This window comes from Nerophis ophidion, linkage group LG10 (genome assembly GCF_033978795.1).
Source record: "Nerophis ophidion isolate RoL-2023_Sa linkage group LG10, RoL_Noph_v1.0, whole genome shotgun sequence".
NCBI lineage: Eukaryota > Metazoa > Chordata > Actinopteri > Syngnathiformes > Syngnathidae > Nerophis > Nerophis ophidion.
The window spans coordinates 1,482,275-1,626,453 of record NC_084620.1 but is presented as its reverse complement, the minus strand read 5'-3'; the positions used below and the strand labels follow the sequence as shown (position 1 = coordinate 1,626,453).

Genomic DNA, 144,179 nt, shown 5'->3' with positions numbered 1-144,179 from the left:
CTGTGGAAGAAGGGGGAAAAAGCTCAGCCTGGCCCCAACGGCTGCCTTCGCTTCGCCTCGTCGAGAAATGCGGCTTCCCTCAGACACACTGGCGGTCACCACACCCGTGGCCACACCCCTCCGACTTTCAGGTACCATATAATCTCACTAAAACACTAGTAACACAATTATCAGATAAGGAATTTTCCAGAATTATCCTAGTAAATGTGTCTAATAACATTTGAATCGCTCCCACTGCCTTCGCCTTTTTTTTTTCTAGTTCTTCATTCTAACTTTCCTCATCCACGAATCTTTCATTCCGCTCAAATTAATGGGGAAATGGTTGCTTTTTCGGTCCGAATCGCTCTCGCTGCTGGTGGCCATGATTGTAAACAATGTGAGGATGTGAGGAGCTCCACAACCCGTGACGTCACGCGCACATCGTCTGCTACTTCCGGTGCAGGCAAGGCTTTTTTATTAGCGACCAAAAGTTGCGAACTTTATCGTGGATGTTCTCTACTAAATCCTTTCAGCAAAAATATGGCAATATCGCGAAATGATCAAGTATGACACATAGAATGGACCTGCTATCCCCGTTTAAATAAGAACATCTCATTTCAGTAGGCCTTTAAATTGCGTTTAGTGTCGCTAATAAAGGCCTACTGAAATTAGATGTTCTTATTTAAACGGGGATAGCAGGTCCATTCTATGTGTCATACTTGATCATTTTGCGATATTGCCATATTTTTGCTGAAAGGATTTAGTAGAGAACATCCACGATAAAGTTCGCAACTTTTGGTCGCTAATAAAAAAGCCTTGCCTGTACCAGAAGTAGCAGACGATGTGCATGTGACGTCACGGGTTGTAGGTCTTCTCACATCCTGACATTGTTTACTAGGGCTGCAAATCCTTGGGTGTCCCACGGTTCAATTCAATATTGATTCTTGGAGTCGCGATTCGATTCAATATCGATTTTTTTTTCGATTCAACGCGATTCTCGATTCAAAAACGAAATTTTTCCGATTCAAAACGATTCAAAAGATATTTGATGTTCAAACATATATATATATATATATATATATGAAGAGTTCATACGCAAAAACCGATAAACGCCATTTTGATCAAGTTTAGCCCACCCTCGGTAATATATAGTCCGCCACTTCTATTGTGCTACACCAAAATCAATTTGTTTGCAAATGCGGACAAATGCCGCTTTTAACGTCATTTAGTTCAGCGATTTATTGCAACGGCCGATAAGCGCCATGGATCATCTACCACAAAAGCCGATATATCCGTTCGCCCAACCAGCGCTGCAGTACGGGATCACGTGACAAACAAAATGGCGGCGCGCACGGACTCACTCAGTGTTGTTATCCACGCATGAATCATTTGGAAGATTCTCCTGTGAACAAAACTGTCAAGCCAGCGAAAAAAACTGACGTGTTGAAGTTATTTGATGTTGGCGCTAGCACGCGTGTCCGTGAGTTTTACACCGCTGCGTTAAACGATGTTGTCGAGCATGGAGCTAATGTCGATAGCGATGATGCGTCAGCTGTTATCTGCACAGGAGTGTTTTTGAGAGGCAAACCAGCTTGAGCATTTGTGCTTGTTTTATTAAAAAAACATTGTCTTCATTGCAACACTGTTTTTTTTTGTTTTTTCATTTTGTGCTGAAAAGCACAAGGTAAATATGTGAGGTCACAGTTCCAAAAAAGCATGTCCGGTTAGCAAGTACGAAAAAACAATGTTCGCAGGGACAGCTAGATTTATACGTACCAAGGGATCCAAACTGTTAAATAATGAAGTAAAGAAATGTGAACAGTTGTAACGTTGAAATGTGGCTTTCGATAAATTTCACGTTCTGTTTTTCTCTCTATCTTTATCTTGAATATTATGCGAAATAACGACCGCAAAGAAAACGATTTTGGAGATATCTGTTTTTGCGACATATCATAATTTGGATATATCTGCTTTTGACGTAAAACCACATCAAACAAACTTGAAAGCCATTCATTACATCAGCATTTCTTAAAAGTTTAGGCTTTCATGACTTGCGTATGTTGATATTAAATAAACCATTGCACGCTTGTACATGTACCGACAACACCAGCAGGCAGAAAATCGTTAATATACAGAATCGGTCAAAATGGATTTATCTGCTTTTGCATTTGAACTCTTCATATATATATATATATATATATATATATATATATATATATATATATATATATATATATATATATATATATATATATATATATATATATATATATATATATACTAAGAGAAATCTATATATTTTTTAAGTTGTGGTGTTTTCCTATATCATTTTCGTTTTTGATTAAAATAGAAAATCTGAAAATTAAAAACAATTAATAAAAAAACAATCTATATGTCATAGAATTTGTGGTATTTTCCTATCATTTTCCCCCACTTCTTCCACGCACAAGCCAACAAATCCCTGCGTGTTTGTCATTTCCCCGTCATCTCCGCCGCGTTCATTTCACTCCCGCATTGACGACTGCAAATGAATGAATTTCTCCCGGCGTGACTCCGCTGGAAAAGACGGATTGAGGCGGAAATGAGAAGCGAAGGAAGGAATTTCCAGCAGGAGACGCGGGAAGAAGATTATTCTCAGGATGTTGATGGAGCGTGAAGCGGCGATGATGTCGGATACGAGAAGGGTTGACCCCCCCCTTTCTCTTTAAAGTGATTCAAAGAGAGGAACCCTTCAAAGTATGCTCCTAAACTGCATTTACCTGCACATTCATTGACATGTTAAATTATATTTGTGTTATTAAAAAAGTAAGAACCAGATTACGTGATGGCATAATACAAGTCATATAGGATGTCCATGTAACACAGTGGTTCTCAACCTTTTTTCAGTGAACATTTTTTTTAATTCAAGTACCCCCTAATCAGAGCAAAGCACTTTTGGTTGAAAAAAAAAAGAGATAAAGAAGTAAAATATAGCACTATATCATCAGTTTCTGATTTATTAAATTGTAAATTTGTAGTGGTCTTTCTTGAACTATTTGGGAAAAAAAGATATAAAAATAACTAAAAACTTGTTGAAAAATAAACAAGTGATTCAATTATAAATAAAGATTTCTACACATAGAAGTAATCATCAACTTAAACTGTCCTCTTTGGGGATTGTAATAGAGATCCATCTGGATTCATCAACTTCATTCTAAACATTTCTTCACAAAAAAAAGAAATCTTTAACATCAATATTTATGGAACATGTCCACAAAAAATCTAGCTGTCAACACTGAATATTGCATTGTTGCATTTCTTTTCAGTTTATGAACTTATATACTGAGGTAAAGTCTAAGTTCATTATGTTTTTGAAACTGCACATTTTTTTCCTCAGAATTTTTCACTAATTTTTCATGATTATTTGTGAAACGAATGAGTAAAACAATAGCAGGGGTTAAAATATGGAACTGTTTAAAGGATGAAATAAAACACAGCACCAACATAAACCAGTTTAAAAAGCTTTTTAAATCATGTATCATTAGTAAATATAAGAAAGAAGAGCAAACATTGTTTTAGAAAGACAATAATATATAATATGTATATAGATACAATTTATGATTTCATAATTATACATATAGGTTATATTAAAATGTATATATTACCACTTTATATGGAATTTAATTAAATTGTGTACATGTATAATATGTATGTATATATATATATATATATAGGTGTGGGAAAAAATCACAAGACTACTTCATCTCTACAGAACTGTTTCATGAGGGGTTCCCTCAATCATCAGGAGATTTTAATGGAAGCATTCACATACAATGGTTTATATAGAGCACAGAGTGGGTGGGTACAGGCAGGCGTAGGGGCGTGGTGATTGGCTCATGTGTTACCTAGGAGGTGTTTCCGTCTGTGGCGGCATGTTGAAATGATTTCACTGCGCTTGTTGAGGGATGATAGATCTGGATGATATATAATAAACAGTTTCTCTTTTAAGCATAGGTTGCATCTTTTATTACCACTGTTGTAAGGTGTGCTGGATGCAAGAATTTGCCATGTTATTGAATATTCAACATTATTGTATTTGAGGTTCAAAACGTGTTTGCTGAGTTCTGTAGAATTCCGCAAAGTCTGGTTTCTAAAGGAGGCGTTGTGATTATTCCATCTTGTTTTGAACGCTCCTTCGGTTAATCCTACGTACGTGTCGGATGTGTTAATGTCCTTGCGTGTCACCTTTGCTTGGTAAACGACTGATGTCTGTAAGCACCTTCCGTTGAGAGGGCAATCATATATATATATATATATATGTAGATGTATATATATATATATGTATGTATGTATATATAAGTGTACAAATGTATATGTTTGATTTAAATGTTAAACTGTGTATATGAGACGTGTGCTACATATATGTTGCTTATATATTGTTTGAAAAAAAAAAAGTAATATAAGTGAAGCATGTTTTAGATTTTATATATTTTGAACCTTGTTCTTGTTGTGATGGAGTAGGTTTGTATAAGCGTTGCTTCAACCTACACCCTTTCGGCTCAATCATTGCTCAAATGAGTGTTTTTTTTTTTGTTTGTTGGTTTTTTTTTTTTCTTTTTTCTTGTTGTTGTTCTTTGTTTTATGTGAAGATTGCCGAAATGTACATTTTCAGAATGTGCTTGTTCTATTTTGGCAAAAAAAAAACATCAATCTGAAGTTGTTGTGGTTGTATTTTTAAGTTATATTGGCGTGATTTTAACCGTCTGACTCACATGCATTTTCTTCCATGCGGCCGCTGAGCTCAAATGAGTTTGGAAACCCTGATTTAAACTTACATTCATATATTGTTGACGTACTATTCAATAAATATATTTATAAAGGATTTTTGAATTGTTGCTATTTTTGGAATATTCTTTTTTTTTTAATCTCACGTACCCCTTGGCATACCTTCAAGTACCCCCAGGGGTACGCGTACCCCCATTTGAGAACCACTGATGTAGTGGAATTGAAAGTGCGCCCTCCTGTGGTCACTGCTACCAATACTTTTTGTATTTGTTACATAATGCAAGGATCCCCAACCTCTCGTGCGGGAACCGGCACTGGTCCGTGACACGTATTCTACCGGGCCGCGCAGAGACATCAAATAATTAATAACCGACTGCATTTCCTCTTACTTAACTTTCGGCATTCCCGCCAGACACACCTATTAGTTTGTTCATAGATGTATTATACAACTCCTCATACGAAGTCCCCATTTTCTATATTTGTTACATCCGGTATAGCTCGGTTGGTAGAGTGGCCGTGCCAGCAACTTGAGGGTTGCAGGTTCGATTCCCGCGTCCGCCATCCTAGTCACTGCCGTTGTGTCCTTGAGCAAGACACTTTACCCACCTGCTCCCAGTGCCACCCACACTGGTTTAAATGTAACTTAGATATTGGGTTTCACTACGTAAAGTGCTTTGAGTCACTTGAGAAAAGTGCTATGTAAATATAATTCACTTCACTTTCTTACATGGGACGATGCATATTAATAAACATATAAAAATCTAAAGGTGCCAAAACCTAGGTTCCGTCTGCAATCCGCGGCAGTTTGATGATCTAAGATCAGGAACAAAGTGACCATTGTCATGATCCGTGGTCCGGATCATCCATCCATCCAATTTCCACCGCTTGTCCCTTTTGGGGTCGCTGGCGCCAATCTCAGCTGCATTCGTGCGGAAGGCGGTGTACACCCTGGACAAGTCGCCACCTCATCGCAGGGCCAACACAAATAGACAGACAACATTCACACTCACATTCACACACTAGGGACCATTTAGTGTTGCCAATCAACCTATACCCAGGTGCATGTCTTTGGAGGTGGGAGGAAGCCGGGGAACTCGTACGGAACTCACGCAGTCAAGGGGAGAACATGCAACGTCTACAGGGAAAGATCCCAAGCCCGGGATTGAACCCAGGACTGCTCAGGACCTTCGTATTGTGAGGTAGATGCACTAACGCTTCTTACACCCTGCTGCCGGTCCAAATCATGTTTTTGTATTTTCTGTTAGTGTGGGACTGCCTTAATTCCTGTTTGTGAGACCAAAGTTTGTATTGGTTGCCATGGTCAGTCATTGTGTTCACCTGTCACTGATTAGTGCTCGCCCGCTCACCTGCTCCCCGAGCACTAATCAGAGGCAGTATTTAAGCTTGTCTTTGCCAGTCAGTCGACTGCTGTCATTGTTCGTTTCATGTTCTTTTCCTGCCACAGTAAGTCTTGCTTATTTTTATGCGATTCCAAAGTTAATGCTATTTGTTTCATGCCATAGTTTAGTGAGGTTTTCATGTCCATAGTTTCATGTTTCATGTCCTAAGTTGTTTTCCCTTACCTTCTCGTGCGAACGGCGCGCTTTCCTTTTGTTTTGTTCCCTGTCATTTCTGCTTTGTAGGATTAATTGATTATTAAATATGTTCCTACCTCTGCGATGAGTTGGCGACTTGTCCAGGGTATACACCGCCTTCCGCCCGATTGTAGCTGAGATAGGCACCGGCGCCCCCCGCAACCCCGAAGGGAATAAGCAGTAGAAAATGGATCGATGGATGTTCCTACCTGCTATCCTTGTCCAGAGAAGTCCGTTTGCATCCCAGGAGAACAAACTTAGTAGAATCAGAATCAGAATAGTTTCTATTGCAATTGTTTGAGAATGTATTTTATGTTGCAATCGTGCAACATAAAATACATATAACACAGATTAGGTAATAAAATGAGCTCTAACTGTAAATTGTAGTTAAACTGTATAAAGCAGATAGAAAATTGCTAAATTGTTGCATATAATAATTGTGCTGAAGGGATGGTCTCCTGCTGGCCCCACTATGGACTGGACACTTACTATTATGAATTGATTAACGTGGACCCCGACTTAAACAAGTTGAAAAACTTATTGGGGTGTTACCATTTAGTGGTCAATTGTACGGAATATGTACTGTACTGTGCAATCTACTAATAAAAGTATCAATCAATCAATCAAAGATCCACTATCGACTAGACTCTCACAATATTATGCTAGGTCCACTATGGACTGGACTCTCACACTATTATGTTAGATCCACTATGGACTAGACTCTCACAATATTATGCTAGATCCACTCGATGACCATTGCACCCACATCTGCGGTCCCCTCCAAGGTTTCTAATTGTCATCCCATTAGGTTGAGTTTTTTTCTTGCCCTGATGTCGGATCTGAGCCGAGGATGTCGTTGTGGCTTGTGCAGCCCTTTGAGACACTCGTGATTTAAGGCTATATAAGTAAACATTGATTGATTGATTGATTGATTGATTGATTGATTGATCAATTGATTGATTGATTGAAAATACACATCTTCTGTGGCCTAGTAAGTTAATATGCTGGTATTATTGCACATACTCCTATTATACAAGTAGTTAGCAATAGCAGATGTATTTATGTATGGAAAATTGGACCAGAAAAAGCTAACATTAGTGTAAGTACGCATAAAACATTGCAAAAAATATGAATGTATAACTTTCAGAATCGAAATAATAACCCACAGAAATCTATTAGAACTGATGTCAAGTATTTCAAGCTTTTTTATGTATCCATGCTCTTGTTCTGGAATGTGATGTATCACATACAAGCCATCAGATACTACAAGAGTTGGGAAATTGTGTTAGATGTAAATTTAAACGAAATACAATGATTTGCAAATACTTTTCAACCCATATTCAATTGAATGCACTACAAAAACAAGATAGTTGATCTTCAAACTCATAAACGTTATTTTTTTTGCAAATAATAATTAAATTTGAATTTCATGAATGCAACACGTGCCAAAGTAGTTGGGAAAGGGCATGTTCACCACTGTGTTACATAACATTTTCTTTTAACAACACTCAATAAACGTTTGGGAACTGAGGAAACTAATTGTCAAGCTTTGAAAGTGGAATTATTTCCCATTCTTGCTTGATGTACAGCTTAAGTTGTTCAACAGTCCGGGGTCTTGTTGTCGTATTTTAGGCTTCATAATGCGCCACACATTTTCAATGGGGGACAGGTCTGGACTGCAGGCGGGCCAAGAAAGTACCCGCACTCTTTTACTATGAATCCACGCTGTTGTAACACGTGGCTTGGGATTGTTTTGCTGAAATAAGCAGGGGCGTCCATGATAACGTTGCTTGGATGACAACATATGTTGCTCCAAAACCTGTATGGACCATTCAGCATTACTCGTTCCTTCACAGATGTGTAAGTTACCCATGCCTTGGGCACTAATACACCCCCATACCATCACAGATGGTGGCTTTTGAACATTGCACCTATAACAATCCGGATGGTTAGATTCCTCTTTGTTCTGGAGGACACCACGTCCACAGTTTCAAAATATAATTTGAAATGTGTACTCGTCGGACCACAGAACACTTTTCCACTTTGCATCAGTCCATCTTAGTTGAGCTCGGGCCCAGCGAAGCAGCTGGCGTTCCTGGGTGTTGTTGATGAAGTGGTTTCGCTTTGCTTAGTAGAGCTTTAACTTGCACTTAGAGATGTAGCGACCAACTGTAGTTACTGACAGTGGTTTTATGAAGTGTTCCTGAGCCCATGTGGTGATATCCTTTACACACTGATGTCGGTTTTTGATGCAGTACCGCCTGATGGATCAAAAGTCCTTAATATCATCGCTTACGTGCAGTGATTTCTCTAGATTCTCTGAACCTTTTGATGATTTTACGGACCGTAGATGGTAAAATCCCTAAATTCCTTGCAATAGCTCGTTGAGAAATGTTGTTCTAAAACTGTTTGACAATTTGCTTACAAAGTGGTGACCCTGGCCCCATCCTTGTTTGTGTATTACTTTGCATTTCATGGAAGCTGCTTTTATACCGGGCTTCACGGTGGCAGAAGGGTTAGTGCGTCTGCCTCACAATACGAAGGTCCTGCAGTCCTGGGTTCAAATCCAGGCTCGGGATCTTTCTGTGTGGAGTTTGCATGTTCTCCCTGTGAATGCGTGGGTTCCCTCCGGGTACTCCGGCTTCCTCCCACTTCCAAAGACATGCACCTGGGGATAGGTTGATTGGCAACAGTAAATTGGCCCTAGTGTGTGAATGTGAGTGTGAATGTTGTCTGTCTATCTGTGTTGGCCCTGCGATGAGGTGGCGACTTGTCCAGGGTGTACCCCGCCTTCCGCCCGATTGTAGCTGAGATAGGCGCCAGCGGCCACCGCGACCCCAAAAAAGGGAATAAGCGGTAGAAAATGGATGGATGGATGCTTTTATACCCAATCATGGCACCCAACTGTTCCCAATTAGCCTGCACACCTGTGGGATGTTCCAAATAAGTGTTTGATGAGCATTCCTCAACTTAATTAGTATTTATTACCACCTTTCCCAACTTCTTTGTCTCGTGTTGCTGGCATCAAATTCTAAAGTTTATCAGTTTGAACATCAAATATGTTGTCGTTGTAGCATCATCCATCATCATCATCATCATCATCTTCCGCTTATCCGAGGTCGGGTCGCGGGGGCAACAGCCTAAGCAGGGAAACCCAGACTTCCCTCTCCCCAGCCACTTCGTCTAGCTCTTCCCGGGGGATCCCGAGGCGTTCCCAGGCCAGCCGGGAGACATAGTCTTCCCAACGTGTCCTGGGTCTTCCCCGTGGCCTCCTACCGGTTGGATGTGCCCTAAACACCTCCCTAGGGAGGCGTTCGGGTGGCATCCTGACCAGATGCCCGAACCACCTCATCTGGCTCCTCTCGATGTGAAGGAGCAGCGGCTTTACTTTGAGTTCCTCCCGGATGGCAGAGCTTCTCACCCTATCTCTAAGGGAGAGACCCAAACTCATTTCGGCCGCTTGTACCCGTGATCTTATTCTTTCGGTCATGACCCAAAGCTCATGACCATAGGTGAGGATGGGAACGTAGATCGACCGGTAAATTGAGAGCTTTGCCTTCCGGCTCAGCTCCTTCTTCACCACAACGGATCGGTACAACGTCCGCATTACTGAAGACGCCGCATATTCAACTGAATATGGGTTGAAAATTATTTGCAAATCATTGTATTCTGTTTATATTTACATCTAACACAATTTCCCCACTCATATGGAAATGGGGTTTGTAAAGCCCCCAAAAAAGCATACTTTCATGTATTCATTTTTCATGCACTTATTTTCTATCTTTATCAGCCACACATGGAAGGCCAGTTTGGGGAGAAAAAAATGGCTACATTAAACCGGTCCCTGGTGCAAAAAAAAGTTTGGGGACCCCTGCCGTAATGCACGAAATATGTGATTTTCTTCTGGCCTGCCTTTTGAATTGCGTGTCCTCCTGCATGTGTCTTGTAGTGCACCCCTCCATCCGCTAGATGGTAGCATTTCTCAACATGACGTTCATCACCTGCTGGATTTCCTCTCACTGAGTTGATGTGTTTTGGTTCACGAAGTAATTGTTTTAAACTCATAAGCAAAACGGAAACCTCTCAAGTGCCGGCTAGCGACAAGCAATATGATTAACATATTCAAGTAATACCTTTCCAACGTTATTATATTTGTAAATATATATTTTATGGAGTCTTAGCTCTCATTAAATTCCACGGGCAGGTGGACCTAATCAAGCTAATCGTCAGCACGCTGAAGGTAAGACTTTCTACTGCCAGTAAACAAGTCAAATAAATCCATCTTGATGTGTATTCTGATATTAATTACAGCAGTGCTTCTCAAAATTTTTTCACCAAGTACCAACTCAGAAAAACAACTTTGCTCGCTGAGGACCACCATGATGCCCGACATTATAATACACTACCGTAGTACAAAACCCTTTCATCCATCCATTTACTACTGCTTGTCCCTTTTGGGGTCGCTGGAGCCTATCTCAGCTGCATTTGGACGGAAGGGGGCGTACACCCTGGACAAGTCGCCCACTTATCACAGGGCCAACACAGATAGACAGACAACATTCACACTCACATTCACACACTAGGGCCAATTTAGTGTTGCCATTCAACCTATCCCCAGGTGCATGTCTTTGGCACTAACCCCTGTTCCACTGTGGTTCCCCAGTACAAAACCCAAAACCAGTGAAGTTGGCACGTTGTGTAAATCGTAAATCAATCAATCAATCAATCAATGTTTACTTATATAGCCCTAAATCACTAGTGTCTCAAAGGGCTGCACAAACCACTACGACATCCTCGGGCAAGGAAAACTCACACCCAGTGGGACGTCGGTGACAATGATGACTATGAGAACCTTGGAGAGGAGGAAAGCAATGGATGTCGAGCGGGTCTAACATGATACTGTGAAAGTGCAATCCACAATGGATCCAACACAGTCGCGAGAGTCCAGTCCAAAGCGGATCCAACACAGCAGCGAGAGTCCCGTTCACAGCGGAGCCAGCAGGAAACCATCCCAAGCGGAGGCGGATCAGCAGCGCAGAGATGTCCCCAGCCGATACACAGGCGAGCAGTACATGGCCACCGGATCGGACCGGACCCCCTCCACAAGGGAGAGTGGGACATAGAAGAAAAAGAAAAGAAATGGCAGATCAACTGGTCTAAAAAGGGAGTTTATTTAAAGGCTAGAGTATACAAATGAGTTTTAAGGTGAGACTTAAATGCTTCTACTGAGGTGGCATCAGGTGGTAAATAAAAACAGAATCCATCCATCCATCCATTTTCTACCGCTTATTCCCTTTCGGGGTTGCGGGGGGCGCTGGCGCCTATCTCAATGATTTGCAAATCCTTTCCAACTCCTATTCAATTGAATAGACTGCAAACACAAGTTATTTAATGTTTGAACTGAGAAACTTCATTTTGGGGGGGCAAATAATCATTAACTTAGACTTTAATGCCATCCATCTTGTTCCGCTTATCCGAGGTCAGGTCGTGGGGGCAGCAGCCTAAGCAGGGAAGCCCAGACGCTTCTCTCCCAAGCCACTTCGTCTAGCTCTTCCCGGGGGATCCCGAGGCGTTCCCAGGCCAGCCGGGAGACAGTCTTCCCAACGTGTCCTGGGTCTTCTCCGTGGCCTCCTACCGGTCGGACGTGCCCTAAACACATCCCTAGGGAGGCGTTCGGGTGGCATCCTGACCAGATGCCTGAACCACCTCATCTGGCTCCTCTCGATGTGGAGGAGCAGCGGCTTCACTTTGAGCTCCTCCCAGATGGCAGAGCTTCTCACCCTATCTCTAAGGGAGAACCCCGCCACCCGGCGGAGGAAACTCATTTCGGCCGCTTGTACCCGTGATCTTATCCTTTCGGTCATGACCCAAAGCTCATGACCATAGGTGAGGATGGGAACGTAGAGCGACCGGTAAATAGAGAGCTTTGCCTTCCGGCTCAGCTCCTTCTTCACCACAACGGATCGATACAGCGTCCGCATTACTGAAGAAAAAATAACAATCGGGATGGTCATTTTCCATCTTGGTTCCGGAGGTCAAACCGTCCACATTTTCCAAAAACAATTTGAAATGTGGACTCGTCAGATCACAGAACACTTATACAATTTGCATTAGTCCAGCAAAGCCGGCTTTGTTTCTGGGTGTTGTTGATAAATGGCTTTGGCATTGTATGGTAGAGTTTTAACTTGCACTAGCAACCAACTGTAGTTACTGACAGTGGTTTTCTGAAGTGTTCCAGAGCCCATGTGGTGAAATCCTTTACACACTGATGTCGGTTTTTGATGCAGTACTGCCTGAGGTCGTCAGGGGCATCCAATGTTACGTGCAATAATTTCTCCAGATTCTCTGAACCTTTTGATGATTTTACAGACCTCAGATGGTGAAATCTTTAAATTCCTTGCAATAGCTCGTTGAGAAATGTTGTTCTTAAACTGTTCGACAATTTGCTCACACATTTGTTCACAAAGTGCTTACCCTCGCCCCATCCTTGTTTGTGAATGACTGAGCATTTCATGGAAGCTGCTTGTATACCCAATCATGGCACCCACATGTCCCCAATTAGTCTGTTCACCTTTGGGATTTTCCAAATAAGTGTTTGATGAGCATTCCTCAACTATTCAGTTGAATATAGGTTGAAAATGATTTGCAAATCATTGTATTCTGTTTTTATTTATGATTTACACAACTTACCAACTTCACTGGATTTGGAGTTTGTATGTTGGAGTATTCATGAACAACAAAGCATGGGTTTTATTTTACAAGTCTATTTACTATTTTGGTTATTGCAACAATACACACAGTTTGAACAGTAACGCTGTGTTGAAATGTTTAATTAAGTGATCCTTTGGCATTCCACTTGCTCGAGCCTGCATACCACTAAAGGTACACGTACCACAGTTTGGGAATTGCTGAATTAGACCAATTCCAGAACACTCTTGGAATCTTGGCGTCCTTCCGGGTAATGTGCGCAAATGAAACAAAACCAAAAAGGTTTTGTTCCTGTTGTTTTCCTATTATTTTTGAATGAAAAAACTGGCAAGTATGTAAGAAGGGCGTGACCCAGAAGCTTCCAGATGTGCTGAAAATCTGGAGTGATTTACACAGCACTGCCGCGAAAGCTGACAGAGGTCAATGTGTCTCCCAAGCCAGTGGAAAGAAGATGAGGGCTTTAAAAAAAAAAAACAGTAAAAATATTCAAGTTATGATTCATCACAAATGACAGATTGGACACAAATCTTTCTGATTTTATTATTCTAGATGCCAACAACCGATTATTGATTAAAAACCTCAAAACTGTTTTGGGTCTGATTTGCTAAGTTCTTTTGATGTTAACATTTCACTTTGTATTTACATATATAATTTAAAAATCCACAATTATTTGTATATACAATTTGTAAAATATGTGTTTAATAAAAAATAAACAAAATTAAATTGTAGTGATAGTAATTAAACAAAGTTGTTTTGAAAAATGTTGATTAAAATGTACATTATAACTAACATTCACAATGTTAATTTGTTGTTCTTTGAACATACTGATCAGTAAAATAAAGACAATATTTTGCACAACATAAAATATAATTGATTTTACTTGTTGTGATTTTTAAAATCCATCCATCCATTCATTTTCTACCGCTTATTCCCTTTGGGGTAACAGGGGCCTTGAAAAGTGAGTAGAATAATACAAAGGTGGAAAAAAACAAGACTTTAAAAAGCATTAAAGACAAAAGACTCCGCCCATTTCTTTAATAAGTTCGCTTTTTTTGTCTTTTGTTTTCATCATCCTGACATCGTCCTCGAGGACCTTTCTCTTTGCATCAACATTGTCTCTGCAGTCAACGAACAGCTGAAAAGCTAAGTTTATTAGCAATTACCTTTAAATTAGCCACACCTGCTCAATCCTAGCAGCACATACGACATCACGCTGCTAAAATTGATCCAAGATGAGTAAATGTTGTAATTTTGAGGCTAAGGGGTGTTTTCTATGACATTTGAAATGAAACTAAACTTGTATAAGCTAAGCTAGTGCATTTAGCCTGCTAAGATGACCAACTAGCTAACTTTTTAGAGTGGCAGAGATGACAGACTTGCCCAGCAGAGGACTGAAGAAAAAGAAAGGTCTGAATTCAAAACCCCAGTTACTTTTCTGAAGCCAGAACAAACAACCCCGACCAAGTCAGCTTCCACTTTAATCAGAAACATCGATAATAACGTGCTTCATCCTGCTCCTCTGGGTGAAGCGCCCCCAGATGGCCAAGTGTCTCCATTGCCAGCAGCTCAGATCCCCTCTGAGCCCCTCGCACAGCCTTTGTTCCACACCAAGAGCTTGGACGACGTAGAGATCTGCGACCATTTCCTGCTGGAGTTCTCCAAGGGGAGGTTGTGTGCACAGCATCACACGGCCTTGTCCTTCCACTGGCAACTGGGGTGCCGCAAGACGTGGAGCTGGGTGGATGCACGGTCTTCTTCTTAGGTTGTCTTGGAGTGCTTGTAATTCAACGTGAACCAGGACATTGTTTTCCTGTACAAGGAGTGAGTAGACGGGGCAGGCAGGGGTTTGGGGTGCTAACCCACCTCTGCTCGGTCTCATCTGGACCCTGCTTTACAGGCATAAGATCCACTGTGTGCACTTGGACACCATGGAAATAGTCAACTCGTCCAAGTACAGCAGCATCAGACGCCCGAGCAACTCGAAAAGTCATGCTACACGAGAGGGAGTTCCTCAGACCTCGTCTCCCCCAAATTCAAGACTAATGGGAAAAAATGCATTCTACTATTTTGCCACCACACAGTGGAATGCATTACCAAAAGACCTTAAAATTCAAACTTCCCTATTATATTTTAAAACTGCCATAAAATCATGGCTCAGCTCAACCTCTACCTGATCTGAACCAAAATTGATCCCCAGCAACTCTTCGAAGCATCAAACAGGTTTATATGTTGTTATAGTGTATATTTTCTCATTTTGTTTTGCACACTCACACTCTGTGTATATGTATATAATTTATCCTTTCTTTTTTTTTTTTTACCTATTTTTGTATATACATGTTACAAGTTATATATTTATTATTGAATGTATCAATAACACGTGGGACGGCATGGTGTAGTGCAGGGGTCGGGAACCTTTTTGGCTGAGTGAGCCATGCAAGCCAAATATTTTTAAAAGTATTTCCGTGAGAGCCATATAATTATTTTTTAACACTGAATACAACTATATACGTGCATTTTTAAGAAAGACCAACATTTTTAGAGTATAATAAGTCTCTTATTATTTTTAATAACATTGTTATTCTGAGGCTAACTAAAAATAAATAAAGTACTTCTTACCATTAATGCGACTTCTTGAACAGGTGTGGTAGAAACCGGATGGATGGATTAAATGCATGAGAATGTTTTATATTTGGAACATTATTTTCAACACTGTGATTACCAGCAAAATTATTCATTACTTATCGTGTTAAGCAATGTCAGCTAAGATTTATCTTAGAGCCAGGTGCAGTCATCAAAAGAGCCACATCTGGCTCTAGAGCCATAGGTTCCCTACCCTTGGCGTAGTGGGTAATGCACCCGATTGGAAACAAGCCTGTTGGTTTTTGTGCCTTCCATTTGACTTTTTAAAGCTTTACATGGATTCAGTTCTTTAATATGTCAATAAACCTCTCAATCAATGTGTACTTCACCACCAGGTAGCACGTCTACTGGAAGGACGACAGTAATTGGAAAGTGTACAGCCAGGTCTATTTGTCTTTGCCTGGCGTCACAAAAATATATCTCAGGCATGGATTTGGGCACTCTAGTTTGTGAATGTGTTGCAGAACCAATCTAAAATCCTCCTCTGGGAGGTGAGCCAAAATGAGTTCTATTGTCCTTTAATCATCAATCCCAAGAAGTACATGGTGGACTTTACCAACATGATCCAGATCAGCACCGGCTTCCCGAGGAAAGCCGCTGCCCGACACTTACCGCTCGCCCGAGTCTATGCACCCTTACTTGAAGTTAGTAACTGAGCCTAGTCTATAAAATCCGCTACACCTCCTTGATACCGAAGTACATGTCAAACTACTTCCTTAACGTAAATGACCGCCATAACCACAACACCAGGGGGAGCTCCACAAACCACGTTAAACCCAGATTTCGATCTAACAAAGGTCTTAACTCATTCTCTTTCTATACCACATCAATGTGGAATGCACTCCCAACAGGTATAAAAGTAAGTGCATCTCTATATTCCTTCAAAACCGCTCTAAAACAACACCTCCAGGCAACTTCAACACTTTACTAATACCCTCCTCCATTCACATCCCATCTCCCCGGATTATAAACAACTCAAATGTACTTCTAATGTATATACTTGTTCTTATGCTATGTGAACTCACTATGTTCTCTGCTGGCTGTACATATCCTACTAAATAAGACCTACACTGTTTCAATGTCCACATTTCTCTGTTGATGCAATTGTTGATGACCGAAGTACTGATATCAACCAAAGGTCCTCATCCCACCCCCCGGATTGTAAATAATGTAAATAATTCAATGTGCATACTATGATGATTAACTTGTGTGATGACTGTATTATGCTGATAGTATATATTTGTACCATGAATTGATTAACGTGGACCCCGACTTAAACAAGTTGAAAAACTTATTGGGGTGTTACCATTTAGTGGTCAATTGTACGGAATATGTACTGTACTGTGCAATCTACTAATAAAAGTATCAATCAATCAATCAAAAACCCGCTTGATTAAGTAACTTAATACTTTTCTTTGTTTCCTCCAGGACGGGAGTCCCAACAAGGCACGCCCAGCCTTTCCAGAGTTTCCATGAGCCCAACTTTAATGTGGACCCTCTGGAGGACTTCAACTCCTAGTACCCTCCAATGTTGTCCCCAGACTCAGCAGGAAATGAGCCTGGTGAATGTTCCGGCCTGTTCACGGGCTTTCATGACAGTCCAGAAAGTGTTCTATGAGAGTCTACCTGAGACTAAGGTGGACATTTTCAGCATCTTTAGTTTAGACCCTCTGAAGGACTTCAACTCCTGGTACCCTGCAATGTGGTCCCTAGACGAAGCAGGAAATGAGCCTGGTGAATGTTCCGGCCTGTTCACGGGCTTCCATGACAGTCCAGAAAGTCTTCTATGAGAGTCTACCTGAGACTAAGGTGGATATTGTCAGCATACATACAGTATGGTCCAGAATGTCCTGCACTGGGACAAGTACCAAAGGTCAGACTGTACTTTTAGTACTTAAGCTTGGTTCAGTTTGGTATGAAATGTCGGATCAGTTCCATGGTGAACTAAGCACCAGATGTTCTAAAGATGGGGATTTTTTTTGCAATTGCAGGCACAAGGTGTACCTGCAGAAAGGAACTTTTGGAGCACCATCTCTTCCGCAGCACTAGCGAGAATGCCGCCGATGACATCTGCCACAACAACTTTGACCCGCAATTGGCCATCGGCGGTCGCGGCTCCTACTTTGCCACATGGGCCATAAAGTACCACCTGTACAAGATATTGAGGGGGCATGATCGGGTTCGCCCCATGTTCCTAGCCAAAGTCCTGGTGGGGATGGAGACTTATTCCGACGTGTTTATCACCTTCGACAGCTGTCAGACCTTCCGCAACTTCCTCATCAGGTATCAAAAGTTGTCCAACTCGAAACAGTCCATGTTGGCAGAGAATGTTTCTTTTGTCGTCCACAAAGAACATAACGCATTTAAATGTACCAGACGTTCTCTTTCGAGACTTACCAGAGAAAGAAAAAGGTACTCTACTTGGATGAGGCGTTCATTGACCTCTTTGGATTTAATATATAGATCTTTGAAATGTTTCTCCTTGAACCACATTGTGTTTTTTAGGATTTATATGTAATATAATAAATGATAAAATTAACTGAAAAACCTCATGTAAAAAACATACAACATAAAGTAGCAAGAAACACGTCAATAATGAATAAAGCAAAATATGTTCTGGACCAAAAATCACTTCATATTCTTTAGTGCTCGCTAGTGTTACCATATCTGAGTTATGTGTAGAAATATGGGGAAATAACTACACATGTGCGCTTCATTCACTAACAGTGTTACAAAAAAGATAAATTAGAATGATTCATAATGTTGGGTATAGAGAACATTCCACTTAATTTATTGAATCAAAAATATTGAAATTCAACAATTTGGTGCATTTGCAAACAGATAAAATTATATACAAAGCCAATTATAACCTGCTACCCAAGAATGTACCACAATTCTTCTTAACAAAAGAGGAGAAATGTAAGCTTAGAGGAAAATCTAATTTAAAACATTTGTATGCACGTACAACACTTAAGACCTTTAGTATATCTGTTGTATGTGGAATTAAATTATGGAATGGGTTAAGCATTTACATCAAACAAAGCAATAACATGATTCAGTTTAAGAAACAGGTCAAACTACAAGTGTTCACAAAGTACAAAGAAGAATAAAGACGATAAACATCTTGAACTTTTTTTTTTTGTTCAAATGTATAGTGGTTATTTATGTATTTGATATTTGTTTAATTATATATTGTATATGAATTTATCTACGGTATTTTTCGGACTACAAGTCGCAGTTTTTTTCATGGAGGGTGCGACTTATACTCAGGAGCGACTTAGGTGTGAAATTATTAACACATTACCGTAAAATATCCAATAATATTATTTAGCTCATTCACGTAAGAGACTAGACGTATACGATTTCATGGGATTTAGCAATTAAGAGTGACAGATTGTTTGGTAAACGTATAGCATGTTCTATATGTTATAGTTATTTGAATGACTCTTACCATAATATGTTAGGTTAACATAGCAGTTGGTTATTTATGCCTCATATAACGTACACTTATTCAGCCTGTTGTCCACTATTCTTTATTTATTTTAAATTGCCTTTCAAATGTCTATTCTTGGTGTTGGATTTTATCAAATAAATTTGCCCAAAAAATGCGACTTATACTGCAGTGCGACTTATATGTTTTTTTCCTCCTTTATTATGCATTTTTGGCAGGTGCGACTTATACTCCGGAGGGACTTATACTCCGAAAAATACGGTACTCATTTATTTTTTCAGTTTTCTGTTACTACCAGAAAAAAGAAATGGGATAAATCTGTTATGATATGAAAAGGGATAGGGCTAAATAATCTCTGCTTCTTCTCACTATTTTTTGGATGTGCTGCAATGAAACAACTATAAATATTTGATGCATTACATAGTGTCGTAAAATAAACTGAACGTAAATGAAAGAAACCTTTTATTCGCAGCCGGCACTTCTTGAGAAAAGTTTTGGTTTTTAATGAATGTAATTATCGACTATATTAAATTTGGTTTTCAAAATGTCCTGTTGTTGTTTTGGTCTAGTCTAGCGACTCATTTTAAAGTCATTACGATGCTGAGTTTAATTTATGTACGGTACATAACAGCAATGTCTGGGTTTTTGTGCACCCCACTTTTCGTTTGATTTGGTTTCTTACTTTGTGAAAGTTTTCCCCAGTTTTTGTCTCGGTTACTATACGGCCACACGCTGCGTTACAATCTAGTCCCTTGGTGCACCTAATGGATGAATGCCACGCGTTGGCGACTCAGACTCTTCGGTTTTTCTAATTTAGGAGGACTGCAAAAAATTGTGTTTTGCGTTTAGGGCGTGGCAGCCTTCATATCTGTAGACAGAATATTCCCCAGACTGACATGACAAGTGACAGCAGAGTTACATAAAAGCTCATCGCAATTGTATCAATCAATCAATGTTTATTTATTTAGCCCTAAATCACAAGTGCCTCAAAGGGCTGCACAAACCACAACGACATCCTCGGTAGGGCCCACATAAGGGCAAGGAAAAACTCACTCCAGTGGGATGTCGACCAGGATGACTGTGAGAAACCTTGGAGAGGACCACATATGGGGGGACCGAAAGCAATGGATGTCGAGCGGATCTAACATGATATTGTGAAAGTCCAATCCATAGTGGATCTGACGTAACTGTGAAAATCAAGTCCAAAGTGGATCCAATATAGTAGCGAGAGTCCCATCCAAAGTGGAGCCAGCAGGTAACCATCCCAAGCGGAGGTGGATCAGCAGCGCAGAGATGTCCCCATAATTTAGTTTCCAGAAGAAGTGCACACAAAGTCTGACGCGCTTTTCTTAACTTTTATTTTCCAACCTACGCTGATACAGCACAATTCCAACGCATATAGTCGTTTGTCTTTCCTCGTCTCTTATTTCCTTAACAGAACCTTCCTCCTTATTCTCCAATCACCTTCCAGGCGTGGTACATTTATGACCATTGGAACTCTGAACATCACCCACACACAAACACAACATCAACCCCAGCAAGTCGTCACACTATCACCTCCTTTCAGAATCCCTCGTCCCCAAGAAAGACAACAAAATCTTGACGGTCGCCGCCTTAAGCTATGACTGGCAATATCCACTACGTTGGAGGCGGCTACATTTTTCTTTGTTGGCAACGGCTATTTTTTTCTACTTTGGCAGTAGCTATTTCTTCTTTGTTGCCAGCAGCTATTTCTTCAATGTATATGGTGGCTCTATCTTTTTCGTTGGCTATTTCTCCCTCGTTGGCGGTGGCAATATCTTCTGTGTTGAGGGGTGGCTATTTCTTCTTCGTTGGCAGCGGCTATTTCTTCTATGTTCGCATAGAAGAAAAAAACCCCAAAGCATGATGTTTCCACCCCCATGCTTCACAGTAGGTATGGTGTTCTTGGGATGCAACTCAGTATTCTTCTTCCTCCAAACACGATGAGTTGAGTTTATCCCAAAATGGATGATACAGCAGAGGATTGGGAGAATGTCATGTCGTCAGATGAAACCAAAATAGAACTTTTTGGTATAAACTCAACTGGTCGTGTTTGGAGGAAGAAGAATACTGAGTTGCATCCAAAGAACACCATACCTACTGTGAAGCATGGGGGTGGAAACATCATGCTTTGGGGCTGTTTTTCTGCTAAGGGGACAGGACGATTGATCCGTGTTAAGGAAAGAATGAATGGGGCCATGTATCGTGAGATTTTGAGCCAAAACCTCCTTCCATCAGTGAGAGCTTTGAATGGTTGACCAAATACTTATTTTTCATCATAATTTACAAAAAAATTCTTTAAAAATCCTACAATGTAAATTCCTGGATTTTTTTTCACATTCTGTCTCTCACAGTTGAAGTGTACCTATGATGAAAATTACAGACCTCGGTCATCATTTTAAGTGGGAGAACTTGCACAATCGCTGGCTGAGTACTTTTTTGCCCCACTGTATATCTTCTACGTTCTAAGAGGCTATTTCTCTTTTGTTGGTGGCAGCTATTTGATCTACGTTGGCGGCGACTATTTCATATATGTTGAATGCGGCTATTTCTTCTACATTAGCGACGGCTATTTATTCTACATTGGCGTTGGCTTTATCTTCTTCGTTGATGGCGGCTATTTATTCCTTGATCGCGGCTATTGCTTCTACATTGAAGTCTGCTATATCTTCTTTGTTGGCAACGGCTACATCTTATTTGTTGGCAACAGCTTTTTCTATCCATTCTTCATTTGTGGCAGCTATTTCTAAAAAAAGAAATGCGTGCTTCTGTTGTATAACTTGGAACCACTGTAAAGACATCAGCAGATCCCTGAATTGGCATTTTAACCTTGCTGGCAAATGTGGAACACTGGTAAAACCTCCTTTGCCGACACTTGAGCGTTTGAATAAACATGAAAGTTTTAATTCCTCCTAAACAGCAGCTGTCAGAATCCTAAAAACAGATGGATTTGTTTTTGTGACATTTCTACTATCACAGTTTTGGGATGCAACTGCCAGAAAACGCACCTGTTGCGATAGCTGAGTTTGAGCAAGTTGATGGTATTAGCATATGCTTATCCGACTGTTGTGAAGACAGGCATGATTCACAGGACTTGTGGGACGCTGGGAACAAGGGACTATAATTAGATTACAGCTCGCGGGATGAAGTCCAACTGCAGGTGGGCTTTGACACTCAAAACATGTTGACATCATGTCTCTTGTTTATCACTAGAATTTGACTTTTCCCTATTAAGCTTCTTTCCAGCTGTTTTTATGAGGACAAAAAGAGAGAATATTTGTGTGTTTCTGTTTTGAAGTAGGATCGCAGCTTTCTAGTGAGCTTGTCGAGGCAAACAAAGACACGCAATGACTCGCCATCCATTGGGTTAAGTTTTTTCTTGCCCTAATGTGGGAAAAGAGATGTGGTTGTGGTTTGTGCAGCCCTTTGAGGCATTTGTGATGGAGAGCTATGTAAATAAACTTGGATTGAGTGATTTTCAGGTAGCGATTAAATAATACTGTAAATGCATGCTTCAATACTAAAGGATACAGTCCCACAAGTTTATGTAAAATTAGTATTAATACACATTTCAGAAGTTCAAAATATTTTTACTGAATTTTTTTTTTTTTTTTGTTCCGTTGACGAATAAAAACAAACATTAAATGCTACGTAACAAATAGCACAGCTAACATGTGTGTCCTCTTTCAACAGATTGAGGCTGAATCAGCAGCGCAGCGCCCCTGCTGGCTGCAACCAAGTATTGAACTTCAATGCTTAATCAAGTGCTTCAAAACACCTCCCTTTTTGTCGTCCTGATAACAAAGAACAAATGTGAACCCAGGTAAAGTGGCGTACAGCTGGTTCCTTGCAAAACTGCATACAGTTGAATCCAGCATCCCAAATGAAGGTAAAATGACACCTGATGAGCTTCAATTGTTTGTAATCTTGTCATATCAACAAATCAGCGTCCATCATTAGCTTGACAAGGCTGCAGGCACAATCTGTCAGAAGGTAAGACACAAATTGAGCATAAAAGAAAGCCGACAACAACGTCATCTAGCCTTCAGCGGCGTTTTTACGAGGGTGCAGATGTAGATGTAGTCAGCGTAGAGCGACTTTGCAGATGCACAAGCTGGACACGCACTCTCCTTCCCCGTGCTAAATAAACGCCACTCCAGTGTCCCATTAAGTTAGCAGGTGGGATCTTTGCTCGCACTTACTGGGATTCCATTCGGAACTCGAGCAGCATCCCCACACATCAAATGCCAGGGTGGACGCGTGGTGGACCTCGGCGTCTGGCTTTCATTTGCGTATCGTCATCAGACGGAAGCGGAGCCAATCGTGTTAGTGCGATGACTGCCGACTAATCCGCATACATTTGATTTAGTTTGTTTTGGGTGCCAGCGAATTCATTTACATTTAATTTTTTATTCTTCTGTGTGGAGAGACGCTAATCTAATCAGGACTGCAAGATTGACTTATTATATTTTAGCAAGCACTCGGGAAGGAATTTGACTTTCAAACACACATTTTGCTGAGTCATTAATTCTAATCAGCGGTGGACACAAGTCAGAGTGAAACGTCGCATGCTAACTAGGGACACACAATTGTGAATTCCCGATAGATTAAATAGTTTGAAAGTGGTTCACGTTGCGGTACATAAACCCAATTTGGAGTTTGTACAAAAGGTGCCTGCCTCGCAGACCTTAGGGACACGAGTCTACAGGTTAATTTGAACCGAATCAATGAGAAAATCCGATGGGAGTACCTTGCTAGTATTCCTGAGGGCCACTCATCTAATTAGCTCCATTCTTTCCAGTGCAGTGCAGAGACCACCCAATGCTAATTAAAGATGCTGTTTTTATATGTACTCATTTACTTAGTGTGGTTATTGATCGCAACCTGAAGATATCAGGACTTGATGTTTTAGTGGTCCGCAGGGGGTCAACCAGCAAGAGTGATCAAGTTAATTGGAAGACTGTGAAACACTTAATTAATTAAGGAAATGGAGATAAACTAGGAGGACAAAAAGTCCTCTTCTAGCTTTGTGGATTTCCATCAATAAACTTAGTGCTCTTTTGAATGCAGGAGTTTGGTTTCAGCCCATGTTGAGACTTTAAGTACTGTTTGAATGTAATCAAAAAAAAAAAGCGTGACTGGTGTTCTGTAACAAACATCTTGAATGCCAATGAATCCAAGTCCGAATCCAAAGTTTTGAACATTTATAAAAAAGGACTGGTACTACATTTTTTAAACTAAGGTCGAGTTTTGTCTGCATTTGGTTTTTCCCAAGTTTGATGTTGATCACACATGTTTATCTTTCTTGCGACAACCTGATTATTTTGCGTAATGAGCCTCTTCCTTGAATCAAATCTGTCCTACGTGAACTCCTCTACTCTTGTATTATGAGATCTTAGAGTGTTTGATTGCAAACTGTTTATTCCCCTTTCACTCATGCATCTGCTAACAATAAAGCCAAACTTCGGTTGATATTCCGCGTCAAATGTTGGATCTTGATTGGTCCTGACAGATGACCTGGGAATACTTGCAGAGACAAAGCAAGGGAGCATTCTAATAAAAGCCAGCAGTGGTTTCAGCTCGCAAAGTGGTAGCTTTAGTGTCATTTACTCCTTCTAATTACGGGGCTATTGATGACATGTCCATATGTCACTCTGTACCTGATTGAGCCGGGTTTTAGAGGCACTCACATGGAATAAATAACTGAGGCAATTAGTCGCGTTAATAAAGCATGTCCCCTCCAGGACTACTTTTCTGACTGAAGTGGAAATATATACTGTTATGCAGGTCTTTGATAATCAAAGGGCTCACTCTTGACCCCAAAAAGACAAATTTTAGAACAACACCGAGCTACCAACCAGTTAGAGCAGGTATGCCCAAAGTGGGACCCGCGGGTCAAGTTTGGTTTTCGTCATTTTGTTCAGCCCGCCAAATGGTGGCTACCAAATGTTCATTCTGAACTCTGTCAAGCTGCACAATCTTTAATGGAATCTTTTGATTTCACTGTAAAAATGAGCTGGCAGTTCAGCTGCCGTAAAATCATCTGTGGTACCATTTTTCCCATTTACATTAATGCACTGCAAAATCAGGTAACTTTTTACAGCAAAAAAAACCAAAACTAGCAGCTCAGTCACAATTGTCATGTGATAACAACAGTGGTGCAATTTTTCAAATTTACAGTAACTTGGTGTAAAAAAAAATCACTAACTTCTATGGTAAAATTCTGGTGACTAAGCTACCTTTATTTTTTTTTACGTAAAATATATTAAAAAAAAATTTACAGGCTAACTAATTGGGTTTGAATTTGAGACCCCTGCTCTACGGTAAAGTTTTGATATTTTCACACTCGAGGGAAAATAATAATCTTGGTCATCATGCTTCGCCGGTGTACTATAATATTACAGTACTATAATACTTTAGCATCCTCCATATGTGTAGTCTGTCTGGGTGAAGTTTGAAAGCGATCAGATTAACTATATATGTGGAAGTGGTTACAGAACAAAACCTGGAAATAACGAAAAATCTGCAGAAAATGACCTTTTTGAATGTTTTTAGGTTAAGAATGTACATGCAAGATGCAGAGTTGCATAATAACTGAAGTAGGCACAAAACTTACATTAATGTATGGTGTTATGGCAGTGCTCGGGAACCTTTTTAACTGAGAGAGCCATGAAAGCCAAATACTTCAAAATGTATTTCGGTGAGAGCCATATAGTATTTTTTAACACTGAATATCACTAAATGCGTGCATTTTTAAGTAAGACCAACATTTTTAGAGTATAAGTCTCTTGTTCTTTTGAATAACATTGTTATTCTAAAGTTAACCAATAAAAAATATTATACCTCTTACAATTAATCCGACATCTTGGACAGGTGCGATAAACAGATGGTGAGATTAAAATGCATGAGAATGTATTAAAATTTGAACTTTATTTTTAACACTGTGATTACCAGCGGAGTTATTCATTACTTATCGTGTTAAGCAATGTCAGCTAAGATTTATCTGAGAGCCAGATGCAGTCATCAAAATAGCCGCATCTGGCTCTACAACCATAGGTTCCCTACCCCTGTGTTATGAGGCTAAATTCCTCACCGGTAGTGCTGTTGCATGGTAAAAAAAAACAAAAAAACTGCTTGTTCCTGCGGACCATCAGCACTTTTTTATTTTGGCAGGCAAAACGTTCGGGCAAACCAGAATTAGACTCATATACTCCACCCAAGCCTTGCCAAGAAAGGATAACAATAATTGACTGATATTTGGAAAACATCCAAGGACATGTTTGGAGCACAAAAGTATTGTCTTTACAATTTGGTTCAAGAGGGGACAAACCGACACAATGGAGAACAACAGTGACAACAACTATTACAAAGGACATGACAATAACCACATTACCTGTAAGTTCTAGTTTAGCTTGGTTGAAGAGGGCACAAATGGACACCATGGACAACAACATTATTGATAACAAAGGACAGCGCAAGAATAACATTACCTGTTAGTTCTTTATTTAGCTTGGTTTAAGAGGGGACAGACACAATGGAGAACACTGACAACAACATAATTACCGTTATCTACCTTTTTTTTACTTACATTATAGTGTATATTTATGTAGTATTTACAACATTATTATATTCATTCCCCTGTCAATTTGTAATTTCCTTTACCTAATTTGTAACTATGTAAATCCTGTAAGATTTATTTTATTCTTTAGTTGTCCCATTCTATTGCTGTTTTGCTATGCTATTGCTTCTGTATAATTGGTATTGTCGAGTAAGGCCGCACGGTGGTATTGACATGTAGGCCACACAGTCAGGAGATTGGGGAAATCTGGGCCCTCCGGATTCCTCCCCACGTTCCATAAATATTCATGTTAGTTAATGAATTAATTGAAGAATCCAAATCTTTAAAAGGTTTGAATGAGTGTCAATGGTTGTTTGTCAATAAGTGCCCTGCGATCAGCTTGGCGACAAGTCTAGGGTGTACCCCGCACATCTCACCCCAAATCAGCTGGGACTGAGGTTAAGCAGTTTAGAAAATGGATGGATGAATGGATTGTACAGTGGTTCTCAAACGTTTTTCACCAAGTGCCATCTCAGAGAACACTTAACTCTCCAAGTACTGTACCAGTCATAGTGGCCAACATTAAAATACAATAGCGTATTTAGAAAAGGGCGGACGTAAGTGGAGAATAGGTCGTAGACGCAGTATTGTATCGAGACTTAGTTAAAAGTACTTACCAACATAAATACCTCCAAAAAGTGCCGTATCGGCATCGGAACCTGTCTATATTTAATTGATTATTTGGCGTATCACTAGATGGAGCCTGCTTACCATTAGTATGGGAATATCTGGTCTGGTATATTTTATTTATTATTTATTCCTCTTTTTCAGTGCTCTTGAGAGTGTTTTAGTTATCCTTGCCTCTTGTGATTGAGCGATTGTGTCAAACAGTTTCTCTTGGGGATCAATAAAGTTTGTCTAAGTTTAAGTTTGACAGAACTGTACAACAACAACATTACACGCTCAAGCTCTGTTTAGCTTGGTTTAAGAGGGGACAGACAGACACAACGGCATCAGTTAAACAGGACAGGACAGCCATAACATCACCTGCCAGTTCTTTGTTTAACTTGGTTTAAGAGATGATAGCCAGCAGGCACAAGACTTTGATCCAACGTTGATTATACATACATGTCCTTTTAAAACAGACTTTAAAAAATGTGCAAAATAGTTGTATTTGTAAACTGAGACAACACTGATGTCCAACGTTGGATCCACATTATTGGTTGAAATATGACAATTTCAATGGTCAAATCAATGTCGCTACCTGACTTTGAACAAACGTTGTCAAATAGTATGTTGTTTCAACATTGTATTTGTGTTGTCGAGTATTGACTAGGGAATGACCCAAAATTCAATGGTCAAATCAACATCAGAACCCAACATTGATGAAACGTTGTCAAAAAGCATGTTGTTTCAACGTTATGTTTGAGTTGCTCAACGTCAGGACCTAATTCAATAAGTTCTCAATGTTGTTTTAATGTCTTGTGCCTGCTAGGTTGAGACACAATTGAGAATAGTGGCATCATCAGTTAAAGAGAACAGCAATAACAACACAACCTGCTAGTTCTCTGTTTAACAGGTTTTAAGAAGGGACATACAGACACAACAGAGAATAAAAGTATCAATAGTTAGACAGGACGGGACAGCAATAACATTACTTGTTAATTCTCTGTACAGCTGGGTTTAAGAGGGGGTGTCAATACATTAAACTACCAAAAAAAAGTTTAAATGTACCTAAAAACTGTGCCTTTATTGTGGACAAGCTCTTAAAGGCCTACTGAATGAAAGCCACTACTAGCGACCACGCAGTCTGATAGTTTATATATCAATGATGAAATATTAACATTGCAACACATGCTAATACAGCCGGTTTAGTTTACTAAATTACAATTTTAAATTTCCCGCGGAATTTCCTGTTGAAAATGTCGCGGAATGATGACGCGTATGATGACGCGTGTTTGTGACGTTATTGGTTGGAGGGAACATTTTAACCCAGCACCACTTACGGCTAAAAGTTGTCTCTTTTCATCGCGCAATTACACAGTATTTTGGACATCTGTGTTGCTGAATCTTTTGCCATTTGTTCAATTAATAATGGAGACGTCAAATAAGAATGCTGTTGGTGGTAAGCGGTGGATTGCAGCTGCCTTTAGCACCAAAACACAGCCGGTGTTTCTGTGTTTGTTATGAAGCTTTAACACAGAGCGGTCAAGCGAACATGTTTCTCTACGTCAACCAGCAAGTTTTCGGATTGGGAAAATTGTGATATCAAGTCAGCTCTTACCGGAGACTTGAGTGGATTACGCAACCTCATCCTGCAGCTCAAAAAGGCTGCTGTGATTTTGGCTCCTCGGCTTCTCTCGGAGACACTGGCGTTCACCAGTGTCTCTTATAGTATGACTATAATCTCACTAAAATACTATTAACACAATAAGCAGATACGGGATTTTCCAGAATTATCCTAGTAAATGTGTCTAATTACATCTGAAACTTTCCCACTGCCGCCGCCTGGAGCCGTAGCCCTTTTTTTGTTTTTTTTTGTTTGTGCTTCACTCTAACTTTCATCCTCACTCAAATTAATGGGGAAATCGTCACTTTTTTGGTCCGAATTGCTCTTACTGCTGGTGGCTCACATTATAAACAATGTGAGGATGTGAGGAGCCCTCACACCGGTGCCGTCACGCGCACATCGTCTGCTACTTCCGATACAGGCAAGGCTTTTTTATTAGCGACCAAAAGTTGCAAACTTTATCGTCGATGTTCTCTACTAAATCCTTTCAGCAAAATGGTAAATGGGTTATACTTGTATAGCGCTTTTCTACCTTCAAGGTACTCAAAGCGCTTTGACACTATTTCCACATTCACCCATACACACACACATTCACACACTGATGGCGGGAGCTGCCATGCAAGACCCTAACCACGAACCATCAGGAGCAAGGGTGAAGTGTCTTGCTCAAGGACACAACAAGTGTGACGAGGTTGGTAGAAGGTGGGGATTGAACCAGGAACCCTCAGGTTGCTGGCCCGGCCACTCTCCCAACCGCGCCACGCGGCAATATCGCAAAATGATCAAATATGACACATAGAATGGACCTGCTATCCCCGTTTAAATAAGAAAATCTCATTTCGGTAGGCCTTTAAGTGGCAGTTGGAGTCACTGACAAGGCTAGTCCAAGCCTTTCATGACCAATCAAGGCTAATCGAATCGGTGCGCGATTGGAGATTATTTCCCTGGTGGCCTTTCACCTCATAAAGCCACAGGAAGTTCTCTCAAACACTGTTTGTGCATCACCAGTTTTTGTTGTGGAATCGTATATTTTCTACAAAATTCCGGAATGTGACCTACTTGCTGAAACATAATTTGTACCCCCTCCCTCATCCGCAGGTGAGTGACTCTGGTGGATGTTTCGCAGAAGTTTGAACTTCAGGGACCCAATAATTTGAGGAGGGAACTGGAGGTTCTGACTTTCTCATCAAGCAGTACCGCTCCGTGGGGAACTCGCCGGCGTGTCAAAAAGAGGGGGTTTCGAAAGTCACCTCCCAGTGGGTACACATGGGAACTGACATCATGCATCTGTCTGATGCCAAGGTCGGGAAAGGGATACGACTTGACCCTTGCCCCGGAGTGAAAGTCAGCCATTCGTCATGCGTCTCTAGATCACAGCATTCATCTTCTCGGCACATGTGTTGGTAATGCAGGTTGTGTGTGTTTGTGGGGGGGTAGTCATTATGGAGAGTTCTTCCAAGCCCTGGCCCTAAACAACTGGCGTCATTGGAGCAAAGTGTCCCATTAGCCCACCTCCTTGTGTTTAAAGAATCCAGGAAGAAGTCGTCTTCGGGAACCGTCGCTCGTTTACATTATCCAAGATGGATGATGGTGTCGCCCCTCGCCTGCACTTTCCTCAGTGCTCTCAAACTTCCAGGGTCTCTCGTTTCGACTCATTGTGGCAACTCGTCCGGGAGGTCAACTGGTGATTGACATATGAGACAGATGACACGCAGGTGACATTTGAGCTTCAATTAAGGCTTGTGGTCGTTCTGAAAGGATCGACTCGGAGCGTGGAAGGCCCAACTATAGAAAACTGGGACAACATTATTTCTGCTTGATAGGAGCTCCTTTCATTGGAGAAAAGTGCAGGAACTATGGAACAACAAGCGGTAACGGCAAACAACATTCACAGGAATGCCATTAAAAGCCTACTGAAAGCCACTACTACCGACCACGCAGTCTGATAGTTTATATATCAATAATGAAATATTAACATTGCAACACATGCCAATACGGCCTTTTTAGTTTACTAAATTGCAATTTTAAATTTCCCGTGAAGTGTCCTGTTGAAGATGTTGCGGTATGATGACGCGTGCGTTTGACGTCACCGGTTGTAGCGGACATTTTTATTCCAGCCCGATCCAAGCTATAAGTAGTCTGCTTTAATCGCATAATTACACAGTATTCTGGACATCTGTGTTGCTGAATCTTTTGCAATTTGTTAAATTAATAATGGATAAGTCAAAGAAGAAAGATGGAGGTGGGAAGCGGTGTATTGCAGCTGCCTTTAGCAACACAAACACAGCCGGTGTTTCCTTGTTCAAAATTCCCGAAGGTGAAGCTTTACTATGGAACAGAGGGTTCAAGCCAACATGGTTCCCGACCACATGTCAACCGGCAGGTTTTGGTGAGAAATTTGTGGTAATAAGTCGGCTCTTACCGTAGTTAGGAGCGGAGCTTCCTTCCTCCTGCAGCTGCGGACGATTACCTCCTCCCAGCGGAGACACTGGCGGTCACCATACCTCCGTTTTTCAGGTACCATATAATCTCACTAAAACACTAGTAACACAATAAGCAGATAAGGTATTTTCCAGAATTATCCTAGTAAATGTGTCTAATAACATCTGAATCGCTCTCACTGCCCTCGCCTTTTTTTTTTTCTTCACTCTCACTATCCTCATCCACAAATCTTTCATCCTCGCTCAAGTTAATGGGGAACTTGTCGCTTTCTTGGTCCGAATCGCTCTAGCTGCTGGTGGCTATGATTGTAAACAATGTGAGGAGCTCTACAACCAGTGACGTCACGCGCACATCGTCTGCTACTTCCGGTAAAGGCAGGACTTTTTTATTAGCGACCAAAAGTTGCGAACTTTATCGTCAATGTTCTCTACTAAATCCTTTCAGCAAAAATATGGCAATATCGCGAAATGATCAAGTATGACACATAAAATGGACCGGCTATCCCCGTTTAAATAAGAAAATCTCATTTCAGTAGGCCTTTAAGTCCAGAATTAAGTCCAAAATGAGGAGAATAGTTAAAAGGTGGCATCGGTGGAATGTTTTTGTTGCTCTGGGCGCTTTTCGTGATCTCCTGCACATCAGTCAGTAATGGCGTCTGTTGTCAAAGTAATTAGAGTAGATCTTATCAACCTTTGACTGTGGCCCTTAGATCAGCCACGCTGCTTATTGGACAGTTTATCGTGAGGTGAAAGCAACATTGTTTTTTTTGTTTTTTTCATTTGACTTGAGTACTGTAGCAGAACATGAAAGATGGTGATGTACCTCAAAGACAAGTTGATGAAGTGCAGGTCCACGGTGAGGATGATGAAGCCTGAACAGGAATGTGGAAAGATGCTCTACAAGTCGATCTTTGTCTTGTCTGTCAGGACAATAGCATATTTAGAGGTTAGCGTCTGCTGTCTGCCGCTGACTCAATAGCAGCCTTTCACTGGATCTAATAATTCAATTTTTTTCTTCCTTCGTTCTATGTCTGCTGAATGGTCGCCATTGTGCGTCGTCACGCCTGGGTTTGCAGTATCTACAGTATCAGCATGACCATCCTATAAAGCTGTGATGCCTTTATGGATGGTTGTTGACCTGTGTAGTTAGCATGCCTGTGACCAATGTGCAACATGCACATCACTAATGAAGAGCAGGTTGGTCCGCAAAGTGGACTGGACTGACCCCTCATCATTAGTCCAAACTCGTTCCGGTCCAGCTGCAGCAGTCAAATTGTCAAGGTTGGAAGCTTCCCATAGGGAATGAATGGGAAGACACTGTATGGAAATTAACATGAATAAAGTGTGATAGTAAATGTTAAGTTACCTTAAAATTACGTTTCTGACAAGTTGAGCTGTGCAAGTGTAAATGTGATATACTTGCTTAAGGACTTATAACATCCAGATGACTTACTCTCTGCATGAAGGTTTGGGGGTGGCATGCATTGGTGCAGTGTGAACAGGAATGTTACCCTAGTTCATTTTCATATATCCTTTGATGACTTGATTTATTGACTATTGGCCCAGATTAACCTTGCAATCCTAAAAAAAGTTTTAATATGTAAAATAATCGACAAATACGTAAGAGCTGGCTCGTTAGCTAGTGTTTTACTCTTTCATATCATCAGCGTGGCGCTGTGGAAGAGTGGCCGCGCGCAACCCGAGGGTCCCTGGTTCAATCCCCACCTAGTACCAACCTCGTCATGTCCGTTGTGTCCTGAGCAAGACACTTTACCGTTGCTCCTGATGGGTGCTGGTTAACGCCTTGCATGGCAGCTCCCTCCATCAGTGTGTGAATGTGTGTGTGAATGGGTAAATGTGGAAGTAGTGTCAAAGCGCTTTGAGTACCTTGAAGGTAGAAAAGCGCTATACAAGTACAACCTATTTATTATTTATTTATTTACATTTAACTAACAAGTTGCCTATGTATTCTGTGCTCCTGAAAATTAATCCGGCAGTCATTCCCCATCATATCAATTAGATTTTAAGCAATCGGTAGATAACTACCTGGAACGCCCCCTTCCCATCGCCGGACTCGATATGACGCCCCCTCTTGGTGTGACGTCGTCTGCGGAACTAGAGCCCATTTCTGTGTTTAGACAGTGTGGATGAAGGCATATAAAATATTTTCATCACTTGCAGTAAGAAGGGGAATCATGTGACTGCATGGCCCATTTTGTCATGATTTACCTGACATGAAACGTGACAAATTGGGAGACGTGCACTATCCACTTTAGCCTCCAGATGGGAGTAGAGTGTTGACTATCTTGGTGTGTTTTGTGGCAATTTCAACATTGACCACATGGTCAGTTGCTTTATAGAGTGGCGCTTTTCATCACTTTTGAAAATGATGACGCAAGATCCACCCAGAAATGGGACCATATGAATCCCATCTATACTATAATTGCATTTTGTTTTTATCAAGTCTGAAATATAGAAGAAACCCAATTTTCTGACTTCCCTGCTCTTCGATGGACGCCATAGCTGGAGTTTTCTCATGTTCTTTCAGCATTTCCTCCATCATCTTGATTAGAACATCAGTAGAAGAGGTAGCAAAATAGAATACTAGCGACTCGCCGTTTTTTTCTCTGTCTGACTTTCCTGAAGTCAACAACCATCTCTTTGGTCTTTTTGACATGGATGCGAAGGTTGTTGCTTTTGCACCAATCCACCAGATGTTCTACTTCCTCTCTGTACTCGAACTTATCGTTTTCTGTGATGCGTCCCACTAATGTTGGGGTTTTAGGTGTGCAGTCAAGGGTCAGTATTGGGCAAAGAATGTGCACAGTGACATCGATGGAGGTCCTGATCTGGTCCATGTCCAGCTTCTCGAAGCATTCAATGACTATCGGTTTGAAGGCCACTGGCTGATAGTGGGCAAAGAATGAGCCTCAGCACACATCCCTGGGGGTGCCAGTGCTGAGGGTGATGGAAGAGGAGACAGTAGCTGCGTTTAATTGCAAAATAAAAGAGATATTTTTATAAATGTCGACAAAAGTGCATTGGCGACTACGTAAAGTCTCATCCTGCGACATTCCACTTTGAGGAAAGTAATGCAGCCACCGCTGTTGGCGTGATGTCAACAGAAGACGAAGGCAGCGGGTGAAAGAAGGAACTCGCGAGACAGTCCGGTGCAACGGAGTCGCCTTGCTCGACCCCGGCCAACAGACCGGAAGCGAGACCGAGACGACCAGTCTGCCCTGGTTGTCCTGCATGGGCGCCGGCCTTCTAAACGCGAAAAAAGTGTTTTCATCATGCTTTTGCGAAAAACTTCAATGTCGGAACATCAACAGAGGTTTTTGGAAAATGGGTGTTTCCATTACCAGTTTCTTTTTGCGATATTTAGGTTTAGCCCATTTCTCGGGGTAATGGAAACGCAACTAGTGTTGTGGATCCTGACAGTCTTTGTCAAGAAGTCCAGGACACAGATTTCCGGTGGAAACTCAGCCCTACCATGCGCAGCCTCTTCACCAGGGTCTGTGGGACGATGGTGTTGCAGGTGGAAGTGAAGTCCAGGAAAAGCAGGTGGACATAGGAGTTTGTGCTCTCCTAGGGAGTGAGGGTTGTATGGACCTCTGATGAGATGGTGTCATCGGTGGACCGGTTCTTCTTGTAGGCGTACAGGTGAGGGTCCACAGTGACATCGATGGAGGTCCTAATCTGGTCCATGTCCAGCTTCTCGAAGCATTCAATGACACTCTGTTTGTAGGCAACTGGCTGATAGTCATTCAGACCTATGTTACTGTAGAATTATTTTGTACAAGAATTATGGATGTGGTTTTCAAGCAGTTTGGAACAGAAGATAGGTCAAGCGAGGTGTTAAAAAATGTCTGTTAGTCCCTCAGTCAGTTGATCGGGACAGTCCCTCAGTCCCCGCCTTGGGATGTCGTCTGGGCCTGTGGCTTTGCGGGGGATAATCTTTTGCTGGGTCAAGCTACTTGGAAATTTGGTTATCGATTAATTTGTCTAATTAATCAAGTAATCGGATAAAATACTTTATAGCTTCAATCTGTAATTTAGGGAAAATAGTTTTTTTTTAAATCTGCTTTTCATAATCTTATTTTGTTTCGCTAACAAATGCTAATCGTCAACATAAGAATTACACTAAACATGTGTGCGGTAATAATTAGGGGGAACTCCCCACCCTTCGCCGTGACATACACCTCCGCTCTCATGTGCGTTCCATTGCACTAGCTGTGCGGAAACTTTATTCAAAGTTCCGGGCACTTCATGCAGTCCGGAATTTGTAAATTTGCATTAGTTACGCTCAATAAACGATTAATCGACGCAACATAAAATAAATCAAACCTTTTTTCCAAATTGATTAATCTTTGGATTAATCTGGATCGGTTTGCAGCCGAGTGTGAAGCGACCGGAATGAGAATCAGCACCTCCAAGTCCGAGTCCATGGTTCTCGCCCGGAAAAGGGTGGAGTGCCATCTCCGGGTTGGGGAGGAGACCCTGCCCCAAGTGGAGGAGTTCAAGTACCTAGGAGTCTTGTTCACGAGTGGGGGAAGAGTGGATCGTGAGATCGACAGGCGGATTGGTGCGGCGTCTTGAGTAATGCGGACGTTGTACCGATCCTTTGTGGTGAAGAAGGAGCTGAGCCGGAAGGCAAAGCTCTCAATTTACCGGTCGATCTACGTTCCCACCCTCACCTATGGTCATGAGCTTTGGGTCATGACCGAAAGGATAAGATCACGGGTACAAGCGGCCGAAATGAGTTTCCTCCGCCGTGTGGCGGGGCTCTCCCTTAGAGATAGGGTGAGAAGCTCTGCCATCCGGGAGGAACTCAAAGTAAAGCCGCTGCTCCTCCACATGGAGAGGAGCCAGATGAGGTGGTTCGGGCATCTGGTCAGGATGCCACCCGAACGCCTCCCTAGGGAGGTGTTTAGGGCACGTCCAACCGGTAGGAGGCCACGGGGAAGACCCAGGACACATTGGGAAGACTATGTCTCCCGGCTGGCCTGGGAACGCCTCGGGATCCCCTGGGAACGCCTCGGGATCCCCCGGGAAGAGCTAGACGAAGTGGCTGGGGAGAGGGAAGTCTGGGTTTCCCTGCTTAGGCTGTTCCCCCCGCGACCCGACCTCGGATAAGTGGAAGAAGATGGATGGATGGATGGATTAATCTTTGCAGCCATGCTTGGGGTTGGAAAATGTGTCTTCCACGTTTGCAGGCAGAGTTGGACACCTACAGTTGTCCAAAATGACAAAATCAGAGGCAAGTAAGGACTGCCTCTGATTAATATATTCATTGATTACTTATCCATCACTGTTAAAAAATGGACCTCTTTCCTATCGAACATACCACATCTTTAATCAGTTCCACCTCGTATTGAAATGCTACACGATGTCACACTTGGATGGCGCCCGTTAAGGTAATTAAGTGTTGTCATGGTAACCTCTATCGTTCTAGTGATTCCAACTCTGGCAGCCACGCCCTATTTTTTAAACACCCCCTCCCTCTTCTTTGACCACATTACAATCCAACAAACCCCACCATCATGACTACCATGCGTGACCTCCACCATCATGACTACCATGCGTGACCTCTGTGCCCTCCGCCCCATAATCGGCCTGCGTGTAAAGTTTGCTGTCTTGTTATTAGGAGGAGGGAGGAGACGGCGAGGGGAGGGTGTCCTGTTACGCCCTCCCCTCGCCGTCTCTTCCCGCTCTCCTCCCTCCTTCCTCCTAGTCTGTCAACTCCGGCTCGGAAGGTGGATCAGCTCTTGTTGGAGTCCCAGGAGTTGGGTTAGGTAGAAAGAACGCTTTGGTTCTGTACCTGGAGTCTTCATCCAAGAGGGAGGGGACGCTCCTGAAAGGTGAGGATATTTCTAGATCAGTCTGACAAGAGGAGCATCCTACTAGTCTCCCTCATTCCCTCTACTTGTCCTTTTGCATGCATCATTTGTCTTGTATGCTGTAACTTCGCTTCAAGTTTCTGATGAGGCATATCGCCGGAATGTTTGCATTCTTCCACTGTGAACATCTGCTGCTGTCAGTGTGTGTGAAAGTGTGTGTCAGTGTCAGGGTGTGGTTGAGCAACGTGTTTACCATTTAAACTCACCATGCGTACACTTAACTATTTTTATTACTGCATGGCCCAGTTGTGAGATGTCAACTCTTAGTTTCTGGACAAGCGTCTTGGAAAATTCCTCAAGAGGAGGCTTGGAAATGGCCAATAAACACAATTATCCCGACACTCACCAAGCAGCTTTGTGCACACGCTTGATTGCTTGTCACACATACGCCTCACCGGCTCCAGAATTGCTGGATTTTGTGTCGGTAAAAGGTGAATTATTTGGCCGCGGGGGGTCTGCAGGTTCAAGAAGGTGGATGTCAGGGGGATGATTCACGTAGCTGTCAGGTTTACTGGCCGAGAATCTCACAGGACAACCACGCAGATGTTCGGGAAGTGTGTCGTCTTCTTTAGAAAACTGGAAAAGAGTGATAATGAGAGTGAGGATTTGGAACTAAATGCTTCCCAATAGGTTTCAAACTCCCTTCAAGGATTAAGGACCCAGGGTGTAACTTTATTAGCAAAGTTGGAACCGTATTTAGTCCCTGAAAGCCTCATGCAGAAAATCTTTAATAATAACAATAATTTGTAAATATTTATTGGTATTTTCCAAGGTTGTGATTTAGGTTGAAGTTAAAGGCTGAGGGGTGGAAGGTGTGACAACGTTAGCATTGTGGGAACCATTTTTCATTCATGAACAACTTGCTGACATCATTAATAAAACTGATAACTATTAAAGAACCCGGATAGCGTAATCTAACGCCAAGCCCTTCCTCCCAAAATAAAGAATCCTTTGAAAAAAATCCTGAATCCAAATGGAGATCCTGATCACCCCCAACATCTAATCACTGCAGGTTCCTTATCTAATTTCTGACATCTTCTAAAAGTTCCGTTAAAATCTACACTCACCTCCCAGGGGGTGATAGAGCGTAATTGGTCAAAAGCAGAGAATAATTTCGCCACGTCTACTATGTGTGTGACAATCATTGGTACTTTAACTTTTTAACTTAACGATTTTTCTATAGCAGAATTGAATAAGTAGAGCAAACCCTCCTGTCATTCATCCACAGTCATTGTCTCTGTGGGTGGAGGCGGGGGCCTCTATAGCATGGCATTTCCTTAAAGTTCAATGAAATCCGCCTTTAACGTTTTGAGACATGTTGCTAACTAACAGATGCAAAAAATTTTGTACATATATAAGTGGAATTTTCGGTGAGTTTTAATTTAAGTTGAAATAAACATTAGGTGTTGTTTTATAACGGTCTCTGAATGCTTCACTATGTTACCAAAAAATCACATAATTAAACAAAAATAAACACAAACAAAAATAATGACATGAAAATATAGCAATAACCTCCTCAGAACTAGCGTTCTCTGCTGTCGATGTTTTATTCTCAGTTTCATTTTTCCTTTTGGGGGGAAAAACATTCAAAATTGCTGTCAAGAAAAAAATTGCAAATAAAAGTTAAGGCATACAGTTCTAAAATGTGTTTGTACATATATATATATATATATATATGTATATATGTATATGTCTCCACACACACACACACACACACACAGTGGGGCAAACAAGTATTTAGTCAGCCACCGATTGTGCAAGTTCTCCCACTTAAAATGATGACAGAGGTCTGTAATTTTCATCATAGGTACACTTCAACTGTGAGAGACAGATTGTGAAAAAAAAATCCAGGAATTCACATTGTAGGAATTTTAAACAATTTATTTGTAAATTATAGTGGAAAATAAGTATTTGGTCAACCATTCAAAGCTCTCACTGATGGAAGGAGGTTTTGGCTCAAAATCTCACGATACATGGCCCCATTCATTCTTTCCTTAACACGGATCAATCGTCCTGTCCCCTTAGCAGAAAAAACAGCCCCAAAGTATGTGTGTACTTATGGTGTTCTTGGGATGCAACTCAGTATTCTTCTTCTTACAAACACGACGGGTTGAGTTTATACCAAAACATTTATTTTTTGGTTTCATCTGACCACATGACATTCTCCCAATCCTCTGCTGTATCATCCATGTATCCATTTTGGTATAAACTCAACTCGTCGTGTTTGGAGGAAGAAGAATACTGAGTTGCATCCCAAGAACACCACACCTACTGTGAAGCATGGGGGTGGAAACATCATGCTTTGGGGCTGTTTTTCTGCTAAGGGGACAGGACGATTGATCCGTGTCAAGGAAAGAATGAATGGGGCCATGTATCGTGAGATTTTGAGCCAAAACCTCCTTCTATCATTGAGAGCTTTGAATGGTTGACCAAATACTTATTTTCCACCATAATTTTCAAATAAATTGTTTAAAATTCCTACAATGTGAAATCCTGGATTTTTTTTCATATTCTGTCTCTCACAGTTGAAGTGTACCTATGATGAAAATTACAGACCTCAGTCATCATTTTAAGTGGGAGAACTTGCACAATCGGTGGCTGACTAAATACTTTTCTGCCCCACTGTATGTATATATATATGTATATATATAGCTCTCTTGCTACAACATATAAATCAATCAAGTCTTTAAGTCATACATTTCAAAGAGATTTTGTTTGAGCTTTGTGTAGTGGCATAGAAACTGCATTGATGTGCAGGTTGACCATAGTTTACAGTTTAGCATTATCAAGAAGAACGCGAATAGAGGGGCGTGGGAGTGGGAACAGTCAGATGTCTGATGGGTGTTATGTTGATGTTGCAGTGATGCAATGTTCAGAGCACAATTATTGAGGTGGTATATACTGATATCATCAGTATGGTAAAATGAAACTGTCTTAAGATGGTAGACACCCGGCTCACGTTCCCTATTAGTGGGTGAACAATCCAATGCTTGGTGAATTCTGCTTCACAATGATAGGACAAGCCATCAAAGGAAATGTATAGGTTGATATTTAAAATGTATTTTTCTGTTGTTGGACATTTGGGAGAAACTTTTGTAGCATTTCTGTATGGTTGTTCGTGATGGTTCGCCTAAATCTGCCTATAATCGAAATGTGGCAAATTTCATGCGTTATTAAACAGTTTTCTTTGCGGTTTTTTTTATGACAGCGGGGAGCTAATGAGTGTCAAAGTTCAAAAGCGGGACGCCCTATGATTGCATCAACATGCCTCAATGACCCCCAAGTGGTCTGTCTCATGGCTACGCACCACTTGGAGTCAAGGGGCCACACCCTGAGGACAAGGGCGTCCACTTCACAAGATTTTCCGAATGTGTCTTAGGGAGTTTGTGATCATTTGTGAAGTCAAAGGTTGACTGGTGTTGGACCGTTTCCTCCATTTTGGTTCAACCCAAAGGTGTTTTTCCACACCTAACTTATCCAAGCATACTTATGGACTGGAGTCATGTTTCGGTTGAAGTACAAAACTACGATTTAAAGCCTCCAGCCAAACCCTGACCGACGGACTGGTTAATTGATTGACAAAAGAGGCGTGTTTTGGTGTTTTTCCTGCGCACGAGGCCCTAAAAGTTTCATCACCTTCATGTATTTCAGCCATCAATGTTTCATTGCACATCCATAAGCCATGAGAGCAGAGATCCACCTGCTTGTAAAAACATATTTTATTGCTTCTGGCGTAAAGAGGCTTTTGCCTGACAGGAATTTACTTCCCCACAGGCTACCTGCCACCTATCAATAATGGAGCACCGCCTCTTGTCCTGTTACCAAGCTGAGGATGAATGTTTTTTAGTTCATCCATATTTAGGGCTAATGCTTGTGCAAGCAAACTGATCATTCAATGTCAAATATGTCACCATTTTGTACTATGATCCCGTTACATGGTCTGACATTTAAAAGGTAAGACCGCCGCACCACTAGGGGGCACTTGACTTGAAGCTTTTGTTTCTTAACTTTGTCGCTTCTAAGTGAAAAACACACGTACTTTACGTTTTGGTTAAAAAGACTTGCGTTCTTAAAATTGACGATGTTATAAAATGTCAAGCGCACCCTTTCGGTGTGGAAAGTAGTTCTCTAAAATTACAGTAAATGTTTATATTGAAAATAATAACATCCATTTCCAAAGAAATGTGTTTGATATAAATGTTAAAATTGTTTTTCAAGTTTTTTCCTGGTTTACTCGTGTAAATTGGAGTTGTTTCTTAGCCATTGCCTAGCGGGCCGCAGTGTAACTCAGTTGAAATACACTTTTCCACCACATGTGGCAGTACTCAAACAGAAGTCTGGAGCTTAAGTCATGGAAATGTTTCTTAGCGCAAGAAATATGACTAAAGTGGTGAAGCTGAATTTTCATTTGCACTTTAATTGTATTGACAGTTTAAGAAACATATTCGTTATTAATTTACTGTAATTATTTCAGCACAACATAATGGTTTATTTATTTTGTGTCATTTATTTATGAGTCCCTTCTTATGCAGAATATTTAATTTGTACTTATTTTTCTAATCAGGCTGACCTAGGCCTAAGGTAATAATTATTTTTTTGATTAACAAATGGACTTGTCCAGGGTGTACGCCGCCTTCCGCCTGATTGTAGCTGAGATAGGCTCCAGCGACCCCAAAGGAAAAAAGCGGTAGTAAATGGATGGATGGAAATGGCTTCATATCATTTGGCAATGTTTATCCTGTTAAACTGTAAATAGGTTAGATATAATTGTTGAATACAATTGAAATTAAGATTACTAATTTAATGTTAATATTTGAGTGGGCCCCAGGCCCCTTTTGTAAAGGAAAATTTGGGCCCTGAGGTCAAAAAGGTTATGAACCCCTGGCCTACATGATATGCTGCATCCCATTAGTTGTATTAATACACAATAAACTGAACATGAAAGAGTGGTAACGTGGGTATATGTGCTGGCATCCCACGGCCATAATAAACCAAAGAAGTTGCACGATGTGACAGGAAATCATCAACAGGATTGCGCCACATCTGCATTACCAATTTCCCACTAAACTCTGTAAAGGGCATGACTTCAGGCAAAAATTACTGAGCTTCCCGGTCCGATGGCACTAGCGCTAAAATTTTGCGACTTCCGTTCCCTACTCGATTGTAGCTCACCAAAGTACCTCCTGAAATAATCGACAACCACGCTTTAAGAGATTTAATTACTTTTATTCATTCACAATGTTCATTATCCAAATTTAAAGTTGCCCATTTCATTTTAGCTTTGACTCCGGCTGACATATTGGTACTGTCAATAAATAGACTTGCTTCTCACAAAAATAATTGAAGTGCGACATTTAAAAACATTTTTTTATAACTTGTAGTCCATACTTGCCAACCTTGAGACCTCCGATTTCGGGGGGTGGGGGGCGTGGTTAAGAAGAGAGTATCTTTACAGCCAATTCACTAACTTGAGTATTTCATATATATTTCATATATATATATATGAAATACCTTACTTTCAGTAAATTCTAGCTGTATATATTTTTTTTATTATATATATATAAATAAAAGATAGTTGAATTTCAGACGACACCTATCAAATACACAGTAATAAAAACACAGTTGTTCTACTAACTGTACTGTGCTTGCTGGTTACTAAAAAAAAAAAAAAACAACACTTACCTTTCATTATTTGAGTAACGTCACTTCCGAGTTTCCAGAAGATGGCGCCAGTATGTGCTTTGCCCTGCCGTCTCTCGCTGTCAGCTCTGTTCTTTTTTGTGTTGTTTGCGTCTATTTTCGTCTCTGTCAGCTCACTGCTTGTGTATGACCGGATTGACCGCCAAACACTGTTGGATCTTTGCCCCTTTCCCACAGATATGATCAACTTCAACGTTGGTTTTTCGACGTCCCAGTTAGCTTTTTCACCTGGCCGGATTCCTGCCTTCCTTTCCCGCCTCGTGGCTCCTCTCCCCCGCCACCTGCGGGCTGTGTGTCGGGCCCCACCTGGATTAGCTGCGCTCTTGGACGTGCTGACCCCAGCCAGGTCCGGTCTTGTGAACGCAAGATCTTTGACAAACTAAACGTTTATCCTGAAGGATTTCTTCACTTCCTCTGTGTAACGGAAACATGGCTGAGAGTCTGTAAATCCGCCCCTCTTAATGAACTTCTGCCTCCGCAGGGTTCCTACTTTAATTCTCCGTGGTCGTCCGGCCGAAAAGGAGGAGGATTAGCAGTCGTTTTTAAAAATGACTTTATATGCTTCGAACTGTGCATGTTTGAGCTGGAGGGTGCGTGGCCTCCAGCTCCAGCTGAATTTCAGGAGATTTTCGGGAGAAATTTCTTCCGGGAGGTATTCGGGAGAGATGCTGAATTTCGTAAGTCTACCGGAAAATCCGGGAGGGTTGGCAAGTATGTTGTAGTCGTAAAAATTGTTTAAGCACGAGAGAATGTCATATTTGCAGCACGGATCGAGCAACTGAGTAAATTGAGCAGTGTCATTGATCAAGTATGTAAGATAGAACTACACTTTGACCTGACGCTAACTCCGTGGTTTCCTTTGCCACACCAGGCGGTGCTGACCGGTTTTTGGCAGTCATGGGCCGGCCAGGTGGACCGGCCAACCCACTCCAGGTGTCGACCATGTTGCCGATCCTTTTGGTTGTGTTTCTGCTCTCCGGTGGAGTCTCCAGCCTTCCTCAGCCCCTGCCAAGAGTCTTCCTCTCCTTCGACGGTAAGTAGAAGATGTTTAAGCATGTTTTTTTTTGTGCTAATGAGTGTTTACTGCTGGATGCTTGTGTGAGTATTGATTATGGCCTGGGGTTCTTTCATTGGTTGAGTACACAAGTGTCCTTTGGGGGACTCCTCATGACTGATCCTAACCAGACATTAAAAGTTACTTTTACATCGTCACACACAGAAGGTGAGAGCTGAGCATAGAGACAGCACATGTTCTATTACATGTTCGTCTTTCCTCCATACTTTTGGTTATCATTTTATAGGAGACATAATATGATTTTTATTCTACGTCTAAAACATTTCATTGATGTCAACAACATGTAATGTTGGTGCTTTTGAAAGGCGGGTCTCATTAGAACCAAGTGAGCCCCCTCCTTCACCTTGTCAGCCACATTGTAGTTTTAGCGGTATACTTCTTTGTTATAATGAAGCTCTAATAAAAATAAACTGCTTCTTCTAGCTCCTTTTCAAACATGTTGAAAAGAGAAACTGGGAATTGTGATGTATCATGTAACTATAAATATTCAAAATAAACTGAAAGGGCAACTGCAATTTTTGGGGGAATTTTGCCTATTGTTCACAATCATTAGGTGAGACAAGAACATGCGTCTATTTTGGTGGGGGGGGTTTAAAGATGATAAAAACACTTGGAAGATGCGGCTAATTAATCAGAGTCACCGTTGCAGCCTTCAAAGTGTCACAGGTTGTCACACCGCAATGTGCCTTATTTTGAGTTTCTTCTTAATTTTCTGGGTGTAGTTGTAGTTCCTGTCTTGCACTCTTATTTTGTGGTTTTTCACTTCCTGTTTTTCCCTTTCCTGCAGCTTTACGCCTGCCCTCGAGCACTTTTCCCCCTAACCTGTTTTCTATTTGTTGTTAGCACTATTTAAGTTGAGCTTGTGACATCATTGGTTTGGTGGGACAATCTTAGCTATTCACTTGTGACTGTTGATGATTCTTTTGATGCTGAGCTCAAGTACGCACATACTTTGTGGACGCCGTCTGCTCCACATTCCTTGTTTGTTTTTTTCGGGGGGGTGCTGGAGTCTATCTCAGCTGCATTTAGGTGGAAGGCGGCGTACACCCTGGACAAGTCGCCACTTCTTCACAGGGCCAACACAGATAGACAGACAACATTCACACATTAGGGCCAATTTAGTGTTTCCAATCAGCACCGTATTTTTTTCACTATAATTCGCAGTTTTTTTCATAGTTTGGCCGGGGGTGCGACATATACTCCAGAGCGACTTATATGTGAAAGTATTAACACATTACCGTAAAATATCAAATATTATGATTTGTCATTCGCGGAAGAGACAAAGAAAATGTCAGCAATTGTCACACACACGTCATCAATCGTCACATACACGTCAACCAATAAGAATTCGGCGGGGGAGGGTCATGGCAGAAGTGCATTGTGGGTCATGGAATGCTAACTGCTACATGCTACTGCCTAAGCTAATAAAATGGATCACTTCATCGTTGCCGGTAACTTATAAAAACTGAGAAGGGCTGAACAAAAATGGCACCGAAAAGGAAATCATTTACTGCAGATTACAAGCTGGACGTAGTGAAATATGCAGCAGAAAACGACAAGAGGAAGCGGCGCATACCTTTGGAGTTGTTTAGATATAACATCAAGGAAGAAGAAGATTTCATCAGATTTATCGATTAGGAGTGACAGATTGTTTGGTAAACGTATAGCATGTTCTATATGTTATAGTTATTTGAATGACTCTTACCATAAAATGTTCCGTTAACATACCAGGCACCTTCTCAGTTGGTTATTTATACGTCATATAACGTACACTTATTCAGCCTGTTGTTCACTATTCTTTATTTATTTTAAATTGCCATTCAAATGTCTATTCTCGGTGTTGGAATTTTATCAAATACATTTCCCCCAAATACGCGACTTATAGTCCAGTGCAACATATATATGTTTTTTTTTTCTTTCTTTATCATGCATTTTCGGCTGGTGCGATGTATACTCCGGAGCGACTTATAATCGGAAAAATACGGTATATACATACATGTGTGTGTGTGTATATATATTTATATATTTATGAAATGTAGTAAAAGATACATTTATACCATTATGTAAAGTTGTAATATCGGGGATGGCGTGGTGCGGTTGGGAGAGTGGCCGTGCCAGCAACCTGAGGGTTCCTGGTTCAATCCCCACTTCCTACCAACCTTGTCATGTTCGTTGTGTCCTTGAGCAAGACACTTCACCCTTGCTCCTGATATGTCATGGTTAGGGCCTTGCATGGCAGCTCCCGCCATGTGTGTGCAAATATGTGTGTGTGAATGGGTGAATGTGAAACTAGTGTCAAAGCGCTTTGAGTACATTGAAGGTAGAAAAGCTCTATGCAAGTATAACCCATTTACCATTTAATATGTTCAATATCTACCGAATTCTGATCATATTAATCGATGCCGGAACTGATTGATTGATTGAAACTTTTATTATTAGATTGCACAGTACAGTACATATTCCGTACAATTGACCACTAAATGGTAACACCCGAATAAGTTTTTCAACTTGTTTAAGTCGGGGTCCACATTAATCAATTCATGCTAAACTGACATCTTCCGTGCATTGATTTGCAATTCCATAGCAACGCACTTCCTACTTCTGGCAAAAAATATGTGTTTTTACTTTTGGAATCTAACTTGAGTGTGTCTTCTAATCATGGCAGACTTGGTAACAAACAACAAACACAACTATTTTTGGACAAATGAGGGTTCAAAACCTTATCTTTTTGAAGCTGAATATACAGAGGATGAACTGCTGCTTCTAAAAACGAGCACGAAGAAGAGGGTAAAACGCTGGAGCAGACGTAAGCCGAGAGCGTGAGGCCAGCTTGACTCGAAGCTTCAAATGTGGAAGCTATTTTGGCATAAATGGTGTGCTTACACCAAATAAAACGAAAGAAAAAAAAAACCTCCCCAGCCAACTGGACCAAATGCACAACTGTCCATTGAGTGAGTCACATTTTAATATATGATACAGATCATTTTAATATCTGATACAGATTATGATACACACAACACGTCATGCGTGCTATTACCACTAGTCACGCGGTCTGGCTAGCTGTGTACAAAAAAAACACAGAATGTGGATTAATACTTTACAGATACTGAAATTTGATTATTCAAGTTTCTCAGTCAGTAAGATTAGTATCTCATCACCTTGTGTTGTGTATTACAAACTCAAACTCATTTCGTTTTGACACAGTTGCTAACTTATTTCTTTCCCAATCTAGATTTTACGGCTAATATTGTAGCATGCTGATGTGTTGTAATGTTACAAAAAGACGGTTTTTGAATGCATTTTTAAAATGATTTACAGGTACAATTGATTGCTTCCATTAGCTGCACTGCTAGCCACTAATTTTATCTTTGTGAAAACATTGGACACAGTGTGTTGTCAAGCTTATGAGATGCGATGCAAGTGTAAGCCACTGTCACACTATTGTTCTTTTTTTTTTTTTTTTTTTTTTTGTAAATGTCTAATGATAATGTCAATGACGGATTTTTAATCACTGCTATGCTGAAATTATAACTAATATTGATACTGTTGTTGATAATATTCATTTTTGTTTCACTACTTTTGGTTTGTTCTGTGTCGTGTTTGTGTCTCTCAATTGCTCTGTTTATTGCAGTTCTGAGTGTTGCTGGGTCAGGTTTGGTTTTGGAATTGGATTGTATTGTTATGGTATTGCTGTGTATTGTTTTGTTGGATTGATTAAAAAAAATTGATTTTTTAAAAACTGAGAATCGATTCTAAATCGCACAACGTGAGAATCGCAGTTCAAATTTGAATCGATTTTTTTTCCCACTCCCGTAGTATTTTTGTAAATTGCTCATTTTCCTCGACTTGTGCACTAAGATCATGTGTTGTTGTTTTCTTATATATGGAGCATAATCTACAAAGATACAAAGAATTGCAACATCTAGTGGACACATTTATAACAGCAGTTTCTTTCATTAAAAAATTTCGGCTCATTTTTATACTTAGCAAACTCATCCCCCGGGCCAGATGAAGCCTGTTCGCGGGCCGTATGTTCGACACACTTGCTTTAAACCATAAACCGTAAGTTAGAAGTATACGCTATTTTTTATTCGAAATGGCAACAGCAGAATACTTTAGCATCCAAGCGTACATGTACGATATATGTTTTGTTATAATGATAAAGGCGTTTAATAAAACCCTTAAAGATTCCCTTCTTTCTTGAGGAGAATAAACAGTAAGTTGGTGTATTACTTTTTCTGGCGACTTTCATTGATTCTAATCAGACAGGATTTACAGAAGTGCTGATTATTTCCACAACTTAGAACTTACATTGCGGAGGGGAAAAAGTCCTCCTCTTTCCAATACCGCATGAAAGTGTTTGGTTTTTAGTTTATTTGTCCAGCTTTCATGCTCGTTTTTACACCATTTACAAAAAATGCATTGGAAGCTAACTCCGTAGCTTGCAAGCTTGTGTGCGCTTTAGTTTCATGAGACCCTTGTTTTGTTAACGCAGGCAGGATGGAGCAGTACTTTTACGCAAACGTTTGGGAGAAAGAGTCTGTTGGAGTAAAAAGTGCTTCTTGTGTTCTTAACCGGTTATTTTTTTCTCCATTATGAGCACAGAGAAGCTAGCCGTAATCTCGTAAGACCCTCGAGTGCCGTGTATGTCACTCAACTGACCAATGTGACGTCATAGTGAAGCTTGATGATCGGACATTTTTAGGTCAATTTTTTAATGCTTGGCAATCAATCAACACCCCCTTTGCGATGGGCCGGTAGCTCGCGATCCATGTAAATCAGGGATCACCAACGTGGTGCCCGCGGGCACCAGGTAGCCCGTGAGGACCAGATGAGTAGCCCGCTGGCCTGTTCTAAAAATAGCTGAAATAGCAGCACTTACCAGTGAGCTGCCTCTATTTTTTTAATTTTATTTATTTACTAGCAAGCTGGTCTCGCTTTGCTCGACATTTTTAATTCTAAGAGAGACAAAACTCAAATTAGAATTTGAAAATCCAAGAAAATATTTTAAAGACTTGGTCTTCACTTGTTTAAATAAATAAAAAACAATTTTTACTTTGCTTCTTATAACTTTCAGAAAGACAATTTTAGAGAAAAAATACAACCATAAAAATGTTTTTAGGATTTTTAAACACATATACCTTTTTACCTTTTAAATTCTTCTTCTTTCCTGACAATCTAAATCAATGTTGAAGTAAATTTTTTTTTTTTATTGTAAAGAATAATAAATACATTTCAATTTAATTCTTCATTTTAGCTTCTGTTTTCTCGACAAAGAATATTTGTGAAATATTTCTTCAAACTTATTATGATTAAAATTCAAAAAACATTTCTGGCAAATCTAGAAAACCTTTAGAATCAAATTTAAATCTTGTTTCAAAGTCTTTAGAATTGATTTTAAAATATTTGTTCTGGAAAATCTAGATGAAATAATGATTTGTCTTTGTTATAAATATAGCTTTGTCCAATTTGTTATATATTCTAACAAAATGCAGATTGGATTTCAACCTATTTAAAATAATCTTTAAAAAATTACTAATGATGTTCCATAAATTATTTCAATTTTTTCAAAAAGACTCGAATTAGCTAGTTTTTCCACTTCTTTTTTTCGGTCATATTTTGAATTTTAAAGAGTCGAAGTTGAAGATAAACTATGTTTCAAAATGTGATTTTAATTTTTTTCCTGTTTTCTCCTCTTTTAAACCGTTCAATTAAGTGTTTTTTTCATCATTTACTCTCGACAAAAAACCTTCCGTAAAAGGAAAAAAAATGTACAACGGAATGACAGACAGAAATAACCTTTTTATATATATATATATATATATATATATATATATATATATATATATATATATATATATAAATGGTAAATTGAGCAAATTGGCTATTTCTTGCAATTTATTTAAGTGTGTATTAAACTGGTAGTCCTTGGCATTAATCAGTACCCAAGACGTAGCTCATGGTTTTAAAAAGGTTGGTGACCCCTGACGTAAATGGTGCGCGCCTTCTTGTTTGATGCGCACCAGTGTTCGACTGATCGCACCAGAGTTCTTTTAAACGGAAGCAAACCAGACAAGTGTTTTTGAAAGTCCGGCCCAACTCGATGCGTGCGAGCGGTCGTGTCTTTCAGCGTTGTTTACCCTTGGCCCGCTCCTCGTTAAACTTTAATAGCAGACCTCTTGTTTTATTCAATTTGTGTGCATATTTGAAATGAAGGACCTCTTTTGGTGTGCTGGCGTCTTGTTTTCCGGGATTGTTTGCTCCCCCATGCGTCATAGCAAAAACAGTGCGATGCCTAATAGGGAACACACGTTAGCCTGACTAATCGGATTTATCCCGCGGTCCAGCGTGCCAGCACTGTGCCGCTGCAAGTTTTGCGTCTCCGATTGCGTGCTGCAAAGTTTGCTAACGCAAGCTTGGCTTGGTTCTGAGATCGCTGTACGGTAGCGCGATGGTTTAATTCCAACAACATGTGTGCTGCACAAATAAACTCGTATCAAGTGCCTCTGTATACGATTAGCATCTCAGTGTGCGGCCATGGAGCTAGAAACGCTAAGCTAAAGATAACAGTTAACAACTCCCAGCATTTGGCGGCTCCGCGTTTGATTATTTGGGTTAGCTGTAGTGTGTGTGTTTTTTTTTTTTCGCTGTTGATTATGCGGTTTTAATTGTGGCCTGGCAGCGACGCAAAGGGAAGCTTTGAGCAAGCAGAGCGAGGCGAGGGAGAGAGAGAGGAATGTCGGAGGCAGCAACTTCGCGGCGGGGGGACCCGAGACCGCTCCTAGTCCCTTGAACCGGCCTCAACCCTAGAGTGGATGTCAACCGTCCGGTAGGATATTTCAGAGGCTGTAGAACCTGGGCTCTGTATTTATTTAGTTTTTGATTTTTTTTCGTGACTTCAAGCCTATAATAACTCACATCATCTTGAAGGACTAATCATTCTGGGCCACCCAGCCAGCAGGTGCTAATGAGCAACCTTCCTCTTGTTCCGCTTTGGGACAGCCGTCTTCCTGGCTCGTCTTCATTCATGACTCCAGCTGCTTTGGACCGGCTCCAGAACTCTTTACTTTCAGTCCCGCTTTAAGAAGTTAGGAGCATTTTATTTGAACCCCATTGTGTAGCTTCCAGAGTCAAAACAAGCCAAATAATAGCCTTGAAAAACCTTACTGTAAATACTTTTAATTAATTACACATGAAAAGCGCCTTTCAGGGGACAATATTAGACTTCGACTTAGACAAACTTTAATGATCCACAATGGAAATTGTTCAACACAGTAGCTCAGTTACAATGATGGAAAGTGTAAGAATGGAAAGGAAAATGCAGGTATAAATAGACTCAATATAGCAATATAAAATATAACATATATGTGAATATATACTTAATATGTGTATAGTATATTATATATACAGATATGTCTATAACATATATTAAGTTAAAGTACCAATAATTGTCACACACACACACTAAGTGTAGCAAAATTATTCTCTGCATTTGACCCATCACCCTTGATCACCCCCTGGGAGGTGAGGGGAGCAGTGGGCAGCAGCTATGCCGCGCCCGGGAATCATTTATGGTGATTTAACCCCCAATTCCAACCCTTAATGCTGAGTGCCAAGCAGGGAGGTAATGGATCCCATTTTTGTATAGTCTTTGGTATGACTCGGCCGGGGTTTGAACTCACAACCTACCGATCTTAGGGCGGACACTCTAACCACTAGGCCACTGAGTAGGTATATACAATATATACCAATTAGCATGTACAATATTACTGTATATGTGGCAGCCGCAGCATAAAATAGAGAGCAAATCCAGCTGAAAATAGAAAATAAACATTAAAAACAACGAGAAGTAGCTGACATAGAAGATGTCAGGTAATAGGCAGATATCATCTATTGCTGTATGGGGAGTGATTATACAGCTTTTTTATTATTATACTATTAAGGAAATACCGACATTAAAAGGGTCATGCTTTGATTTTTTTTTTTTTACTATTTTAAAGTTCCACTTAAGAACTTTTAGTTTCCGTTCCTTTTGGAACGGCGTGACGCAGTGAAAGAGTGGCCGTGCGCAACCCGAGGGTCCCTGGTTCAATCCCCACCTAGTACCAACCTTGTCACGTCCGTTGTGTCCTGAGCAAGACACTTCACCCTTGCTCCTGATGGGTGCTGGTTAGCGCCTTGCATGGCAGCTCCCTCCATCAGTGTGTGAATGGGTAAATGTGGAAGTAGTGTCAAAGCGCTTTGAGTACCTTGAAGGTAGAAAAGCGCTATACAAGTACAACCCATTTATCTATTTATTTATTTATTTTGGTGGCGCCAGTGGACCAAAGCGGTAGTGTTTTGCCAGAAGAAGACCACATATCTCATGAGGACCATCGCATATAGCGTCATACTGACATTGTGTCCACTTTAATATCGGCACAAACAATACGTCTCCAATGGCCATGCTGATGGTAAACAGCAGACACTAACAAAAATGATCTTAGATTGCACAACAAACATGACGCTACTACCAAAAATGTATCGGAGTCCGAAGCAAAGAGGGACCAGAGGGAGAGTTTTTTCAAAAGAAGTATTGTAGAACTTCACGGGCTTCACGGTGGAAGAGGGGTTAGTGCGTCTGCCTCACAATACGAAGGTCCTACAGTCCTGGGTTCAATTCCAGGCTGAGGATCTTTCTGTGTGGAGTTTGCATGTTCTCCCCGTGAATGCGTGGGTTCCCTCCGGGTACTCCGGCTTCCTCCCACTTCCAAAGACATGCACCTGGGGATAGGTTGATTGGCAACACTAAATTGGCCCTAGTGTGTGAATGTTGTCTGTCTATCTGTGTTGGCCCTGCGATGAGGTGGCGACTTGTCCAGGGTGTACCCCGCCTTCCGCCCGATTGTAGCTGAGATAGGCGCCAGCGCCCCCCGCGACCCCGAAAGGGAATAAGCGGTAGAAAATGGATGGATGGATGGTATTGTAGAACTGCAAACTATCAAGCTGGTGGCTTTTTACTGCTATCACGAAAATTTCGGGTAGCTAACATTAGCATTATTATTTGGATTTGATCATTGAAAGTCACTTACTAATCATCAAGTCACTTACTTATCCAGCAAAAACAGAGCCAAGGCAGTATCGGCCGAAAATCCTCCTCATCTTTGCGTTCACACCAGCGAGTGAAAGCGGGGGCAATGTTGATCCTTGACTGTCCTAATATTATCAACAATAGTATCAATATTAGTTATAATTTCAACATAGCAGTGATTAAAAATCTCTCATTGACATTATCATTAGATATTCATAAAAATAAAAAAAAAGAACAATTCTGTCACAGTGGCTTACACTTGCATCCCATAATCTTGACAACACACTGTGTCCAATGTTTTCACAAAGATAAAATAAGTCATATTTTTGGTTCGTTTAATAGTTAAAACTAATTTACATTATTGCAATCAGTTGATAAAACATTGTCCTTTACAATTATAAAAGCTTTTTTTTTTTTTAATTACTACTCTGCTAGCATGTCAGCAGACGGGGGTAGATCCTGCTGAAATCCTATGTATTGAATGAATACAGAATCGTTTTGAATCGAGAATCGCATTGAATCGAAATAATTGATATATAATCGAATCGCGACCCCAAGAATTGATTTTGAATCGAATCATGGGACACCCAAAGATTCGCAGCCCTAATGTTTACCTTTTGTAAATGACTTGACTAAAATAGGAGAAAAGACCAACGTTGCGTACTTATTGGGGGACATTTAGATGTGAACTGGCTGTCCAGCTTTGCACAAGTAAACACTCTGCATTGATTGATTGATTGATTGATACTTTTATTAGTAGATTGCACAGTACAGTACATATTCCGTACAATTGACCACTAAATGGTAACACCCGAATAAGTTTTTCAACTTGTTTAAGTCGGGGTCCACGTTAATCAATTCATGGTACAAATATATACTATCAACATAATACAGTCATCACACAAGTTAATCATCATAGTATATACATTGAATTATTTACATTATTTACAATCCGGGGGGTGGGATGAGGAGCTTTGGTTGATATCAGTACTTCAGTCATCAACAATTGCATCAACAGAGAAATGTGGACGTTGAAACAGTTTAGGTCTTATTTAGTAGGATATGTACAGCCAGCAGAGAACATAGTGAGTTCACATAGCATAAGAACAAGTATATACATTAGAAGTACATTTGAGTTGTTTATAATCCGGGGAGATGGGATGTGAATGGAGGAGGGTATTAGTAAAGTGTTGAAGTTGCCTGGAGGTGTTGTTTTAGAGCGGTTTTGAAGGAATATAGAGATGCACTTACTTTTACACCTGTTGGGAGTGCATTCCACATTGATGTGGCATAGAAAGAGAATGAGTTAAGACCTTTGTTAGATCGAAATCTGGGTTTAACGTGGTTTGTGGAGCTCCCCCTGGTGTTGTGGTTATGGCGGTCATTATGGCAGGACTGCTTGTATCAAACGTTTTGCGTGTGAGCCCATGTGATCTCATACTTGTTGTTTGCTGATATCTGCCCGGGACACCCCTCGTCAGTGTTCTGTACCATGCTAGCTTTATTTATTTAACATGCAGCGCACATGCCAAAGCATGAGGGAGATGTTTATTTAAAAAATAAAAAAAAACATTTCACCCGTCGAGCGACTAACTGATGACTCGCTATGCTATGATCCACATGGCAAAACCAAAACAGAAACAGAACCACAGTTTCCTTTTACATTACTCCTTAGCTTTTATCAAGGCTCATTGCGTAAAAGGTGGATGTCCGCATGAGAGGCGAAGGTTTCCAAGCGTGTGTGTTGCTTCAAACGTTCTGCTGAGTCACTCTGAGCGGGCACGCTCTTTACAAGCTACGCTAACGGTGCCAAAAGGTAATGTCTCCCATCTTGGCCCATGCTGCATTCCTCCATTCCTCGATGTTAACACATATACTGTACCCAGCTTATGGAGCCCGTCTCATCAATTATATGAGAACGTTGGGAACGAACCAACAGCTTATTTAGTTTTTCTTTGTAGCTGCAGATGCACAAATATCTGCAAAAAAACACTTTGTTGTATGCTTTATGTAGGTTCTGACTATGTTTGAAAGTTCTGAAACGCCACCAAGCAAGATACTGGCTGTGTTTTCTTTCCTCGTCCTCCTTCCGGCCACTAATGAAATTCATCGTGGACAAGATTAAAATCCAATATCAGCCACCCGTCCCACCTGTGCGCCGTGCCTTAAAATTTACGAGCAGTTACAGTTACAGAGATGTCAGTCCCCAGGGCTCAGGGGCGCAGGAAAAGTTCAAAAGGTGAAAGGTCGGTAGCTAAAGGTCAATTTTGGACATCTCTGTCGTCCTCTCGCGTCTTCTTTGCAAAGACGTAGAGACACACTAGAAATAGTTGTTGCTGAAAAAGTTCCACCAGGGAGTCTGGGTTGCCATCTGAATGTGATTTAATTTAGGTCACAACATTTTTTATTGTTTGTCAAAAATAAAAATTTTGGACACCTATTAGTTAGTATTACTTTTCCAGAAGTGACTGTCTCCGGGCTTAAAGGGAACTGCACTGTTTTTGGAATTTTTCCTATTCAAAATTATTAAGAGAGACATGACGATGGATGTGTGTTTTTTTTTAATGCATTTTAAATATAAATAAATTCATTTAAAAGTCAGCTTACAATGGAGCCTATAGAAGTTGTTCAATTCTGCCTACGAAGCCCTTAAAAAAAACATCCAAACACCTCCAATAGAGTTTTATAAACACAATGTAAGTACAGTTTATATGCAATGTAGTAACAAAAACATTTATAATAACATTTACATTTTTGTAGTTTGATCATTTTAAGCATACGCAACACATTCATTTAAAAAACCCATAATGATGTTTGTTTGTTTTTTCCCCATCACTGATTTTTACTCATGGCAGACTTTATGAGAGCAACAAACATAATAAAACATCACTTACTGTACAAAGTCTGCTGTCATTAGGATGCCGACTACTAGGATCTTCATATATTCCCGTTTAGGTGCAGAATGTCTCATAATACTCACGAAAAAACAAGGTGGGAGGGCCGAGGGGCTAACAAGCGCTTTTCAGGTCGTTCTTGACTGTTCCAGGTCCTAAATGTTTATCAAAGTGTCCCAACTTGTCTGATTACATCCTCAGCCATCTACTTTTCAGGTGAAATGCAGGATTTATGATCACCAATAAATTTACAGTACAGGGAAAAAGGAAACAAGGAACTAATGATGATGTAAACATAATCAATCAATGTCAATCAATGTTTATTTATATAGCCCCAAATCACAAATGTCTCAAAGGACTGCACAAATCATTACGACTACAACATCCTCGGAAGAACCCACAAAAGGGCAAGGAAAACTCACACCCAGTGGGCAGGGAGAATTCACATCCAGTGGGACGCCAGTGACAATGCTGACTATGGGAAACATTGGAGAGGACCTCAGATGTGGGCAACCCCCCCTCTCTAGGGGACCGAAAGCAATGGATGTCGAGCGGGTTTAACATGATACTGTGAAAGTTCAATCCATAGTGGCTCCAAGACAGCCGCGAGAGTTCAGTTCAAGCGGATCCAAGACAGCAGCGAGAGTCCCGTCCACAGGAAACCATCTCAAGCGGATCAGCAGCGTAGAGATGTCCCCAACCGATACAGGCGAGCGGTCCATCCTGGGTCCCGACGAGCGGTCCATCCTGGGTCTCGACTCTGGACAGCCAGTACTTCATCCATGGTCATCGGACCGGACCCCCTCCACAAGGGAGGGGGGGACATAGGAGAAAGAAAAGAAGCGGCAGATCAACTGGTCTAAAAAGGAGGTCTATTTAAAGGCTAGAGTATACAGATGAGTTTTAAGGTGAGACTTAAATGCTTCTACTGAGGTAGCATCTCGAACTGTTACCGGGAGGGCATTCCAGAGTACTGGAGCCCGAACGGAAAACGCTCTAAAGACACCCGGAAGTGATTACAGCTCTGTGTTAGCACTTACAACAACAATATCACTAATACTTGGTTAATATTCAAGTCACAATTTGTAAATGGAGTATTGTTGGCGCTTTTTGGATGGTTTTTTTATTGTATTCTATGGGCGTTTATTTATTTTTTAGAATGCATTATAAAAAAATCCATCCGCCGTCATGTCTTTCATAATTATTGTGAACGATAGGTAAAATAATAAAAAAAAAATGGCAGTTCCCCTTTTAAGAGTAGCTAGAATTGTTGATTTTTAAAAATAATATGTTTTAATTAGTGCAAAAAAATTATTAGTTTTTCAATTTTAACATCCATCCCCATCCATTTTCTACCGCTTATTCCCTTTGGGTGGCGGGGGGCGCTGGTGCCTATCTCAGCTACAATCGGGCGGAAGGGGGTGTACACCCTGGACAAGTCGCCCCTTCATTGCAGGGCCAACACAGATAGACAACTTTCACACTCACATTCACACACTAGGGCCAATTTAGTGTTGCCAATCAACCTATCCCCAGGTGCATGTCTTTGGAAGTGGGAGGAAGCCGGAGTACCCGGAGGGAACCCACGCAGTCACTGGGAGGACATGCAAACTCCACACGGATCCCGGGATTGAACCCTGACTACTCAGGACCTTTGTATTGTGAGGCAGACGTACTAACCCCTCTTCCACCGTGAAGCCCAATTTTAACATATTTCAAAAAATATTTTCATAAACAAAGCTGATCAAATGTAGTTTAGCGTCCATGCAAAGGTGTCAGTATTTTCTTCAGTTTGCCCCACATTTGCCCATCAAATATTATTTTTTTATCTTCCCAGCATGTTCCTTTTCCTGGCAGGATTTTTTTATGACTTGAGTGTATTAGAAATAGCAAAAACAGGAGGAAAGGTAATTTGCTTTTGAAGAGAAACTTTATTGCCGTTCTGCAGCGTAAAAACAACCACTGGACCTCAGCGACATCACGGCGGGAAAGAAATGAAGTTACACTTGTTGGACTCGCTTTTTCTTACCCCCTGGGACTTGTAAACATATCCACTCGGAAAATCCACTAACCCGTATCTCCTGTGGACCCCCAGCCCCCATGGACCTGGGAGCCTTCCTGACATTAAGATCAGAGATTTACAGGAGGTTAGAGGTTCCCTTTTGAAAGGCCACGGCGAGGGGGGTGGGCTGCTTCTACAGGTTGAGACCTCAGAGTGACGCCTGGGCGCTAATTGGGGAATAGCAGGAATACAAACGAGCGTGCTTGTAGGCTCGTGTTTCAACTCCTAGCGGGAATCTTAGCCAACACCTAAGCAGGTCATCCTGGCAATGAAAGCAGACGTCAGTGCTGGATAACATCATAACATGGACACGGAGGCGAGGGGGAAGTGGGCTTGGGGGCGACGACACACACTCCAGACCCTCCTTTGTGTCATATTTAGATATTCCAGCAAAGAAAGAGCGCTCCCATATGATTCTCATTCCTCCTAATTGACCACAGTCAGGATGTTAATGAAATAAGGCAGAAATTATGTCTGTTCTTCCCGGGAATGCTGTCAGAGGACGGGATGACGCCTGGGTGGTCTCCTCAACCTCCAATGATGTGATATTGATATGCCAACAGTCGTTACTGTCATCCCACAGGAGAACATCTTGACAGCGGCCATTTTTTATCTCTTAAGTGCCCTGTCAGTTGCCAGGATTAAAAAAAATGCATTCCTGCTTCCATTTTGGAACGACAAGGCGCTTCATCCAAGTCCTAAAGTACTCCAGGCTTTGTTTGGGACTTTGCAGAGGATTCTGGAGTCAGACTGGCACGATGAAAGCCGGGTCATCTCATGAGGAGAGGGGGCAGGACGAGGTCTCTGAGCTTTGGGTGCTCCCTGACAACGGGGTAGTCGGTTCGAGCTAGTTTTTACTCTAGGAAGTGAAATGATCATGGGAAACAAGTCGGGATGTAATTGGCTTCGAAGTGAAGTGCTGGCGACCTTTCGGATTGCAGTCATCATTCCATAGAAAATCTATCATTTTATTAGCAAATTCCTTGTTTTTAGATGTTCTAACAAAGGCTATCAATTCATTAAAATATTTATCGCGATTAAACACATTTTGTCCATAGTTAACTCGTCATTTATTGTGGTTAATCACAGCCAGTTAGGAGTTTTGTGTACCAAAGAACATTTTCAAATTTGTAATGCTATCTGCAATAGTATGAACAATGTGGTTGCTTTATGCAAATGTTTGTTTATTAAACATTACGCCTTTTTGAACAGTGCAACTAAAAATGGACACAAACACTCTTTTACACACACACACACACACACACACAATCAGATCAACATTTTTGGCTTGCGATCCGATTTCGATAACAGATCATAAAACTGAACATTTTTTAAAGTAGCAGTAAAGTGGAAAAAAACATGTTGCCTCTATATTAAAGATACTAGCATATAATATCAGATGTATCACACTAAAAGACTTCCAAAGTTTGCGAGTAAATCGTAATGATTAAAATAGTATTTAATCCCACAGAGATTCCTGAGCCATGTTAGGTGATATTGAGCTAGCCAGACACGTGGTCGCTTGATGAAATGCAGATCTTCTTAGACTTAGACCTACACTTCCTTTTTAATTGTCATTCAAATTTGAACTTTACAGCACAGATAAGAACGAAATTTCGTTACATAAGCTCATGGTACTGCAGGATAAAAAAAAGAAGTAATGTGCATGTATAATTAAATAAATATATATAAATATATATATATATATATAATGAATATGTATAAATAAATAAATAGATTACTATACAGATAAATATATTGCACTTTTTCACCTGTCCACATTTATGGATGTATGTTATATTGTCCTTTTTATTCCAGCGAGATAATCCATTTTAGGGGAAGTTGAGGCGATAAATTAGATATGATGCGTTCAAGAGTCTTACGGCCTGAGGGAAGAAGCTGTTACAGAACCTTGAGGTTCTGCTTCGGAAGCTGCGGAACCTCTTTCTAGAGTCCAATCCAGTAGACTGTGTGAGAGCCAACAACGACAACTTTTGGAAAAAATTATGATCCAGAAAAATTATATTGTTGATCTTGAATATAAGCAGGATGATTTACAAGTTTTGGAAGCTCTGCTAAACAGATCCAGCTTTAGTGCAACTCTAAGCATTGTGTAACAGTATTGTTAAGTGCTGAAGAAGAAATACAAACTACAGTTTGTACAAACATAATAAAACGATAGCTTACTGTACAATGTCTGCTCTTAATTCAGTGACGACTGATAGGATTTTTATATATTTATATATTTTCCCGTTTAAATAAAGAATTAATCATGATACACACAAAGGGTTAACAAGAAAACGTCTCACTGCAGACACTATGTCTTCAGTTTGTCTCCATCTCCGGGTATGAATTGAATGTCACAGATGAACAACTTCTAGATTTATGGCTAAATCCTCCTAATATCCCGAAGAGAAGCATGATTTATAATCTAGAATAACATTGTCGAGCCGAGACGCAATGATGCAGGAGCAGCAGGACATTGCGGCGGAAGCAGCAGAGGGTGTGTTATCAAAAATGGTTTGTCCGCATTAGCGCTTATAATAACAACATCGCTAATAATTGGTTTATATTAATGTCACAATATGTTTATAGAATATTGTTGGCGGGTTTTTGACGGTTGTTTAGAGGGGTTTGTGGGCGAAATAGAGAGCAGACTTTTTATGTATTCACGAATGTGTAAAAAAGAAAAAAATTGTATGTGTTCATGTCTTATATAGAGATTGTAAATGATAAACACAACATCTCTCTCTAATTTTAGTAATATCAGTACTATGGTCAGAGTACAGAAGTGTTACTCCAGTGACGTCAATCTGCGGTAATTACCTAAGACTTTGGAGTAAAAGATTCACAATGGCTGACTGAATTTGTGGCATTTTGTGATGTTTAGGTGTTATTTTCACATACTTTGCGGATTGTAAATACAAGTGGATATAGTTTAATAGATATCAATCAATCAATCAATGTTTATTTATATAGCCCCAAATCACAAATGTCTCAAAGGACTGCACAAATCATTACGACTACAACATCCTCGGAAGAACCCACAAAAGGGCAAGGAAAACTCACACCCAGTGGGCAGGGAGAATTCACATCCAGTGGGACGCCAGTGACAATGCTGACTATGAGAAACCTTGGAGAGGACCTCAGATGTGGGCAACCCCCCCCCCCCTCTAGATACAATTAAACATTATTAATTAAGCTTATCAAGTGAACTTGTTTTTCCACTCTACTGGTACGTTGAAGTAAAAACAATTACACATGTTTATAAAGCCAATCTTGTTAAATTTAGACTGAAAAAAATTTAATTATGTATTAAATTTGTGATTTTGAAGGCCAAAAACTTTTTTTTAACAAAATACAATGGCTAAACGAAAGCAAAAAATATTATTCGCTATTAGAACACTTACTCCTTGAGTTTGTAAACACCCCAAAACATATTTTGTAATAATAAGAGGAAGAAAAAGAAAAATATCGATGTAATTACCTTGGTATTGTTTGCATACTGATACTGTACTAAGTATTGATAGTATCAACAGCCCCCACTTTACATTGAAGTTAGAAAAGTTAGCTTATTGTGTTATCCTGCTCGGTGTGTGTGTAGCATGATTAGCCATTTATTTTCCTCTAGTCCTCCAGTGATAATAATATCTTGAAGAAACTGTTTATTTGTCCCAATGGTAGCAAGGATTAGCATCTTAGAAGCTGCTTCGCATTGTGGATCCACTACATTCTTTCCAACTTAATAAAAAAAAAAAAAAAATGGAGCCGGTGTTTTGGCAAGACATGCACCCTCCTGGAGTTCATGCACCTCCTGCATGTGTGTAAGAAGGAATATGGAAATGTAATCATGTCTCCCTGAGCGTGCATCCGTTTTGTACAATCTGTAGCATGTAAACACTGGGACACAGCTGCAGTAAAGATCCAATGGGCTTGGCAGTTCATCAGCCGATGAGTTAAAAAAGGCAACTATCGGCCATGATCAGATCCGTTACCATGAATTGATTAACGTGGACCCTGACTTAAACAAGTTGAAAAACTTATTGGGGTGTTACCATTTAGTGGTCAATTGTACGGAATATGTACTGAACTGTGCAATCTACCAATAAAAGTATCAATCAATCAATCAAACTAACATAATCTCTCACACATGCTTACCTCGTCTGGCATAGGTTCACTTTTCAAAATAAAACCTACTATAGATGACAATAAATAACATTATTTGGTCATGCATGTCGGTATGAGGGGTCTTTCTCAGTCTTCATGACAGTCGGGGCTTGTCACTGTTTCGGACGATGGCCCTTCGTAGTCCACAATATCGATTGGTCGGAGAATTTGGGATGTTGACAACCATTTGGAAATGTTTGTTGTAGTTCCCCTAGAGTGGGAAGGGGGGGGGGGGGGGTGTTGCCCACATATGTGGTCCTCTCCAAGGTTCTCATAGTCATCATTGTCACCGACGTCCCACTGGGTGTGAGTTTTCCTTGCCCTTATGTGGGCCTACCGAGGATGTCGTATTGGTTTGTGCAGCCCTTTGAGACACTAGTGATTTAGGGTTATATAAATGAACATTGATTGATTGATTCAGTTGTTCTTTGTGGGCTTTCCGGCATGGTCTCTGGGCATTTGAGACTCGATTGCTCTGATGATGACTCAGCCTGCGGGGGACGCGGACCGTTTTGGTCTTGTCAGAAGAGTCCCCTGCAGGGCTTTGTGGCTCGCCCTGCCATTCACTGTGCACTTTACTTTGTCCATTTCTGCTGTAGCTCAGAGGCTGTGGCACCAGTGTATGTTCATAAAATAAATTAGCGCTAACTCGTCATTATATCGTTAACTTTGACCAAGTTGTACTGTTAACATAACAAACTCCTTTGGTTTTATTCACATCAGTAACCTTAAAGGTTTTTTTCCACCACTTAATTTCTTGGTCTGCCTTGCAACTCTAACCCGTGTTTTAGCTAGTTTGGGGAAGTCAGTCGTTTGTCGGGAAAGGAATGGATAACATATTTACGGCTCCAGTTCCGATTTCCCTTCGGAAAGGCCTACTGAAACCCACTACTAGCGACCACGCAGTCTGATAGTTTATACATCAATGCTTCAACCTACACCCTTTCGGCTCAATCATTGCACAAATGAGTGTTTTTTTTTTGTTTTGTTTTTTCTTTTCTTGTTGTTGTTCTTTGTTTTATGTGAAGATTGCCGAAATAAAATACATTGATTGATTGATTGAAATATTAACATTGCAACACATGCCAATACGCTTTATTTTACGAAATTGCAATTTTAAATTTCCCGGAATGACGACGCGTGCGTGTGACGTCATCGGTTGTAGCGGACCTGTTCTTCCAGCACAGATCACGGCTAAAAGTCGTCTGCTTTAATCGCATAATTACACAGTATTCTGGACATCTGTGTTGCTGAATCTTTTGCAATTTGTTCAATTAATAATGGAGAATCAAAGAAGAAAGCTGGAGGTGCGAAGCGGTGTATTGCAGCTGCCTTTAGCAACACAAACACAGCCGGTATTTCCTTGTTTACATTCCCGAAAGTGAAGCTTTACTATGGAACAGAGCGGTCAAGCGAACATGGTTCCCGACCACATGTCAACCGGCAGGTTTTGGCGAGAAATGGTGGTAACAAGTCGGCTCTTACCGTAGCTTGCGTCCTCCTGCAGCTGCGGACTCTCTTACCTCCTCCCACCGAAGACACTGGCGGTCACCACACCCCTCCGACTTTCAGGTACTATATAATCTCACTAAAACACTAGTAACACAATAAGCAGTTAAGGGATTTTCCAGAATTATCCTAGTAAATGTATCCAATAACATCTGAATCGCTCCCACTGCCCTTGCCTTTTTTTTTCTAGTCCTTCACTCTAACTTTCCTCATCCACGAATCTTTTATCCTCGCTCCAATTAATGGAGAAATCGTCGCTTTCTCGGTCCGAATCGCTCTCGCTGCTGGTGGCTATGATTATAAACAATGTGAGGATGTGCAGAGCTCCACAACCCGTGACGTCACGTGCACATCGTCTGCTACTTCCGGTACAGGCAAGGCTTTTTTATTAGCGACCAAAAGTTGCAAACTTCATCGTCGATGTTCTCTACTAAATCCTTTCATCAAAAATATCGCGAAATGATCAATTATGACACATAGAATAGACCTGCTATCCCCGTTTAAATAAGAAAATCTCATTTCAGTAGGCTTTTAACAATTAGGTTCTTTATTGATTGTTATTTGGGGGGGTAAAAGGAACAAAAAGGTTGACTAGCATCTACTTTGTAATTTCCTCTTAAAGGGGAACTGCACTTTTTTTTTTAGAATTTGGCCTATCGTTTGCAATCATTATGAAAGACAATGGATTTTTTTTTTAGGCGTTCTAATTATTAAATAAATACGATAAAAACTCATCTTACAATGGCGCCTATGAGAGCCGTTTAATTCTGCCTATAGAACCCGAAAAAAAAATCCAAAAATCTCCATTAGTGTTTTATATACATAATGTAAGTATATATGTAATTTTGTAACAGGCGTATTTATAATATTTAATATTTACATATTTTGATCATTTTAAGCAAACAGTGTTTTTTTTTCTTCTTCAGCACTGATTTCTGCTCACTGCAGACTTCATGAGAGCCAACAAACATAATAAAACATCACTTACTGTATAAGGTCTGCTGTCATTAGGATGCCGACTGCTGGGATGTTCATATATTCACATTTAAGTGAAACATTTATCATAATCCTCACAAAGAAACAGGGTGGGTGGGGTCAAGGGAGGACAAAGCATCTTTTAATGTCAGGCTTGCCATTTTATGGTCCTAAATGACTGTCAATGTGTACCAAATTGTTGGAATTTGTACTTGGACGTATTCTGTCCAGGTGAGATGCATGATTTATGATCCACAATAAACTTACAGGCAGCAAGGAAACGAGGAAGCAACAGACCACTCAATGATGCAAACGAAGCGACACGCAGGAAGTGATCACTTCACCGCCATAAACAGTTTTTCTGTGTTGGAGCTTACTTTAAAAATAACACTAATTCTTGGTTAATATTCGAATCACAAAATTTAAATTGAGTATTGTTGGCGCTTTTTGAATGCTTATTTATTGTATTCTATGGCCGAAATAGAGGAGCTCCCATTAGCTCCGCTGTAAGCAGACTTTTATTTACGTTTATTTAATATTTAGAATCCATCCATCCATCCATCATCTTCCGCTTATCCGAGGTCGGGTCGCGGGGGCAACAGCCTAAGCAGGGAAACCCAGACTTCCCTCTCCCCAGCCCCTTCGTCTAGCTCTTCCCGGGGGATCCCGAGGCGTTCCCAGGCCAGCCGGGAGACATAGTCTTCCCAACGTGTCCTGGGTCTTCCCCGTGGCCTCCTACCGGTTGGACGTGCCCTAAACACCTCCCTAGGGAGGCGTTCGGGTGGCATCCTGACCAGATGCCCGAACCACCTCATCTGGCTCCTCTCGATGTGGAGGAGCAGCGGCTTTACTTTGAGTTCCTCCCGGATGGCAGAGCTTCTCACCCTATCTCTAAGGGAGAGACCCGCCACACGGCGGAGGAAACTCATTTCGGCCGCTTGTACCCGTGATCTTATCCTTTCGGTCATGACCCAAAGCTCATGACCATAGGTGAGGATGGGAACGTAGATCGACCGGTAAATTGAGAGCTTTGCCTTCCGGCTCAGCTCCTTCTTCACCACAACGGATCGATACAACGTCCGCATTACTGAAGACGCCGCACCGATCCGCCTGTCGATCTCACGATCCACTCTTCCCTCACTCGTGAACAAGACTCCTAGGTACTTGAACTCCTCCACTTGGGGCAGGGTCTCCTCCCCAACCCGGAGATGGCACTCCATCCTTTTCCGGGCGAGAACCATGGACTCGGACTTGGAGGTGCTGATTCTCATTCCGGTCGCTTCACACTCGGCTGCGAACCGATCCAGTGAGAGCTGAAGATCCCGGCCAGATGAAGCCATCAGGACCACATCATCTGCAAAAAGCAGAGACCTAATCCCGCGGCCACCAAACCGGAACCCCTCAACGCCTTGGCTGCGCCTAGAAATTCTGTCCATAAAAGTTATGAACAGAATCGGTGACAAAGGACAGCCTTGGCGGAGTCCAACCCTCACTGGAAATGTGTCCGACTAACTGCCGGCAATGCGGACCAAGCTCTGACACTGATCATACAGGGAACGGACCGCCACAATAAGACAGTCCGATACCCCATACTCTCTGAGCACTCCCCACAGGACTTCCCGAGGGACACGGTCGAATGCCTTCTCCAAGTCCACAAAGCACATGTAGACTGGTTGGGCAAACTCCCATGCACCCTCAAGAACCCTGCCGAGAGTATAGAGCTGGTCCACAGTTCCACGACCAGGACGAAAACCACACTGTTCCTCCTGAATCCGAGGTTGGACTATCCGGCGTAGCCTCCTCTCCAGTACACCTGAATAAACCTTACCGGGAAGGCTGAGGAGTGTGATATAATATTTAGAATGCTTTAGAAAAAAATCTATCCATCGTCATGTCTTTCAAAAATGATTGTGAACATAAGGCAGGACTCCAAAAAAAGTGCAGTTCCCTTTTAAGAGACAAACATAAAAAATATATCTTTTTTGAAAATAAATATAAGAAATAAACATTCTTATGTAGAATTTAACAAAATAAAACATGTGGAATTTACCCAATAATGTAACATTCACATTGACATTTACCTAACTTGTCTTTGTTTGTGGATTGGTTCTTAGGGTTGAGAATATTTGTCATCTTCGCAGCAAATATATAAAATGGTGTTCCAGGCATAGCCTGGGGCAGTTATTATTGGGGTCCTGTGTGAACTCTGACCTGACCTGGGGGCGGGAGCATAATGACAGAGAAAGTGGGTGGCAAAATAGAAAAAGGTGTCTGTGTAGCAGGTGATAGGCAAAGTTGGAGTATCACTCTATATTGCATTTAAATGGCTTGTGACCAACAATATTAAATATACTTGTTAAATAAAACCTCTGGCTTCACGGTGGCAGAGGGGTTAGTGTGTCTGCCTCACAATACGAAGGTCCTGCAGTCTTGGGTTCAATCCCAGGCTCGGGATCTTTCTGTGTGGAGTTTGCATGTTCTCCCCGTGAATGCGTGGGTTCCCTCCGGGTACTCCGGCTTCCTCCCACTTCCAAAGACATGCACCTGGGGATAGGTTGATTGGCAACACTAAATGGTCCCTAGTGTGTGAATGTGAGTGTGAATGTTGTCTGTCTGTCTGTGTTGGCCCTGCGATGAGGTGGCGACTTGTCCAGGGTGTACCCCGCCTTCCGCCCGATTGTAGCTGAGATAGGCGCCAGCGCCCCCCGCCACCCCAAAAGGGAATAAGCGGTAGAAAATGGATGGATGGATGGATGATAGATATAGACCCAAATGTTAAATATAAATCTCAAATCTAAATGTGAGCGCTAAATGTTAAACCTAAATCTTAAATCCAATCCTAAATCTCAAATATCATCCATCTATCCATCCATTTCTACTGCTTATTCCCTTTGGGGTTGCGGGGGGCGCTGGTGCCTATCTCAGCTACAATCGGGCGGAAGGTGGTGTACACCCTGGACAGGTCGCCACCTCATCGCAGCTCAAATATCGTTCTAAATCTAAATGTGAGCGCCAAATCCCTTTCATAGGCAGTGGGGGCCTCTTGTTGCTGAGCCAGTGGGGGTGCTGCTGGGATGATATCAAGGTGATTCAAAAAAAGCAACATTCATTTAATTGCTTTTTCATGTTGCTCATATTTCCTCTTCTTGTCAATATAGAAAACATTGCAATTGTTGAAAGTAGCGGTGTTGCAATCTTTTTGCGTAAACATAGCCAAACTCGCTGTCTTATGTAACTACGCACGTTACGTAAGACTACAGACGCCTGCAGGAATCGTTTAGGGAATCGTTAGCAAACCATTCCAAGGAATTGATCAACTGGGAACTGGTATTCAATTCCCATATTGATATTAAGACTTTTTGGGTTGTGGACCAGGCCATTCCGGCAACCTCCAGACATCATTTCATAGACCTTGTAATATACTTCCTGTAGCAAATGTGTTGTTGTTTAAGATACTCCAAAAAAACAAACTGATGGAAATCCGAAACCCAAAAGTAGTCTTCACCACTGGAGGCATTCTTGGCCGTTCGATCACGCAAACTTGTTTGAACGTCGAGTCGTAAAGGCTAAAGATGTTTGAAACTGGACCAGTATAATCACAACAGAAAAAGCTCGGTCTCGATGTTGTACCGCACCAACAATAACACAACCACTTCCTGTTGTTGTTGTCTGTTTCCACATGTCCACCGTCACAGGAGAGGAAAAAATGGCCCTTTTCTTTATTGGGAAGCTTGAGGAATTTGGTCTGTGTGAAGAAGTTCCTTCAGTTATTGGAAATGTTTTTCATATGTTGTATACTAAAAGGAAATGAGGAGTTACTTAAATAGATTAAATCCTGCTTTCGGAACTACATTAATATTTAATACAATGACAGATAAAGTAATACCAGGCTGTCCTCTACATGTAATTGATCACGGTGCATCGACACTGCAAAATAAAAACTGCCACACCTAAAAAAAAAACTTTTACGTAAAACCCATTTAAAGTAATATATTGTATGAATGGATATACATAGTTTATTATTTGCACACTATTGAGTAGTGACGCTCCAAACATTTGGCCACCGAGATAAGACTTTAATCAGCGAAAAGCACTGCAGAAACAGGATGTTTCTGAAGCTCAGGCAGATGTGGAACACTTAAGCACATTCAGTTTGTATGAAGTTCATAATTTCGACTATCTCATAATTATGACTATTTATCTCAAAGTTATGATTTTTATCTAATAATTAAGACCTCTGTATCATTATGTTTTTAATCTCAATAACTATCATGAATTCCTTATCTTATATTTATGAATGTTTTTATCTCATAATTTCGACCTTATTTAGAATATTGAATTTTATCTCATAATTTTGACTTTTTTATCTCGTAATATTGAACTTTTAGCTCTTTATTATAATTTTTTGTCATAGTTTTTTTTTTTCTCATTTGGATTTTTTAGTCTCAATTATGACTTTCTTATCTCATTATTTTTGGGCTTTCTTACCTCAGAATTTCGACTTTGTATCTCATAATTTACACTTTTTATTACAGAGTCATGACTTTTTAATCTTATTCAGATTATAATTATCATCGACCATTGGTGTTTAGCTGCCATTTGACTTTTATCTCACGTTCTATCTCATAATTTTGACTTTTTATCTTGTACTTGTTACTTTATCTCACAATTTCAACTTTTTATCTCATAATTATGGCTTTCTTACCTTGTAATTTTGACATTTTTATCTCGTAAATTCAACTTTATAATCTCAAAAGTTCAACTTTTCATCTCTTGATTATAACTTTCTTATCTCATAACATTGACTTTTTTATCTCGTAGTTATTACTGTTTATCTCATAATTTTTACTTTTTATCTCATAACTATGACTTTGTATCTCACAATTTAGACTTACTGTATCATGTCATAATTATGAATTCTTACCTCATAATTTGGATTTTTTTCAATCTAATTATTTTTTACTTTCTTCCATCATAATGTCAACTTTCATATCTCAGAATTTTGACTTTGTATCTCATTATTTACACTTTTCAATTTCTAATCATGACTTTTTTTCTTACAATTATGGCTTAACATTGTTGTATTCCTAGTTTTTAGCTACTTTTGACTTTTTATCTCATTATTTAAACTTTTCATCTCATCATTTGGACGTTTTATCTTGTAACTGTGACTTTATCTCATTTTGACTGTATCTCATTAATGTGACATTTTTTAATCCCCAAAATTTAAGTTTTTTATCTCATAATAACTTTATCTCTTATCAACTTTCATATCTCATATTTTCGACTTTATATCTCACAATATTGACTTTCTTATTTCATAATATCAACTTTTTATCTGGGCAGCACGGTGGAGGGGGGGTTAGTGCGTCTGCCTCACAATACGAAGGTCCTGAGTAGCCATGGGTTCAATCCCGGGCTCGGGATCTTTCTGTGTGGAGTTTGCATGTCCTCCCCGTGACTGTGTGGGTTTTTTCTGGCTTCCTCCCACTTCCAAAGACATGCACCTGGGGATAGGTTGATTGCCAACACTAAAATTGGCCCTAATGTGTGAATGTGAGTGTGAATGTTGTCTATTTGTGTTGGCCCTGCGATGAGGTGATGACTTGTCCAGGGTGTACCCTGCCTTCCGCCCGATTGTAGCTGAGATAGGCACCAACGCTCCCCGCCACCCCAAAGGGAATAAGCAGTAGGAAATGGATGGATGGACTTTTTATCTCAGAATTTCAACTTTCCTATCTCATAATTATGATTTACCATTAAGATATTTTCAGTTTGTAGGGGCAGAAATGTATGATTTTTTTTGTAAGGGGTGGAGGGATCAGATTAAATTCGGCTGCATTGTGCCATGTAGGCACAAAGCATGCTTCTTTCTACCACCATTGTGCACCACCTTTATTTCCTTTTCAGTGACCTGCTGTTTAATATTGAATGACTTTGGTGTTTTTTGAATTTGTCCCAACAAAAAGCTTTTGTGCTTCTTCTGCTTGACCGCGCCTCACATGAAAAACACACAGACGGGGTGCTAAGCGGCCCTTTTCTGCGCGCCCCGCTGTGGTCGGTGCACTGTGGATCAGCTCGGATTTTATGATGTCTTTGGTTTTGACATTTAGGCTACCGTGCGGGGTCAAAGCTGCAGTGGGGTCTTAAGGTGGGAGATCTGGGGGGTCCCACCTGCCCGCATGCATAATAGAAGACACACCAACTGTCACACGCACGCATCTTTGCCATTTCTTTCTGTTGAAGATTTCTGCTGTTTTATCCTGCACATGTATCCTTACATCTGCACGTATGAACCCCCCCCATGCTAACATCAAGCAACACATGTGTGACTAATGGAGCACATGTGCGACTGAGTCATCAAACAGCATGACAACAGAAACAGCAAAAAGGTTTGTTGTGAAAATGGGGGAGAAATACAGCAAATCATGTTTCCTGACTCGTGCCGTGTCAGTGAGGAAGACACCGGATCCACTGGTATGTGGGCTCTGCAGGGTTTGGGCTCACGTCCCGGGAAATGAGCTGGATCCACTTGGACGCAAGCTGGCCTTCCACCCTCCTCGGAACATGAAAGTGTCCTGTTTCCCCCCTCTTTTTGTCTTCCTGCGGAGAAAACAATAAGAGGTTTGCCGCAATATTCCAGCAGTGATTTTGACCGGCGCCACACTCCTCGGAACAACACACTTCTGGAATATTCCGGCGGGACGACGAGCTGGGAAGTCTGAGACTTTTCGGTCTGTAACGATAGGAAAGAGTAAAGTGTTGTAAAAAACTGACAAAATTGTTTGGTGCGCATGAGGGACAAGCATACAGCGCATTTTTACTCACAGCGTCCCGATATATAACTTTTTCAAACGTAATACCATAACAAATAACAGAGCTTTGAGCATTGGCCGATACCAAATTATTCTGAAACGGTATCAGCACACACATACTTTTAAACACAAACCTTATGACAGACTTGTGTTTTTTTTTTATTTAAGTAGTAATTTTGTTTTGGCGACACCTAATGGTCACAATAATGTCAGGAAGTGTTGGTGAAGAACCCCAAGATGCAAAGATGGCGGGCTAGATACAGGAAAACATGACTCTAATGTCAAAAATGCAGTGGAAACCCAAACCATGAGACAGGAAACAGGATAACAGGGAACAGGCAACAGGATTCAAGGAAAACTGGAGACAGCAACCAGTCTACAGCATACAATCCTCCAGCCCTGACTGGAGGGCGAGGCAGGTATAAATAGTAACCTGATTGGGAATTTCCACCAGGTGTGCCAGGCTGCCAATCAGGGACAGGTGAGGGAAATGAGCCCTCAGGGAGACGTGCACTAACTGGAACCAAACTAAGAGCGCTGACAGGAAATAAAACACAATTACAGAGGAAAATACAAAACGAACCAAACTGTCGGTGACAAACCTGACAAACAATTCATTAGGATTTCTCATGATACAGAAAATTTAATAATGCAGACACATTCGTTACTGAACACTTTCTAATAAAGTTAAAGTACCCATGATTGTCACACACACACACACCAGGTGTGGCAAAATTATTTTCTGCATTTGACTAATCACCTGTGATTACCCCGTGGGAGGTGAGGGGAGCAGTGAGCAGCAGTGGTGACCGCACCTGGGAATAGGACCTTTTATAACCTGTTTTGAAAAAGTTTCACCATTATTATACTAGATGATACATTGCGAGAATTGGTTTGAATCGTGTTGAATTGAAAATCGATTCTTAATCAAATCATTAGGTGCCCAGAGATTCACACCCCTATCAACCGGGCCTATGTAAAGAACTTTTTTCAGAAATGTTTGTCAAAAACTGAATTTAGTAATGAACTAGATATCACTAAATTGATTAAATTTAATAATAGAAATAGACGTAGAGGTAAATTTATTTTTGATTTGACAGTTGTGCCATCTCCGGGTTGGGGAGGAGACCCTGCCCCAAGTGGAGGAGTTCAAGTACCTAGGAGTCTTGTTCACGAGTGAGGGAAGAGTGGATCGTGAGATCGACAGGCGGATCGGTGCGGCGTCTTCAGTAATGCGGACGTTGTACCGGTCCGTTGTGGTGAAGAAGGAGCTGAGCCGGAAGGCAAAGCTCTCAATTTACCGGTCGATCTACGTTCCCATCCTCACCTATGGTCATGAGCTTTGGGTCATGACCGAAAGGATAAGATCACGGGTACAAGCGGCCCAAATGAGTTTGGGTCTCTCCCTTAGAGATAGGGTGAGAAGCTCTGCCATCCGGGAGGAGCTCAACGTAAAGCCGCTGCTCCTCCACATCGAGAGGAGCCAGATGAAGTGGTTCGGGCATCTGGTCAGGATGCCACCCGAACGCCTCCCTAGGGATGTGTTTAGGGCACGTCCAGCTGGTGGGAGGCCACGGGGAAAACCAAGGACACGTTGGGAAGACTATGTCTCCCGGCTGGCCTGGGAACGCCTCGGGATCCCCCGGGAGGAGCTAGACGAAGTGGCTGGGGAGAGGGAGGTCTGGGCTTCCCTGCTTAGGCTGCTGCCCCCGCGACCCGACCTCGGATAAGCGGAAGATGATGGATGGATGGATGGATGGAGTTGTGTTGTCTGTCTATCTGTGTTGGCTCTGCAATGAGGTGGCGACTTGTCCAGGGTGTAGCCCGCCTTCCGCCCAAATGCAGCTGAGATAAACTCCGCGGTAGCAAATGGATGGATGGACAGTTGTTTAAACTTAGTTTTTAGTGATAAAGGAAATTTATCTTACCAGAGACATGAGAGACAGGTCCCAGATTGAGTACCAAAGTAACGACAATACACACATAATAATTTAAATAAAATATGATATAAATACAGTAGATTATAAATAGCATAGGTAAATTAGAATAAATTATAAGCATAATAAAAAAAAGTATGAAAATAGAATAAATTGTGAAAATATAATGTCAAAACAATGACAGCAAACCAACGCGAGTGCAAGCTAAGTGTTCCCATTCTCTCTAAATTAGCTGAGTTTATCCAAGCTACACTTTACACATGTTTTTAGCTCCAAATGAGCATTAAATTTGGCTTTGATGTTGCTGTTAAAGTATCTTGGGAAGTTGCTGCATCTGTGTTGCAAGTGTTCAGTTCAGTGTCTATTGATTTCTCTTTTACGACTAGATGTTTTTTTGCAGCCTGGTTGGGCCCGGCTCATGAACTGCTACAGGCCCTGCTGGCCGTACTTCCCGGATACATGGCCTCATTTACACGCGTACAACATTCCGGCTTCACACAAATGACAGCCTCGGTGCCCGTTAAGGCTGCGCGAGCTCCAAAAACATAGCCAGAAAATGCTGAGTAATGAATAAACAGCCAGCATTCATAGCTGTGGTGTTCTGCTGTCTTTCTCTGCAAGATTTATGGTGTCATTGATGCTAAGCTAACGTCATGCATAAGCCATGTTTTGCATGCCCACCGTTGTATTAAAAGCAGGTCCAAAAGAGGCCCGTCGGGGTTCAACTGGCAGTATGGAAGAGTGCGTTAGTGTGTTTTCAATTAAGTTCTCACTTTCTGGCAGAGCGAAGCGTCTTTAAAGGATGGCTAGGATTGCCGTGTGACGCTATCTGATCATCTGGTTTATAGCTTTCACTTTCATTTGCTTTTTATTTGACTGGCAGGTAAATAGGAGATTTTATGTTCGTGTTTTTATTGAGTTGTAATAAAGAGGTTCTAGCAGGACAGTTTAACCCCACAACGTATTATGTAAATGAATACATTTATGACTGCGAGGGTGCTTTATTGCAAAGATGGACAATAACGATTATTTTTTAAATGTACATGAAAGAAGCTTTGGAACAGCTTCTTCAGCAACAGGCGTCTTCGCAAAGCTTTCGAAACACTGTCGTAGTGATGCTGGTTTCAGATGGCTAATTAGGTCGGATGTGTTCAAGGTATTGAATTCGGTACTTTTTGGGTACCGACAGAATACCGCAGATCCCGGTAAAATCCAACTACCGTATTTCCTTGAATTGCCGCCGGAGCGCTAATTAATTTAAAACCTCTTCTCGCTCCTGTGTTTACCAAAGGCATGCGGTAAAAGTAAGCATGCGCTAATTATTTTAAAACCTCTTCTCACTCCGGCGCTTACCAAATGTATGCAGTAAAAATTTGAGTGTGATGTAAGCTTGGATCTTAAATCCTACTGAATAGCTCTTAATCTTCTTCCATTTATGCGATTTCAAATGACCGGTATTGAAATCAGCCTCCTCCATTTTGAAAATGATGACAGGGGAAGTGTCACTCGTGACGTCACGAGTTTGACCAGGCGGTAATACTAAGCATGCGCTAATTATTTTGGGAAGCGAGTTTGACTTGGCAGTAATTCAAGGCAGGCGCATACTATATGCCCGGCGGCAATTCAAGGAAATACGGTATGCCATGTTTCGGTACCTGGGTTACGTGTGAGCATCAGCCACCTCTTTGTACTTCAGTACTTAGCGATCATTCCAGCAGCACTGAGAGGGGATTCAGTCAAACTATGTATCTCTAGGTAATTTTGCAATTTTCATTGCCAACAAAGAAATTGTCTCAAAAAACGCTCCAAAGTAAGTTAAGTAAGTCCACTTTTCCAAAAGCTTCATGCTCATATACATTGGCTTTGCTATCGGCATGCTACTGATTAGCATTAGCGATTTTAACGTTTTAATTTCAACACCTTCAAATTTGTGAATGAAAACTAAGTTGCATGTTACAATCAAACAGCTAGTGTCAGGCTGGGCGATATGGCCTTTTTTTAATATCTCAATGTTTTAGGCCATAACGTGATATACGATATACATTACGATATTTTGCCTTGGCCTTGAATGAACACTTGATGCATATAATCACAGCAGTATGATGATTCTATGTGTCTACATTAAAACATTCTTATTCATACTGCATGAATATATGCTACTTTTAAACTTTCATGCAGAAAAGGAAATCACAACTAAGTCAATTGACCAAAAGTGTATTTATTAAAGTTATTAAGCAATGGCACAAACATTCATGTCATTTTCAAACCAGAAAATGCAAGATTATCAGAGACATTTTAAGTATCAAATAAAGATGAGCTGCATAATAGGAAATCAAATAGTATTCGTCCTTCACTATGTGGTATGTTACTACGGACGTTATTAAATTATCTTCATTCTCTAGCGAGTGACTTTTCAAATGATGCTACATATTAGCAGTAATGCTACTTTTTATAGCAACGCTTTTGCCCAACACTTGACAAATTACGGTTGTCTGTTCGACATATTTCCACTTGAAGCCGAACCACCGCCAGACGATGGACCCTTTGCTGTTTTTATTGGGAATTAAGTCTTCCTTCATTTGTTACCAGATTCGCACCTTCTTTCTCTCATATTAGGACTCGTACGGCTACGTTTGCATCACAGCTAACGTTACCCAGTCTGCTACCACCCTGCTGGGCGAGGGCGTATACGTATGTGACGTGTGTAAGTTTGTGCGCCTGCTTGTCTGTGAGAAGGAGAGACAGGAAAGAGTGAGAAGAGCCTGTAGTGTAATGCCCGCAGCTAAAAGCAACTGCGTGAGAACGTATACTCGAATATTACGATAATGTCATTTTCTATATCGCACAGAGACAAACCCCGCGATATATCGTATATATCGATATATAGCCCAGCCCTAAGCTGGTGTGTAATTATTACAATACTTACAGTATTAACACTTTGCAGGGCACACCACGGCACAACAAGGACTGAAATGACCAACACTCTATAAACTACACACAACTTCCACCTAACGTCTTGGACTTGAAACTGCAATTGAGACTCACAAATGTGTAAATGACCCGAAATATAATAATTGGACAGCAGCTAACATAATTAGCATTTTTTTTATGTCGAAACAAAGAATGAGATTTTATGATCAAAAGCAATTTATATTAATTAAGGTATCGATTCTCGGGTACCGGGAATTGATACTGTATCGGTTAAAATGTGAACAGTACACTTCCCAAGTTGAAGCACAGCGGGTTTTTTTGCGCAACATTTGGTGCAAATAAATGTTTTTTCCACACAATCGACGCAATCTTTGTTTACAACAAGCTCAGGTTAAGATTAAGAAAAGGAGGGCTTTAATTGCTTATCAATCAATCAATCAATCAATGTTTATTTATATAGCCCCAAATCACAAATGTCTCAAAGGACTGCACAAATCATTACGACTACAACATCCTCGGAAGAACCCACAAAAGGGCAAGGAAAACTCACACCCAGTGGGCAGGGAGAATTCACATCCAGTGGGACGCCAGTGACAATGCTGACTATGAGAAACCTTGGAGAGGACCTCAGATGTGGGCAACCCCCCTCTCTAGGGGACCGAAAGCAATGGATGTCGAGCGGGTCTAACATGATACTGTGAAAGTTCAATCCATAGTGGCTCCAACACAGCCGCGAGAGTTCAGTTCAAGCGGATCCAAGACAGCAGCGAGATTCCCGTCCACAGGAAACCATCTCAAGCGGATCAGTAGCGTAGAGACGTCCCCAACCGATACAGGCGAGCGGTCCATCCTGGGTCCCGACGAGCGGTCCATCCTGGGTCTCGACTCTGGACAGCCAGTACTTCATCCATGGTCATCGGACCGGACCCCCTCCACAAGGGATGGGGGGACATAGGAGAAAGAAAAGAAGCGGCAGATCAACTGGTCTAAAAAGGAGGTCTATTTAAAGGCTAGAGTATACAGATGAGTTTTAAGGTGAGACTTAAATGCTTCTACTCAGGTAGCATCTCGAACTGTTACCGGGAGGGCATTCCAGAGTACTGGAGCCCGAACGGAAAACGCTCTATAGCCCGCAGACTTTTTTGGGGCTCTAGGAATCACTAATAAGCCGGAGTCTTTTGAACGCAGATTTCTTCCCGGGACATACGGTACAATACAATCGGCAAGATAGGCTGGAGCTAGACCGTGTAGTATTTTATACGTAAGTAGTAAAACCTTAAAGTCACATATTAAGTGCACAGGAAGCCAGTGCAGGTGAGCCAGTACAGGCGTAATGTGATCAAACTTTCTTGTTCTTGTCAAAAGTCTAGCAGCCGCATTTTGTACCAACTGTAATCTTTTAATGCTAGACATGGGGAGACCCGAAAATAATACGTTACAGTAATCGAGACGAGACGTAACAAACGCATGGATAATGATCTTGGCGTCTTTAGTGGACAAAATGGAGCGAATTTTAGCGATATTACGGAGATGAAAGAAGGCCGTTTTAGTAACGCTTTTAATGTGTGACTCAAAGGAGAGAGTTGGGTCGAAGATAATACCCAGATTTTTTACAGAGTCACCTTGTTTTATTATTTAGTTGTCAAATGTTAAAGTTGTATTATTAAATAGAGGTCGGTGTCTAGCAGGACCGATAATCAGCATTTCCGTTTTTTGGCATTAACTTGCAAAACTTGCATCCTAGCCCACCTACAACACAGTACAAATAATCCAGCATAATTGGACCATTTCTTACTTTTGTTTTGAGTTTGAGTTTATTTCGAACATGCAAGCATACACATGATACAACACAATTTCCAGTTTCTCTTTTCAACATGTTTTAGCTGAGCTATTTTCTGTTGTTTTATCGGTATGACGTTATAATTCCTCATAACGAGCCGATAATTATCTCTGCAACCTACCTGTAAACAGCCACATTTTTTTAAGCAACTCTAGTTCTGGATCTCGTTTTCTGCATATTAACCAAACCACAAGAACTCATTGTGCGCAAACACTTCAGGCTCGGCTGCCACTTGGCTACGAAATAAAAGCCTCGAAAGCGCCGGCCGCACAATCGTGTCAAAGTGACTTTCGCCGACCTGTTTGTCGCACATGAGGGCCTCAGCAAAGACGGCGCTGCACTGATTGAGCAAGTGATAAATATGCATGAGCTGAGCTTTTTGATGATGCGGCTGAAGAGCACTCTATCTCTGGAGCCAATAGGCTGAAAATAGCTGGTCTGGGAATGTTTACCCGCCGTGTGAACAACGGATGCCTTTAATGAGCTACTGTTTCGACGCAAACATGACTGGAATTGAACGGATGCAGGCAAAGTGACGACGAAAGCATAAATAAATAAGAGCTTTGTTTTGTGTCGTCTGTGTTGGGGTTGAGTCTGTTTCTGTTTTTGTACTAGTTGAAGTTTTTTTGGCAAACGTACCCTCTTTTGTACTGAAAAAGTTTCAAAGTGCTGCTTTGGAGTACAATAATTTGTCAAATTTGTGATTTTCTTCACAGACAGTGAGTACCCCTTTTATTGGTGCCTTTAAAGGTTCGGTTTTCATAGCTTTGCCTTTCGGCCCATTTGCTTAATGAAACTCTCACCAAAACAAAAAAAAGTACGGTTCCGTCTTTTTTCAACTGTAAATCTGATATTACACATACTGAACTACCATATTTTACGGACTATAGAGTGCAAAGGTATTAAAGGCCTACTGAAATGAGATTTTTTTATTCAAACGGGGATAGCAGGTCCATTTTTTGTGTCATACCTGATCATTTTGTGATATTGCCATATTTTTGCTAAAAGGATTTAGTAGAGAACATCGACGATAAAGTTCGCAACTTTTGGTCGCTAATAAAAAAGCCTCGCCTTCACCGGAAGTAGCAGACGATGTGCGCGTGATGTCACCGGTGTGAGGGCTCCTCGCATCCTCAGATTGTTTATAATGTAAGCCACCAGCAGTAAGAGCAATTCGGACCGAGAAAGCGATGATTTCCCCATTAATTTGAGCGGGGATGAAAGATTTGTGAATGAGTAAAGTTAGAGTGAATCACAAAAAAAGAAAAGAAAAGGCGACTGCTCCAGGCGGCGGCAGTGGGAGAGTTTCAGATGTAATTAGACAAATTTACTAGGATAATTCTGGAAAATACCTTATCTGCTTATTGTGTTAATAGTATTTTAGTGGGATTATACCCCGCCTTCCGCCCGATTGTAGCTGAGATAGGCGCCAGCGCCCCCCACGACCCTGAAAGGGAATAAGCGGTAGAAAATGGATGGATGGATGGATAGTCATACCTGAAAGTCGGATGGCTGCGGTAAACGCTAGTGTCTCTGAGAGAAGCCCAGGAGCCAAGATCACAGCTGCCTTTTTGAGCTGCAGGATGAGGTCTTATAATCTATTCAAGTCTCCGTTAAGAGTCGACTTAATACCACAATTTTCCCATCCAGAAACTTGCTAAAGCTTCACAACAAAGAAAAACCAGCTGTGTTTCGGTGCTAAAGGCAGCTGCAATCCACCGCTTTCCACCAACAGCATTCTTATTTGATGTCTCCATTATTAATTGAACAAATTGCAAAAGATTCAGCAACACAGATGTCCAAAATACTGTGTAATTGCTCGATGAAAAGAGACGACCTTTAGCCGTAAGTGGTGCTGGGCTAATATGTTCCCTCCAACCAATAACGTTACAAACACGCGTCATCATTCCACGACATTTTCAACAGGAAACTCCACGGAAAATTTAAAATTGTAATTTCGTAAACTAAACCGGCCGTATTGGCATGTGTTGCGATGTTAATATTTCATCATTGATGTATAAACTATCAGACTGCGTGGTCGCTAGTAGTGGGTTTCAGTAGGCCTTTAAGCCAAATTTTAGAAGAAAAAAATATTTTTCTAAGTACCAGCCACATATGTATAAGTAGTGAAATGAGATAGTTACACTGAAGGACTTGGTAAATGTTTATTTACATACCTTTATTAATTTCAAACGGTGCCTGTAACGTGGCAGTAAAACTGCTGATCAAACAAAACAGAAAAGTCATCGTCATGGACCCACGAGCTGCAGGCGCTAGCTTGCCAATCAGCTAAAGAGACTCAATAACTCCACGGTGAAGTTTTGGTGAACTTACGAAACTGAAAAAACACAAAAATAATGCTATTGTAAGTCGATAATACTAACACAGACACTTGTAAATGTGTTAGTATATTAGCTAATGCTAACGGCACTACTTTCAAACATTTGACGGTTAAGTAAGTATAAGTTATTTAAGTTTTATTGTCAAATTTACAAACCTTGCTTTGAGTGACGAATGAAGAAGCCGTACGAGTAGGAACGCTATTACGACTAGGAGACGTAACGGCCCTTATACTTCCAGTTCAGGGTGAGAAACAGAAGAAAATACTGTTAAACATCCAAGGTTAGCAAACTCATCCAAAAGCTGGTGCCATAGCACAAACTATAAAACGCCTTTTCAGTCTTTGTTTCGATGTTACCACATGTTTGTACACATCAAAGAAAAATCCATAAGGGCACCTTTGTATAAGCCGCAGGGTTCAAACCTTAGGAAGAAAGGAGCGCCACATAGTCCGGAAAATACGATACTGTACTCAAAATGTGTTTCAGCCCATCTCAGGAAACTTTATTTCATTGTTGTACAAGCTTTCAAAGCTGGAAATTACTCATTTGAGTAACCGGACTGAAAGTAACAGGAATTAGTTTTTAGCCTACAATTATTAAATACATGAAATATAGCCACATAGAACTTATGCTGATACAGTTTTGTCAAAATCGTTTTTTATTGAGGGTCACACAGCAGTTATGGCTGTCCCTATAGGGCTGTTTGTAACAGTGAATATAAATGAATATATAAGTGTATAGTGTATAGCTGAGATAGGCACCAGTGCCCCCCGCTACCCTAAATCAATCAATCAATCAATGTTTATTTATATAGCCCCAAATCACAAATGTCTCAAAGGACTGCACAAATCATTACGACTACAACATCCTCGGAAGAACCCACAAAAGGGCAAGGAAAACTCACACCCAGTGGGCAGGGAGAATTCACATCCAGTGGGACGCCAGTGACAATGCTGACTATGAGAAACCTTGGAGAGGACCTCAGATGTGGGCAACCCCCCCCCCTCTAGGGGACCGAAAGCAATGGATGTCGAGCGGGTCTAACATGATACTGTGAAAGTTCAATCCATAGTGGCTCCAACACAGCAGTGAGAGTCCCGTCCACAGGAAACCATCTCAAGCAGATCAGCAGCGTAGAGATGTCCCCAACCGATACAGGCGAGCGGTCCATCCTGGGTCCCGACGAGCGGTCCATCCTGGGTCTCTACTCTGGACAGTCAGTACTTCATCCATGGTCATCGGACCGGACCCCCTCCACAAGGGAGGGGGGGACATAGGAGAAAGAAAAGAAGCGGCAGATCAACTGGTCTAAAAAGGAGGTCTATTTAAAGGCTAGAGTATACAGATGAGTTTTAAGATGAGACTTAAAGGGAATAAGCGGTAGAAATGGATGGATGGATAATTTTATTACACAATCGCCAATGCATTTGATTATCGTAATTTTACATTCAAATTGATGGATGACTTGCATTGAAATCATAAGTCATAGTGACAAGCATGTATTTACTTTTTAATTTAACGAACATTGGCTTCACGGTGGCAGAGGGGTTAGTGCGTCTGCCTCACAATACGAAGTTCCTGCAGTCCTGGGTTCAAATCCAGGCTCGGGATCTTTCTGTGTGGAGTTTGCATGTTCTCCCCGTGACTGCGTGGGTTCCCTCCGGGTACTCCGGCTTCCTCCCACTTCCAAAGACATGCACCTGGGGATAGGTTGATTGGCAACACTAAATCAATCAATCAATCAATCAATGTTTACTTATATAGCCCTAAATCACTAGTGTCTCAAAGGGCTGCACAAACCACCACGACATCCTCGGTAGGCCCACATAAGGGCAAGGAAAACTCACACCCAGTGGGACATCGGTGACAATAATGACCCAGTGGGACGTCGGTGACAATAATGACTATGAGAACCTTGGAGAGGAGGAAAGCAATGGATGTCGAGCGGGTCTAACATGATACTGTGAAAGTTCAATCCACAATGGATCCAACACAGTCGGGAGAGTCCAGTCCAAAGCGGATCCAACACAGCAGCGAGAGTCCCGTTCACAGCGGAGCCAGCAGGAAACCATCCCAAGCGGAGGCGGATCAGCAGCGCAGAGATGTCCCCAGCCGATACACAGGCAAGCAGTACATGGCCACCGGATCGGACCGGACCCCCTCCACAAGGGAGAGTGGGACATAGAAGAAAAAGAAAAGAAACGGCAGATCAACTGGTCTAAAAAGGGAGTCTATTTAAAGGCTAGAGTATACAAATGAGTTTTAAGGTGAGACTTAAATGCTTCTACTGAGGTGGCATCTCGAACTGTTACCGGGAGGGCATTCCAGAGTACTGGTCCCTAGTGTGTGAATGTGAGTGTGAATGTTGTCTGTCTATCTGTGTTGGCCCTGCGATAAGGTGGCGACTTGTCCAGGGTGTACCCCGCCTTCCGCCCGATTGTAGCTGAGATAGGCGCCAGCGCCCCCCGCAACCCCAAAAGGGAATAAGCGGTAGGAAATGGATGGATGGATGGATGGTTTGTAATATTTAGTCAGAAGAAATTTAAGTTGATAAGACTTACTTTTTAAAAGGCATACATTTTTCTATCAAAATTACAACAACAAATACATTTAGCAATAAATAATTCAGTACTATTTTGACTATTTGTCAAACTTGGACATGGATTGTTTGTGCTCCTTCGACGCAGAGGGAATATGGGACGAGCCAGGCGTGAATTCAGGTACATGATTCTTTATTTATACACTAAAAAGAAAAATAAGCAAACTAAGGGCGCTCACAAGGAGGTATAAAACTTGGCTACAAAATATAAACAGGAAACAAAAACACTTGCTCGATTGGCATGAATGAACTATGAACAGAAACAGCACGATGGCATGACTATAAACAACTAAAACAAAACACTTACTGTGACAACAAAAACATCCATCCATCCATCATCTTCCGCTTATCCGAGGTCGGGTCGCGGGGGCAGCAGCCTAAGCAGGGAAACCCAGACTTCCCTCTCCCCAGCCACTTCGTCTAGCTCTTCCCGGGGGATCCCGAGGCGTTCCCAGGCCAGCCGGGAGACATAGTCTTCCCAACGTGTCCTGGGTCTTCCCCGTGGCCTCCTACCGGTTGGACGTGCCCTAAACACATCCCTAGGGAGGCGTTCGGGTGGCATCCTGACCAGATGCCCGAACCACATCATCTGGCTCCTCTCGATGTGGAGGAGCAGCGGCTTTACTTTGAGTTCCTCCCGGATGGCAGAGCTTCTCACCCTATCTCTAAGGGAGAGACCCGCCACCCGGCGGAGGAAACTCATTTCGGCCGCTTGTACCCGTGATCTTATCCTTTCGGTCATGACCCAAAGCTCATGACCATAGGTGAGGATGGGAACGTAGATCGACCGGTAAATTGAGAGCTTTGCCTTCCGGCTCAGCTCCTTCTTCACCACAACGGACCGGTACAACGTCCGCATTACTGAAGACGCCGCACCGATCCGCCTGTCGATCTCACGATCCACTCTTCCCTCACTTGTGAACAAGACTCCTAGGTACTTGAACTCCTCCACTTGGGGCAGGGTCTCCTCCCCAACCCGGAGATGGCACTCCACCCTTTTCCGGGCGAGAACCATGGACTCGGACTTGGAGGTGCTGATTCTCATTCCGGTCGCTTCACACTCGGCTGCGAACCGATCCAGCGAGAGCTGAAGATCCCGGTCAGATGAAGCCATCAGGACCACATCATCTGCAAAAAGCAGAGACCTAATCCTGCGGTCACCAAACCGGAACCCCTCAACGCCTTGACTGCGCCTAGAAATTCTGTCCATAAAAGTTATGAACAGAATCGGTGACAAAGGACAGCCTTGGCGGAGTCCAACCCTCACTGGAAATGTGTCCGACTTACTGCCAGCAATGCGGACCAAGCTCTGGCACTGATCATACAGGGAGCGGACCGCCACAATAAGACAGTCCGGTACCCCATACTCTCTGAGCACTCCCCACAGGACTTCCCGAGGGACACGGTCGAATGCCTCCACAACAAAAACAGGAGGCAAGAATAGCAAGGCGCGTGGCAGGTGGAGAATGAGCAGCAAAGGTCGTAGATTTCAATGAAAGTTCATGTTCCCAGACTGATGGACAGAAAGAAAATAACTTAAGTAGTGGCTGTGATAATTAGGAACAGGTGCGGGACTGAGGGCAGGGGTGTGACTAGAAGGGCAAGGTGAAAATCAATGAGTTGTCATGGTAACAAAAACAAAGCAGGAAGTGAAGAAACAGAACAAGAGTCCAGAAAACAAAACAAAACATGATCAAACATAAAATCAGATTTACAGGCGTGACATTACTCTATTAGGGACGGCGTGGCGCAGTGGGAGAGTGGCCGTGCACATCCCGGGGGGCCCTGGTTCAAATCCGACCTAGTACCAACCTCGTCACGTCCGTTGTGTCCTGGGCAAGACACTTCACCCTTGCTCCAGATGGGTGCTGGTAGGCGCCTTGCATGGCAGCTCCCTCCATCAGTGTGTGAATGGGTAAATGTGGAAGTAGTGTCAAAGCGCTTTGAGTACCTTGAAGGTAGAAAAGCGCTATACAAGTACAACCCATTTATCATTTATCATTATTCCCAGGCTTGATTCAACAACAAAAAAATAGTAGAAGTAACAGACTGTCCTGGGAGTTCAACCCCAGCTCGTTATCCCCTAAAAAAATAATGATGACTTTGTGGGGTGATTTATAAATACAGGACCGATAATTATTGGGCTTTATGAGGAAAATGAGGTCACACCGCTAAATCCGATAAAATTAACTAACTCTGAATTAAAAAAAATTCTCCATTGAGGCGTTATTATCTGTACTGTGCTGTTTGTGGGTCAGGGTGAGCTAATCAAGTGCTCATTTTTCACCGAACTTTGTACTGATGCACTTGAAAAGTGAACATTTTTGCCAGAAACGAGCTTAGTGCTAAATCTGTGATTCAATCATTGAAATGATGGCGCTGGACAACTGGCCCTCATCATTAAAGATGGATGAAGTACTGACTGTGCAGAGTCGAGACCCAGGATGGACCGCTCGTCGGGACCCAGGATGGACCGCTCGCCTGTATCGGTTGGGGACATCTCTACGCTGCTGATCCGCTTGAGATGGTTTCCTGTGGACGGGACTCTCACTGCTGTCTTGGAGCCACTATGGATTGAACTTTCACAGTATCATGTTAGACCCGCTCGACATCCATTGCTTTCGGTCCCCTAGAGGGGGGGGGTTGCCCACATCTGAGGTCCTCTCCAAGGTTTCTCATAGTCAGCATTGTCGCTGGCGTCCCACTGAATGTGAATTCTCCCTGCCCACTGGGTGTGAGTTTTCCTTGCCCTTTTGTGGGTTCTTCCGAGGATGTTGTAGTCGTAATGATTTGTGCAGTCCTTTGAGACATTTGTGATTTGGGGCTATATAAATAAACATTGATTGATTGATTGATTGATTGATTGAATGTCTTTTGTCAGGAAAAGTCTATGTTTAAGTCACATTTTTGAAAGGGAATGCATGTTTAAGCGTGGGTCAGCAACCCGCGGTTTGAGAGCTGCATGTGGCTCTTTAGTGCCTCCCTAGTGGCTCACTGGAGCTTTTTCAAAAATGTAGGAAAATGGGAACTTCAGCAGTCCTCGAACTGACCGTAGTTGTGTGGACTGTGACGTGTAAGTTTGTTTACATGTATATCAATCAATCAATCAATGTTTACTTATATAGCCCTAAATCACTAGTGTCTCAAAGGGCTGCACAAACCACCACGACATCCTCGGTAGGCCCACATAAGGGCAAGGAAAACTCACACCCAGTGGGACGTCGGTGACAATGATGACTATGAGAACCTTGGAGAGGAGGAAAGCAATGGATGTCGAGCGGGTCTAACATGATACTGTGAAAGTTCAATCCATAATGGATCCAACACAGTCGCGAGAGTCCAGTCCAAAGCGGATCCAACACAGCAGCGAGAGTCCCGTTCACAGCGGAGCCAGCAGGAAACCATCCCAAGCGTAGGCGGACCAGCAGCGCAGAGATGTCCCCAGCCGATACACAGGCAAGCAGTACATGGCCACCGGATCGGACCGGACCCCCTCCACAGGGGAGAGTGGGACATAGAAGAAAAAGAAAAGAAACGGCAGATCAACTGGTCTAAAAAATAGGTGCACGCAATTTCGAGCTACTTCAGGTTTCCCACGCCATCTTGTGAGAGGAAACACTCTGAGAAACCATTCATTTGTACCTTGTTTTCTGAGGTGATTGCATGTATCTACAATTTCTTCTTGGCTTTTTTGGTTTTCTCCTCAGTTGTCATCATGCCTAAAAGCTGTGGGGCAGCGTTCTGTAGCAGTCCCAATAGGAAACAAGGAGAGAAGTTGTCATTTTACAATTTTCCGTCTTGTAAGAGGTCAGCAGAACATTGTGACAAGTGGCTTCATGTTGTCAAGAAACTGACATGGATAGGCAAACGTTGGAGCCCTCGGAAACATGCTGTGCAGCAAGCATGTTTCTGCACAACATTGTAAATTGTAATCTCACTTGTAATTTAACGTACTATTCTGTTTTCACCTTCACTGTAAAAAAAACAACCCTATTTTTATGGTTAATTTACTCTAAATTTCTACTGTTATTTTTTAATTTTTTTAAATAGGTTATAAAACTATAGAATTGAAGACATTATCTGTAAATAAACAAACCGCCTGTTATTTTAAGTAATATGCCAGTAAATAGACTTTAAATAGACTCCATTTTTAGACCAGTTGATCTGCCGTTTCTTTTCTTTTTCTTCTATGTCCCACTCTCCCTTGTGGAAGGGGTCCGGTCCGATCCGGTGGCCATGTACTGATTGCCTGTGTATCGGCTGGGGACATCTCTGCGCTGCTGATCCGCCTCCGCTTGGGATGGTTTCCTGCTGGCTCCGCTGTGAACGGGACTCTCGCTGCTGTGTTGGATCCGCTTTGGACTGGACTCTCGCGACTGTGTTGGATCCATTGTGGATTGAACTTTCACAGTATCATGTTAGACCCGCTCGACATCCATTGCTTTCCTCCTCTCCAAGGTTCTCATAGTCATTATTGTCACCGATGTCCCACTGGGTGTGAGTTTTCCTTGCCCTTATGTGGGCCTACCGAGGATGTCGTGGTGGTTTGTGCAGCCCTTTGAGACACTAGTGATTTAGGGCTATATAAGTAAACATTGATTGATTGATTGAATGACAAACTATGTATATCTCTATTTTTTTACAAAAAAATTCCAAATTAATCATACATATCATTTTCTGTTTTCTCAAAGTACTTTCAAATTCATGTAAAATTACACTAATTAACTTTCATTTAATATGTAGCTTGTTATATAAAAGTCTATGTCCATACTAACAATCTAACAGTTTTATATGTAATTTTAAGGAAAATCTTTTTTTTTTTTAATATTTGTGTATTTTTATATTCAAGTTGAACAATATATGTAGCCTGTTATATAAAGGTGTATGCTCATACTAACAATTTAATATTTTTCTCTGTAATATGACACACGTTGGTGACTGCAAGACATACGTGATCAACAGCCAACAGCCATACAGGTCACACTGAGGGTGGCCGTACAAACAAATTTAACACTGTTACAAATATGCGCCACACTGTGAACCCACATCAAACAAGAATGACAAACACATTTCGGGAGAACATCTTCACCGTAACACAACATAAATACAAGAGAACAAATACCCAGAATGCCATGTATCCCTGACTCTTCCGGGCTACGCCCCCGCAACCACCAAACCCCGACCACCTCAACCGACGCACGTTTTCGCAAAACAATGTTTTACTTGAATTTTATGGTTTTCGTTTGGCAGCCGTAGCTGCCAGTAGATGACTGTTTTTTTACAGATTTTTTTTTACAGTGTTGGCTAACTTTAGGTTTTAGGAAAGCTTTTTATTACTGAATGTTTTAAGTTTTTGTCGGATTGATACATTTTTTTATACAATAATAGAATATTAAATATGAATATTTCAACAAAATATAATTTTTAGTTTCAAGAGAAAGTCAACTGAACGATGCTACATGACGCCGCGTTCAGGGGTTGTACTTACTCAGAATGATTGGACTGAGGTTGCGTGCCATTCCCCTTGATTAATCATAACTATAAAACTGCACACTATCGTGTAGAATCCGGAAGTAGCTCGAAATTGCGTGTGCCCCCGACTTTCTCCGACGCTGGCACAGAAAGACTTGTCTCTTTTTCTTTGTCTCATTTTGTCCACCAAATGTTTTATGCTGTGCCTGACTGTACAAGATTAAGCTTTGCTGATGTTATTGACCTGTTGGAGTGCTAATCAGGTATATTTGGTCAGTGCATGACTGCAAGCTAATCGATGCTAACATGTTATTTAGGCTCGCTGTATTTACATATTTAATCATTCCTCATTTGTAGGTATATTTGAGCTCATTTATTTTCCTTTACTTACGTCCTCTGTGTCAATATGTAATATCGGCTGCATTTCTTATAGTTGTTTGTGTGCCATGTTGTTATAGACCACAGCAATCATTACCCAGCTTGCAAAGATTGTAATTAATCCATTAGAAGAAGACAGCCTGCAGTTTCCTTTAACTTGAACACACACATCTAAACATTTGGCAACTCTAAGCCAGTCATTTCCAGGAGTTATATCACCCTCTGAGAAGCCTCCGTTTCAGCATTTCTGTCAAAGGCTAATATAGACACTTAGATCATGTGTTGCCTTGCTTATAAGACTTTTTTTGCGACTCCAGACAGATTTGTTTTTTTGTATTTTTGGTCCAATATGGCTCTTTCAACATTTTAAGTTGCCGACCCTTGTGTTAAGGTAACAGGACCGTGTAAAAACCCAAGGATACAACTTAAGTGTGAACTTATATTTTTTGAACATATTCTGCCACCACCACTTCAGTAGATTCTTACAAGCGTGGTAACCTCAGAGGTCCTGCTTTGGTACCCCTGACATTGGACTTTTACAGTTTGGGAACAGTACCTTTTTGGTCTTAGCGAAGTTAAAATTGGTGAATGTGGTTTCTTAAAATTTTTGTCTGTAGAGGTTTAGCTGAAGTTATGACGTTTGCTTTGATGATGAGGCATTTTTTTGTTTAATGGCTGTCAGAGCTGCAGGCCGTGGCCTCCTTCGAGCATTACACGCTGTCCGACAAGGCCATGGACTACAGGATCCTGCACATGGACGAGGACCAGGACAGGATGTACGTGGGATGCAAGAACCACGTGCTGTCCATGGACATCAATAACATCACACATGGCACATTGAAGGTCAGTTGTGTTACACACACACACACACACACACATATACAACTGTTTTGCACAGCATTGCCAGACATACAATAATTGTTGCATTGTATGAAAATGCCCCCCCTCTTTAAAATATAAAATCAATAAGTAAAAAAAAAAAAAATTGTCTTTTCATTCCAGTAAAAACTATTTCTTTAGCTAATTTACCTATCATAATTACAGATGAAAAAAAATTTTTTTTACAACTTTTTAATTTCCTCGTGCAATTTTAATGCATCTGGCCGGGATCTTCAGCTCTCGCTGGATCGGTTCGCAGCCGAGTGTGAAGCGACCGGAATGAGAATCAGCACCTCCAAGTCCGAGTCCATGGTTCTCGCCCGGAAAAGGGTGGAGTGCCATCTCCGGGTTGGGGAAGAGACCCTGCCCCAAGTGGAGGAGTTCAAGTACCTAGGAGTCTTGTTCACGAGTGAGGGAAGAGTGGATCGTGAGATCGACAGGCGGATCGGTGCGGCGTCTTCAGTAATGCGGACGTTGTATCGATCCGTTGTGGTGAAGAAGGAGCTGAGCCGGAAGGCAAAGCTCTCAATTTACCGGTCGATCTACGTTCCCATCCTCACCTATGGTCATGAGCTTTGGGTCATGACCGAAAGGATAAGATCACGGGTACAAGCGGCCGAAATGAGTTTGGGTCTCTCCCTTAGAGATAGGGTGAGAAGCTCTGCAATCCGGGAGGAACTCAAAGTAAAGCCGCTGCTCCTCCACATGGAGAGGAGCCAGATGAGGTGGTTCGGGCATCTGGTCAGGATGCCACCCGAACGCCTCCCTAGGGAGGTGTTTAGGGCACGTCCGACCGGTAGGAGGCCACGGGGAAGACCCAGGACACGTTGGGAAGACTATGTCTCCCGGCTGGCCTGGGAACGCCTCGGGATCCCCCGGGAAGAGCTAGACGAAGTGGCTGGGGAGAGGGAAGTCTGGGGTTCCCTGCTTAGGCTGTTGCCCCCGCGACCCGACCTCGGATAAGCGGAAGATGATGGATGGATGGATGGAATTTTAATGCAACAAACACCTTAAAAACAAGTCTGCACTTTCCATTGCAATTTTTGGGAAAACCTCCACCAAATTAGGCATCATAAAAAAGGCCCGCAAAGTCTTGGGAGGACTGATAAATTACTGTCAATGTTCAAAAACGTTTAGTTTTGATAGTTTTTTTTAACTCTGCTGCTTGCTAGGGTTAAGGTTACAATAAACATTGATTACAAATTCATAAAATGACCAAGGGATGGAATATTTTGTTGCTGCTGCATTTTAGGCGGCAACAATTACAAAAAAAGCAATCAAAATCCTGGACCGACTGATTCATGTGCGAATTGGACCTCTTGGATATGTGGCTATTAGCGGACTCAAGCAGGATACGTCCTGCACTGCATTGGGAGTGAAATTACTACCAAAACTCCACAAACACTAATTTTTTTTTACTCACATTCAACAATTCGCAAGTAAAAACAAACAATTTTCTGCAAGTAAAAAAACTATTCGCAAGTGTTACAAAATATTTTCTGCTAGTAAAAAAAACGATTTGGAGGTATAAAAGCTATTCAGACACTTGCACTCAGAGTACTTGTAATTAGCACTCTACAACAATTTAAGGTAATCTGAGCTACTGGTATTTGTGCATGGTGCCGTCCGCCAAAGATAACAAAAAGGAAGCAGGTTGGGGAGTAAAATGAAAGATAGAAGAAATGGAAAACTTACAGGTCAACTTACAGGTTGAGCTTTTCCCCTCTCTTTTAACAAATAACAGTAGCTCTGAAATTGCCTCAGCAGCACCACCTGTTGTAAAGTGCAAGTGTTCTGAGCGCAGGTGTGTGGATCGCACTGGCTGGAATATTACTATATGTATATTATTATAAAAAATGTTTTACTTGCAGAAAATAGGTTTTATACTTGTGAATCGGTTTTTTACTTGCAAAAATAAATAGTTTTGCTCCCAATCGTTTTTTGCTTGCAAAACGTTTAACGTTCACAAAACCATATTTTTGCTTGCAGAAGATTTTTTAGTTTTTTACTTGTGAATCATTTTTATAATTGAAAAAACAGTTTTTTATACTTGTGAATTTTCTTTTACTTGCAGAAAATGTTTATTTTTTACTTATTTTTTATAATTGAATACATTTTTATTTATACTTGTGAATCTTTTTTTTGATTGCAAAAAATAGATTTTTTTTGCTTGTGAATAGTTTTTTAATTGAAGTAAAATGTTATTATAAAATTGTGCATAAAACACGTGTGTTTGTGGAGTTTTCGCTGTAATTTCACTCCATAACTGCACCTGATGTTGTGCATTGTCTCATGGGCCTTGTTACAACCAGGTGGAGGCGCTATGTCCCAACAGCCATATTAGTTTATATAAATGTAAAACTGCATTTTACACTATTTTACACACAGCGTTCTGTCATGTTTTAAAGTAGCAGACGGTCCTGAGTAACTTCAAATGCACGATAATTATCTGCAATGTACGATCATTTCAAACTTCTGGTATGCGATCATTCGTCATTTCCCACCTGGCAACGCTGCCTCGGCCTGCATCCTTCGCTAAGACATGGAGTCTAAACGTCCTGCAGTGGAGTACAACAGGTTCTGGCTGATTCTGCTGCTGTGCTTCCTGTCTCTGCTGTGATATTATGCAAATGGTGACACATTTGCCGTGTCGTCAACAATCGGGGGTTATTCAAAGGTGCAGTTGAAGCACAGAACCGTTGTCGTCGTGTACGCGGCGAGGGAGTCGTTTACCAGTGTAATTGACAGCATGAGCCGCATAAACAGATGGTAAAACATTTAGACCCCCCTCCCTCATCTTACCCAGTGGGGGAGTGCTGCGTTTCATCCATTTTGTAAATTACGGGACGCATTCACAGAGCTCGACCTCTTCCGCTTTACAACACGTGTCTTCCCAAATTTCCCCCTTGTTTAATTTCCAGCACATTTGCATATTCATGAGCATCTGTAACTGGTGTTCACTGGGATCATTTCCACCGCACTTGCAGCTAATTAGGATCTTGTGTTGTTTTTGCACCACCAGGCGTTTTGGCCGGCGTCTACCAGCAAGATCGAGGAGTGCCAAATGGCGGGTAAAGACCCCACGGTAAGCTCACCTCATGGATCGTGGACAACGCAAACATCTAGCCACGGGCATTGGCTGAATAATAGGTTTTGGCAAAACAAAGCAGCTTTGATCCATATCAAAGAAGAATTGCAGGAAGTTTTTTATTAAAACAATCCAGATTCAAACCACATGTCATGGTCCAAGACGGATCTACTAAAGGTTTGCGTGGATTAAAACATGTGCAAACTTGATAGCACATGCAAGCTGGTCTACTAAACTTGTGCACAGAGGATGGTGTCTCTTTAGTGGGAAAAATGATTTTTATAGTGTATTTGTTCTCATGAATATATGCTGATCATCACAATACTTCGAGGAAATAAGGAATAGAGCACACCAGGATACAAGCTGCACTCACTAAATATTAGAAGTAAATAAATATTTTCCATATATTAGCCGCACCGGACTATAAGCCGCGGTTATATACGTTGTGGAAGGAGTCATTTACACAGAAAGATGTTGTAAATGTTTACATCAATCAATCAATCAATCAATCAATGTTTATTTATATAGCCCCAAATCACAAATGTCTCAAAGGACTGCACAAATCATTACGACTACAACATCCTCGGAAGAACCCACAAAAGGGCAAGGAAAACTCACACCCAGTGGGCAGGGAGAATTCACATCCAGTGGGACGCCAGTGACAATGCTGACTATGAGAAACCTTGGAGAGGACCTCAGATGTGGGCAACCCCCCCCCTCTAGGGGACCGAAAGCAATGGATGTCGAGCGGGTCTAACATGATACTGTGAAAGTTCAATCCATAGTGGCTCCAAGACAGCAGCGAGAGTCCCGTCCACAGGAAACCATCTCAAGCGGATCAGCAGCGTAGAGATGTCCCCAACCGATACAGGCGAGCGGTCCATCCTGGGTCCCGACGAGCGGTCCATCCTGGGTCTCGACTCTGGACAGTCAGTACTTCATCCATGGTCATCGGACCGGACCCCCTTCACAAGGGAGGGGGGGACATAGGAGAAAGAAAAGAAGCGGCAGATCAACTGGTCTAAAAAGGAGGTCTATTTAAAGGCTAGAGTATACAGATGAGTTTTAAGATGAGACTTAAATGCATACAGTGCCTTGATTTTTTCCAAATGGTGTCCGTGACATGGCAGTAAAACGGCTGATCAAACCAAATAGGAGTCACCGTCATGAACCCAGTTGCTGCGCAAGCTCGTTCTCAATCCGCTAAACAGATTCAATAACTTTACAGTGACGTTTCTGGTGAATTTACTGAGGAATTTGTGAAACTGAAACAATATTAAAAGTATGCCATTGTAAGTTAATAATATTAACACTAACACTGTTAGCATATTAGCTAATGCTAACGACACTTGCTTCATTACGTTGCTGTAGCACGTACAAAGATGCATAAAAAACACTCCTACATACACATGGGACAGTTTAGAAGTATGAATTGTTGTAGTTGTATTGTTAAACTTATAAATGTTGCTTGGAGTGATGAATGAAGAATCCTTTTAAGCAGAAACGCTACGGACAGTTTTTACTTACTACAAAACAGGATGTGCATTTTCAACTCGCAGCACCTGCAGAGGGCAAACTTGTCCAAACAAGCTTCTTGGTTGGTAGAGCGGCCGTGGCAGCAACTTGAGGGTTCCAAGTTCGAGCTGCGCTTCTGCCATCCTAGTCACTGCTCCTGTGTCCTTGGGCAAGACACTCTACCCACCTGCTCCTAGTGCCACCCACCTTGGTTTAAATGTAGCTTGAAGATAATTGGTTTCACTATGTAAAACTATACTCTCGGCAGGGTTCTTGAGGGTGCATGGGAGTTTGCCCAACCAGTCTACATGTGCTTTGTGGACTTGGAGAAGGCATTCGACCGTGTCCCTCGGGAAGTCCTGTGGGGAGTGCTCAGAGAGTATGGGGTATCGGACTGTCTTATTGTGGTGGTCCGTTCCCTGTATGATCAGTGTCAGAGCTTGGTCCGCATTGCCGGCAGTAAGTCGAACACATTTCCAGTGAGGGTTGGACTCCGCCAAGGCTGTCCTTTGTCACCGATTCTGTTCATAACTTTTATGGACAGAATTTCTAGGCGCAGTCAAGGCGTTGAGGGGTTCCGGTTTGGTAACCGCAGGATTAGGTCTCTGCTTTTTGCAGATGATGTGGTCCTGATGGCTTCATCTGACCGGGATCTTCAGCTCTCGCTGGATCGGTTCGCAGCAGAGTGTGAAGCGACCGGAATGAGAATCAGCACCTCCAAGTCCGAGTCCATGGTTCTCGCCCGGAAAAGGGTGGAGTGCCATCTCCGGGTTGGGGAGGAGACCCTGCCCCAAGTGGAGGAGTTCAAGTACCTAGGAGTCTTGTTCACGAGTGGGGGAAGAGTGGATCGTGAGATCGACAGGCGGATCGGTGCGGCGTCTTCAGTAATGCGGACGTTGTACCGATCCATTGTGGTGAAGAAGGAGCTGAGCCGGAAGGCAAAGCTCTCAATTTACCGGTCGATCTACGTTCCCATCCTCACCTATGGTCATGAGCTTTGGGTCATGACCGAAAGGATAAGATCACGGGTACAAGCGGCCCAAATGAGTTTCCTCCGCCGTGTGGCGGGGCTCTCCCTTAGAGATAGGGTGAGAAGCTCTGCCATCCGGGAGGAACTCAAAGTAAAGCCGCTGCTCCTCCACATCGAGAGGAGCCAGATGAGGTGGTTCGGGCATCTGGTCAGGATGCCACCCGAACGCCTCCCTAAGGAGGTGTTTAGGGCACGTCCAACCGGTAGGAGGCCACGGGGAAGACCCAGGACACGTTGGGAAGACTATGTCTCCCGGCTGGCCTGGGAACGCCTCGGGATCCCCCGGGAAGAGCTAGACGAAGTGGCTGGGGAGAGGGAAGTCTGGGCTTCCCTGCTTAGGCTGTTGCCCCCGCGACCCGACCTCGGATAAGCGGAAGATGATGGATGGATGGATGGATGGATGTAAAACGCTTTGAGTCTTGGGAGAAAAAGTGCTATATGAAATTCATTCACTTCACAAACAAACAATAACACACCATGTCAGTCCTCTGCTTGGGTTTAATTAAAACATTTGACCACAAAACATGATGGCAATTAGCCTGAATAAAAAGTCCACATTATAGCCGCTCCATTTTGTAAGCCGCAGGGACAAATATAACCATCAAAAATAAACATATGACACATATAAGCTTTTCAGCAATATTTCGTAATTTTATAGCCGCTGGTTGACTTAAGGGACGTTTAAAGGGGAATTTTAATTGATGTGTTTTGGTGTCTGCTGACATTCTGTTATTTTATATAGAAAATATATTATTAACATATCTCCTATATCAGGGGTCGGCAACCCGCGGCTCCGGAGCCGCATGCGGCTCTTTAGCGCCACCCTAGTGGCTCTCTGGAGCTTTTTCAAAAATATATGAAAAATGGAAATAGGGAAAAAATATATTTTTTGTTTTAATTTGGTTTCTGTAGGAGGACAAACATGACATAAACCTCCCTAATTGTTATAAAGCACACTGTTTATATTAAACATGCTTCACTGATTCGAGTATTTGGCGAGCGCCGTTTTGTCCTACTAACTTTGGCGGTCCTTGAACTCACCATAGTTTGTTTACATGCTTAACTTTCTCCGACTTTCTCAGACGTGATTTATGCCACTTCTTTTTCTGTCTGACTTTGTCCACCAAACTTATAACATTGTGCATGAATGCACAAAGGTGAGTTTTGTTGATGTTATTGACTTATGTAGCGTGCTAATCAGACATATTGGTCACTGCTTGACTGTAAGCTAATCGATGCTAACATGCTATTTAGGCTAGCTGTATGTACATATTGCATCATTATGCCTCATTTGTAGGTATATTTGAGCTCATTTAGTTTCCTTTAAGTCCTCATAATTCAATTTATATCTCATGACATACCTTAGAAATACAAAAGGGTAATACGACTTTTAATTTTTTGCGGCTCCAGACCGATTTGTTTTTGTATTTTTGGTCCAATATGGCTCTTTCAACATTTTGGGTTGCCGACCCCTGTCCTATATGAAAAAGAACGTATTGCAATATGCATTTTCTTGCGTCTGGAACATTCCAGGGCATGCTCACAGTTAGTGTCAGTATTTTCCATGAGCGCACCTTCAGCATGGTACAAAAGTAGGTTCCTGCATCATAGATGCGCTTCAGGACTGCTTCTAAAATGCCCATAGAAAGTGGTACATGTTGACTTCATGTTTCAAAGCGAGCAAAACACCACTGGTAGGAGCACCATAACATGAATGAGTGTATCCATGGTGAAAGTCACGTAGTACATGCAAAAAAGTCGCATTTAAACACACACAGTCTTAGAAGATCAGACACACACACATTTGTATAGTTTTTACACTCTGCAGGGCCTGGAATTTGGATCTTAATAGACCAGGCCGTAAGTATTTTATGTTTTTTGCTCAAGATGCTTGACACTGGAAAATGAAGATATTGACTGTTGCTATGCTAATATCAATCAATCAATGGTTACTTATATAGCCCTAAATCACTAGTGTCTCAAAGGGCTGCACAAACCACCATGACATCCTCGGTAGGCCCACATAAGGGCAAGGAAAACTCACACCCAGTGGGACATCGGTGACAATAATGACCCAGTGGGACGTCGGTGACAATGATGACTATGAGAACCTTGGAGAGGAGGAAAGCAATGGATGTCGAGCGGGTCTAACATGATACTGTGAAAGTTCAATCCACAATGGATCCAACACAGTCGCGAGAGTCCAGTCCAAAGCGGATCCAACACAGCAGCGAGAGTCCCGTTCACAGCGGAGCCAGCAGGAAACCATCCCAAGCGGAGGCGGATCAGCAGCGCAGAGATGTCCCCAGCTGATACACAGGCAAGCAGTACATGGCCACCGGATCGGACCGGACCCCCTCCACAGGGGAGAGTGGGACATAGAAGAAAAAGAAAAGAAACGGCAGATCAACTGGTCTAAAAAGGGAGTCTATTTAAAGGCTAGAGTATACAAATGAGTTTTAAGGTGAGACTTAAATGCTTCTACTGAGGTGGCATCTCGAACTGTTACCGGGAGGGGATTCCAGAATACTTTTTTTGGGCTTTGGGAATCACTAATAAGCCGGAGTCCTTTGAAGGCGGATTTCTTGCCGAGACATATGGTACAATACAATCGGCAAGATAGGATGGAGTTAGACCGTGTAGTATTTTATACGTATGTAGTAAAACCTTGAAGTCACATCTTAAGTGCACAGGAAGCCAGTGCAGGTGAGCCAGTATAGGTATATATGTATGTATATATGTATATAAAGGTATATACAGTACAGGCGTAATGTGATCAAACTTTCTTGTTCTTGTCAAAATATGCCAGATAAACAGCATAACAGTTCAACTTGCCATCCTAGTGGCCGTGAGAAGCATAGCAGTCCTTGAAATGTAATCAGAATCCTCTTTTTTTAGCCACGTATGTTTAACTCACTAGAAAGGAGACATGTTTTTAAGATGTATGAATGCAAGAGTGCGGGCTAGACCAATTGTACCATGTGTGCACATGCCACAACATTTGTTCAACTTTTATTAGTCCCACATCTTACAAAACCAGCATTAACACTGCACGCCACAGGGAACAGTGAGAAGATCTCCAAAAATTTGCCATTCCTTAATCAGTGACAGAGTAGGTTTCTGGTAAAATTTCATATGAAGCGTCCTCTTAATAGACATTTAAAATGTGCCCTCCCTTGCAAAACTGGGGTCCGAAGCAGATTTTTTATCTGAGGCTCCCTCCCATCATAAATTTTTTTTTAACTTTTTTATGTATAAAAAATATTTTATACTTTTTAAATCAAACTTGATGAATGGGCAAGGAGGGTTTCACGGTGGCAGGGGAGTTAGTGCGTCTGCCTCACTATACGACGGTCCAGAGTAGACCTGGGTTCCATCCTGGGCTCGGGATCTTTCTGTGTGGAGTTTGCATGTTCTCCCCGTGAACGCGTGGGTTCCCTCCGGGTACTCGGGCTTCCTCCCACTTCCAAAGACATGCACCTGGGGATAGGTTGATTGGCAACACTAAATTGGCCCTAGTGTGTGAATGTTGTCTGTCTATCTGTGTTGGCCCTGTGATGAGGTGGCGACTTGTCCAGGGTGTACGCCGCCTTTCATCCGATTGTAGCTGAGATAGGCGCCAGCGCCCCCCGCCACCCCAAAAGGGAATAAGCGGTAGAAAAATGGATGGATGGATAAAACTTCTGCCTTGTTTTTAATGAATACTTAGGCCTACTATGCTACTACATTTTAATGTTGGTCATTATGGTGGTAGCCAAGTGTTTTTTTGAGGTGAAAAAAATGTGATGACTGTGCTGCGTGAACAAGTGAGCTCATAGCTTGGGCAAATATTCCTCTTGCTCTACAAATTAATTACCATCAATTTAAGACAAGTTCTGATGTTTTCATTTGAACCAAATGGACAAGTTTTGTTAATTGACAATTGAACAACTCAGTCAGAGCACTAAGCAGAATGTTTTAATATTTTTTAATTGTATTACAAAGTTTTGCACACTTTTTTATTTATGTAAAACACTTTTTCTATTTTTGTAATCAAACTTGAATTTATTGCAATGCAAGTTTTGTACTAAAACACATTTGTTGGAATTAGTTTCATAATAGTGCAAAATAAAACATATGTATATTGTATATTTGGATAGTCGATATTCCATTTTCAATAATTCAATATATTCTTGTCAGTGACAGAGCAGGATGGGGCGAGGAATACACTTGGGGTAAAATTTAATCCGAAGCTCCCTCACATTTGTGATAAATATCTGTTTCTCACACAGCTGAGAAACGGATATTTTCAGCCATGTGAAATGTCTTCGAACACGTGGATTTTTTATTTTTGTTTTTATGCATAAAAAAATCATTTTTTTTGATGCGTAAATGCGTGATCTTTTTTTTTTTTTTTAATGAAATATCAAAAAATACTATCCAAACAAAATGTGACAATGTTGACAGCTTTCTACTTTGCTGCTCACCATATTTGGATGATTACAGTCCAAACACTGTTAGTCCAGGACCAGTTGTAGTTCTAGAGCAGTGGTTCCCAACCTTTTTTCAGTGATGTACCCCCTGTGAAAAAATGTTTAATTCAAGTACCCCCTAATCAGAGCAAAGCATTTTTGGTTGAAAAAAAGAGATAAAGAAGTAAAATACAGCACTATGTCATCAGTTTCTGATTCATTAAATTGAATAACAGTGCAAAATTTTGCTAATTTGTAGTGGTCTTTCTTGAACTGTTTGGAAAAAAAAGATATAAAAATAACTAAAAACTTGTTGAAAAATAAACAAGTGATTCAATTATAAATAAAGATTTCTACACATAGAAGTAATCATCAACTTAAAGTGCCCTCTTTGGGGATTGTAATAGAGATACATCTGAATTCATGAACTTCATTCTAAACAGTATTCACAAAAAAAAGAAATCTTTAACATCAATATTTATGGAACATGTCCACAACAAAATCTAGCTGTCGACACTAAATATTGCATTGTTGCATTTCTTTTCACAGTTTATGAACTTACATTCATATTTTGTTGACGTATTATTCAATGAATATATTTATAAAGGAGTTTTGAATTGTTGCTATTTTTAGAATATTTTTTTTTTAAATCTCACGTACCCCTCGGCATACCTTCAAGTACCCCCAGGGGTACGCGTACCCCCATTTGAGAACCACTGTTCTAGAGCACTTATCAGTAGCCAGCGAGAAGGTATTTTTTTGACGTGACAGATGTAAACAGAGGTCACAACACCGGAAGTGTATTACCCGAGGGGGCGTGGTTACAGGATAGAGGTGCCAAATGGGAAACTTTTTCTGAGTCATTTGCATGCACGTTATGGAACTTTGCTTTACATGTTCAATTATATAAATGTTAGTAAATTATCTACTAAAAAAAAAATTCTGTGGTACATTACATGGGACATGTAAGTGTAAAAAAGACAACTTAAAGAGGTTGATTGATCAGATTACAGGTAAAATATAGTGTACAATAGCGGCATAGCTGGGTTGGTAGAGCGGCCGTGCCAACAACTTGAGGGTTGCAGGTTCGATTCCCGCTTGTGCCATCCTAGTCACTGCCGTTGTGTCCTTGGGCAAGACACGTTACCCACCTGCTCCCAGTGCCACCCACACTGGTTTAAATGTAACTTAGATATTGGGTGTCGCTATGTAAAGCGCTTTGAGTCACTTGAGAAAAGCGCTATATAAATATAATTCACTTCACTTCACACTACAAATGCACCCAATTCCACGTAATGTAGTTTTTATTTTCAAAATATGGCCCACTGGTTAAAAAACACTACTTTGGTTAAAGGTCTACTGAAAGCCACTACTACCCACCATGCAGTCTGATAGTTTTTATATCAATAATGAAATATTAATATTGCAACACATGCCAATACGGCCTTTTTAGTTTACTAAATTACAATTTTAAATTCCCTCCAAAGTGTCGTGTTGAAAACGTCGCGGTATGATGACTCGTATGATAACGCGTCATTTGACGTCTCGGGTTGTAGCGGACATTATTTTCCAGCCCGATCCAAGCAATTAGTCTGCTTTAATCGCATAATTACACAGTATTCTGGACGTCTGTGTTGCTGAATCTTTTGCAATTTGTTTAATTAATAATGGAGAAGTCAAAGTAGAAAGATGGAGGTGGGAAGCTTTTAGCCACGCAAACACAGTCAGTGTTTCCTTGTTTAAAATTCCCAACGGCAAAGCTTTACTATGGATCAGAGCAGTCAAGCGAACATGGATCCCGACCAAATGTCAACCAGCAGTTTTCGGTGAGAAAATTGTGGTAATAAGTCGGCTCTTACCGGCAACATCAGCGGAGCTTCCAGCAGCGTGACTTGCCTCAGAGACACTGGGTCAACACACGTACCCGTGGCCACACCCCCTCCGACTTTAGGTACTATTTAATCTCACTAAAACACTAACCCAATGGGCAGATAAGGGATTTTCCAGAATTATCATAGTATATCTGCAATCGCCTTTTTTTTTTAACTTTTTTTTTTTTTTTTTTTTCTAGTCCTTCACTCTCACTTTCCTCATCCACAAATCTTTCATCCTCGCTCAAATTAAGGGGGAAATTGTTGCTTCCTCGGTCGGAATAGCTCTTGCTGCTGGAGGCTCACATTATAAACAATGTGAGGGTGAGAGGAGCTTACCGGAGACTTGAGTGGATTACGCGACCTCATCCTGCAGCTCAAAAAGGCTGCTGTGATTTTGGCTCCTCGGCTTCTCTCGGAGACACTGGCGTTCACCAGTGTCTCTTATAGTATGACTATAATCTCACTAAAATACTATTAACACAATAAGCAGATACGGGATTTTCCAGAATTATCCTAGTAAATGTGTCTAATTACATCTGAAACTTTCCCACTGCCGCCGCCTGGAGCCGTAGCCCTTTTTTTGTTTTTTTTTGTTTGTGCTTCACTCTAACTTTCCTTATCCACGAATCTTTCATCCTCACTCAAATTAATGGGGAAATCGTCACTTTTTCGGTCCGAATTGCTCTTACTGCTGGTGGCTCACATTATAAACAATGTGAGGATGTGAGGAGCCCTCACACCGGTGACGTCACGCGCACATCGTCTGCTACTTCCGGTAAAGGCAAGGTTTTTTATTAGCGACCTAAAGTTGCGAACTTTATCGTCGATGTTCTCTACTAAATCCTTTCAGCAAAAATATGGCAGTATCGCGAAATGATCAAGTATGACACATAGAATGGACCTGTTATCCCCGTTTAAATGAGAAAATCTAATTTAATATGATTGCTAAAAACTTTGCACAATAAAAATAATGGCCGAGAGTAAGACTGGAAATGATCCACAAAGTCAGGGATGTGAGTTATCAATCCAGCAGTGTAGAAGCGATGATAAATCGAAGGAGGAATGCTCAGTGTGTCTGTGGGCCAACTGGGGCCAGGAGACGGGCTGGGAAGTGTGAGTACAACCTTCAATCGTGTTTGGATTGTTGCGTGCTGCCCCCTGTTGGTGTGGAGTGTGCACTGATTAGGACACATGGTGCCAGTCACAATGCTAATGATTAATGGCATTGTGCATGAAAAACAGCACTCGTCAGAGCTCCATTATCTCGGTTCAGCTGTTCCTTTATTTATTGCCGCTGCAGAACTGTGCGTACACCCCACCCCCCCTGGGTTTTTCCATCTGCTCGTTCATGTCAAATCCGTCCACATGTGTCCAGCAGCAGATGTCCGCAGGGTCACGCTCCTCGTGAGGCGCGGGAGGTGTTCCAGCTGCATGCAAAGCTCTCGACCGAGGGCCAAAGATTCCATAACCAGGACTATCTCTCGCTAAAGTCAAAGACCCAGAAGATCCTCCTCCGTCTCTGCACGGCCTTAATTGGTTTGGAAGAGGGGAGAGAATAAAAGGGAAAACTTACGAGACGAATAAACGTGTCAAGAAGGCTTTTTTTCCCTGCCTCCATTGCCTCCCATGTGACTCACTGAAGAAGTGCTTCTGACTGCAGGCACGCTCACACAAATATTGGGCCAAGTGACGCTAATCCCTTCTTTTTCTTGCATTATTCTCATTTTCCCAACATCACGTTTTCCATTTCCGACCGCCGCAATATTAAACCTTCTCTGCTGCTTGTGGTTCTTAAACCACACACATGCACACTCACACACTTCCTGGTGCAAGGCTGCTCTCCTCTGATAAACTCTCGGGTGATGAGGAGGGCCTGGATGGCGGCATGGAAGATAAATGTAACACGAGTACTGTTGTTTTTACTGGCGGGTAAAGAATATTTCTACAGTGTTGAGCCAAAACATTAAATAGTCCATTTGGTTCAAATGAAAACATCAGAACTTGTCTTAAATTGATGGTAATTAATTTGTAGAGCAAGAGGAATATTTGCCCAAGCTATGAGCTCACTTGTTCACGCAGCACAGTCATCACATGTTTTTCACCTCAAAAATACACTTGGCTACCACCATAATGACCAACATTAAAATGTAGTAGCATAGTAGGCCTAAGTATTCATTAAAAACACGGCAGCGGTTTTATCCATCCATTTTTCTACCGCTTATTCCCTTTTGGGGTGGCGGGGGGGCGCTGGCGCCTATCTCAGCTACAATCGGGCGGAAGGCGGAGTACACCCTGGACAAGTCGCCATCTCATCGCAGGGCCAACACAGATAGACAGACAACATTCACACACTAGGGCCAATTTAGTGTTGCCAATCAACCTATCCCCAGGTGCATGTCTTTGGAAGTGGGAGGAAGCCGGAGTACCCGGAGGGAACCCACGCATTCACGGGGAGAACATGCAAACTCCACACAGAAAGATCCCGAGCCTGGGATTGAACCCAAGACTGCAGGACCTTCGTATTGTGAGGCAGACGCACTAACCCCTCTGCCACCGTGACGCCAGAGGTTTTATTTAACAGGTATATTTAATATTGTTGCTCACAAGCCATTTAAATGCAATATAGAGTGATGCTTCTCAATTATTTTTTGTCAGGTCTCCCCTGGTGGACTGCAATGTTTCACAACCCTCTCTTGTGCACAAAAATGCTACCGTTTTGTTTCCAAATATGCAACAGTATTGTAGCTAATCACATGGGATGAAAGTGCCTATTTGCATGTTCTTTCCCTGAACAAATAGGGTCTCATGTATAAAAGGTTTGCGTGTATCAAAATGCGTGCAAACTTGATCGACCAGGCAATGCTGAAATATTAACGGCCAACTCAAATGAAATTTTCTTATTTAAACGGGGATAGTTGGTCCATTCTATGTGTCATACTTGATCATTTTGCGATATTGCCATATTTTTGCTGAAAGGATTTAGTAGAGGGCTTCACGGTGGCAGAGGGGTTAGCGTGTCTGCCTCACAATACGAAGTTCCTGCAGTCCTGGGTTCAAATCCAGGCTCGGGATCTTTCTGTGTGGAGTTTGCATGTTCTCCCCGTGAATGCGTGGGTTCCCTCCGGGTACTCCGGCTTCCTCCCACTTCCAAAAAACATGCACCTGGGGATAGGTTGATTGGCAACACTAAATTGGCCCTAGTGTGTGAATGTGAGTGTGAATGTTGTCTGTCTATCTGTGTTGGCCCTGCGATGAGGTGGCGACTTGTCCAGGGTGTACCCCGCCTTCCGCCCGATTGTAGCTGAGATAGGCGCCAGCGCCCCCCGCAACCCCAAAAAAGGGAATAAGCGGTAGAAAATGGATGGGATGGATGGATTTAGTAGAGAACATGGACGATAAAGTTTGCAACTTTTGGTCGCTAATAAAAAAGCCTTGCCTTTACCAGAAGTAGCAGACGATGTGCGCGTGACGTCACGGGTTGTAGAGCTATTCGGACCGAGAGAGGGACAATATTCCCATTAATTTGAGCGAGGATGAAAGATTTGTGCATATGGAAATTTAGACTGAAGGACTAGAAAGAAAAAAAAAGAAAAAGGCGATTGCAGTGAGAGCGATTCAGATGTTATTAGACACATTTCCTAGGATAATTCTGGAAAATCCCTTATCTGCCTATTGCTTTAGTGAGATTATACAGTCCCTAAAGTCGGAGGGGTGTGGCCATGGGTGTGTTGACGCCAGAGTCTCTCAGGGAAGTCACGCGCTGCAGCAGGACGAAACTCCGCTGGTGTCTCCGGTAAGACCACAATTTTCAATGTTTATTTATATAGCCCCAAATCACAAATGTCTCAAAGGACTGCACAAATCATTACGACTACAACATCCTCGGAAGAACCCACAAAAGGGCAAGGAAAACTCACACCCAGTGGGCAGGGAGAATTCACATCCAGTGGGACGCCAGTGACAATGCTGACTATGAGAAACCTTGGAGAGGACCTCAGATGTGGGCAACCCCCCCCCTCTAGGGGACCGAAAGCAATGGATGTCGAGCGGGTCTAACATGATACTGTGAAAGTTCAATCCATAGTGGCTCCAAGACAGCAGTGAGAGTCCCGTCCACAGGAAACCATCTCAAGCGGATCAGCAGCGTAGAGATGTCCCCAACCGATACAGGCGAGCGGTCCATCCTGGGTCTCGACTCTGGACAGTCAGTACTTCATCCATGGTCATCGGACCGGACCCCCTCCACAAGGGAGGGAGGGACATAGGAGAAAGAAAAGAAGCGGCAGATCAACTGGTCTAAAAAGGAGGTCTATTTAAAGGCTAGAGTATACAGATGAGTTTTAAGATGAGACTTAAATGCTTCTACTGAGGTAGCATCTCGAACTGTTACCGGGAGGGCATTCCAGAGTACTGGAGCCCAAACGGAAAACGCTCTATAGCCCGCAGACTTTTTTTTTTTTTTTTTTCTCACCAAAAACTGCCGGTTGACATGTAGTCGGGAACCATGTTCTCTTGACCGCTCTGATCCATAGTAAAGCTTCACCTTCAGGAATTTTAAACAAGGAATCACCGTGTGTTTGTGTGGCCAAAGGCTAAAAGCTTCCCAACTCCATCTTGCTACTTTGACTTCTCCATTATTAATTGAACAAATTGCAAAAGAATCAGCAACACAGATGTCCAGAATACTGTGTAATTATGCGATGAAAAGAGACGACTTAGCCGTAAGTGGTGCTGGGCTAATATGTCCTGACAGTCTGTGACATCACGTGCACGCGTCATCATTCCGCGACAATTTCAATAGGAAACTCCGCGGGATATTTAAAATTGTAATTTAATAAACTAAAGCGGCCGTATTGGCATGTGTTGCAATGTTAATATTTCATCATTGATATATAAACTATCAGACTGCGTGGTTGGTAGTAGTGGCTTTCAGTAGGCCTTTAAGGACTGTGTCTTTTAAATGAGCAAAATAGTAAATGCAATCCATTTAGTGTGTCTATCTTCATGCAAATGCAGAATATATGAGTATCAGAACACAATACTGAGAGGAAATGATGCAAATTTAAATCCTTAAGCACTTGCACTGTGATTTATCAAGCCTAAGACTGACCTGCTGTTGCTGTTTTGCGTCTACATTTAGTAGCAGTGCTCAATAAAAACAATTGTCATCCGAATCACGGTTCTTATTTATTAAGATTTGAAATTGATTTATTTTCATTTCAAAAATAAATTGATTTTTTTTCAATTTCTAATTAATTTTTGTTTAGTTTTTTTAAGAATCAACAAGCTAACAAGCCAAATAACAGAGTCCAAGAACATTCGCCAAACTACCAGGGGTGCCCATTACGTCGATTGTGAGCTACCAGTCGATGGCAGAGGGTGTGTCACTCCATCGCCAGCCAAACATTAAAAAAATAGACCTAAAGATTTGTGATCATCAATCTTTACTACGACATCACTTTCGTCACTTGATTGACATTCACGGCACCCGAGCATTCTCTGAGATGACGCTGGCTGCTGCAAGCTCATTATTAAGAAAAAATCACCGACAGGAAGGCGAGAAACACTTTTTATTTCAACAGACTCCCGCGCCTTACCTGCCGTCAAAACTCTAAAGGCCGACTGCACAGTTCCTATCTTCACAATAAAAGCACGGCTTCATCCTGCCTGCGCTAACAAAATAAGAGTCTCAGAAAGCTGGCGTGCAGAAGCTGGAAAGCTACGGAGTTTGCCGCCAATGTATTTCTTGTAAATTGTACAAAAACAAGTATGGAAGCTGGACAAATGAGATGCCAAAAACCAACCACTTTCACGTGGTATCAGACAGAAATGAGGACTTTTTTTATCCTCCATTTGAAAATGCGGACGTTATCAACACCACTGTCATCAGAATCAGGTAATACACCAACATTAATGACAGAAATTTACATGCTTGTATTATCATTAAACCGCTTTAACTTGTAAACAAAAACATCTTTCCTAAATAAATAAATATATATAAATTATATAATGGTCAATTGAAAAGTAGCTCGCCTGCTGAAAAAATGTGGGCACACCTGCTCCATAGTATTGATTTTATGTTCATTTATATACAACCTTAAATATTGGTATGTGCAAAGGCTTTATATGATGCAACAATGCGGCAGCTAAAGAAGGACTTCTCTGTTCATCCCCTCTCACAAAGAAAAACCCTGCCAGGTGAACTGTTGATTTTACTACTTCCGGTGCTGACGTAACCTGACTTACTGTACATCCCATATGTGACCATAGGATGGACAAATATAGCAGGGGTGCTCAAAGTGCGGCACGGGGGCCATCTGTGGACCGTGACTAATTTGCGCGCCTGCTGCCTTCCTTGGATGTGGTAGCTGTTTCTCAGGCTCCCTCTCCGGAATCGAACCCTGATTCCCCGTTACCCCGTTGTCACCATGGTAGGCACAGAACCTGCCATCGAAAGTTGATAGGGCAGACATTCGAAAGGTGACCCCTTTGTCATTGGCCCCTACAGGCACGTGACAAAAAAAAACACCTGCAAAAATTGGGAAAACAGCAAGAAACACAATGAGAAAAATAACAATAATAAAACCACAAAGCTTTGTTTTTAAAAACAAAAACATGTATCTGTGTGTATGTATGTATGTATGTATGTATGTATGTTTATATATATATATATATACATATATATATATATATATACATACATACATATATGTGCATATTATATGTATATATGTGTATATACATACTGTGTGTGTGTGTGTGTGTGTGTGTGTGTGTGTGTGTGTGTGTGTGTGTGTGTGTGTGTGTGTGTGTGTGTGTGACCATAGGATGGACAAATATAGTACAGCAAGGACTACAGTGGCCATAAACCGTTAGCTTCTAGCAGGGGTGCTCAAAGTGCGGCACGGGGGCCATCTGTGGACCTTGACCCCTTTGTCATTGGCCCTACAGGCACGTGACAAAAAAAAACACCTGCAGAAATTGGGAAAACAGCAAGAAACACAATGACAAAAATAACAATAATGAAACCACAAAGCTTTGTTTTTAAAAACAAAAACATGTATCTGTGTGTGTGTGTGTGTGTGTGTATGTATGTATGTATGTATGTATGTATATATATATATATATATATACACATGTATATATACATACATATATGTGCATATTATATGTATATATGTGTATATACATACTGTGTGTGTGTGTGTGTGTGTGTGTGTGTGTGTGTGTGTGTGTGTGTGTGTGTGTGTGTGTGTGTGTGTGTGTGTGTGTGTGTGTGTGTGTGTGTGTGACCATAGGATGGACAAATATAGTACAGCAAGGACTATAGTGGCCATAAACCGTTAGCTTCTAGCAGGGGTGCTCAAAGTGCGGCAGGGGGGGCCATCTGTGGACCGTGACCCCTTTGTCATTGGCCCTATAGGCACGTGACAAAATATATATATATATACATATAATATGCACATATATGTATGTATGTATGTATATATATATATATATATATACATACATATATGTGCATATTATATGTATATATGTGTATATACATACTGTATATTTGTGTGTGTCGTGCATATATATATATATATATATACATACCGTATTTCCTTGAATTGCAGCCGGGCATACAGTATGCGGCTGCCTTGAATTACTGCCTGGTCAAACTCGCTTCGCAAAATAATGCTTAGTATTACCGCCTGGTCAAACTCGTGACGTCACGAGTCACATTTTCCCTGTCATAATTTTCAAAATGGAGGAGGCTGATTTCAATACCGGTAATTTGAAATCGCATAAAGGGAGGACAATTAAGAGCTATTTAGTAGGATTTAAGGTCCAAGCTTACATCACACTCAAATTTTTACTGCATACCTTTGGTAAGTGCCGGAGTGAGAAGAGGTTTTAAAATGATTAGCGCATGCTTAATTTTACCGCATGCCTTTGGTAAGCGCAGGAGTGAGAAGAGGTTTTAAATTAATTAGTGCCCCGGCGGCAATTCAAGGAAATACGGTGTGTATGTATGTATATATATATATATATATATATATGTGTGTGTGTGTGTGTGTCATGCGCATATGTGTATATATATATGCACATGACAAAAAACACCTGCAAAAAATGGGAAAACAGCAAGAAACACAATGAGAAAAATAATATTAAAACCACAAAGCTTCGTCTTTAAAAGTGAAGTGAATTATATTTATATAGCGCTTTTTCTCTAGTGACTCAAAGCGCTTTACAACGTGAAACCCAATATCTAATTTTTACATTTAAACAAGTGTGGGTGGCACTGGGAGTGGGTAAAATGTCTTGCCCAAGGACACAATGGCAGTGACGAGGATGGCGGATGCGGGGATCGAACCTGCAACCCTCAAGTTGCTGGCACGGCCACTCTACCAACCGAGCTATACCGCCCCGAAAAAAAAAAAAAAAACATATATACATATATATACAGTACAGGCCAAAAGTGTGGACACACCTTCTCATTTCAATGCGTTTTCTTTATTTTCCTGTCTATTTACATTGTAGATAGTCACTGAAGTCATCAAAACTATCCATCCATCCATCCATCATCTTCCGCTTATCCGAGGTCGGGTCGTGGGGGCAGCAGCCTAAGCAGGGAAACCCAGACTTCCCTCTCCCCAGCCACTTCGTCTAGCTCTTCCCGGGGGATCCCGAGGCGTTCCCAGGCCAGCCGGGACACATAGTCTTCCCAACGTGTCCTGGGTCTTCCCCGTGGCCTCCTACCAGCTGGACGTGCCCTAAACACATCCCTAGGGAGGCGTTCGGGTGGCATCCTGACCAGATGCCCGAACCACTTCATCTGGCTCCTCTCGATGTGAAGGAGCAGCGGCTTTACTTTGAGTTCCTCCCGGATGGCAGAGCTTCTCACCCTATCTCTAAGGGAGAGACCTAAACTCATTTGGGCCGCTTGTACCCGTGATCTTATCCTTTCGGTCATGACCCAAAGCTCATGACCATAGGTGAGGATGGGAACGTAGATCGACCGGTAAATTGAGAGCTTTGCCTTCCGGCTCAGCTCCTTCTTCACCACAACGGATCGGTACAACGTCCGCATTACTGAAGACGCCGCACCGATCCGCCTGTCGATCTCACGATCCACTCTTCCCTCACTCGTGAACAAGACTCCTAGGTACTTGAACTCCTCCACTTGGGGCAGGGTCTCCTCCCCAACCCGGAGATGGCGCTCCACCCTTTTCCAGGCGAGAACCATGGACTCGGACTTGGAGGTGCTGATTCTCATTCCGGTCGCTTCACACTCGGCTGCGAACCGATCCAGTGAGAGCTGAAGATCCCGGTCAGATGAAGCCATCAGGACTACATCATCTGCAAAAAGCAGAGACCTAATCCTGCGGTCACCAAACCGGAACCCCTCAACGCCTTGACTGCGCCTAGAAATTCTGTCCATGAAAGTTATGAACAGAATCGGTGACAAAGGACAGCCTTGGCGGAGTCCAACCCTCACTGGAAATGTGTCCGACTACTATGACATCTCTGAAGTGAAAACCCTGTCAGGTGACTACTTCTTGTAGCTCATGGAGAGAATGCCAAGAGTGTGCAATCAGTAATCAGAGCAAAGGGTAGCTATTTTGAAGAAACTACAATATAAAACATGTTTTCAGTTATTTTCACCTTTTTTTGTTAAGTACATAACTGCACATGTGTTCATTCATAGTTTGATGCCTTCAGTGACAATCTACAATGTAAATAGTCATGAAAATAAAGAAAACACATTAAATGAGAAGGAGTGTCCTGTACTGTGCGTGCGTGTGTGTGTATATATATACTATATATATATATATATATATATATATATATATATATATATATATATATATATATATAGTATATAATTTGATAGAACTTGCTTTGGTTTTTGGCTGAGACTAGGGCTCTTGGGCTGGAAAAGGTTGGTGACTACTGCTCTAGTGCTTGGATGTCGTGTCCTTTTAATGTCCTGTCACCATAACTGGCGAGTGAAGTATGTGATGGGGTGAAATGTCCACACAGTTTTTACTGCCTCGCCTCGCAACAGCTGCCTTTTATATGAATTATTTTTTTTAATTCCGACTTCCTCCGACGGCCTCGATTCTTTCCCTCCTCTCCTTTTTTTTTTTTCCCCCCCTGCAAGATAAAAACTTAATTAGCTGCACAAACGAGGACGGAGATGAAATAATGAGGGCCTCTACCTCTGCACCAGCCCAAACTTTGTTTCCACTTCCTTGACCTTAATAGCAGCAGCCTCATGTGACCGTCTGAGCATCGTATGCAGGCCTTGTCGCTCCGCATTCGTCAGTCCAATGGAATGGTTCCTCGGCAGACAATAAACAGGCGTGCTGTGTATGCTGGCTGTGGACCAGGAGAAGAACTTCCTCCTCTTCTCCTAACACAACACATTTCTTTTGGGGTATTGTGTCACGCCCGCAAAGAAAACATTATGACGCTAATTTATCGAATTGAATAGGCTTAACTAATAATAATAATCATAAAATAATACAGTGATTTTGTAAAGATAAATAGTGGATACAAGTTGTAATAAATTCAGAATATTTGTGTATGTTACGTATCAAAAATCTATATTTTCAAGGATTATTTGCAATGTTTTACTTTACAATGTAATTATATGTTTTTAGTACATTTAGTACACTGCTAAAAAAAATAAACATGATAAAATTCAGGAGCATTTACTGATTTTTTTTTTTAACATCCATCCATCCATCCATCCTTTTTCTACCGCTTGTCCCTTACGGCTCGATTCGTACCTGGCCGCAGAAGAATTTTTTATCATTTTTAAAAAAACATTTTTTATCTATATATATATATATATATATATATATATATATTTTTATATGTATATATATTTTTAATTAAATCAACATAAAAAACACAAGATACACTTACAATTAGTGCACCAACCTAAAAAAACTCCCTTTTCATGATAAAAAATAAATCAATCAATCAATCAATGTTTACTTATATAGCCCTAAATCACTAGTGTCTCAAAGGGCTGCACAAACCTCTACGACATCCTCGGGCAAGGAAAACTCACACCCAGTGGGACATCGGTGACAATGATGACTATGAGAACATGATACTGTGATACTGATGATACTGATGACTATGAGAACATATGAGAACATGATACTGTGAAAGATCAATCCATAATGGATCCAACACAGTAAGAATTCCCCGGGCCGCGGGACTAATTATCAAGCGATGACCGGTCCGCAGCTACAAAAAGGCTGGGGGTAGCAGGGGGTGCTGGAAATGATCCTATATATTTTTTGCACACTCTTGGCATTCTCTCGATGAGCTTCAAGAGGTAATCACCAGAAATGGTTTTCCCTTCACAGGTGTGCATGAAGCTCATCGAGAGAATACCAAGAGTGTGCAAAGCAGTATTTAGAGCAAAGAGTGGCTTTATTGAAGAAATGAGAATATAAAACGTGTTTTCATTTTTTTCACCGTTTTTTGTTAAGTATAGCTGAGATAGGCTCCAGCACCCCCTGTGACTCCGAAAGAGACAAGCGGTAGAATATGGATGGATGGACATAACTCCACGTGTTCATTCATAGTTTTGATGCCTTCAGTGACAATCTACAATGTAAATAGTTATGTAAATAAAGCAAACTCATTGAATGAGAAGGTATGTCCAAACTTTTAGCCTGTACTATATGTATAATAATTTTTTATTGAACTATTTATCAGTATTATTTATTTTTGTATCATTGTAGATATACAATTTGTAGCACAACATATTTGTGAAATTTATCCTCATAGCACCCTTTTTTGGATTGTTGGATTTCTTCTCAGAGCAGCACGGTGGACCAGGGGTTAGTGCATGTGCCTCACAATACGAAGGTCGTGAGTAATCCTGAGTTCAATCCCGGGCTCAGGATCTTTCTGTGTGGAGTTTGCATGTTTTCCCCTGGACTGCGTGGGTTCCTTCTCCCACCTCCAAAAACATGCACCTGGGGATAGGTTGATTGGCAACACTAAATTGGCCCTAGTGTGTGAATGTGAGTGTGAATGTTGTCTGTCTGTCTGTGTTGGCCCTGTGATGAGGTGGAAACTTGTTCGTGGTGTATACCGCCTTCCGCCCGAATGCAGCTGAGATAGGCTCCAGCACCCCCCGCTACCCCAAAAGGGACAAGCGGTAGAGAAAATGGATGAATTTCTTCTCAAACGTGTTGTAAAATGGACATCATTTTGTTCCATACAAATCCTGCCTAGCAACAAATGACCGCGCAATAATGTCCACCTTTTGTGACTTTTTTTTTTTTACTTAATTTGACTGTCTTATTCTTTCTCCTCCCCTAGCATGGATGCGGCAACTTTATCCGGGTGGTGCAGCCGTTCAACAGAACCCACTTGTTCATGTGCGGCAGCGGCGCCTACAGTCCCGTGTGCGCCTACGTCAACAGGGGGCGCCGACCCGAGGTGGGCAAACTTGAGACTAGTGCTGGTTTATCCATCCGACGGTGCGTCACGTAGACTGACGGCAGATGGTGGCGCTTTTGTTACCATGGCAACAAAGCCACTCTGGTCCCCTCGGCACATAGCGGGATTGTGGGGACTAAAGCCAGTCGTTGTAGAGAACTCCTCCCAGGTTCCATGCACACGTTCCTGACAGACGGAGGTTGGCTGGAAAGTACATCATTAAAGGCCTACTGAAATGAGATTTTCTTATTTAAACGGGGATAGCAGGTCCATTCTATGTGTCATACTTGATCATTTCGCGATGTTATCATATTTTTGCTGAAAGGATTTAGTAGAGAACATTGACGATAAAGTTCGCAACTTTTGGTCGCTAATAAAAAAGCCTTGCCTGTACCGTAAGTAGCAGACAATGTGCGCGTGACGTCACGGGTTGTAGGGCTCCTCACATCCTCACATTGTTTAAAATTATAGCCACAAGCAGCAAGTGCAATTCGGACCAAGAAAGCGACGAGTTCCCCATTAATTTGAGCGAGGATGAAAGATTTGTGGATGAGGACAGTTAGAGTGAAGCACCAAAAAAAAAGGGCGACGGCAGTGTGAGTGATTCAGATGTTAGTAGACACATTTACTAGGATAATTCTGGAAAATCCCTTATCTGCTCATCGTGTTAATAGGGTTTTAGTGAGATTATAAAGTCATACCTGAAAGTCGGAGGGCTGCGGTGAACGCCAGTGTCTCTTAGAGAAGCCAATGGCTCAGGACCCAAGATCACAGCTGCCTTTTTGACAGCTACAAGTCTCCGGTAAGAGCCGACTTCATATCACAATTTTCCCATCCAAAAACTTGCTGGTTGACGTAGAGAAACATGTTCGCTTGACCGCTCTGTGTTAAAGCTTCACAACAAACAAAGAAACACCGGCTGTGTTTCGGTGCTAAAGGCAGCTGCAATCCACCGCTTTCCACCAACAGCATTCTTCTTTGACGTCTCCATTATTAATTGAACAAATTGCAAAAGATTCAGCAACACAGATGTCCAAAATACTGTGTAATTATGCGATGAAAAGAGACGACTTTTAGCCGTAAGTGGTGCTTGGCTAAAATGTCCGCTACAACCCGAGACGTCACAAACACACGTCATCATTCGGCGACGTTTTCAACAAGAAACTCCGCGGGAAATTTAAAATTGTAATTTAGTAAACTAAAGCGGCCGTATTGGCATGTGTTGCAATGTTAATATTTCATCATTGATGTATAAACTATCAGACTGCGTGGGCAGTAGTAGTGGGTTTCATTCAGTAGGCCTTTAAGGAAGAAGAAGCCGTAACGTTTGTTGGCAGCTTGAGGAAAATCTCCCCTGTGGAATATTTTCTTTATGCTCCCAGTTATGGTGGAGTGCAGCAGCCTGATGAATTCTGCAGCTTCCTTTGGAAGACACAGAATAAAGACATCTCAACAACAAGTTATTTTCTTCCATATTTATTGCCGTGAGGTCACGACATCTCCTCTGCCCTGACACAGGAACAAATATTTCACATTGACTCAAGGTCCGAGTCCGGAAAAGGGAGGTGCTCCTTCAACCCGCAAGTCAACACCGTGTCCATCATGCTTAGTAGGTGACGTCTTCTTCCTTCAACACCTCACGCATGCTCTTATTTATGATTTCATTTTGAAAATGTCAAAGACTTTTACACTCGCGTTTGCCCCTCAGACCAGGAGCTCTTCTCCGGCATGTACATCGACTTCATGGGCACAGACGCGGCCATCTTTAGGAGCCTCACCAAGAGGAACGCCGTGCGCACCGACCAGCACAATTCCAAGTGGCTAAGCGGTGCGGCTCGCAGGTCATATTTTGTCCGTTTTTAGCACGACTTATGGAGGGTGTTCTTCCACTCAGAGCCGGTCTTCATCGACGCCCACCACATCCCCGACGGTACCGACCCCAACGACTCCAAGCTCTACTTCTTCTTCCGCGAGAGGCTGACAGACAACAGCGGCAACACCAAGAACATCCACACCATGGTGGCCCGAGTGTGTCCAGTAAGCACAGCTCATCACTCCATCTAGAGCTGTCCTATCTAGTATATCACAATGATATCTACCCAGCTCTAGCCGAGAGTTGACACTGGAGCGGTCCTAGCTACAAACCCCGTTTCCATATGAGTTGGGAAATTGTGTTAGATGGAAATATAAACGGAATACCATGATTTGCAAATCATTTTCAACCCATATTGAATATACTACAAAGACAACATATATTGATGTTCAAACTGATAAATATTTTTTTTGTGCAAAATAATCATTAACTTTAGAATTTGATGCCAGCAACAAGTGACAAAGAAGTTGGGAAAGGTGGCAATAAATACTGATAAAGTTGAGCAATGCTCATCAAACACTTATTTCGGACATCCCACAGGTGTGCAGGCTAATTGGGAACAGGTGGGTGCCATGATTGGGTATAAAAACAGCTTCCCATAAAATGCTCAGTCTTTCACAAGAAAGGATGGGGCGAGGTACACCCCTTTGTCCACAACTGCGTGAGCATATAGTCAAACGGTTTAAGAACAACGTTTCTAAAAATGCAATTGCAAGAAATTCAGGGATTTCAACATCTACTGTCCATAATATCATCAAAAGATTCAGAGAATCTGGAGAAATCACTCCACGTAAGCGGCATGGCCGGAAACCAAAATTGAATGACCGTGACCTTCGATCCCTCACTGTATCAAAACCCGACATCAATCTTTAAAGGATATCACCACATGAGCTCAGGAACACTTCAGAAAACCACTGTCACTAAATACAGTTTGTCGCTACATCTGTAAGTGCAAGTTAAAGCTCTGATATGCAAAGCGAAAGCCATTTATCAACAACATCCAGAAACGCTGCCGGCCGGCTTCACTGGGCCCGAGATCATCTAAGATGGACTGATGCAAAGTGGAAAAGTGTTCTGTGGTCTGAAGAAACCACATTTCAAATTGCTTTTGGAAATATTTGACATTGTGTCATCCGGACCAAAGGCTAAGCGAACCATCCAGACTGTTATCGACGCAAAGTTCAAAAGCCAGCATCTGTGATGGTATGGGGGTGCATTAGTGCCCAAGACATTGGTAACTTAGTGAAGTGAAGTCAAGTGAATTATATTTATATAGCGCTTTTTCAGCAAGTCAATGCCAAGCCACATTCAGCACAACAGCTTGGCTTTGTAAAAAAAAGTGCGGGTACTTTCCTGGCCCGCCTGCAGTCCAGACCTGTCTCCCATCGAAAATGTGTGGCACATTATGAAGCGTAAAATACGACAGCAGAGACCCCGGACTGTTGAATGACTGAACCTCTACCAAAAACAAGAATGGTAAAGAATTCCACTTTCAAAGCTTCAACAATTAGTTTCCTCAGTTCCCAAACGTTTATTGAGTGTTGTTAAAAGAAAAGGTGATGTAACACAGCGGTTGTCCTAGCTAGTCTTTATCACAATGATATCTACCCAGCTCTAGCCGAGAGTTGACACTGGAGCTGTCCTAGCTACAAACCCCGTTTCCATATGAGTTGGGGAATTGTGTTAGATGGAAATATAAACGGAATACGATGATTTGCAAATCATTTTCAACCCATATTGAATATGCTACAAAGACAACATATATTGATGTTCAAACTGATAAATATTTTTTTTGTGCAAATACTCATTAACTTTAGAATTTGATGCCAGCAACAAGTGACAAAGAAGTTGGGAAAGGTGGCAATAAATACTGATAAAGTTGAGCAATGCTCATCAAACACTTATTTCGGACATCCCACAGGTGTGCAGGCTAATTGGGAACAGGTGGGTGCCATGATTGGGTGTAAAAACAGCTTCCCATAAAATGCTCAGTCTTTCACAAGAAAGGATGGGGCGAGGTACACCCCTTTGTCCACAACTGCGTGAGCATATAGTCAAATAGTTTAAGACCAACGTTTCTCAAAATGCAATTGCAAGAAATTCAGGGATTTCAACATCTACGGTCCATAATATCATCAAAAGATTCAGAGAATCTGGAGAAATCACTCCACGTAAGCGGCATGGCCGGAAACCAACATTGAATGACCGTGACCTTCGATCCCTCACTGTATCAAAACCCGACATCAATCTTTAAAGGATATCACCACATGAGCTCAGGAACACTTCAGAAAACCACTGTCACTAAATACAGTTTGTCGCTACATCTGTAAGTGCAAGTTAAAGCTCTGATATGCAAAGCGAAATCCATTTATCAACAACATCCAGAAACGCTGCCGGCCGGCTTCACTGGGCCCGAGATCATCTAAGATGGACTGATGCAAAGTGGAAAAGTGTTCTGTGGTCTGACGAAACCACATTTCAAATTGCTTTTGGAAATATTCGACATTGTGTCATCCGGACCAAAGGCGAAGCGAACCATCCAGACTATTATCGACGCAAAGTTGAAAAGCCAGCATCTGTGATGGTATGGGGGTGCATTAGTGCCCAAGACATTGGTAACTTAGTGAAGTGAAGTCAAGTGAATTATATTTATATAGCGCTTTTTCAGCAAGTCAATGCCAACCCACATTCAGCACGACAGCGTGGCTTTGTAAAAAAAAGTGCGGGTACTTTCCTGGCCCGCCTGCAGTCCAGACCTGTCTCCCATCGAAAATGTGTGGCACATTATGAAGCGTAAAATACGACAGCAGAGACCCCGGACTGTTGAATGACTGAACCTCTACATAAAACAAGAATGGTAAAGAATTCCACTTTCAAAGCTTCAACAATTAGTTTCCTCAGTTCCCAAACGTTTATTGAGTGTTGTTAAAAGAAAAGGTGATGTAACACAGCGGTTGTCCTAGCTAGTCTTTATCACAATGATATCTACCCAGCTCTAGCCGAGAGTTGACACTGGAGCTGTCCTAGCTACAAACCCCGTTTCCATATGAGTTGGGAAATTGTGTTAGATGGAAATATAAACGGAATACGATGATTTGCAAATCATTTTCAACCCATATTGAATATGCTACAAAGACAACATATATTGATGTTCAAACTGATAAATATTTTTTTTGTGCAAATACTCATTAACTTTAGAATTTGATGCCAGCAACAAGTGACAAAGAAGTTGGGAAAGGTGGCAATAAATACTGATAAAGTTGAGCAATGCTCATCAAACACTTATTTGGAACATCCCACAGGTGTGCAGGCTAATTGGGAACAGGTGGGTGCCATGATTGGGTATAAAAACAGCTTCCCATAAAATGCTCAGTCTTTCACAAGAAAGGATGGGGCGAGGTACACCCCTTTGTCCACAACTGCGTGAGCAAATAGTCAAACGGTTTAAGAACAACGTTTCTCAAAATGCAATTGCAAGAAATTCAGGGATTTCAACATCTACGGTCCATAATATCATCAAATGGTTCAGAGAATCTGGAGAAATCACTCCACGTAAGCGGCATGGCCGGAAACCAAAATTGAATGACCGTGACCTTCGATCCCTCACTGTATCAAAACCCGACATCAATCTTTAAAGGATATCACCACATGAGCTCAGGAACACTTCAGAAAACCACTGTCACTAAATACAGTTTGTCGCTACATCTGTAAGTGCAGGTTAAAGCTCTATGCAAAGCGAAAGCCATTTATCAACAACATCCAGAAACGCTGCCGGCCAGCTTCACTGGGCCCGAGATCATCTAAGATGGACTAATGCAAAGTGGAAAAGTGTTCTGTGGTCTGACGAAACCACATTTCAAATTGCTTTTGGAAATATTCGACATTGTGTCATCCTGACCAAAGGCGAAGCGAACCATCCAGACTGTTATCGACGCAAAGTTCAAAAGCCAGCATCTGTGATGGTATGGGGGTGCATTAGTGCCCAAGACATTGGTAACTTAGTGAAGTGAAGTCAAGTGAATTATATTTATATAGCGCTTTTTCAGCAAGTCAATGCCAACCCACATTCAGCACAACAGCGTGGCTTTGTAAAAAAAAGTGCGGGTACTTTCCTGGCCCGCCTGCAGTCCAGACCTGTCTCCCATCGAAAATGTGTGGCACATTATGAAGCGTAAAATACGACAGCAGAGACCCCGGACTGTTGAATGACTGAACCTCTACATAAAACAAGAATGGTAAAGAATTCCACTTTCAAAGCTTCAACAATTAGTTTCCTCAGTTCCCAAACGTTTATTGAGTGTTGTTAAAAGAAAAGGTGATGTAACACAGTGGTTGTCCTAGCTAGTCTTTATCACAAATGATCTACCTAGCTATACTTGAGTCGACACTAGAGCTATCTTATCTATTTTTTATTGCAAATAACACATCCAGCTTTAGTCTAAAATTGACATTAGAGTTGTCCTATCCATTTTTAATTACGATTTATTAACTTGTTTCTAGTTGAGAGTTGACACTATAGCTGACCTATCTAGTCTTAATCAATCAATCAATCAATCAATGTTTATTTATATAGCCCCAAATCACAAATGTCTCAAAGGACTGCACAAATCATTACGACTACAACATCCTCGGAAGAACCCACAAAAGGGCAAGGAAAACTCACACCCAGTGGGCAGGGAGAATTCACATCCAGTGGGATGCCAGTGACAATGCTGACTATGAGAAACCTTGGAGAGGACCTCAGATGTGGGCAACCCCCCCCTCTAGCAATCCAGCTACAGTATCCAGCTCCAGTCGATAGATGACACTACATATGTCCTATATAGTCTTCATCACATCGACCCAGCTCTAGTCGAGTTGACACTGCAGCTGTCCCATCTAGTTTTTAGCACTGTTTATTTATCCAGTTTTATTCATGAGTTGACAACAGTGCTGTCCTATTTAGTCTTTAGTACAATGTATTAACTCAGCTTTAGTCAGGAGTTGACACTATGGCTGTTCTATCTAGTCCTTACCACAATCCACCTACCCAGCTCTAGTCAAGAATTGTCACTGTGGCTGTCCTAGCTAGAGTTGATCACAATTTATCTACTCGGCTGTCATCGAGAGTCGACACAAGAGCTGTCCAACTACTGTATGTGCCTGTTCTTGTTATGTTGGGCTTGAGATGCTTGTCTTCCTGGCAGAGCGACATCGGGGGACAGCGCAGTCTGGTCAACAAGTGGACCACCTTCCTCAAGGCCAGGATGGTGTGTTCCGTCCTGGAGGAGGACGGCACCGAGACTCACTTTGATGAACTCGGTGAGTCTCTGCTCTGTTTTGAATTCCAAGGCTTTTGTAGTCCTGAAGGTCCTTTTGCTTTCTCCGTAAACAAGCCACGGAACTTCCTCACTTTATCCGGGATTTGGACCCCGGGACTCGACGGCTGCCATAACACGTCCTCTGTTGCTCCTTGGAAGCTCATATTGCTTAATACACACACACACACACACACACACACACCGCCTTGCAGCTTGTCATTGTTTAAAGTGCGTTGGATGCGTTTTGGCAACAATGCCTGTAGAAGGAAGATAAAACTGAAGACTTCTCGTGTGTCTCTCCTGCAGAAAGTGTGTTTTTGCTGGAAAGCGATCATCCCAAAGGCCTCTTGGTGTTCGGGGTCTTCACATCCACAAGGTAGCAAATTCCTGCACGTTTTGATTGGAAAGTTTGATTCTGATAGCGCCAAACAAACACGACGGATCATAGGCAGGGAAAACTTATCTTTCCTTACAACCGCAGCTTTCTGAATCTGCTTCAAAAAATGATCGAGTGACAAGTATATTATGCTAGCTTTCACCAGCTTTGCCTATAGTTAGTAATGCCAGTTTTCTTTTGACCCATTGTTACAGTACAGACGATCCATAACGTTGCAACTTATTTTAGCTAGCTCAAGCAAGGTAGATCTACTCTTTTGCTATCGCTAATTTTTAAAGATGTCCAACAATCTCGGCCGACCAATGTTAGATTAGATTAGATTGTACTTTATTCATTCCTTCAGGAGAGTTCCTTCAGGAAAATTTAAATTTTCAGCACAATCCCATTCAAGATCAGACAAACATTACAGGGACACAGAACGGGATCACTGACGGGTCTGCCGACTTCCGGTGCCCCTTACAAAAAAGGTGAGATACAGGTAAACAAGTGGGGGGAATGGGAGAAAAAAATAGAAGATTAAAATTAAATAAAATATAATAAAAAAGTTGGTCTAAGCCTGGGCCCTGGAGAGGGGGTCCAGACTGAGGCCAAGGGAAAAAAACAACAACAACTTATTAGTGATTCCCAAAGCCCAAAAAAAGTCTGCGGGCTATAGAGCGTTTTCCGTTCGGGCTCCAGTACTCTGGAATGCCCTCCCGGTAACAGTTCGAGGTGCCACCTCAGTAGAAGCATTTAAGTCTCACCTTAAAACTCATTTGTATACTCTAGCCTTTAAATAGACTCCCTTTTTAGACCAGTTGATCTGCCGTTTCTTTTCTTTTTCTTCTATGTCCCACTCTCCCTTGTGGAGGGGGTCCGGTCCGATCCGGTGGCCATGTACTGCTTGCCTGTGTATCGGCTGGGGACATCTCTGCGCTGCTGATCCGCCTCCGCTTGGGATGGTTTCCTGCTGGCTCCGCTGTGAACGGGACTCTCGCTGCTGTGTTGGATCCGCTTTGGACTGGACTCTCGCGACTGTGTTGGATCCATTATGGATTGAACTTTCACAGTATCATGTTAGACCCGCTCGACATCCATTGCTTTCCTCCTCTCCAAGGTTCTCATAGTCATCATTGTCACCGATGTCCCACTGGGTGTGAGTTTTCCTTGCCCTTATTTGGGCCTACCGAGGATGTCGTAGTGGTTTGTGCAGCCCTTTGAGACACTAGTGATTTAGGGCTATATAAGTAAACATTGATTGATTGATTGATTGAACTCATAGCCATAGTACACATCCCTCTGAAATGTGTGTAAGAGGGAAACATCAAAGAAGACAAAGGACATTAAAGACATTAAAGCAGCGGATACAATCAGCCACTACTACATACAGCTATGAATAAAAACTAAAAGAACCATATACACTGTGGTGGCCTCTGCGGTGTTCCACGCCATCGTCCGCTGGGGTGGAGGGAGTATAGCCAGAGACAGGAGCAGACCCAACAAAGCAACCAAGAGAGCCGACTCAACTCTCGGCCGCCAACCAACTCTCGGCCGGTGTCCAGTTATCAGGCGATATCACCATTAAAATTTTTCTGACGATAATGACACTAAATGAATGGATGATTCTCTGTACGTGTAATCACGTGACCTTCACCAGTCAAAGATTCAATAGGACAGCTCTCATGTCAAATAAAGCTAGTTTAATCAGTTCCTGCTCGTAGACGAGATATACCCATCTCTAGTCGAGAGTCAGCACTAGGAATGTCCTATCATCGCAATTAATTTATGTAGCTCTAGTCAAGAGTTGACACTATCGCTTTCCTATCTAGTCTTTATCACAATTTATCTACCCTGCTCTAGTCGATGGTCGACACTGGTGCTGTCCTATCATCAAAATTGATTTATGTAGTTTACACCATGACTGTCCTATTTAGTCTTGATCAAAATGTATCTATCCAACTAGAGTCAAGAGTGAACAATAGAGCTTTCCCAGCTAGTCTTTATCAGAATGTATTTATCCAGTACTAGTCAAAAGTCAGCACCAGTGCAGTCCAATCTAGTCTTTATCACAATTAATTTGTCCAGTTTTTGCAGACAGTTAGTACTACAACTGTCTTATCTAGTCTTTGAGCATGAGCCGTGGAAGTCTGCTCGGACTAGCTGAACAGTCCAGTTGTGTTTGATTCAATGTCCTGCATGAATGACGTTATTCACAAGCATGATGACATCCTCAAAGTGCGCCGTTCTCCAGGTAGCAACAAGCTCGCCAGCACAGTATGTCCACGGTCTGGAATATTTCACCTCTGAGTTGTAAATATTATATTTAGTTGATGTTTTCATCCAAAACAAAGTGCCGGACAATGTCAACATATCCAATACACGCAAAAAAAGCCAATATCGACCACCACTAATAATTTTCCTTTGTTGTGAGGTCACTTGTTGCTAGGCAGACTTTGCAAGGCAAAAACATCAATCAATGTTTATTTATATAGCCCTAAATCACCAGTGTCTCAAAGGGCTGCACAAACCACAACACAAACCACAATAACATCCTCAGTAGAGCCCACATAAAGGCAAGGAAAACTCACACCAGTGGGACGTCGGTGACAGTGACAATGATGACTATGAGAAACCTTGGAGAGGACCGCATACGTGGGCAACCCCCCCCCCCCCCCACCCCCAGGGGACCGAAAGCAATGGATGTCGAGCGGGTCAGCAGCGCAGAAACATCCCCAACCGATACACAGGCGAGTGGTCCATCCTGGGTCCTGACTTTGGACAGCCAGTACTTCATCCATGGCCACCGGACCGGACCTCCTCCACAAGGGAGAGGGGGACAGAGGAGAAAAAAAAAATAAACGGCAGATCAACTGGTCTAAAAAGGGGGTCTATTTAAAGGCTAGGGTATATATGGCATATATATACATATGGTATATACATGTACGTATATATATATATATATATATATATATATATATATATATATATATATAAATACACACATATATATAGCATATGGACTATTGAAACTCAAAAGGTAGTAAAAACACAAAACTTACACTCAATAACACAACCGATAAAGGACAGGGAGAACAAAAAAAAACAGTTGAAGTGATTTTTAGTTCAAAAATATCAAGAAGTCAACTTGATTGATCGCAAAATGTCACAGATGAGATACAATGTTAGCTAGCTACAACAGGATGATTTCCCCTGCTCCAACTTGTTGCTAGGCAGAATTTACAGGCCCCAATCATGTGCACCCCTTGAACTCAACAGTGGTTTTTGAATGGACATAAACCAGTCACATTGATCAAAATGTAGACCGTAGTCCAGTGAAAAACATGTCAACAATAAAATGGATTTAGCCACTAACCACTTTTTTTAAATGATAGAAATATTATGCCATAGGCAGCCCTGATTGCTTCTGTCCGAGCGTATCGTGTTTCAGTCTGGATGAGCGTGGCAAATTCTCAAGGCGGGTCACTCGATCCTTCTGTTTTCATCTCTAATTGAGTCGGTATGGTCGACCCCAAGTGGCGCTGGCACAGCGGCGGCCTCACCAAAGACCCTCGCTATCCGCCGTGGCTGACGAGCTAATGCGGCCAACCCAAACACCGCAAACGCTGCTTGTTATTCTTTAGCACCGCTTTATTCCTCTTAATCCTTTTTGCACAATGTGCTTCTGTTCCTGCTACGCTTTGAAGCCAGGAATACGAGGTGAACGATGACTCTCATGACCTCAGAGAAACTTTGCAAATCGGCCCTTCGGTCTTTTCTCTCGTCTTAGCTCCGTCTTCAAGGGCTCGGCGGTGTGCGTGTACAACATGGCCGACGTCCTCACCGTCTTCAACGGGCCCTTCGCTCACAGGGACGGACCCAACTTCCAGTGGGTGGCCTTCCAGGGACGCATCCCGTACCCAAGACCTGGGACCGTAAGTTTACGCACTATTATTTTTTCCTTTTGGGAAATTACAGGGATTTTACGCGTTATAGTCACGATTTTCTTAACAATGTTTGTTGGTTCTCATGCATACTTGCCAACCTTGAGACCTCCGATTTCGGGAGGTGGGGGCGTGGTCGGGGGGCCGGGCGTGGCGTGGTTGGGGGCGTGATTAAGAGGGGAGGAGTATATTTACAGCTAGATTCACCAAGTCAAGTATTTCATTAACCGTATATATATATATATAAATAAAATAAATACTTGAATTTCAGTGTTCATTTATTTACATATTTACACACACATAACAGTCATCTACTCATTGTTGAGTTAAGGGTTGAATTGTCCATCATTGTTTTTCTAACCATACGCATGTACAATAGATGGCAGTATTGTCCTGTTTAAGAGTGTCACAACATTGCTGTTTACGGCAGACGAACTGCTTTACGGTAGACGAAAACGGACTGCTGTTGTTGTGTGTTGTTACCGCACTGGGAGGAGGTTAATGAAACTGCCTAACAATAAACCCACATAAGAAACCAAGAACTCGCCCTTGATCATTCTACAGTTATAACGTCATTTGGCAGACATGGGAAAGCGGACGTGAAAACAGGCTGTCGACACGTCACGCAGGTCCGCCTGAATTTTGGGAGATTTTTTCTCATTTTGGGAGATTTTCGGGAGAAAATTTGTCCCGGGAGGTTTTCGGGAGAGAATTTCGGGAGTCTCCCGGAAATTCCGGGGGAGTTGGCAAGTATGTTCTCATGAGAACATTACAATTCCTTTATGAGGACATTTCACTGAGTGCATGCTTGTTTAAATCTATCAAAATAAACTGACATCTATGCCTTTTTTCAACTGTAAATTTAATCCAACACTAGGAAAAAATGTGTGTTGGCCATCGTGGGGAAATTCCTTTCAATTTTGTACCAGGTTCCTAAACGGAACATGACTCATTTAAGTAACAGAACTGAAAGTAACAATTAGCGTAGAATTAACAAATAGATGAAATAGAGCTACATGACATACATGCTAATAGCGTGTTGACACTAAGTACATTACAATGGTTAAACAAAATTATCAAGAATAAATAAAATAACATAAAATAGTTTAGGTAACAGGACTGTCCTGAGATATCATAGTTGAATTGCAATCAAATACCCACAAAACTAAATGAGTTAATTACTTTTGGTATTCTCATGGCCTGCAGAGGATTTCAATGACGCAATTTCCTGTGGACTATTTTAACAAGTGGAATATTCCTAATTTTTTGATGGTAAAATAAGGGGAAGTAATGTGTTAGCTTAATAGGACTGAGTAAAAACCAAGGAACCGACTACAGAGTGAATTGTAAAAGAAAATAAACATAAAGTATAGCTGGGATAAGATGTAATAGAAATATATAAATAAATGAAATAAAATTAAAGCTCCCCAAACTGTTTTACTTTTAGTATATATTTTATATATGTAAAAATGTGTGCGTTATGTGTGTGTGTGTATATATATATATATATATATATATATGTGTGTGTGTGTGTATATATGTATATATGTATATATGTATATATATATATATATATATATATATATATATATATATATATATATATATATATATATGTATGTATGTATGTATGTCTTGATTGGATTATCCAGAGAATAGTGCTTGATACCGTGGTAGAGCGTAATATGTAGGTGTGGGAAAAATCACAAGACTACGTCATCTCTAAAGAACTGTTTCATGAGGGGTTCCCTCAATCATCAGGAGATTTTAATGGAAGCATTCACATACAATGGTTTATATAGGGCACAGAGTGGGTGGATTGAAGCCAACAAGCAAAGGAAGTTGACGGTTTGCTTGTTGGCTTCAATCGATTGAAGCCAACAAGCAAACCGTCAACTTCCTCGACGTCACTTTCAACCTGAGAAATAACAGCTATCAACCATTCACGAAACCCAACACAACACTCCAATACGTGCACCATGACAGCAACCACCCATCCACCACCACGAAAAGAATACCTACCGGAATTAATAAAAGGCTATCGATGCTGTCATCCAGCAAAGCCGAATTCGACCAAGCAACCCCCCCATACCAGAAAGCACTTTATGAAAGCGGATACAACTTCACCCTCACCTATGAACCCACGTTAGGAAACCAACCAAAAAAGAGCAGAAAACGAAACATCATCTGGTACAATCCACCATTCAGCAAAAACGTCTCAACCAATATCGGCCACAAGTTCCTCACTCTGATCGACAAACACTTCCCCAAAGGCAACACCCTAAGAAAAATATTCAATAAGAACAACATTAAATTGAGCTACAGCTGTATGAATAACATGATAAATGATAAATGGGTTGTACTTGTATAGCGCTTTTCTACCTTCAAGGTACTCAAAGCGCTTTGACACTACTTCCACATTTACCCATTCACACACACATTCACACACTGATGGAGGGAGCTGCCATGCAAGGAGCTAACCAGCACCCATCAGGAGCAAGGGTGAAGTGTCTTGCTCAGGACACAACGGACGTGACGAGGTTGGTACTAGGTGGGATTTGAACCAGTGACCCTCGGGTTGCGCACGGCCACTCTCCCCACTGCGCCACGCCGTCCCATACAACATACAACAAATCATTTCAAACCACAACAAAGCAATTGCAAAAGGACTGCCTACCTCCAGACTAAACGACTCTGAAACCAATAAGGAATGTAACTGTCGCAAGAAACCTGATTGCCCTCTCAACGGGGGTGCTTACAGACATCAGTCGTTTACCAAGCAAAGGTAACACGCAAGGACATTAACACATCCGACACGTACATAGGATTAACCGAAGGAGCGTTCAAAACAAGATGGAATAATCACAACGCCTCCTTTAGAAACCAGACTTTGCGGAATTCTACAGAACTCAGCAAACACATTTGGAACCTCAAAGACAATAATGTTGAATATTCAATAACATGGCAAATTCTTGCATCCAGCACACATTACAACAGTGGTAATAAAAGATGCAACCTATGCTTAAAAGAGAAACTGTTTATTATATATCATCTATCATCCCTCAACAAGCGCTGTGAAATCATTTCAACATGCCGCCACAGACGGAAACACCTCCTAGGTAACACATGAGCCAATCACCACACCCTACGCCTGCCTGTACCCACCCACTCTGTGCCCTATATAAACCATTGTATGTGAATGCTTCCATTAAAATCTCCCGATGATTGAGGGAACCCCTCATGAAACAGTTCTGTAGAGATGACGTAGTCTTGTGATTTTTCCCACACCTACATATATATATATATGTATGTATATGTATATATATATGTATATGTGTGTATGTATATATATTTATATATATGTCTTTATATGTGTATATATATACATATATATGTATATAAATGCATATATATGTATATATATATATATATATATATATGTATATATGTATTTGTTTATATGTATATATATATATGTGTAGATATGTGTGTATATATATATATATATATAGATGTGTATATATATATATATTTATATATTTGTTTATATATGTATATATATATGTGTATATATATATATATGGTTATGTATATATTTATGTGTATATGTATATATTTATATATATATGTATGTGTGTGTGTGTATGTATATATATACTGTATGTATATATATTTATATATGTGTTTATATATATGTATGTGTAGATATATATTCATATATAGGTGTGTATATATATATATATGTGTGTATATGTATAATTATAGATGTATATAGATATGAGTATAGATATGTGTATGTATAAATGTGTATATATATATACATGTACAGTATATGTTAATATGTGTATGTATATATGTACATATGTGTGTATATGTATGTATGTTAATGTATGTGTATACATGCATGTGTATGTGTATATATGTATGTATGTATGTATTTATACATATAAATATATATATGTATGTATGTATAGTTATAGTTTATTTATATAGACCTTAATCATTGTGATTAAGGGATATAAATAAACTTTAATTGATTGATCACGAGTGTCTCAAAGGGTGGCACAAGCCACAATGACATCTTTTTCTTTGCTCTTTTTTCTCTTTTTTAAAATAAATCTGTTCAGCACGTTTGGGCATCTGAATGGCTGAATAAGACAGATTAAACACCGACTGGGTGTTTGTTGGCTTGTTGCGGCTACTGCTTTCTTGTGGAGTCAGTTAAATATTATATTAGTGGGTTGCCTACAGCCACATCTGTAGTTTATTGGATTTTATGTACCATTTTGTAATAAATTATCCTGCATCTCTTTACCTTGTTCAGGTTGTTAACTTGTTCCCCCCTGCCCCTTAGTGTCCCGGCGGCGCCTTCACACCGGACATCCACACCACCAAAGAGTTCCCGGACGACGTGGTTAACTTCATCCGCAACCACCCGGTCATGTTTAATGCGATATATCCTATCGGGAGGAGACCTCTGGTGGTCCGCACGGGGGCCGATTACAAGTACACGTCGGTGGCTGTGGACCAGGTAGCGGCGGCGGATGGAAACTACCAAGTACTGTTCTTGGGCACCGGTAGGAAGACTGAAATTTGACCAGCTTAGAATGTGAAAAAGAGACACAAGTGCTGGTGTTTCATCAGGCAGCATTTTTGTTTCTGCAGGCCAAATTTTTGAAGAGCAGCCAGCACACTTTTCTTTTTTTCTTATCAGATATTTTCCATGTAACAAAACGCTCCTCTTCCTCCAGACAAAGGTACCGTCCAGAAGGTGATCGCCCTGCCCACCAACCACTCCCTGCATGAGGATCTGATCCTGGAGGAGCTGGAAGTCTTTAAGGTTGTCTTCTTTCTTTTATCACTTTCCACATTCACAGAAGAGGAGGAAGGTTTAGGGGCAGGCAGACAAAGATGGACATTTTAGTCGGGAGTCTGCTTGTTGTCTTGTGAGCAAGCTTTGCTGTTTTAGCTCGGCAAATTTGTCATGAACTTAAGCAGCTGGAAACTAAGCTGTTCTCCCAAAAGGCACGCTAGGTTGCATAGCCCTGAAGGCGATAGTTATAGTTCCGTGTTGGAACTTTTCTACTTCTGAACCACTGCGCACAAAAGAGTGAAATACATCAAAACATTCGCCTCGACTGTGTTGCCCAGGGACGGACGGTAGGGGTAGGCAGCTGAGTCAGAGCATCACTTGTTTTGATGAAAAATCAAAACAATAGGAAGGGCGTAACGATATTATAAATACCACAGCATTTCTGTATTAAAATCATCACAATAATACCGTCAGGTGTGACGGTCAGTGTAGTTTTTTCATCTCCCCAAATTTCCTGCGTAGCGCGAGTGTGTTGGAGTCATCCGGGTGAGAGAAATATTGTTTTTTTGGACATTTGTTGTGGGTTTCATTCAAATTCATCCATAAGTTTAAGAGTTGTGTTGATAGATAGCAGACAGACAAACAAACCCTGGCAAAAAACTCAACTGCTTTATAGAATAGAATAGAGTTTTATTGTCATTGTTGCAATGAACAGGTTCAAAGAACAACGAAATTGGAGCAGCTCCTCCTAAGGTCCATATACAATCTGGTAGTATAAATAGTAAAAAAAAAGATAGAGATGACAGATGTATCTATGTATATGTATATGTATCCACACAGATGCATATCTGCATGCATATGAATACATATACACACATACATAAAACATTATTGCACATTGTAGTCCGAAAAAATAGAAAAAACATTTAAACATTACACATGAGGACATGATGGACATATTGTGCTCACTCAGTGCCTGTTTAGTGCTACTATGGCTCTTGGGTAAAAGCTATTTTTTAGTCTATTGGTGCTCGCTTTTAGCACCCTGTAGCGTCTGCCTGAGGGTAGCAGTTCCAGGTGGCTGTGCCCGGGGTGGAATGGGTCTTTCAGGATGCTCTGTGCTTTCCTGAGACAGCGGGAGCTGTACAGGTCAGCCAGGGAGGGGAGGGGGCATCCGATTAACTTCTGGGCGGTCTTTATGACTCTCTGGAGCGCCGTTCTCTCTGCGGCCGTGCAGCTGCTGAACCACACGCAGATGCAGTAGGTCAGGATGCTCTCAATGGAGCACCGGTAGAAGGACACCAGCAGTTCCTGTGAGAGGTGGTTGTTCCTGAGTATTCTCAGGAAGTGCAGTCTCTGGTGTGCCTTCTTGATGGTAGCCGTGGTGTTGGTGCTCCAGGATAGGTCGTCGGCCAGGTGGACTCCCAGGGAGCGGAAGTCGGAGACCCTCTCTTTATACTGCAAGGCAAAGTCGCCGCCTCCGTCTGGAGTGTTTCCAAGACGGCACGTCAAGCCGGTCAGAAGTTGTGATGTTTTAACCCTTTTTTTTTTTTTTTCCTCAATAACATTGAATCAACTTGTGGTTTAAATGGATTTATTTAATTTTTTTTAAGTAGGAACAAACAAACAAAAGTTTCATGACACACACTGCGGGGAACACAAGTAATATAAGAAGTTACTTGAAAAAAAACACCACCCGTAAAATATATTTGATACAAAGGAGGCCAAGCATCAATTTGTGAGGTGTTTACATTATTCAACGTTACATTGTCAGCTATCGTTTTTTTATAATCTGCAATTTCCAAAGCGATGTCTACTACAGAGATAGATAGATAGGTTGGGAGAGTGGCCGTGCGCAACCCGAGGGTCCCTGGTTCAATCCCCCCGTTACGTCCGTTGTGTCCTGAGCAAGACACTTCACCCTTGCTCCTGGTAGGTGCTGGTTAGCGCCTTGCATGGCAGCTCCCTCCATCAGTGTGTGAATGTGTGTGTGACTGGGTAAATTTGGAAGTAGTGTCAAAGCGCTTTGAGTACCTTGAAGGTAGAAAAGCGCTATACAAGTACAACCCATTTACCATTTATAGATAGACAGATAGTCCTTTATTGATTCTTTCAGGAGAGTTCACTCAGGAATATTGAAATTCCAGCAGCAGTGTACAGAATCGAGATCGAATTTAAAAAGTAAAATGTTAATAATGAGGGTTTTTGTTATTGTTTTGCATCCCTAGTACCCCGCCCTCTTCCTAGTACCCCCCTGCCCCCCAGAGACGAGTTGTAAAGTCTAACGTGTGGGACAAATTAGTTTTTTGGTCTATTAGTCCTGCTCTTGGAATGAAGCAGTCTAGCACTGAACAGGCTCCTCTGGCTACTGATAACGGTATACAGAGGGTGACTGGCATCATCTATGATGCTCACTAGTTTTTCCACAGTCCTCTTCTCTGCCACTGGCACCAGTGGGTCCAGTTTTATTCCGATCGTAGAGCCGGCCAGCCTGATCAGTTTTTCCAGTCTGGACACTGCGATGTACAGCAGAACACTGGCAACCACAGACTGGTTGTACATCCACAAGAGTTTTTTGAAAATGTTGAAGGAGCGCAGCCTCCTTAGGGAGTAGAGCCTGCTCTGTACTTTCCTGTACAAGTGGTCCGTGTTAAAGGCCTACTGAAACCCACTATTACCGACCACGCAGTCTGATAGTTTATATATCAACGATTAAATTTTAACATTGCAACACATGCCAATACGGCCGGTTCAGTTTACTAAATAGCAATTTTAAATTTCCCGCGAAGTATCCTGTTGAAAACGTCACGGAATGATGACGCGTATGATGACGCTTGCGTGTGACGTCACCAGTGGTAGCGGACATGTTCTTCCAGCACCGATCACGGCTAAAAGTAGTCTTTTTTTATCCCATAATTACACAGTATTCTGGACATCTGTGTTGCTGAATCTTTTGCAATTTGTTCTATTAATAATGGAGACGACAAAGAAGAAAGATGTTGGTGGAAAGCGGTGTATTGCAGCCGACTGTCGCAACACAAACACAGCCGGTGTTTCTTTGTTTGAATTCCCTAAAGATGTCGGTGAAGCTTTACTATTGAACAGAGCGGTCAAGCGAACATGGTTTCTCTACCACATGTCGATCGGCAGGTTTCGGTGAGAAAATTGTGGTATTAAGTTGGCTCTTACCGTAGACATGAGCGGAGCTTGTGTCGTTCCTCCTGCAGCAGTCAAAGAGGCAGCTGTGTCTTTCTTGGGTCCTCCGTGGCTTCCCTTAGAGACACTGGCGGTCGCCACACCCCTCTGACTTTCAGGTATGACTATATAATCTCACTAAAACACTAGTAACACAATAAGTAAACAAGGGATTTTACAGAATTATCCTAGTAAATGTGTCTAATAACATCAGAATCGCTCCCACTGCCCTCGTCTTTTTTATTTCTTCTAGTCCTTCCCGCTCACTATCCTCATCCACGAATCTTTCATCCTTGCTCAAATTAATGGGGAAATTGTCGCTTTCTCGGTCCGAATCGCTCTAGCTGCTGGTGGCCATGATTGTAAACAATGTGAGGAGCTCTACAACCAGTGACGTCACGCGCACATCGTCTGCTACTTCCGGTAAAGGCAAGGCTTTTTTATTAGCGACCAAAAGTTGCAAACTTTATCGTCGATGTTTTCTACTAAATCCTTTCAGCAAAAATATGGCAATATCGCGAAATGATCAAGTATGACACATAGAATGGACCTGCTATCCCCGTTTGAATAAGAAAATCTAATTTCAGTAGGCCTTTAACAGTCCAGTCCAGCTTGTTGTGCACCCACACCCCGATGTACTTGAATGAGTCCACGGTCTGTACCTCGACTCCCTCGATCACAATAGGTTGTGACCTTGGACTCAACCTCCCAAAGTCAATGACCAGCTCCTTGGTCTTTGACAGATTGAGCTACTAGAGGTTCCTGTGGCACCAGACAGCAAAGTCCCTCATATAAGTCCCTCTAATATAAAATAATAATAGTAATAATAAGCCCTGTGTTAAATGTGTGCTAAGCTGCTCAACTATCTTGTGTATTGCAGAGCCAAGCTGCGGTTACAAACTTGAGAATCTCACCAAAAAAAGTAAGTTGTTCCCTCCAGAATCTGCTATTGTCTTCATGCATTTCTTTGCTTCTCTCCAGTGCCGGCTAGCCCCGCCCCCAGACCACGAAACAATAAGCCTGAATTGTGGCGGCACTGCTACGTCCACTTAGGAAGACAAACATGGCGGCCGACTGACCTTTGAACTGTTTGGTTTTGCAGCAACAGCTTTACGTCAGCTCGGAGTTGGGGGTCTCTCAGGTCTCTCTGCACCGCTGTCACGCTTACGGCTCAGCCTGCGCTGACTGCTGCCTCGCCAGGGACCCCTACTGCGCCTGGGACGGCCTCAGCTGCTCCCGCTTTTACCCCAGCGGGAAAAGGTTTGACACTTTTCCTGACACTTGAACACTACCCAAACTTTTTTCACCAAGTACCACCTCAGACAACACTTGGCTCCCCAAGCACCACCATAACGACAAACATTAAAATACAATGGCCTAGTAGGACAAATTAGTCATTAAAAACAAGGTAGAGGTTTTATTTAAAGGCCTACTGAAACCCACTACTAGCGACCACGCAGTCTGATAGTTTATGTATCAATGATGAAATATTAACATTGCAACACATGCCAAAACAGCCGGTTTAGTTTACTAAATTGCAATTTTAAATTTCCCGCGGAAGTACCATGCTAAAACGTCGCGGTATGATGACGCGTGCGCGTGACGTCACATTTTGGTCCAACAACGTTCACAGCTATACGTCGTCTCTTTTCATCGCATAATTCCACAGTATTATGGACTTCTGTGTTGCTGAATCTTTTGCAATTTGTTCAATTAATAGTGGAGACGTCAAAGAAGAAAGATGTAGGTGGGAAGCGGTGTATTGCGTCCCCCTTTAGCAACACAAACACAGACGATGTTTCCTTGTTTAAATTCCTGAAAGATGACGGTGAATCTTTACTATGGAACAGAGCGGTCAAGCGAACATGGTTCCCTACCACATGTCAACCGGCAGAAAATGGTGGTAATAAGTCGGCTCTTACCGTAGACATGAGCGGAGAGCTTGCGTCGTTCCTCGTCCCTCACCGGCCGCCCCCGACCGTTGGATGCTTCCAACGGGGAGGAAGCATCGGCTGCGTTTGCCTCGTCGAGAAACGTGGCTTCCCTCAGAGACACTGGCGGTCGCCACACCTGTGGCCACACCCCTCCGACCTTTCAGATTGTACAGGTACGACCATATAATCTCACTAAAACACTAGTAACACAATAAGCAGATAAGGGATTTTCCAGAATGATCCTACTAAATGTGTCTAATAACATCTGAATCGCTCTGCCGTCTAGTTTTTTTTTCAAGTCCTTCACTCTCACTTTCCTCATCCACGAATCTTTCATCCTCGCTCAAATTAATGGGGAAATCGTCGCTTTCTCAGTCCAAATCGCTCTCGCTGCTGGTGGCCATGATTTTAAACAATGTGAGGAGTTCCACAACCCGAGACATCACGCGCACATCATCTGCTACTTCCGGTACAGGCAAAGCTTTTTTATTAGCGACCAAAAGTTGCGAACTTTATCGTCGATGTTCTCTACTAAATCCTTTCAGCAAAAATATGGCAATATCGCGAAATGATCAAGTATGACACATAGAATGGACCTGCTATCCCCGTTTAAATAAGAAAATCTCAGTTCAGTAGGCCTTTAACAAGTATATTGAATATTTGTGGTCACTGTAACATTACACACAGTTTGAACAGTAACACTTAATTTCATTAAGGGATTTTTTTGGCATACCACTAGATGTACCACTAGAAGTACACATACCACAGTTTGAGAATCACTGGTTTAATGTATACGTCTCTAAATCCCGAATACAAGACTTTCAGCATCTTCAGGTTGTAGAATTTGTTTGTAGTAGTACTTCTGCAGTATATCATGAAGTAAAAATATTGTTAATTGATTGTACACATATGGTGTTGTTTTTGCTCACGCCTCCCATAGCGCCTTATTGATTTATTGATTTATATATTTTTCTAAATATGTAATAAATCTTAGTGTTTAATTTTTTTATTTTAAATATGTTCATCTGTATTGATACAATAAATCTAATTACAAAATTGTAATAATCAAACACAGGTTGTTTTACTATTGTATATGTATTATTATATAATTATTTGTATAAGTGTTTAGTAGAATAGCTACATCATGAGTTAAATAATTAAATAAGTAAAATATTTTAATATTAATACAATAATATATATTGTTTTAATATTGTATCATAATTATTAAACAAGGTTTTAATATAAGATATAATTGAATTATTGTTACTATTATTATTTTAACGATGTTTACAACAGGGTTTGTTGCTGTTTTTATTATTTGGTTGTCCGTATTGACAAAAATGTATTATTTATCACCAACAAAATGACTAATAAAGACATAAATAGGACTCAGTAGTATAAGGAATAATGAATAAATACATAATAGGATGGAGTACTACAGCAAAATAATAAATACATAATATTATGCAGTACTGCAGGAAAATAAATCAATACATAACAAAAGTCAGTACTGCAGAAAAGGAATAAATAGACACATAATGAGATGCAGTACTGCGGGAAAAGAATAAATAGACACATAAGATGAAATACTACAAGAAAATAATACATAATAGGATTCAGTAGTACAGGAAAATAAATAAGTACACAACAGAAGGCAGTACTACAAACAAATACCTAAAAGGATGCAGTTCTACAAGAACATAATAGGATGCAGTACTGCTGGAAAATATTAAATAAATACATAATTGGATGCAGTACTACAAAAAAAGTACTTTAAATGATGCACAGCTACAAGAACATATTAAATACATAAGATACAGTACTGCAGGATAATAATAAATAAATACGTAACAGCGGTCAGTACTACAAAAAATATAAATACCTATTTGTGTGTAGTCCTGCAGGAAAAAAATAAATACATACAAAATATAAACACTTGAACGGATGAAGTACTAAAGAAATAATAAATACATAATAAGATGCAGTACTACAATAAAAGAATAATACATAATAGGATGCAGTACTACAATCAAATGAATAAATACATAATAGGATGCAGTATTATGAGAACATAGTAAATACATACATTATATGATGTAGTACTGGAGTAAAATAATAAAGCGAATTAGTGAATTATATTTATATAGCGCTTTTCTCTAGTGACTCAAAGCGCTTTACATAGTGAAACCCAATATCTAAGTTACATTTAAACCAGTGTGGGTGGCACTGGGAGCAGGTGGGTAAAGTGTCTTGCCCAAGGACACAACGGCAGTGACTAGGATGGCGGAAGCGGGAATCGAACCTGCAACCCTCAAGTTGCTGGCACGGCCACTCTACCAACCGAGCTATACCGCTATATATATAAAGAAACTCATAATGGCTTGGGGCTTCACGGTGGCAGAGGGGTTAGTGCGACTGCCTCACAATACGAAGTTCCTGCAGTCCTGGGTTCTTTCTGTGTGGAGTTTGCATGTCCTCCCCGTGACTGCGTGGGTTCCCTCCGGGTACTCCGGCTTCCTCCCACTTCCAAAGACATGCACCTGCGGATAGGTTGATTGGCAACACTAAATAGGCCCTAGTGTGTGAATGTGAGTGTGAATGTTGTCTGTCTATCTGTGTTGGCCCTGTGATGAGGTGGCGACTTGTCCAGGGTGTACCCCGCCTTCCGCCCGATTGTAGCTGAGATAGGCGCCAGCGCCCCCCGCGACCCCGAAAGGGAATAAGCGGTAGAAAATGGATGGATGGATGGATAATGGCTTGCAGTAATACAATCAAATACATAGAGTACATAATAGGATGCAGTATTATGAGAACATTGCACATACATACATTATAGGATGTAGTAAAATAATAAAGAAGCACATAATAGCATGCAGTACTACAAGAAGAGAATACATAGAAAATACAGTGCAGTACTGCAGGCTGATGACTGTGTTGTTTCAAGACAAACTTCACAGTAAGTCAGGCCAAACAAAACCTAGACAGGACGGTCCGAGTGACGCGTCTCCTCAGCCTCTTTGGTCTCCTTAGAGGAAGTCCAATTAGAGGAAATCCATTGCTAACAAGTTTGCTTTCCTTGCAGGAGGAGCAGGAGGCAGGACATCATGCATGGAAATCCTCTCACTCAGTGCAGAGGATTCAACCTGAAAGGTATGCACTGGTCCTGGGTTGGCTTCATTTCCACTAATTAGCCAAAAGCCAGCATTAGAAATGACAGTTGATGTGTTGATGACAGCCTACAGGAACGCAGTGGAGATGACGCAATACGCCGTCAAAAACAACACCACCTTCCTGGAGTGTCTCCCCAAGGCCCCCCAGGCCTCCATCCGCTGGCTCATCCATAGGGACAATGACAGGAGAAAAGAGGTCAACATATTATTAGTGGTTTGATTATTTTTTATTGTGATTTGTATTTATTATTCCCATCACAATTTGTATTATCATCAAAAATATTGTTAGTATTATTATTATTTTTTGAAAATGATATTCATTATTGCTAGTATTCCAATTTGTATTGTTATTAGTATAATTATTTGTTTTATTTTTAGTGTAATTCTTAAGTGTTATTATCCATCCATCCATCCATTTTTCTACCGCTTGACCCTTTCGGGATTGCGAGGGGTCGCTGGAGCCTATCCTCCGCCCGAATGCAGCTGAGTGTTATTACTATCAAATTAATACAAATATATACACATTTTAATTATTTTAACATTTTTATTATTATTATACTTATGTGTGTGTGAATGTTGTCTGTCTATCTGTGTTGGCCCTGCGATGAGGTGGCGACTTGTCCAGGGTGTACCCTGCCTTCCGCCCGATTGTAGCTGAGATAGGCGCCAGCGCCCCCCGCAACCCCGAAAGGGAATAAGCGGTAGAAAATGGATGGATGGATTATACTTATGAACAATATAATTGTTCTCATCACAATCCCTATTCATTATTATTATTATTATTATTGAACAAAGACAGCACAGACTACCAAGTCAAATTCTATATGTGTTGAACATACTTGGCCAATAAAACTGATTCTGATTCAGATTTTTTCATTATTATTATCAAAAAATATAATTGTTTTTGTATTGCAATTTAAATGTAGTATTCGTATAAGAATTACAAATTTTCTTTTTTATCATTATTATTATTATTATCTTAATTACAATTATTTTAGTTGTTATTAATATTTTATTAGTCGTAATAGTATTAACATTAATATCAAAATTTGTCTGTTTATATTCTTACTTTTAGTCATTTATATTTATTTTTAACTATTATTTTACTACTTTTATTTCTATATAAATATTGTTATTCTTTGTTTTAGTATTATTATTATTTGTTATTATTCTTATGACAATTTGTATTACGTGTCATTATCATAAATATTGTCATTATCATGGTCATCGTATCATTCCTATCACAATTAGAATTATTCTTATTTTATTATTATTATTATTATTAATACTATTACTATTACTGGTATTACTTTTAGAAATAATGTCCAGGAAAGCAATGATGTCGTCATGACATGTTGTGAAACATGTCATATTTTGTGTTTTTAATCGTATTTAAAAATGTTTTCAATCCAGATTTTTATTCAAATATGTTATTAATATTTAGTACTATTCATAATGTCTCTATTTTATGTGTTTTGAACTGTATTTCTTTGCTAAATCCTACAATATTGTTGTCATAGGACTTTTTTTTTTTAAACTGCACAATTTACATATATTTTTTGAGTAAAAGATAATTTTACCTAAAAAAACATATTGAATAAGAAACGATTGGCAACACTAAATGGTCCCTAGTGTGTGAATGTGAGTGTGAATGTTGTCTGTCTATCTGTGTTGGCCCTGTGATGAGGTGGCGACTTGTCCAGGGTGTACGCCGCCTGATTGCAGCTGAGATAAGCACCAGCGCCCCTCGCGACCCCAAAGGGAATAAGCGTAGAAAATGGATGGATGGATATATAGCACTATTCATAATGTCTCTATTTAATGTGTGTTTAACTGTATTTCTACGCTAAATCCTACATTATTGTTGTCATAGGTCTTTTTTTTTTTTAAACTGCACAATTTACATATATTTTTTGAGTAAAAGATAATTTTACCTAAAAAAAACATATTGAATAAGAAGTGATTGGCAACACTAAATGGTCCCTAGTGTGTGAATGTGAGTGTGAATGTTGTCTGTCTATCTGTGTTGGCCCTGTGATGAGGTGGCGACTTGTCCAGGGTGTACGCCGCCTTCCGCCTGATTGCAGCTGAGATAAGCACCAGCGCCCCTCGCGACCCCAAAGGGAATAAGCGTAGAAAATGGATGGATGGATATATAGCACTATTCATAATGTCTCTATTTAATGTGTTTTTAACTGTATTTCTACGCTAAATCCTACATTATTGTTGTCATAGGTCTTTTTTTTTTGGGGGGGGGACAAATACTATGTACAACATTAAAAAACTGCACAATTTACATATAATTTTGGAGGAAAAGATCATTTAACCTAAAAAAAATATTGAATAAGAAATGATTGGCAACACTAAATTGGCCCGAGTGTGTGAGTGTGAGTGTGAATGTTGTCTGTCTCTCTGTGTTGGCCCTGTTATGAGGTGGCGACTTGTCCAGGGTGTACGCCGCCTTCCGCCTGATTGCAGCTGAGATAAGCACCAGCGCCCCTCGCGACCCCAAAGGGAATAAGCGTAGAAAATGGATGGATGGATATATAGCACTATTCATAATGTCTCTATTTAATGTGTTTTGAACTGTATTTCTACGCTAAATCCTACATTATTGTTGTCATAGGTCTTTTTTTGGGGGGGGGGACAAATACTATGTACAACATTAAAAAACTGCACAATTTACATATAATTTTGGAGGAAAAGATCATTTAACCTAAAAAAAATATTGAATAAGAAATGATTGGCAACACTAAATGGTCCCTAGTGTGTGAATGTGAGTGTGAATGTTGTCTGTCTATCTGTGTTGGCCCTGCGATGAGGTGGCGACTTGTCCAGGGTGTACCCCGCCTTCCGCCCGATCGTAGCTGAGATAGGCACCAGCGCCCCTCGCCACCCCAAAGGGAATAAGCGGTAGAAAATGGATAGATAGATGGAAGAAAATAATCAATTGAGAAAAAAGACTTGTACCCTTTGTTTATCCACTGTATTAAAAGTTGTGTAAAGGTGCGTTTATCAGGATACATTGTGGTGGTCCACAATCATGATGCACATGTGACCTTCAGGTGAAGCTGAGCGAGCGCGTCCTCTCCACCGATCACGGCCTCCTCGTCCGCTCGGCCCAGCCCTCAGACCAGGGCCTCTACTACTGCCTGACCACCGAGAACGGCTTCAAGCGCACCGTGGCCAAGATCCGCCTGCGTGTGCTGAGCGAGGCCATGGTGAGCGTGCTCACGGACAAGAAGAATTCGCCGTGGGCCTGGTCCGGCTCCTTGCACCCTAAGGTGCTGCTGGAGGCCTTCAGCCCCGCGGAGAGTCTGGCCGTGCAGCAGTACTGCAAGGAGAGGAAGGAGCTCCAGCAGAGGCAGCCTCCCCAGGGGCCGCCGCCGGGGCCTCTCAGGGGGGACTTGGCTAAGCTCAAACCGCTGCTGGACCGCAGGAAGAGCCGCAACCGTCGCTACCACCTCCCTGAGGAGTGAGGCAGCAAACTGCTTAGTCGGGCTGTGGACGCTGAGACGAGGACGATGCTCCCTCTCCCGGATGGAAGGGGCTTTGGACCGACGTCCTGAGGCGGCGTGGACGTAACTTCACAGACAAGACGCTCAAAGTCAGCAAAGTGGACAAAAAAATCCCAACTGTGGTCAGTCAGTATGCGTCTTTTTGGACAAAAGGGAGAAACATGAAGGGAAGAATGGATGCATGTCGTATTCCACTTGCATTAGCTGTCAACACCTTCCACAAGCTCCCGTATTTATTCCTGCTTGACCAAACTGTAATGTCCAAACGTCCCCACTAGGTAGCGGAACTGAGAATGAGCGCGTGAGACTTGACATATGAGAATGTGTGATGTAGATATGTGTGTGAGTGTGTGTAAGATTGTGTACAGCTATTTAAAGTTGTGTATATAGGTTGACTTCCCACGACTGTATCTGCAAGTCGCAGAGACGAGCTTGAGTGCATCCTTTTGTCCGACAGCGCACGTTGAATAAAAACTGTACGCACAGCAGCCGCTTAAAAGACTACCGCCATTTACTCTTCTCAGATTATTCTCAGATTATTGGGGTGATCATTCAATTCAGAATCGATCCTCAATTCAAACAGATTCTCTTAATGTATTTGTGGAGAGGAGGAGCTGGCGAGGAGGAGGCGGAGAATGCGGCTGAGCGGAGAGGCGGGGCGTGCCGGGAGCGATGCTACGAGCGAGATCAGGTGCGTGTCTCGTACACGGGGACACAATTAACTCATGTCCTCATGATGTATAAAAGGGGAGAAGGAGGAGAGATCGGGGCAGAAGGAGGAGAAGAGCCTGCAGCAGAGAACAAGAAGCAGAAGCAAAAAAAAGAGCAACTACGACGGAGACGCGGCCAACCGAGCGACATGATGGAGCGAGCAGCGACGGCACAAAAAACGAGTCAAACCTCAAAAAGAGATGTCCTTCCTTGGTGGTCAGTGGAACCCGAGCGACGACAGTGAAAGTCATTCACAGCATTATTTGGTATCAAAACCTTTTCAAAATAGATTACAGTTTACAATGACATGTACTTGCAGCAAGCGAGCGGGGAGATGGTCTACACCAGGGGTGTCAAACTAATTTCAGATCGGGGGCCACATGGAGAAAAATGTACTCCCAAGTAGGCCGGATTGGTAAAATCATGGCTCGATAACTTAGAAATAAGGACAACTTCAGATTGTTTTCTTTGTTCAAAAATAGAACAGGCACACTCTGAACATGTACAAATCATAATTTTGTAAGGTTTTTTTTTTACACTTACATGTTGCGGTTAGTAGTATTCTGTATTTATTTTTCGTTATTTATACTTTCTGAATAAATTATGTGATAATGTTCATCAGTCAACTCATTAGTGGTAATTTTCAATCTATAAAGATAAAAATGTTTAATCAAAATCTAATTACAGGATGTTATTTATGTAGTTTGCTCATTTTTCTCGAAAGGTGCACTAACGTGGTTTATTTGGGGCGGTATAGCTCGGTAGCGTGGCCGTGCCAGCAACTTGAGAGTTCCAGGTTCGATCCCCACTTCCGCCATCCTAGTTACTGCCGTTGTGCCCTTGTGCAAGACACTTTACCCACCTGCTCCCAGTGCCACCCACAGTGGTTTAAATGTACAACCCCTGTTTCCATTTGAGTTGGGAAATTGTGGTAAATAA

General features: G+C 41.6%; 2 protein-coding genes across 3 annotated transcripts; both read left to right on the top strand.

Moving 5' to 3' along the window:
- The first annotated feature begins 17,120 nt into the window (after positions 1-17,120).
- Positions 17,121-24,610, top strand: LOC133559828 (protein mono-ADP-ribosyltransferase TIPARP-like). 2 transcript variants are annotated; one of them, XM_061911849.1, is made up of 4 exons: positions 17,121-17,559; positions 17,678-17,969; positions 19,356-19,398; positions 22,852-24,610. In XM_061911849.1, exons 1-4 carry the CDS (start codon positions 17,412-17,414, stop codon positions 22,954-22,956), a joined length of 588 nt encoding a protein of 195 aa, XP_061767833.1. In that variant the 5' UTR covers positions 17,121-17,411; the 3' UTR covers positions 22,957-24,610. The 2 variants fall into 2 exon arrangements, with proteins under 2 accessions (XP_061767833.1, XP_061767834.1); XM_061911850.1 differs by lacking the exon at positions 19,356-19,398 and having other exon boundaries at positions 22,852-22,982.
- A 12,560-nt stretch (positions 24,611-37,170) lies between these two features.
- Positions 37,171-143,017, top strand: sema3c (sema domain, immunoglobulin domain (Ig), short basic domain, secreted, (semaphorin) 3C). Its single transcript, XM_061911991.1, has 18 exons — positions 37,171-37,308; positions 43,919-44,080; positions 89,796-89,956; positions 93,015-93,077; positions 114,290-114,409; positions 115,928-116,018; positions 116,118-116,237; positions 116,304-116,446; positions 121,469-121,583; positions 121,889-121,958; positions 125,746-125,890; positions 130,254-130,476; positions 130,651-130,739; positions 134,788-134,829; positions 135,010-135,167; positions 138,924-138,991; positions 139,077-139,207; positions 142,077-143,017. The coding sequence occupies exons 2-18, from the start codon at positions 43,945-43,947 to the stop codon at positions 142,488-142,490; spliced, it is 2,289 nt and encodes a 762-aa protein (XP_061767975.1). The 5' UTR covers positions 37,171-37,308; positions 43,919-43,944; the 3' UTR covers positions 142,491-143,017.
- Positions 143,018-144,179: the final 1,162 nt, after the last annotated feature.

Bases quoted from the DNA above. Each gene is read 5' to 3' on its own strand.
- LOC133559828 (XM_061911849.1), top strand. From the start codon at position 17,412: ATGAGCCTGGTGAATGTTCCGGCCTGTTCACGGGCTTCCATGACAGTC. The intron at 17,970-19,355 runs GTATCAAAAGTT...CATTTTTGGCAG, and splicing joins TTCCGCAACTTCCTCATCAG to GTGCGACTTATACTCCGGAG. The intron at 19,399-22,851 runs GTACTCATTTAT...CTCTTTCAACAG, and splicing joins CTTATACTCCGAAAAATACG to ATTGAGGCTGAATCAGCAGC.
- sema3c (XM_061911991.1), top strand. From the start codon at position 43,945: ATGGGCCGGCCAGGTGGACCGGCCAACCCACTCCAGGTGTCGACCATG. The intron at 116,238-116,303 runs GTGCGGCTCGCA...TCTTCCACTCAG, and splicing joins CAATTCCAAGTGGCTAAGCG to AGCCGGTCTTCATCGACGCC. The intron at 130,740-134,787 runs GTTGTCTTCTTT...TGTGTATTGCAG, and splicing joins AGGAGCTGGAAGTCTTTAAG to AGCCAAGCTGCGGTTACAAA.